Genomic DNA, 141,618 nt, shown 5'->3' on the forward strand with positions numbered 1-141,618 from the left:
TATTTTGACATTATTCTAGCCACTAGTAAGTGTCAAGATATTTTTCTGTTTCAGTCTCAACTTTTCCAAAATACTTCAGTCAAGGTGGACAACTGGCCCAATTTCAACACCCTATAAATGATCTCAGCTTGCTCCAGCACCCCACCAAGAAAGAAGTAAGATGTAACAGAAATAGGAAATAGGTAGAAGTGTAGTAGAGTGCCACCACCCAGCGCTAGCCTCAGCTCTGACCATTCCTGAGATGCCAAACAACCCGCTCCCCAAGCATGTTGTCAGCTGAAGCGAGCTGAAATATCCAGAACATGAGATCAGGCTTGGTTTAGTCCTCTGTGTAAAACTGAGACGTCGACTGCTTCCAAGTGTATATTCACATATGAACCTGAGTTACAATACTTGTGTAGGGAAACAACACTATAAACTGGGTAAGAAAATGTCTTACACAAGATAATTGTATTTTCCTGTATTGCTTTCTCTTGTACATTTTAGGGCATCCTGGTTTGGATTAGCTAATACAAGAGAGGTGTCATTTTGACATATGTTAATGTGTCTGGTTTTGTTGGTTGGTGTGACTATTCTGAAAGTGGCATAGACCAGGTGTCAAAGGTAAAAATGACTCCAGGAGTACGGATGGCGAAATGGCAGAAAAAGCAATGTGTGCCATAAAGAAAGCTCCCCTGCTGGATCAACTTCTGACAATATAAAAGGCTTTCCCCACCATCTCCCAACAATGCTGCGAACTGCTCCAAAAATGCCTTATACTGGGAATACATTTCTGGTTAGATTCCAATCCTTATCAGCAATGTACTGGTCACACTCTTGTTGAATCATTTGCCGAATGCATTGAAAGCTATGAGAAACGTGGTAAAAGACATTCAGCAACTATGGTGTTTGACAAACATGAAACACTTTCTTATAAGGAGCAGAAGCCAGATACACCACTCCGTCTCAAGTTTTGATTCCAAACCAATCTCCTTTTAAAGCCAAAGCCTTTTAAAAAGTGGGGCAAGCATCTTAGCTTAATCTGTTTATCTGTTGTGTGCAGCATAGTATAAGCCATGTTCCTCCACTTAATTCTTTAACTCCTTTTTAAAATATGTTCTCAACCTGTTGTAGCTGCCCATGATATAAAACTTTCACATTCAATATTTCACAATAATAACTTTTAAAGTGGTTATTTACATTTCCCAACCTTAACTACATCGCTTGGTCTGATACAGTTGTCTGATACAGGTGTGTAATTGACTAGATTAAAAATACCAATTGTTTTCTCTGTACTTTACCTTTTTCCTCCTTGCATGCTCACCACCCTTGCCATATATTAAAACGTATATAATATTTTGGGATTCAGTTCTACCAAATAAGTGTTTATACCAGTGGTTCTCAACCTGTGGGTCCCCAGATGCTTTGGCCTTCAACTCCCAGAAATCCTAACAGCTGGTAGACTGGCTGGGATTTCTGGGAGTTGTAGTCCAAAACACTTGGGGACCTACAGGTTGAGAACCACTGATTAAACCCAATGAATGAGCCTTGAAGGTTGCTGTGTGTTCTCATTCTGGATTTCAGCTGGCAAGTCCTATTCCAAAATACTCCATGCTGTTCTCCTCCCTCTCTTTCTTTCTGATTCTCCATCACACCCCCACAAGAGTCAGTGCTCCATACTCTGTCCCTATTACACTGTTGTGAGACTAATCACTTTTCCCCTACATTTTTGGAGTTGTGAAGGGCATTCTTCCAACAATCCTGGAGGCTATGCCACAAACATACACCATGCCAGTTGGTACCATTTTTGTGTATGGGAGTGCTGCTTTAGCAATAGAACGTGAATATCAGCTTGCTGAGAGCCAGCCTGGTATAGTGGTTTAAATATTGGGCTAAGGCTCCTTGCTGAACCATGGAAATATTGGGCAATTCACACCCTTTCAGCCTCAAAACAAATTCTATGGGGAGTTTCCCCAAGCTGGAAACAACCTGAAGGCACACAACAATCAACAATCAATTGCTCAGCACTACATATCAGAATGACTAGCTAATCTCTTTATTAATCCTATTAACTATTTTACAATATAAAAGTAGACATTACTTTGGCAAAAAACTTATGAAAATATCAGTTATTTCCTTCATCTTCGCACTCCCAAAATAACGAATAAGTTAACATAGCAAGTTATCTGTATCGGTCTTCTGGTGAGTATGCCCTGCTTGCCTTCCCAGAGTTTGGATATTTATGCTTCTGGCAGCATAAGTCATAATTTGGTTGTTGTTGGTTTCCTCTAGAAATATCCTTTCATGATCAGCATAATTAGGCATGGCTAGTGTTTACATTTATCGAAGTTGCAGACACAGTCACCAAATATGATGATTTCTTTAACAAGTGGCTTCAGTGGGTCATCTGGGTCTGGGCAAGGCATCTTGAATTCCTTCCTGTAGAATGTTTGTGGCATGCAGCACCCACATTCCATGTCTACCGTCATCGTGGCAAGATTCGGTCTGCAAAAGAGAGCAGTTTTGATTTAGAAATCCCATGCTGTATATGCATATGCTTATTTGTCATTAAAAAAACCAACAACAACAGATTGTTTCCCTGAGAGTAATAAAATCCTCTAATCCCAACATGCCACTTATACCATTTGACATATTTGAATGCTCATGCCTGAGGATAAAAATACTATGTGTAGAAGCATAGTACTGAGAACACCATGAGAGTTGTAGACTGAGCATCCCTTATCAAAAATGCTTAGGACCAAAAGAGTTTTTTTTTGAGATATTGAAATATCTATGGGTGTATACATACATCATCATTATCATCATTGTTATTAATTAGATGTAATGGAGATGGGCCCCAAATCAAAACACAAAATTCACTTAGATTTTTCATAAGTGCCGTATACACATCTCCCTAAAGTAATTTTATACAAACTATTTTTTAATTTTGTACATGAAACAATGTCAGAATGCAAAGGTGTCACTATCAGTCATCAATGTGTACATAGTAGGATTTTGGAAAATTTTGAGGTAAGGGTGTTATATCTGTATCAAAGTATTGTCGTAGGCTTGCACGGCCAGAATTACTGAGGTGTTGTGCAGTTTCCGGACAGCATGGCCATGTTCTAGCAGCATTTTCTTTTGATGTTTTGCCTGCACCTGTGGCTGGCATCCTCAGAGGATTTTCAGAAAATGCCAGCTGCAGATGCAGGCAAAATGTCAGGAGAAAATGCTGCTAGAACACAGCCATGCAGCCCAGAAACCACACAACACCCCAGTATATTTAAAGTAAATTACAAGATTGAATTGTAACCTAAGACACCTCTTGGTTTCAAACAATTTTACTCTGTCATGGTGATACAGGAATATGGCATTTTTACACTGTATAGACCAGAGTTTCTCAAACAGCTCCTCCAGATGTTTTGGACTTCATCTTCCCCAATTCCCACAATTTATGTAAGCCTTGAGTCCCCTTCGGGGTAAAGAAAGGCAGGGTAGAAATAAAGTAAATAAATAAATTCCTAACATCTGGTAAGCTGGCTAGGATGTCTGGGAGCTGAAATCCAAAACACCTGGAGGAGCACAGTTTGAGAAACACTGGTGTAGACACATCACCTAAAACTACATTGCCACATCAGCATGATACAGATCCTTGAGGAACCCTACTGTTTTCTTTAATGCTGAGAACTGTATATTTTATATCACATAATGACATAAACATAACTGGATCGAACAATTTGTCACAAGAGTCTTTCTTACGTGGCGGTTGATGGGCACAATCCTGCGCAGCGTGTCAATGTGACATTTGCAACACAGCCCTTGTAGACTACTTGGTCGTCATACTCAATAGCATGACATGGGCCTGTGAAATAAAAAAAATGATTATAAAACCAATACTGGCAATGTACTGAATCGTCTTCTAGCAATTTAGATAATAGATTTTCTAATTCTTAATGACTTATACTAGCCACTACATGTAATAATTTTCAGGGGGATGAAAGAGGGGTGGCAAATTTCTGTATTAAGAGCAGTGACTGTTTCACCCCCACCCCCATGATAAGCATAATTTTATTCAAATACAGCTCATGTCAGTTCTCTTGCCTTTATTCTAATTTTATTATTTGCATATGGGTCTTATGATATGTTTTTCTAATAGTTCATCCATAATTTTTTCTTGGTCATTTGGTGGTTTAAATTCTTTAAATGCAATACTTTTTTTAACATGTATCTTAATAAATGTAATAGCATCAATATTTTTTCAGCCATTGGTCCTTTTTCTTCCAACCTATTCTTCCAGTAAGTACTACATTTTACTGGAGATGTATGGAAAATAATTTGAGCCATCTACTAGAGAAGGCAACTATTTTTCATTGTTAAAAAATATTTTGGCATGACATATAGGGGCAACAGAATTATCTAACCTAACAGAATGATTGAGAAAAATATGGCAGACAGCTCTTTTCATGATGCTAACTTCCTCAAGTCGAGATCCTAGATAGGTTGGCGGAACATTAAGATCTGCCAAATATTACATCTAGCTTCATTTCAGGTGCTTGGATGTACAGTGTAAATATGTCACCCAAAGTGCCAAGGAATAGGTAGATGGTGTGTCATGGCTGGAACTGCCACAGCTCAAGGGGGGTGGGCACGACTTCTAAGGTGGCTGTCCATGTTCGGCATAGCCGGCCAGAAGGGACTCGCTCCCACCTCTGAGACAGTTAAGGGAATCCCAATGAAAACACCATGAAGCCATACCTGGTGTCTTGGATTGTCTGATAGGAGCTGTATTTTGAAAGGCCCATAGAAAACAAACATTTTTATTCAAACTTTGAAATTAAGCCAGTAAATATTATATATTCTCTATGCTTATTGAGTGGAAACTAACCTGATGGTGGTGTTGAGCTTGGAGCAACAGTGGTTTGAGCTATAGTTGTTGGAGCAGTAGATTTGGTAGTGTGGATAGGCGAAGGAACTGACAAAATAAAAGAAAAGGTGTAAATAGGGAGTAAACCCTGTAACTATAAATGAATTAAAGTGATGAGCTTTCTGGTTAAAAAGTAACTCAGTGAGGAAACATCAACTTAATCAAAATGAGAGAAGAGAGGAAATGAACCAGAACAAAGACCATCCTCATTATTTCAGAGAAGAAAAGGAGGAATAATGTAAAGGCAAGAGCTACAGTAACTGGTCAAAGAAGCCTTGTAAGCTTCACCTTAAAAAGCAAACTAATAAGCAAAAGAACATGCTCAGAAATATCATTTATTGCCAAGGAACTTAATACTGTATTTGCTTTGACTCCTGAACTGAATTTTGTGAAGCAGGAAATTAGACATTACAAACAGTGGAAGGAAAGGAACAGATATGTTTATGGAATTGCCTGATGCTCACATCAAATTTAGTTTTGAACTTGAACCAGAGACATCTATCATACTATAATCTGTGAGTTTCTCCATTTTTTAAACAAAAATGTACATATGCAGCAAGGTAACTTTTGAGTGGATGCAAGAGAATAAAGATGTTTTCTCCTTATAGGAAGTGGGACTTATTTTCATTTTCGTAGTGCTAGTTGTTCTCATTGGTGTCAACATTATATTTAAATATGAAAAGGAACCTCCATCCCTAGATACAGGACATATCTGTTCCCTTGAATGGTTTTTTTAAGTTGCTTTTTTTTTCATTTGGCTTTTTTTGGAAGAAGACAAAACTGCGATGAAGGCAAGCCAGTGGTTGGACTTTTCCAGTTCTATAAATGCATTCGCTCAAAAGGCCTTCTTGCTCTGCTGAAGTGTACTGCTTGGCTTTCACTTCATTTGCCATTGTTTTGTTTTGTGGGATCCTGGGATATTTAGGGAGGAGGGATGTTTAGAACTCTCAGCCAGACAGCTCTATTGCTTCACAAAACTACAAACTCCAGAATTCCAAGGATGTTGCCAAGGCAATCCAAGTGCTATAATACGAAGTGCCTTTTGGTTGTTAGATATTAAAAATGGCAAGTTGTGGCAGTGAAGAGCTCCCTTTTGAAGTAGGTTGCTCTGAAAGAAAATAAAGCTGGGAAATGGTGAGGAGCAATACTCTGAGTAATGGTCCCAGTCTAAAGACTTTCCTCCTGGAGTGAAGGTGGGTATTTTACCTCCGCTTTGTCTGTTGCAGTGTGTGGGGTGTGCCTGAGATTGATTGCTTATTTATTTTCTGGGGATATTGGGCAATGTATGTCCTGTGGATACATCTTTTACCAGGAGTCTTTTTTGATATAGTTTTATAATATAGTTGTGTACAGATAGGCCTCTTCCCCTCTCTCACTATAATCAGTTTGCACTCTGTGAAATCGGTACATTGTTATGCTTTGTGGAGACAAATCTGGCAGGCTCATATCTCATTCCTCACCCCCCCCCCCCCCCGCCAAGTTACTTGTCTCTGATCATTATCATCAGATTGGTTATTGTGGAATGGATGCTGGAATGGAAAATAGTTATAAAAATGAGTTCATATTCTAAGGGCCTCATCACACTTGAGCATTTATCCACTTTAAATTCGGTTTCTGCCTCCTGCAGAATTCTGGGATTTGTAGTTTGGTGAGGCCCAGGACCTGTCTGGCTGAGCTGTTTAAAGTGGATCCAAACTCTCATTTGATGAGGTCATAAGATTCCCCAATTCTATGTTATTCCCGATTATTATCTGATATCAGTGAGATATCCTGCCCTTTTAATGTTTGTGGAGAAGTAGTAGTTTCAACATGTTTCTTGGCTGTGTGACGAACTATACCAACAGTTCCCTCTTTTTTACAAACATTGAAGGTTCATCAACATTGCTGAAAAATATAGTGCTGGGTGACAGGCCCGTAGCCAGGATTTTGATTCGGGGGCGGGGGGGGGGGGGGGGCTGGGATTTTGATTTGAATCTGTGAGAGAGGATCTACCCTAGCAAACCTTTTGTATCGATATCCCAATACCCCCATGCATATGGGATATATTGAGCATGGTGATCAGATCATGATATGAATAACAGTTTAAATAATAAATGTAAGGCCTTCTTGTGGACCACCCTGAGAATTTCGGGCAGGGGGGCTGAAGCCCCTCAAGCCCCCCCCCGCTCCCCCGGCTACATGCCTGCTGGGAGAGATTTGCCCCTTCCCTCTTTAAACAAAAACAAAATCCCCAAACAATTTTCAGCTGAACAAAAAGCTAGAAGTAGCTTCTGGGTCATCTGAAATGTGCCAGTGTGACTTGGTGTGAGGCCAAAACTTGGATTCAGCCCAAGCACAATTGCCCATATATGTTTTACATGTTATCTCCAATTATGTGTACTATGTCTTTCCCTGAGGTTCCCAAGATTTCTTAAGCCTCTGAAGAACTAAGCGCTCGAACCATAAAAATTCACAATACTAGTAAGTCTGTCATGGAAGCTTCACATTACAACTTACAGTACTGTGGTTTCACTTTTAACAGCCACTATTATCTCCTGGAATGTGTAATTTTTGGAAGAGTATTATCCTTACCCAGAGGGCTTTTCTAGTGCCTTGTCAGACTACAAATCCCATTACTCTACAAGATGCAGCTATAGCAGTTAAAGTGGAATCATATTACTAAAATTTTGAAAAGTCCTTAGTTGGGACAGGGCCCTTTATTGTTTTGTATACACCAGAATAGCACAGCAATTGTGGCAGATAGTTATGTATTATTACTGTATTTCAGTTACAAGAAGAGGAAGCTGTATAATGATCTGTCTAGGGGTTCAAAAATATAATAATAGAAGGAGTAATGATAACAACAACAACAATAATAATGTAGGGTCCTATTTTTATTGCAGTACAGTTCAAGGAGGTTAATTTGCTGTACTGTTGGTTGAGCTTTTTAAAAAGCAAAGCTATACCATTAATTCCTGAATGTGAGTTAAAAATAATTCTAAACATAATTGTGATCTTTTTTTAATACAATAAACATTCTGAAAACTATTATTAAATAGACTGTCAGGGACAATAGCCTTTTCTGAATAAATAGATGTTAACTTTTCTTTGAACATCTGTCTATCAATCAAAAAGTCAAAATATGTCTGTCTGTCTGTTGGTACCATAAAAGCTATTGCTAGGCAACAATTCAGTGACCCTTTGTGATGTCACTGGATTGGCTGTTACAAGGTGCATTTTTTCCCATGTCAGTAGCAACTTGAGAAACTGCAAGTCGCTTCTGGTGTGAGAGAATTGGCCATCTACTGGATGTTTGATGTTTTACCATCCTTGTAGGAGGCTTCTCTCATGTCCCTACATGGGGAGCTGGAGCTGACAGAGGGAACTCATCCACTCTCCTTGTTGATCAGCAATCCTGCTGGTACAAGGGTTTAACCCATTGCGCCACCAGGGGCTCCTACGAGGTAAATTCTCCTTCTGTGATGTCACTGGGAAAGTTAATATGTGCATCAGAGGAAGCAAAGAAGGAAAGAGAGAGCCATGTTGCCATGAAGGCATCATAATACTTTATCACAGCTGGAGAAGGGAGAAAGGTGAAGGGAATGAAAGGAAGGTAAGAGAAAGAAGAAAAAGAAACTGAAAGGAAGGAGAGGAGAGGGAGGGGGGAAAGAAAGAAAGAAAAATGAGGGAAGGAAGTTATAGGAAAGGAGAAGGGGAGGAAAGAAAGAGAAAGAAAGGATGAAAGCGGGTGGCAGTGGCCTTCTATGACACCTATGCAACAGTAGGGGCTGTGGGGCTGTTTAAGCCTTTCTCAAGGTGAAGCAAATGATATGTGACTGAGAGTTGTAGTAAATAATATGAAAATAGTGATTTGGCAATGTGAGGGGCAGTCTTGGGAATATTGATTTTCTTTTACTCTTTGAGTGCAATGGACTTAAAACTAAGTAGGAGAACTACCAGAAATTCATAATCCAGCCCAACAGTCCTTTTGCCAATCTGTGTTCTCTTCCAATACAATCTCAGCTCCATTTAACCACAACAGAGCTGCCTTCATGGAGTTCTGAACTGGAAATTCCTTTTCTCTTTAATCACCAAATGGTCACCAACTCAGGGCTGATCTTGGGCAGGCAGTGCCAGCATTAATTTCTCTTCAATTATGAAAAGCCATATTTCACAAGAGAGGTAAAAAGAAATATGATAAAAGAGAAGCCAGGTGAAAATTGAGAGGTTTACCTGTAGGGGATTGTGTTGGAACGGTCGCAGTAGTTTTCGTAATTGCTGTTCCACAAGAGTAGAGAAAAAGAATATTGGTACTCAAGACAAATAAATAAGAAAGCATCCACACTAAAACTGAATCTTATTTTGAGAAAAGTATAAACTGAGCAAATATATGAAAGTCCCCAGGTTTATCCAACTTACAGGGATTTATCTTCTGTAAGCAGTGTAACGTATACGTATGTTTTGGGGTTTTTTTTCTTCATGTCAGGAGCAACTTGAGAAACTGCTAGTTGCTTTAGGTGTGAGAGAATTGGCAATCTGCAAGGACATTGCCTAGAGGACAACTAGATGTTTTACCATCATGTGGGAGGCTTCTCTCATGTCCTCACATGAGGAGCTCCTTGAAACAAATATCTTTAATAGGCATAAAGAGTGAGAATGCAGGCATATACGTTGCACTCTTCTTTCTTGCACTCTCTCTTTTTTCTCAGGAAAAAAGAAAAAGAAAACTATTTGATGAAATTATTCATTTTGATTCCTTTTTCTCAAAACAATTCACGAATGCAATAGTTCTCAACTTTTGACCCTTCAGTTATAGCAAAATCAAATATAATCTAGCAAAATTATTTGCTTCTATCTATTTTTATTAGAAAAAATTCTCTAACACAATGGTTTCCAGCCTTTGTACCTCCAGTCATTTTGGAGTTCAGCTCCCAGAATCTTTAGTAATTCATTGTTATAGCAGAGGAATCTGGAAGCTGAAGTCCAAAATTCTAGCAAAGCAAAGGTTGAAAACCACTACAACTGATGTCATAGTGGCGTAGTGGTTTCAGCATTGGACTTTGACTCTGTAAACCAGAGTTAAAATTATTGCTTAGCCACAGAAATCTGAGAGGTCACATGGAATGAATCCCACAAATTCAGGCCCAGAAAACCCTGTGATAGCATAATGACCTTCAAAAGTCACAAAATATACCCCCGCAAAAAAGCAGGAAGCCGTACCACTAGTAGAGTTGATGGTTGTAGTAGCCATAGTAGTAGAAGGTGGAGCGGAGGTAGTAGGAGCGGTAGATGCAGTAGTTATGGAGGTGAGTGTACTTAATGGAGAGCTGGTGGTTGTAGAGGTGGCAGTTATAGGCACTGAAAATGTAGGGATACTCGATATGGTTGTCTTAAAGGTGCTGATACTAGTAGGGAAACTTGAGGTACTGAGACTGATAGTGGTGGTTGCAGTGTGAGTCCCAACTGAAGTAGATTCAACAGAGGTAGGTGCAGAAGTAGTGGTAGGATGTTGCACAGGCTGAGGAGGAAAGGTTGTAGGTTTTGAAATGGTAAAAGTGGAAGGAGACCAAGTGGATGTAGAAGTGGCCTTTGAGGTGCTTGAAGATAAAGTAATTTTTGAAGTGGAAGAGACATGAGTACTTGAAGATATTCTTGTACTGCTGACTGTAGAAGTAAAGACAAAAGATAGGGAGATGAAGTCAACAAGAAAGCAAAATCTACACCATGAGCATGTACACAATATTGGACCATAAAGTTAGTAAAACATTACACAGGTTTTTAGTACAAGGAGGAAAACACATTTCTGGAAAACAAAAAAGGCACAAATGTTTTGGAATACGGAGTCGAATACAGGGTTACCCATCTGGGAGGAACAGTGCAGGTGGCCCTCCAGGCTTTAGAAGGAGTCTAAAAATTTTCAAAACTATCATGAGGGGGGTAGGGACAGAACTCACATCTGACAATTTTGAGTCAGTTGGGAAAACTTACCTGTGGTGGTGACGGGGTGAGTTGTAGTCGAAGTTGTCGTTGTGGATGGAGGTGTGGTCGTTTCTGTGGTGGTTGGTGTAGTGGTGGTGGGAGTGGTGGTGCTTAGCGGAGTAGTATAGGTGACTGTCGGCGTTGGCGTGGAGGAGACGGGTGTGGGTGTCGTCGGTGGCATCGGAGTGACGGTTGGCAAGGGGGTGATGGGTGATATTGTGGTAGTTGGGGTGTGCGTGCTTGTTGGAGTAGATTTGGTGGAGGTTGTGGTGGGGGTGGTTGGAGTGGTAGGGTGAGAGGTCGATGTGGTGGAGGGAGATGTGGTCCTGGTGGTGGGTTTGGGTGTTGTGGGGGTTGGGGTTGTCTTTGGCGTGCTGGCCGTGGACGACTCTGTGGACACAGTGGTTTTAGTAGTTGTGGAGGGTGAGGCGGTTGGTGTTGTTCTGGTTGTGGGGCTGGGAGAAGGCTTTCTTCTGGGTGTGGGGGCTGGAAAAGAAAAGAAAGAGGGAAGAGCTTTGAAGGCTTTGCAATAAGAAAGCACGGGCGTAGCAAATTAATAATTCTAACAAAAATAATAAAGATTGAGTCTTCATTTATATACTTTGTTATCTCCGAAAAGAGATTTATGGTGGTGAACAACAAAGTCAACAAATATTGAGAGTCAGGAAACATTCAAAAGAGAGGCAAATAAGGATACAGGGGACTTCCCTCCTGAGATAGGTCCTTACCTGGTGGGGTGTGTGTCGTGACGGTGCTGTGGGTTGTTTCTATAAAGGAAGGGGAAAGCGGATAGAAAAGTTAGAGAAACATAGGGGTGGCCATTAAGAAGAGCCAGGAGTGAGCCCACTGCAGTCCTGAGATGTGGGAGTCTCAGACCAGTTGGGTGAAGGCTGAGGTCCTGCCCGTGTTCCCCATTTGGGAGGAGCAGTGCAAAAGGCTTTAGAGGGAGTCCAAACGTTTCCAAAAATGTCATTAGGGGAGCAGGACGGGATTCCCATCTGACGGTACTGAATTGGTTGGGAAAACTTACCTGTGGTGGTGACGGGGTGAGTTGTAGTCGAAGTGGTCGTTGTGGATGGAGGCGTGGTCGTTTCCGTGGTGGTTGGTGTAGTGGTGGTGGGAGTGGTGGTGCTTAGCGGAGTAGTATAGGTGACTGTCGGCGTTGGCGTGGAGGAGACGGGTGTGGGTGTTGTCGGTGGCATCGGAGTGACGGTTGGCAAGGGGGTGATGGGCGATATTGTGGTAGTTGGGGTGTGCGTGCTTGTTGGAGTAGATTTGGTGGAGGTTGTGGTGGGGGTGGTTGGAGTGGTAGGGTGAGAGGTTGATGTGGTGGAGGGAGACGTGGTCTTGGTGGTGGGTTTGGATGTTGTGGGGGTTGGGGTTGTCTTTGGCGTGCTGGCCATGGACTCTGTGGACACAGTGGTTTTAGTAGTTGTGGAGGGTGAGGCGGTTGGTGTTGTTCTGGTTGTGGGGCTGGGAGAAGGCTTTGTTCTGGGTGTGGGGGCTGGAAAAGAAAAGAAAGAGGGAAGAGCTTTGAAGGCTTTGCAATAAGAAAGCACGGGCGTAGCAAATTAATAATTCTAACAAAAATAATAAAGATTGAGTCTTCATTTATATACTTTGTTATCTCCGAAAAGAGATTTATGGTGGTGAACAACAAAGTCAACAAATATTGAGAATCAGGAAACATTCAAAAGAGAGGCAAATAAGGATACAGGGGACTTCCCTCCTGAGATAGGTCCTTACCTGGTGGGGTGTGTGTCGTGACGGTGCTGTGGGTTGTTTCTATAAAGGATGGGGAAAGCGGATAGAAAAGTTAGAGAAACATAGGGGTGGCCATTAAGAAGAGCCAGGAGTGAGCCCACTGCAGTCCTGAGATGTGGGAGTCTCAGACCAGTTGGGTGAAGGCTGAGGTCCTGCCCGTGTTCCCCATTTGGGAGGAGCAGTGCAAACGGCTTTAGAGGGAGTCCAAATGTTTCCAAAAATGTCATTAGGGGAGCAGGACGGGATTCCCATCTGACGGTAATGAATTGGTTGGGAAAACTTACCTGTGGTGGTGACGGGGTGAGTTGTAGTCGAAGTGGTCGTTGTGGATGGAGGCGTGGTCGTTTCCGTGGTGGTTGGTGTAGTGGTGGTGGGAGTGGTGGTGCTTAGCAGAGTAGTATAGGTGACTGTCGGCGTTGGCATGGAGGAGACGGGTGTGGGTGTCGTCGGTGGCATCGGAGTGACGGTTGGCAAGGGGGTGATGGGCGATATTGTGGTAGTTGGGGTGTGCGTGCTTGTTGGAGTAGATTTGGTGGAGGTTGTGGTGGGGGTGGTTGGAGTGGTAGGGTGAGAGGTCGATGTGGTGGAGGCAGACGTGGTCTTGGTGGTGGGTTTGGATGTTGTGGGGGTTGGGGTTGTCTTTGGCGTGCTGGCCGTGGACTCTGTGGACACAGTGGTTTTAGTAGTTGTGGAGGGTGAGGCGGTTGGTGTTGTTGTGGTTGTGGGGCTGGGAGAAGGCTTTGTTCTGGGTGTGGGGGCTGGAAAAGAAAAGAAAGAGGGAAGAGCTTTGAAGGCTTTGCAATAAGAAAGCACGGGCGTAGCAAATTAATAATTCTAACAAAAATAATAAAGATTGAGTCTTCATTTATATACTTTGTTATCTCCGAAAAGAGATTTATAGTGGTGAACAACAAAGTCAACAAATATTGAGAGTCAGGAAACATTCAAAAGAGAGGCAAATAAGGATACAGGGGACCTCCCTCCTGAGATAGGTCCTTACCTGGTGGGGTGTGTGTAGTGACGGTGCTGTGGGTTGTTTCTATAAAGGAAGGGAAAAGCGGATAGAAAAGTTAGAGAAACGTAGGGGTGGCCATTAAGAAGAGCCAGGAGTGAGCCCACTGCAGTCCTGAGATGTGGGAGTCTCAGACCAGTTGGGTGAAGGCTGAGGTTCTGCCCGTGTTCCCCATTTGGGAGGAGCAGTGCAAACGGCTTTAGAGGGAGTCCAAATGTTTCCAAAAATGTCATGTGGGGAGCAGGACGGGATTCCCATCTGACGGTACTGAATGGGTTGGGAAAACTTACCTGTGGTGGTGACAGGGTGAGTTGTAGTCGAAGTGGTCGTTGTGGATGGAGGCGTGGTCGTTTCCGTGGTGGTTGGTGTAGTGGTGGTGGGAGTGGTGGTGCTTAGCGGAGTGGTATAGGTGACTGTCGGCGTTGGCGTGGAGGAGACGGGTGTGGGTGTCGTCGGTGGCATCGGAGTGACGGTTGGCAAGGGGGTGATGGGTGATATTGTGGTAGTTGGGGTGTGCGTGCTTGTTGGAGTAGATTTGGTGGAGGTTGTGGTGGGGGTGGTTGGAGTGGTAGGGTGAGAGGTCGATGTGGTGGAGGGAGATGTGGTCCTGGTGGTGGGTTTGGGTGTTGTGGGGGTTGGGGTTGTCTTTGGCGTGCTGGCCGTGGACGACTCTGTGGACACAGTGGTTTTAGTAGTTGTGGAGGGTGAGGCGGTTGGTGTTGTTCTGGTTGTGGGGCTGGGAGAAGGCTTTCTTCTGGGTGTGGGGGCTGGAAAAGAAAAGAAAGAGTGAAGAGCTTTGAAGGCTTTGCAATAAGAAAGCACGGGCGTAGCAAATTAATAATTCTAACAAAAATAATAAAGATTGAGTCTTCATTTATATACTTTGTTATCTCCGAAAAGAGATTTATGGTGGTGAACAACAAAGTCAACAAATATTGAGAGTCAGGAAACATTCAAAAGAGAGGCAAATAAGGATACAGGGGACTTCCCTCCTGAGATAGGTCCTTACCTGGTGGGGTGTGTGTCGTGACGGTGCTGTGGGTTGTTTCTATAAAGAAAGGGAAAAGCGGATAGAAAAGTTAGAGAAACGTAGGGGTGGCCATTAAGAAGAGCCAGGAGTGAGCCCACTGCAGTCCTGAGATGTGGGAGTCTCAGACCAGTTGGGTGAAGGCTGAGGTCCTGCCCGTGTTCCCCATTTGGGAGGAGCAGTGCAAACGGCTTTAGAGGGAGTCCAAACGTTTCCAAAAATGTCATGAGGGGAGCAGGACGGGATTACCATCTGACGGTACTGAATGGGTTGGGAAAACTTACCTGTGGTGGTGACGGGGTGAGTTGTAGTCGACGTGGTCGTTGTGGATGGAGGCGTGGTCGTTTCCGTGGTGGTTGGTGTAGTGGTGGTGGGAGTGGTGGTGCTTAGCGGAGTGGTATAGGTGACTGTCGGCGTTGGCGTGGAGGAGACGGGTGTGGGTGTCGTCGGTGGCATCGGAGTGACGGTTGGCAAGGGGGTGATGGGTGATATTGTGGTAGTTGGGGTGTGCGTGCTTGTTGGAGTAGATTTGGTGGAGGTTGTGGTGGGGGTGGTTGGAGTGGTAGGGTGAGAGGTCGATGTGGTGGAGGGAGATGTGGTCCTGGTGGTGGGTTTGGGTGTTGTGGGGGTTGGGGTTGTCTTTGGCGTGCTGGCCGTGGACGACTCTGTGGACACAGTGGTTTTAGTAGTTGTGGAGGGTGAGGCGGTTGGTGTTGTTCTGGTTGTGGGGCTGGGAGAAGGCTTTGTTCTGGGTGTGGGGGCTGGAAAAGAAAAGAAAGAGGGAAGAGCTTTGAAGGCTTTGCAATAAGAAAGCACGGGCGTAGCAAATTAATAATTCTAACAAAAATAATAAAGATTGAGTCTTCATTTATATACTTTGCTATCTCTGAAAAGAGATTTATAGTGGTGAACAACAAAGTCAACAAATATTGAGAGTCAGGAAACATTCAAAAGAGAGGCAAATAAGGATACAGGGGACTTCCCTCCTGAGATAGGTCCTTACCTGGTGGGGTGTGTGTCGTGACGGTGCTGTGGGTTGTTTCTATAAAGGAAGGGAAAAGCGGATAGAAAAGTTAGAGAAACGTAGGGGTGGCCATTAAGAAGAGCCAGGAGTGAGCCCACTGCAGTCCTGAGATGTGGGAGTCTCGGACCAGTTGGGTGAAGGCTGAGGTCCTGCCCGTGTTCCCCATTTGGGAGGAGCAGTGCAAACGGCTTTAGAGGGAGTCCAAACGTTTCCAAAAATGTCATGAGGGGAGCAGGACGGGATTCCCATCTGACGGTACTGAATGGGTTGGGAAAATTTACCTGTGGTGGTGACAGGGTGAGTTGTAGTCGAAGTGGTCGTTGTGGATGGAGGCGTGGTCGTTTCCGTGGTGGTTGGTGTAGTGGTGGTGGGAGTGGTGGTGCTTAGCGGAGTGGTATAGGTGACTGTCGGTGTTGGCGTGGAGGAGACGGGTGTGGGTGTCGTCGGTGGCATCGGAGTGACGGTTGGCAAGGGGGTGATGGGTGATATTGTGGTAGTTGGGGTGTGCGTGCTTGTTGGAGTAGATTTGGTGGAGGTCGTGGTGGGGGTGGTTGGAGTGGTAGGGTGAGAGGTCGATGTGGTGGAGGGAGATGTGGTCCTGGTGGTGGGTTTGGGTGTTGTGGGGGTTGGGGTTGTCTTTGGCGTGCTGGCCGTGGACGACTCTGTGGACACAGTGGTTTTAGTAGTTGTGGAGGGTGAGGCGGTTGGTGTTGTTCTGGTTGTGGGGCTGGGAGAAGGCTTTCTTCTGGGTGTGGGGGCTGGAAAAGAAAAGAAAGAGTGAAGAGCTTTGAAGGCTTTGCAATAAGAAAGCACGGGCGTAGCAAATTAATAATTCTAACAAAAATAATAAAGATTGAGTCTTCATTTATATACTTTGTTATCTCCGAAAAGAGATTTATGGTGGTGAACAACAAAGTCAACAAATATTGAGAGTCAGGAAACATTCAAAAGAGAGGCAAATAAGGATACAGGGGACTTCCCTCCTGAGATAGGTCCTTACCTGGTGGGGTGTGTGTCGTGACGGTGCTGTGGGTTGTTTCTATAAAGAAAGGGAAAAGCGGATAGAAAAGTTAGAGAAACGTAGGGGTGGCCATTAAGAAGAGCCAGGAGTGAGCCCACTGCAGTCCTGAGATGTGGGAGTCTCAGACCAGTTGGGTGAAGGCTGAGGTCCTGCCCGTGTTCCCCATTTGGGAGGAGCAGTGCAAACGGCTTTAGAGGGAGTCCAAACGTTTCCAAAAATGTCATGAGGGGAGCAGGACGGGATTCCCATCTGACGGTACTGAATGGGTTGGGAAAACTTACCTGTGGTGGTGATGGGGTGAGTTGTAGTCGACGTGGTCGTTGTGGATGGAGGCGTGGTCGTTTCCGTGGTGGTTGGTGTAGTGGTGGTGGGAGTGGTGGTGCTTAGCGGAGTGGTATAGGTGACTGTCGGCGTTGGCGTGGAGGAGACGGGTGTGGGTGTCGTCGGTGGCATCGGAGTGACGGTTGGCAAGGGGGTGATGGGTGATATTGTGGTAGTTGGGGTGTGCGTGCTTGTTGGAGTAGATTTGGTGGAGGTTGTGGTGGGGGTGGTTGGAGTGGTAGGGTGAGAGGTCGATGTGGTGGAGGGAGATGTGGTCCTGGTGGTGGGTTTGGGTGTTGTGGGGGTTGGGGTTGTCTTTGGCGTGCTGGCCGTGGACGACTCTGTGGACACAGTGGTTTTAGTAGTTGTGGAGGGTGAGGCGGTTGGTGTTGTTCTGGTTGTGGGGCTGGGAGAAGGCTTTCTTCTGGGTGTGGGGGCTGGAAAAGAAAAGAAAGAGGGAAGAGCTTTGAAGGCTTTGCAATAAGAAAGCACGGGCGTAACAAATTAATAGTTCTAACAAAAATAATAAAGATTGAGTCTTCATTTATATACTTTGCTATCTCTGAAAAGAGATTTATAGTGGTGAACAACAAAGTCAACAAATATTGAGAGTCAGGAAACATTCAAAAGAGAGGCAAATAAGGATACAGGGGACTTCCCTCCTGAGATAGGTCCTTACCTGGTGGGGTGTGTGTCGTGACGGTGCTGTGGGTTGTTTCTATAAAGGAAGGGAAAAGCGGATAGAAAAGTTAGAGAAACGTAGGGGTGGCCATTAAGAAGAGCCAGGAGTGAGCCCACTGCAGTCCTGAGATGTGGGAGTCTCGGACCAGTTGGGTGAAGGCTGAGGTCCTGCCCGTGTTCCCCATTTGGGAGGAGCAGTGCAAACGGCTTTAGAGGGAGTCCAAACGTTTCCAAAAATGTCATGAGGGGAGCAGGACGGGATTCCCATCTGACGGTACTGAATGGGTTGGGAAAATTTACCTGTGGTGGTGACGGGGTGAGTTGTAGTCGAAGTGGTCGTTGTGGATGGAGGCGTGGTCGTTTCCGTGGTGGTTGGTGTAGTGGTGGTGGGAGTGGTGGTGCTTAGCGGAGTGGTATAGGTGACTGTCGGCGTTGGCGTGGAGGAGACGGGTGTGGGTGTCGTCGGTGGCATCGGAGTGACGGTTGGCAAGGGGGTGATGGGTGATATTGTGGTAGTTGGGGTGTGCGTGCTTGTTGGAGTAGATTTGGTGGAGGTCGTGGTGGGGGTGGTTGGAGTGGTAGGGTGAGAGGTCGATGTGGTGGAGGGAGATGTGGTCCTGGTGGTGGGTTTGGGTGTTGTGGGGGTTGGGGTTGTCTTTGGCGTGCTGGCCGTGGACGACTCTGTGGACACAGTGGTTTTAGTAGTTGTGGAGGGTGAGGCGGTTGGTGTTGTTCTGGTTGTGGGGCTGGGAGAAGGCTTTCTTCTGGGTGTGGGGGCTGGAAAAGAAAAGAAAGAGTGAAGAGCTTTGAAGGCTTTGCAATAAGAAAGCACGGGCGTAGCAAATTAATAATTCTAACAAAAATAATAAAGATTGAGTCTTCATTTATATACTTTGTTATCTCCGAAAAGAGATTTATGGTGGTGAACAACAAAGTCAACAAATATTGAGAGTCAGGAAACATTCAAAAGAGAGGCAAATAAGGATACAGGGGACTTCCCTCCTGAGATAGGTCCTTACCTGGTGGGGTGTGTGTCGTGACGGTGCTGTGGGTTGTTTCTATAAAGGAAGGGAAAAGCGGATAGAAAAGTTAGAGAAACGTAGGGGTGGCCATTAAGAAGAGCCAGGAGTGAGCCCACTGCAGTCCTGAGATGTGGGAGTCTCAGACCAGTTGGGTGAAGGCTGAGGTCCTGCCCGTGTTCCCCATTTGGGAGGAGCAGTGCAAACGGCTTTAGAGGGAGTCCAAACGTTTCCAAAAATGTCCTGAGGGGAGCAGGACGGGATTACCATCTGACGGTACTGAATGGGTTGGGAAAACTTACCTGTGGTGGTGACGGGGTGAGTTGTAGTCGACGTGGTCGTTGTGGATGGAGGCGTGGTCGTTTCCGTGGTGGTTGGTGTAGTGGTGGTGGGAGTGGTGGTGCTTAGCGGAGTGGTATAGGTGACTGTCGGCGTTGGCGTGGAGGAGACGGGTGTGGGTGTCGTCGGTGGCATCGGAGTGACGGTTGGCAAGGGGGTGATGGGTGATATTGTGGTAGTTGGGGTGTGCGTGCTTGTTGGAGTAGATTTGGTGGAGGTTGTGGTGGGGGTGGTTGGAGTGGTAGGGTGAGAGGTCGATGTGGTGGAGGGAGATGTGGTCCTGGTGGTGGGTTTGGGTGTTGTGGGGGTTGGGGTTGTCTTTGGCGTGCTGGCCGTGGACGACTCTGTGGACACAGTGGTTTTAGTAGTTGTGGAGGGTGAGGCGGTTGGTGTTGTTCTGGTTGTGGGGCTGGGAGAAGGCTTTCTTCTGGGTGTGGGGGCTGGAAAAGAAAAGAAAGAGGGAAGAGCTTTGAAGGCTTTGCAATAAGAAAGCACGGGCGTAGCAAATTAATAATTCTAACAAAAATAATAAAGATTGAGTCTTCATTTATATACTTTGCTATCTCTGAAAAGAGATTTATAGTGGTGAACAACGAAGTCAACAAATATTGAGAGTCAGGAAACATTCAAAAGAGAGGCAAATAAGGATACAGGGGACTTCCCTCCTGAGATAGGTCCTTACCTGGTGGGGTGTGTGTAGTGACGGTGCTGTGGGTTGTTTCTATAAAGGAAGGGGAAAGCGGATAGAAAAGTTAGAGAAACATAGGGGTGGCCATTAAGAAGAGCCAGGAGTGAGCCCACTGCAGTCCTGAGATGTGGGAGTCTCAGACCAGTTGGGTGAAGGCTGAGGTCCTGCCCGTGTTCCCCATTTGGGAGGAGCAGTGCAAACGGCTTAAGAGGGAGTCCAAACGTTTCCAAAAATGTCATGAGGGGAGCAGGACGGGATTCCCATCTGACGGTACTGAATGGGTTGGGAAAACTTACCTGTGGTGGTGACGGGGTGAGTTGTAGTCGAAGTGGTCGTTGTGGATGGAGGCGTGGTTGTTTCCGTGGTGGTTGGTGTAGTGGTGGTGGGAGTGGAGGTGCTTAGCGGAGTGGTATAGGTGACTGTCGGCGTTGGCGTGGAGGAGACGGGTGTGGGTGTCGTCGGTGGCATCGGAGTGACGGTTGGCAAGGGGGTGATGGGTGATATTGTGGTAGTTGGGGTGTGCGTGCTTGTTGGAGTAGATTTGGTGGAGGTTGTGGTGGGGGTGGTTGGAGTGGTAGGGTGAGAGGTCGATGTGGTGGAGGGAGATGTGGTCCTGGTGGTGGGTTTGGGTGTTGTGGGGGTTGGGGTTGTCTTTGGCGTGCTGGCCGTGGACGACTCTGTGGACACAGTGGTTTTAGTAGTTGTGGAGGGTGAGGCGGTTGGTGTTGTTCTGGTTGTGGGGCTGGGAGAAGGCTTTCTTCTGGGTGTGGGGGCTGGAAAAGAAAAGAAAGAGGGAAGAGCTTTGAAGGCTTTGCAATAAGAAAGCACGGGCGTAGCAAATTAATAATTCTAACAAAAATAATAAAGATTGAGTCTTCATTTATATACTTTGCTATCTCTGAAAAGAGATTTATAGTGGTGAACAACAAAGTCAACAAATATTGAGAGTCAGGAAACATTCAAAAGAGAGGCAAATAAGGATACAGGGGACTTCCCTCCTGAGATAGGTCCTTACCTGGTGGGGTGTGTGTCGTGACGGTGCTGTGGGTTGTTTCTATAAAGGAAGGGAAAAGCGGATAGAAAAGTTAGAGAAACGTAGGGGTGGCCATTAAGAAGAGCCAGGAGTGAGCCCACTGCAGTCCTGAGATGTGGGAGTCTCGGACCAGTTGGGTGAAGGCTGAGGTCCTGCCCGTGTTCCCCATTTGGGAGGAGCAGTGCAAACGGCTTTAGAGGGAGTCCAAACGTTTCCAAAAATGTCATGAGGGGAGCAGGACGGGATTCCCATCTGACGGTACTGAATGGGTTGGGAAAATTTACCTGTGGTGGTGACGGGGTGAGTTGTAGTCGAAGTGGTCGTTGTGGATGGAGGCGTGGTCGTTTCCGTGGTGGTTGGTGTAGTGGTGGTGGGAGTGGTGGTGCTTAGCGGAGTGGTATAGGTGACTGCCGGTGTTGGCGTGGAGGAGACGGGTGTGGGTGTCGTCGGTGGCATCGGAGTGACGGTTGGCAAGGGGGTGATGGGTGATATTGTGGTAGTTGGGGTGTGCGTGCTTGTTGGAGTAGATTTGGTGGAGGTCGTGGTGGGGGTGGTTGGAGTGGTAGGGTGAGAGGTCGATGTGGTGGAGGGAGATGTGGTCCTGGTGGTGGGTTTGGGTGTTGTGGGGGTTGGGGTTGTCTTTGGCGTGCTGGCCGTGGACGACTCTGTGGACACAGTGGTTTTAGTAGTTGTGGAGGGTGAGGCGGTTGGTGTTGTTCTGGTTGTGGGGCTGGGAGAAGGCTTTCTTCTGGGTGTGGGGGCTGGAAAAGAAAAGAAAGAGTGAAGAGCTTTGAAGGCTTTGCAATAAGAAAGCACGGGCGTAGCAAATTAATAATTCTAACAAAAATAATAAAGATTGAGTCTTCATTTATATACTTTGTTATCTCCGAAAAGAGATTTATGGTGGTGAACAACAAAGTCAACAAATATTGAGAGTCAGGAAACATTCAAAAGAGAGGCAAATAAGGATACAGGGGACTTCCCTCCTGAGATAGGTCCTTACCTGGTGGGGTGTGTGTCGTGACAGTGCTGTGGGTTGTTTCTATAAAGAAAGGGAAAAGCGGATAGAAAAGTTAGAGAAACGTAGGGGTGGCCATTAAGAAGAGCCAGGAGTGAGCCCACTGCAGTCCTGAGATGTGGGAGTCTCAGACCAGTTGGGTGAAGGCTGAGGTCCTGCCCGTGTTCCCCATTTGGGAGGAGCAGTGCAAACGGCTTTAGAGGGAGTCCAAACGTTTCCAAAAATGTCATGAGGGGAGCAGGACGGGATTCCCATCTGACGGTACTGAATGGGTTGGGAAAACTTACCTGTGGTGGTGACGGGGTGAGTTGTAGTCGACGTGGTCGTTGTGGATGGAGGCGTGGTCGTTTCCGTGGTGGTTGGTGTAGTGGTGGTGGGAGTGGTGGTGCTTAGCGGAGTGGTATAGGTGACTGTCGGCGTTGGCGTGGAGGAGACGGGTGTGGGTGTCGTCGGTGGCATCGGAGTGACGGTTGGCAAGGGGGTGATGGGTGATATTGTGGTAGTTGGGGTGTGCTTGCTTGTTGGAGTAGATTTGGTGGAGGTTGTGGTGGGGGTGGTTGGAGTGGTAGGGTGAGAGGTCGATGTGGTGGAGGGAGATGTGGTCCTGGTGGTGGGTTTGGGTGTTGTGGGGGTTGGGGTTGTCTTTGGCGTGCTGGCCGTGGACGACTCTGTGGACACAGTGGTTTTAGTAGTTGTGGAGGGTGAGGCGGTTGGTGTTGTTCTGGTTGTGGGGCTGGGAGAAGGCTTTGTTCTGGGTGTGGGGGCTGGAAAAGAAAAGAAAGAGGGAAGAGCTTTGAAGGCTTTGCAAAAAGAAAGCATGGGCGTAGCAAATTAATAATTCTAACAAAAATAATAAAGATTGAGTCTTCATTTATATACTTTGTTATCTCCGAAAAGAGATTTATGGTGGTGAACAACAAAGTCAACAAATATTGAGAGTCAGGAAACATTCAAAAGAGAGGCAAATAAGGATACAGGGGACTTCCCTCCTGAGATAGGTCCTTACCTGGTGGGGTGTGTGTCGTGACGGTGCTGTGGGTTGTTTCTATAAAGGAAGGGGAAAGCGGATAGAAAAGTTAGAGAAACGTAGGGGTGGCCATTAAGAAGAGCCAGGAGTGAGCCCACTGCAGTCCTGAGATGTGGGAGTCTCAGACCAGTTGGGTGAAGGCTGAGGTTCTGCCCGTGTTCCCCATTTGGGAGGAGCAGAGCACACGGCTTTAGAGGGAGTCCAAACGTTTCCAAAAATGTCATGAGGGGAGCAGGACGGGATTCCCATCTGATGGTACTGAATGGGTTGGGAAAACTTACCTGTGGTGGTGACGGGGTGAGTTGTAGTCGAAGTGGTCGTTGTGGATGGAGGCGTGGTCGTTTCCGTGGTGGTTGGTGTAGTGGTGGTGGGAGTGGTGGTGCTTAGCGGAGTAGTATAGGTGACTGTCGGCGTTGGCGTGGAGGAGACGGGTGTGGGTGTCGTCGGTGGCATCGGAGTGACGGTTGGCAAAGGGGTGATGGGCGATATTGTGGTAGTTGGGGTGTGCGTGCTTGTTGGAGTAGATTTGGTGGAGGTTGTGGTGGGGGTGGTTGGAGTGGTAGGGTGAGAGGTCGATGTGGTGGAGGGAGATGTGGTCCTGGTGGTGGGTTTGGGTGTTGTGGGGGTTGGGGTTGTCTTTGGCGTGCTGGCCGTGGACGACTCTGTGGACACAGTGGTTTTAGTAGTTGTGGAGGGTGAGGCGGTTGGTGTTGTTCTGGTTGTGGGGCTGGGAGAAGGCTTTCTTCTGGGTGTGGGGGCTGGAAAAGAAAAGAAAGAGGGAAGAGCTTTGAAGGCTTTGCGATAAGAAAGCACGGGCATAGCAAATTAATAATTCTAACAAAAATAATAAAGAATGAAACTTCATTTATATACTTTGTTATCTCTGAAAAGAGATTTATGGTGGTGAAAAACAAAGTCAACAAATATTGAGAGTCAGGAAACATTCAAAAGAGAGACAAATAAGGATACAGGGGACTTCCCTCCTGAGATAGGTCCTTACCTGGTGGGGTGTGTGTCGTGACGGTACTGTGGGTTGTTTCTATAAAGGAAGGAAAAAGCGGATAGAAAAGTTAGAGAAACGTAGGGGTGGCCATTAAGAAGAGCCAGGAGTGAGCCCACTGCAGTCCTGAGATGTGGGAGTCTCAGACCAGTTGGGTGAAGGCTGAGGTTCTGCCCGTGTTCCCCATTTGGGAGGAGCAGTGCAAACGGCTTTAGAGGGAGTCCAAACGTTTCCAAAAATGTCATGAGGGGAGCAGGACGGGATTCCCATCTGATGGTACTGAATGGGTTGGGAAAACTTACCTGTGGTGGTGACGGGGTGAGTTGTAGTCGAAGTGGTCGTTGTGGATGGAGGCGTGGTCGTTTCCGTGGTGGTTGGTGTAGTGGTGGTGGGAGTGGTGGTGCTTAGCGGAGTAGTATAGGTGACTGTCGGCGTTGGCGTGGAGGAGACGGGTGTGGGTGTCGTCGGTGGCATCGGAGTGACGGTTGGCAAAGGGGTGATGGGCGATATTGTGGTAGTTGGGGTGTGCGTGCTTGTTGGAGTAGATTTGGTGGAGGTTGTGGTGGGGGTGGTTGGAGTGGTAGGGTGAGAGGTCGATGTGGTGGAGGGAGATGTGGTCCTGGTGGTGGGTTTGGGTGTTGTGGGGGTTGGGGTTGTCTTTGGCGTGCTGGCCGTGGACGACTCTGTGGACACAGTGGTTTTAGTAGTTGTGGAGGGTGAGGCGGTTGGTGTTGTTCTGGTTGTGGCGCTGGGAGAAGGCTTTCTTCTGGGTGTGGGGGCTGGAAAAGAAAAGAAAGAGGGAAGAGCTTTGAAGGCTTTGCGATAAGAAAGCACGGGCATAGCAAATTAATAATTCTAACAAAAATAATAAAGAATGAAACTTCATTTATATACTTTGTTATCTCTGAAAAGAGATTTATGGTGGTGAAAAACAAAGTCAACAAATATTGAGAGTCAGGAAACATTCAAAAGAGAGACAAATAAGGATACAGGGGACTTCCCTCCTGAGATAGGTCCTTACCTGGTGGGGTGTGTGTCGTGACGGTACTGTGGGTTGTTTCTATAAAGGAAGGAAAAAGCGGATAGAAAAGTTAGAGAAACGTAGGGGTGGCCATTAAGAAGAGCCAGGAGTGAGCCCACTGCAGTCCTGAGATGTGGGAGTCTCAGACCAGTTGGGTGAAGGCTGAGGTCCTGCCCGTGTTCCCCAATTGGGAGGAGCAGTGCACACGGCTTTAGAGGGAGTCCAAACGTTTCCAAAAAATGTCATGAGGGGAGCAGGACGGGATTCCCATCTGACGGTACTGAATGGGTTGGGAAAACTTACCTGTGGTGGTGACGGGGTGAGTTGTAGTCGAAGTGGTCGTTGTGGATGGAGGCGTGGTCGTTTCCGTGGTGGTTGGTGTAGTGGTGGTGGGAGTGGTGGTGCTTAGCGGAGTGGTATAGGTGACTGTCGGCGTTGCCGTGGAGGAGACGGGTGTGGGTGTCGTCAATGGCATAGGAGTGACGGTTGGCAAGGGGGTGATGGGCGATATTGTGGTAATTGGGGTGTGCGTGCTTGTTGGAGTAGATTTGGTGGAGGTTGTGGTGGGGGTGGTTGGAGTGGTAGGGTGAGAGGTCGATGTGGTGGAGGGAGATGTGGTCCTGGTGGTGGGTTTGGGTGTTGTGGGGGTTGGGGTTGTCTTTGGCGTGCTGGCCGTGGACGACTCTGTGGACACAGTGGTTTTAGTAGTTGTGGAGGGTGAGGCGGTTGGTGTTGTTCTGGTTGTGGGGCTGGGAGAAGGCTTTGTTCTGGGTGTGGGGGCTGGAAAAGAAAAGAAAGAGGGAAGAGCTTTGAAGGCTTTGCAATAAGAAAGCACGGGCATAGCAAATTAATAATTCTAACAAAAATAATAAAGATTGAGTCTTCATTTATATACTTTGTTATCTCCGAAAAGAGATTTATGGTGGTGAACAATAAAGTCAACAAATATTGAGAGTCAGGAAACATTCAAAAGAGAGGCAAATAAGGATACAGGGGACTTCCCTCCTGAGATAGGTCCTTACCTGGTGGGGTGTGTGTAGTGACGGTGCTGTGGGTTGTTTCTATAAAGGAAGGGGAAAGCGGATAGAAAAGTTAGAGAAACGTAGGGGTGGCCATTAAGAAGAGCCAGGAGTGAGCCCACTGCAGTCCTGAGATGTGGGAGTCTCAGACCAGTTGGGTGAAGGCTGAGGTCCTGCCCGTGTTCCCCATTTGGGAGGAGCAGTGCAAACGGCTTAAGAGGGAGTCCAAACGTTTCCAAAAATGTCATGAGGGGAGCAGGACGGGATTCCCATCTGACGGTACTGAATGGGTTGGGAAAACTTACCTGTGGTGGTGACGGGGTGAGTTGTGGTCGAAGTGGTCGTTGTGGATGGAGGCGTGGTCGTTTCCGTGGTGGTTGGTGTAGTGGTGGTGGGAGTGGAGGTGCTTAGCGGAGTGGTATAGGTGACTGTCGGCGTTGGCGTGGAGGAGACGGGTGTGGGTGTCGTCGGTGGCATCGGAGTGACGGTTGGCAAGGGGGTGATGGGCGATATTGTGGTAGTTGGGGTGTGCGTACTTGTTGGAGTAGATTTGGTGGAGGTTGTGGTAGGGGTGGTTGGAGTGGTAGGGTGAGAGGTCGATGTGGTGGAGGGAGATGTGGTCCTGGTGGTGGGTTTGGGTGTTGTGGGGGTTGGGGTTGTCTTTGGCGTGCTGGCCGTGGACGACTCTGTGGACACAGTGGTTTTAGTAGTTGTGGAGGGTGAGGCGGTTGGTGTTGTTCTGGTTGTGGGGCTGGGAGAAGGCTTTGTTCTGGGTGTGGGGGCTGGAAAAGAAAAGAAAGAGGGAAGAGCTTTGAAGGCTTTGCAATAAGAAAGCACGGGCATAGCAAATTAATAATTCTAACAAAAACAATAAAGATTGAGTCTTCATTTATATACTTTGTTATCTCCGAAAAGGGATTTATGGTGGTGAACAACAAAGTCAACAAATATTGAGAATAAGGAAACATTCAAAAGAGAGGCAAATAAGGATACAGGGGACTTCCCTCCTGAGATAGGTCCTTACCTGGTGGGGTGTGTGTAGTGACGGTGCTGTGGGTTGTTTCTATAAAGGAAGGGGAAAGCGGATAGAAAAGTTAGAGAAACATAGGGGTGGCCATTAAGAAGAGCCAGGAGTGAGCCCACTGCAGTCCTGAGATGTGGGAGTCTCAGACCAGTTGGGTGAAGGCTGAGGTCCTGCCCGTGTTCCCCATTTGGGAGGAGCAGTGCAAACGGCTTAAGAGGGAGTCCAAACAATTCCAAAAATGTCATGAGGGGAGCAGGACGGGATTCCCATCTGACGGTACTGAATGGGTTGGGAAAACTTACCTGTGGTGGTGACGGGGTGAGTTGTAGTCGAAGTGGTCGTTGTGGATGGAGGCGTGGTTGTTTCCGTGGTGGTTGGTGTAGTGGTGGTGGGAGTGGAGGTGCTTAGCGGAGTGGTATAGGTGACTGTCGGCGTTGGCGTGGAGGAGACGGGTGTGGGTGTCGTCGGTGGCATCGGAGTGACGGTTGGCAAGGGGGTGATGGGCGATATTGTGGTAGTTGGGGTGTGCGTGCTTGTTGGAGTAGATTTGGTGGAGGTTGTGGTGGGGGTGGTTGGAGTGGTAGGGTGAGAGGTCGATGTGGTGGAGGGAGATGTGGTCCTGGTGGTGGGTTTGGGTGTTGTGGGGGTTGGGGTTGTCTTTGCCGTGCTGGCCGTGGACGACTCTGTGGACACAGTGGTTTTAGTAGTTGTGGAGGGTGAGGCGGTTGGTGTTGTTCTGGTTGTGGGGCTGGGAGAAGGCTTTGTTCTGGGTGTGGGGGCTGGAAAAGAAAAGAAAGAGGGAAGAGCTTTGAAGGCTTTGCAATAAGAAAGCACGGGCATAGCAAATTAATAATTCTAACAAAAACAATAAAGATTGAGTCTTCATTTATATACTTTGTTATCTCCGAAAAGGGATTTATGGTGGTGAACAACAAAGTCAACAAATATTGAGAATCAGGAAACATTCAAAAGAGAGGCAAATAAGGATACAGGGGACTTCCCTCCTGAGATAGGTCCTTACCTGGTGTGGTGTGTGTCGTGACGGTGCTGTGGGTTGTTTCTATAAAGGAAGGGAAAAGCGGATAGAAAAGTTAGAGAAACGTAGGGGTGGCCATTAAGAAGAGCCAGGAGTGAGCCCACTGCAGTCCTGAGATGTGGGATTCTCAGACCAGTTGGGTGAAGGCTGAGGTCCTGCCCGTGTTCCCCATTTGGGAGGAGCAGTGCAAACGGCTTTAGAGGGAGTCCAAACGTTTCCAAAAATGTCATTAGGGGAGCAGGACGGGATTCCCATCTGATGGTACTGAATGGGTTGGGAAAACGTACCTGTGGTGGTGACGGGGTGAGTTGTAGTCGAAGTGGTCATTGTGGATGGAGGCGTGGTCGTTTCCGTGGTGGTTGGTGTAGTGGTGGTGGGAGTGGTGGCGCTTCGCGGAGTAGTATAGGTGACTGTCGGCGTTGGCGTGGAGGAGACGGGTGTGGGTGTCGTCGGTGGCATCGGAGTGACGGTTGGCAAGGGGGTGATGGGCGATATTGTGGTAGTTGGAGTGTGCGTGCTTGTTGGAGTAGATTTGGTGGAGGTTGTGATGGGGGTGGTTGGAGTGGTAGGGTGAGAGGTCGATGTGGTGGAGGGAGATGTGGTCTTGGTGGTGGGTTTGGGTGTTGTGGGGGTTGGGGTTGTCTTTGGCGTGCTGGCCGTGGACGACTCTGTGGACACAGTGGTTTTAGTAGTTGTGGAGGGTGAGGCGGTTGGTGTTGTTCTGGTTGTGGGGCTGGGAGAAGGCTTTGTTCTGGGTGTGGGGGCTGGAAAAGAAAAGAATGAGGGAAGAGCTTTGAAGGCTTTGCAATAAGAAAGCACGGGCATAGCAAATTAATAATTCTAACAAAAATAATAAAGATTGAGTCTTCATTTATATACTTTGTTATCTCCGAAAAGGGATTTATGGTGGTGAACAACAAAGTCAACAAATATTGAGAATCAGGAAACATTCAAAAGAGAGGCAAATAAGGATACAGGGGACTTCCCTCCTGAGATAGGTCCTTACCTGGTGGGGTGTGTGTCGTGACGGTACTGTGGGTTGTTTCTATAAAGGAAGGAAAAAGCGGATAGAAAAGTTAGAGAAACGTAGGGGTGGCCATTAAGAAGAGCCAGGAGTGAGCCCACTGCAGTCCTGAGATGTGGGAGTCTCAGACCAGTTGGGTGAAGGCTGAAGTCCTGCCCGTGTTCCCCATTTGGGAGGAGCAGTGCACACGGCTTTAGAGGGAGTCCAAACGTTTCCAAAAATGTCATGAGGGGAGCAGGACGGGATTCCCATCTGACGGTACTGAATGGGTTGGGAAAACTTACCTGTGGTGGTGACGGGGTGAGTTGTAGTCGAAGTGGTCGTTGTGGATGGAGGCGTGGTCGTTTCCGTGGTGGTTGGTGTAGTGGTGGTGGGAGTGGTGGTGCTTAGCGGAGTGGTATAGGTGACTGTAGGCGTTGCCGTGGAGGAGACGGGTGTGGGTGTCGTCGGTGGCATCGGAGTGACGGTTGGCAAGGGGGTGATGGGCGATATTGTGGTAGTTGGGGTGTGCGTGCTTGTTGGAGTAGATTTGGTGGAGGTTGTGGTGGGGGTGGTTGGAGTGGTAGGGTGAGAGGTCGATGTGGTGGAGGGAGATGTGGTCCTGGTGGTGGGTTTGGGTGTTGTGGGGGTTGGGGTTGTCTTTGGCGTGCTGGCCGTGGACGACTCTGTGGACACAGTGGTTTTAGTAGTTGTGGAGGGTGAGGCGGTTGGTGTTGTTCTGGTTGTGGGGCTGGGAGAAGGCTTTGTTCTGGGTGTGGGGGCTGGAAAAGAAAAGAAAGAGGGAAGAGCTTTGAAGGCTTTGCAATAAGAAAGCACGGGCATAGCAAATTAATAATTCTAACAAAAACAATAAAGATTGAGTCTTCATTTATATACTTTGTTATCTCCGAAAAGGGATTTATGGTGGTGAACAACAAAGTCAACAAATATTGAGAATCAGGAAACATTCAAAAGAGAGGCAAATAAGGATACAGAGGACTTCCCTCCTGAGATAGGTCCTTACCTGGTGTGGTGTGTGTCGTGACGGTGCTGTGGGTTGTTTCTATAAAGGAAGGGAAAAGCGGATAGAAAAGTTAGAGAAACGTAGGGGTGGCCATTAAGAAGAGCCAGGAGTGAGCCCACTGCAGTCCTGAGATGTGGGAGTCTCAGACCAGTTGGGTGAAGGCTGAGGTCCTGCCCGTGTTCCCCATTTGGGAGGAGCAGTGCAAACGGCTTTAGAGGGAGTCCAAACGTTTCCAAAAATGTCATTAGGGGAGCAGGACGGGATTCCCATCTGATGGTACTGAATGGGTTGGGAAAACGTACCTGTGGTGGTGACGGGGTGAGTTGTAGTCGAAGTGGTCATTGTGGATGGAGGCGTGGTCGTTTCTGTGGTGGTTGGTGTAGTGGTGGTGGGAGTGGTGGCGCTTCGCGGAGTAGTATAGGTGACTGTCGGCGTTGGCGTGGAGGAGACGGGTGTGGGTGTCGTCGGTGGCATCGGAGTGACGGTTGGCAAGGGGGTGATGGGCGATATTGTGGTAGTTGGAGTGTGCGTGCTTGTTGGAGTAGATTTGGTGGAGGTTGTGATGGGGGTGGTTGGAGTGGTAGGGTGAGAGGTCGATGTGGTGGAGGGAGATGTGGTCTTGGTGGTGGGTTTGGGTGTTGTGGGGGTTGGGGTTGTCTTTGGCGTGCTGGCCGTGGACGACTCTGTGGACACAGTGGTTTTAGTAGTTGTGGAGGGTGAGGCGGTTGGTGTTGTTCTGGTTGTGGGGCTGGGAGAAGGCTTTGTTCTGGGTGTGGGGGCTGGAAAAGAAAAGAATGAGGGAAGAGCTTTGAAGGCTTTGCAATAAGAAAGCACGGGCATAGCAAATTAATAATTCTAACAAAAATAATAAAGATTGAGTCTTCATTTATATACTTTGTTATCTCCGAAAAGAGATTTATGGTGGTGAACAACAAAGTCAACAAATATTGAGAATCAGGAAACATTCAAAAGAGAGGCAAATAAGGATACAGGGGACTTCCCTCCTGAGATAGGTCCTTACCTGGTGGGGTGTGTGTCGTGACGGTACTGTGGGTTGTTTCTATAAAGGAAGGAAAAAGCGGATAGAAAAGTTAGAGAAACGTAGGGGTGGCCATTAAGAAGAGCCAGGAGTGAGCCCACTGCAGTCCTGAGATGTGGGAGTCTCAGACCAGTTGGGTGAAGGCTGAAGTCCTGCCAGTGTTCCCCATTTGGGAGGAGCAGTGCACACGGCTTTAGAGGGAGTCCAAACGTTTCCAAAAATGTCATGAGGGGAGCAGGACGGGATTCCCATCTGACGGTACTGAATGGGTTGGGAAAACTTACCTGTGGTGGTGACGGGGTGAGTTGTAGTCGAAGTGGTCGTTGTGGATGGAGGCGTGGTCGTTTCCGTGGTGGTTGGTGTAGTGGTGGTGGGAGTGGTGGTGCTTAGCGGAGTGGTATAGGTGACTGTAGGCGTTGCCGTGGAGGAGACGGGTGTGGGTGTCGTCGGTGGCATCGGAGTGACGGTTGGCAAGGGGGTGATGGGCGATATTGTGGTAGTTGGGGTGTGCGTGCTTGTTGGAGTAGATTTGGTGGAGGTTGTGGTGGGGGTGGTTGGAGTGGTAGGGTGAGAGGTCGATGTGGTGGAGGGAGATGTGGTCCTGGTGGTGGGTTTGGGTGTTGTGGGGGTTGGGGTTGTCTTTGGCGTGCTGGCCGTGGACGACTCTGTGGACACAGTGGTTTTAGTAGTTGTGGAGGGTGAGGCGGTTGGTGTTGTTCTGGTTGTGGGGCTGGGAGAAGGCTTTGTTCTGGGTGTGGGGGCTGGAAAAGAAAAGAAAGAGGGAAGAGCTTTGAAGGCTTTGCAATAAGAAAGCACGGGCATAGCAAATTAATAATTCTAACAAAAACAATAAAGATTGAGTCTTCATTTATATACTTTGTTATCTCCGAAAAGGGATTTATGGTGGTGAACAACAAAGTCAACAAATATTGAGAATCAGGAAACATTCAAAAGAGAGGCAAATAAGGATACAGAGGACTTCCCTCCTGAGATAGGTCCTTACCTGGTGTGGTGTGTGTCGTGACGGTGCTGTGGGTTGTTTCTATAAAGGAAGGGAAAAGCGGATAGAAAAGTTAGAGAAACGTAGGGGTGGCCATTAAGAAGAGCCAGGAGTGAGCCCACTGCAGTCCTGAGATGTGGGAGTCTCAGACCAGTTGGGTGAAGGCTGAGGTCCTGCCCGTGTTCCCCATTTGGGAGGAGCAGTGCAAACGGCTTTAGAGGGAGTCCAAACGTTTCCAAAAATGTCATTAGGGGAGCAGGACGGGATTCCCATCTGATGGTACTGAATGGGTTGGGAAAACTTACCTGTGGTGGTGACGGGGTGAGTTGTAGTCGAAGTGGTCATTGTGGATGGAGGCGTGGTCGTTTCTGTGGTGGTTGGTGTAGTGGTGGTGGGAGTGGTGGCGCTTCGCGGAGTAGTATAGGTGACTGTCGGCGTTGGCGTGGAGGAGACGGGTGTGGGTGTCGTCGGTGGCATCGGAGTGACGGTTGGCAAGGGGGTGATGGGCGATATTGTGGTAGTTGGAGTGTGCGTGCTTGTTGGAGTAGATTTGGTGGAGGTTGTGATGGGGGTGGTTGGAGTGGTAGGGTGAGAGGTCGATGTGGTGGAGGGAGATGTGGTCTTGGTGGTGGGTTTGGGTGTTGTGGGGGTTGGGGTTGTCTTTGGCGTGCTGGCCGTGGACGACTCTGTGGACACAGTGGTTTTAGTAGTTGTGGAGGGTGAGGCGGTTGGTGTTGTTCTGGTTGTGGGGCTGGGAGAAGGCTTTGTTCTGGGTGTGGGGGCTGGAAAAGAAAAGAATGAGGGAAGAGCTTTGAAGGCTTTGCAATAAGAAAGCACGGGCATAGCAAATTAATAATTCTAACAAAAATAATAAAGATTGAGTCTTCATTTATATACTTTGTTATCTCCGAAAAGAGATTTATGGTGGTGAACAACAAAGTCAACAAATATTGAGAATCAGGAAACATTCAAAAGAGAGGCAAATAAGGATACAGGGGACTTCCCTCCTGAGATAGGTCCTTACCTGGTGGGGTGTGTGTCGTGACGGTACTGTGGGTTGTTTCTATAAAGGAAGGAAAAAGCGGATAGAAAAGTTAGAGAAACGTAGGGGTGGCCATTAAGAAGAGCCAGGAGTGAGCCCACTGCAGTCCTGAGATGTGGGAGTCTCAGACCAGTTGGGTGAAGGCTGAAGTCCTGCCAGTGTTCCCCATTTGGGAGGAGCAGTGCACACGGCTTTAGAGGGAGTCCAAACGTTTCCAAAAATGTCATGAGGGGAGCAGGACGGGATTCCCATCTGACGGTACTGAATGGGTTGGGAAAACTTACCTGTGGTGGTGACGGGGTGAGTTGTAGTCGAAGTGGTCGTTGTGGATGGAGGCGTGGTCGTTTCCGTGGTGGTTGGTGTAGTGGTGGTGGGAGTGGTGGTGCTTAGCGGAGTGGTATAGGTGACTGTAGGCGTTGCCGTGGAGGAGACGGGTGTGGGTGTCGTCAATGGCATAGGAGTGACCGTTGGCAAGGGGGTGATGGGCGATATTGTGGTAATTGGGGTGTGCGTGCTTGTTGGAGTAGATTTGGTGGAGGTTGTGGTGGGGGTGGTTGGAGTGGTAGGGTGAGAGGTCGATGTGGTGGAGGGAGATGTGGTCCTGGTGGTGGGTTTGGGTGTTGTTGGGGTTGGGGTTGTCTTTGGCGTGCTGGCTGTGGACGATTCTGTGGACACAGTGGATTTAGTAGTTGTGGAGGGTGAGGCGGTTGGTGTTGTTCTGGGTGTGGGACTGGGAGGAGTCTTTGTTCTGGATGTGGGGCCTGGAAAAGAAAAGAAAGAGCGAAGAGCTTTGAAGGCTTTGCAATAAGAAAGCATGGGAGACGCAAAATAATAAATAAATAAATAAATAAATAATTGAACTTTATTTATCTACTTTCCTATCTCCCCAAACTGATTCAGGTTGTGAATAACAAAGTCAACAAACATTGAAAGTCAGGAAACTTTCTACAGAGTGGCAAATCAGGACAAAGGAGACTCTCCTCCCGATACAGGTCTTTACCTGATGGGGTGTGTGTTGTGATTTTGTGGTGGGTTGTTTCTTTATATGAACAGAAAAGCAGATCGAAAATGCAGGGTGGCAATAAAGGAGAGCCAGGAATTACCCCACTGCAATCCTGAGATATGGGTATCTCGGGCCAGTTAGGTAAATGCTGAGGTCCTGCCCAGGCTCTCAATTTGGAAGGAGCCATGCAGATGGCTTTAGAGAGAGTCCAAACGTTTTCAGAAATATCATGAGTGGGGCAGGGATGGTATTCCCATCTGACCGTATTGTGTTGTTTGGGAAAACTTACCTGTGGTAGTGACAGGGTGAGTTGTAGCTGAAGTGGTTGTTGTCGATGGAGGCGTGGTCGTTTCCGTGGTGGTGGGTGATGTGGTGGTGGGAGTGCTGGTGGGTTTAGGTGTTGTGGGGGTGTGGGTTGTCTTTGGCGTGCTGGCCGTGGACAATTCTGTGGACATAGTGGTTTTTGTGGTTGTAGGGGGTGTCGTGGTTGCTGTTGTTCTCAGTGTGGTGCTTGGAGGAGGCCGTGTTCTGGGTTCCGGTGCTAAAAACGACAAAAAAGTTGGAAGAGTGGTGAAGGATGTGAGGTTAGAATTGGAAAATCAAAAGAGAGAGAAGTCAGGCCAAAGAGGACTGACAGATGTCTTTACCTGGTGGGCTGTGTGTCGTGATTGTGCTGGTGCTTCGTGTTTTTTCTGCAACGGGAAGAACACAGGAAATTAAATTTAGAAAAATGTGAGGATGGGAATTAAGCAGAGCCAGGTCTAAACCCGCCTTCCGAAGATGTGGGGGTTTCAGGAAAATTACTTAATTGGCAACTTGCAATGTTAGGAATTAACAAAGTATGTTATAAAAATTCTTTAGAAAAGTGCAACATTTTGCCATGCTAACCATTCAAATATGGTTATTTACCAGAAGTGGTCACAATGGTTATTATCTGATGAGATGTAGTGGATGGAGTAGCAGTCTCTGTAACACTGTGGGTAGAAGTTATTGGAACCGTGCTTGGAGTTGTTTCTGTAGTTGGTGTAGTACTGGACTGAATAATTTTAGATGTGCTTGAAGTATCTGATTCTGTTGATACAGTAATTCTTGAGGTTGTGGATAGTGAACTGGTTGCTGTTGTTTTCGGTGTGCTTGTGGAATGCCGTGTTTCTGGAGTAGTTCTAGCTGAAAAAAAAGGCCCAGTGGTTATCTGGACAGTTGTTTGAGAAGGGGAAAGCCAAAAGAAGGTTGGCCAGTTGAACCATTTTGTTCATACTTCCAGATTCAAATACTTACGCTGAGATGTTGAGGTTGAGACTACAGTGGTAGTTTGTGTTGCTGTAATAGAAAAATGAAGTATTAAAATTTTTCCCCATGATATAGTAAAAAGGTAGTGAATCCTAAGTTCATCATATATCATTTGAGCCACTGAGGAGAAACTTGCAGTTTTATTTAACCAAACAAAGCTCATTGTTTTTTCAATAGTTTCTAGTCAGGGAATTCGAAGTGGCACTAAAGGTGTTCTTTGGTGTTTGTGTAGCTTGTAAACATTTCTCAAAAGATGATGAAATTATCTGAGAACCCATCTACACTACCATATAATTCAGCATCTGAATCCAGATTATTTGCTTTGAACTGGATTATATGGCATTGTAGATAATGCTGTTCAAAGTGGATAATCCGGAATCAGATACTGGATTATATGGCAGTGTAGATCCAGCATGAGATGCAAGCTCTGAGTGTAACGAGCAAACCACTCATTATTTTGATGGCTACAGTCAGAGATATTGGTAGTGAATATATTAGTTGTTTCTGTGTTACTAGAGATAGTAAGTAGAGAATTGTGCTGGGAATGGAGATAGGTGTGGTTTTACATTTGACATAGTGAGAAGGATTGTCATTATTTTGTAAGGAACCAGTGGGTTTCATAACGGTTAATATGACAAACACCTCTCACTCCCCAACTGGAGAATGTATCCCTAAAACGAGTGCAGTCTTGGAATGGAATTTTTAAGCCTTCTTTTCTGGTGGTTTATAATTTCCATTGTAAACTGTGGTCTACTTAGGAAAGAACTTACTTTTCTATTCCATTCTGGAAGTGAACTATTGGACCAAACAACATTTTAACCACCATAGCAAATCCTATAGAATCCAGGGGTTATTTTTTTGGCATGACACTTGACCTCTCTGCTTGAGAATATTAAGAATCCTTCTGAACTACAAATCCCAACTCTATATAATGTAGCTATGGCAGCTAAAGTGGAACCCTAGCACTATAATTACCATATATAGTGTGAAAAGCCCCTTGGTGTTGATGAGTTGGGGAGGGAAGTAAACCAGGGCAAGAGAACATGTTCCCATTTTCCACAAAAAGAGGGTGTCAGGTGAAACTTTCAAGTCTCCTTTGAGCCAAAGGCTGCCATTTTAAATTTTCCCCTTTGGAATAAGGATCTTAGTGATGATCTGGCTGCATTTTGTGATCACCATCCTCCTTCTACATTAGTTCTTCATAGTGGTGTCTCCAGCTTACAGGAAGATGGAGGACTCTGAATCTCCAAAACTGTAGCCTAAATATTGAGCTGAACAAATGTGGGAATGCCACTTTATCGTTTTTTTTAGATTATCAGTTGTTCTTAGTGCTATTCAAGCCTTTGAAAGGTGAAAAGTTTAGTTCAAATTGAGGGAGGGTTCAATGCTGAAAGAGGAGTATAATATATCTGTAATGTTAGTCAAATCAATTTGCAACACAAAACAAATCAAATGACAAGTTTCAAAATTATATCAAAGGATTCAAAAATCTCAGTTTGAGTACATTAAATGGGCTGAGATTAGTATGGGAGTCAGATCTGAGAATAAAAATAGAAGAAAAACTATGGAATTTAATTTAGAAAACCCCATCCCATAAATCAATATCAGCACGACTGAGAGAAAATATATTGAAAATTACATAACACTAATAAAGTAGAAATTGTGGAGAAATTGGGGTTAGAGTCATATGTGGCTAACATGTCCCAAAGTATGTTCTTTTTAGATAAGTCAAATAGCGGGGTAAACAGTTTATCTTAATGCGGCACTACTAATAACTCTTTATTCAAGAAGGCGAATAAAGATTATCAAATAAAGACCTTATATCAGTTATGATATGTGCAGCGAGGGTAGTAATTTCCAAAACTGGGGAAAATAGATAATTTATCAGTAAGGAATTGTTTATACAAAATATGAGCTATAGCCCTATTGGAAAAGTTAGGAAACAAGATAAAAGTAACAAAAGATGAAATAAAAAAGACTTATTTTACATTACATGGAAACCATTTTTAGTTATATGTGTCAAAACAATGACAAATCAAACCATCATATGGTCAAGTGAAATTTTGGATCCACAACTAGATAAAGCACCATTATTATAATGTGCAATGGAAGATATTGAAAAATGCAGGTATAAAAAAATTGATGGAACTGTATATTAAAATGTATGATGTATTGGGGGAGGGTGAGAATGGGTGGTTTTGTTTGGAATGAAAGAGATAACTTGTTGCATTATAAATATTGTATTAATGTTGACAATAATTTTAACATTAAAAAAATAAAATAAAAAAGTTTGACAGCACTGCTGAGTTTTCACTTTGGCTAGTCCACACAAAGTATTATTTGGCTAGTTCATGATTATGTGCAAAGCAGAAAAAGATGTACGTAACAAGGTATGGACAATTCCTAAATTATGTACAACTAGTAACATATCTGTATGACCCATTGTGCATTATTATTGGACAGTATTGGCAAATGGACACTTTCCTTCGCTGTACAGACTGTGGATTTGGATCAAATATAGTTCTTCTCAGGGGATACTTCTGCCAGTGGGATGGAGGGAGATATAATTGATATAGTGATTCCCAATTCCCAATTTCCCATGCAGTTCATTGTGTCTTCTGATAGATTTGCAGATCTTCTATAATACAGTAGAGTCTCACTTATCCAACATAAATGGGCCGGCAGAACGTTGGATAAGTGAATATGTTGAATAATAAGGAGGGATTAAGGAAAAGCATATTAAACATCAAATTAGGTTATGATTTTACAAATTAAGCATCAAAACATCATGTTATACAACAAATTTGACAGAAAAAGTAGTCCAATACGCAGTAATGCTATGTAGTAATTACTGTATTTACGAATTTAGCACCAAAATATCATGATGTATTGGAAATATTGACTACAAAAACATTGACTACTAAAAGGCAGACTGTGTTGGATAATCCAGAACATTGGATAAGCGAGTGCTGAATAAGTGAGACTCTACTGTATTATAAAAGAAGGCGTGGAATGAGGCGAGAAGAATTAGGGGAAAAAAATCTTCATATTTGGGACTTTTTTTTTTACTGTATCAAAAGCCTTCTATGATCAGACCTATCCATCTCATTCATGTAAGACTAAAACTAGGACTCGTAAGCTAAAAGGTATCATGCAATTTTAGCGTACATTTGAAAACATTGTACTCACCTGTTGGTGTCGGTGTCAATGTTGGTGTGGGTGTTGGTGGTGTAATACCTGAAAGATAAATATGTGAGAATAATGTGGAATACACACTGTTTTATAATATTAAGGGTTTGGAGGACAAAAGTATCCACTATTTTATTTTCTTTATGTGTGTGATTTAATGGCAGGAGACTATTGGAAAATATCATATGCTGTTAATTGAAAAAGTACAGAAAATTGTGGTTAGCCATATAAACAAAGGTTATATAGTTTCTCTATGCAGAAGAAGAAGAGAGGTCATCAGTAGTGACCAACTAATTGTTGGTGGTATTGTTAGGGTAAGCTGTGTTTAAATAATTTATAAACAATACTGTACCAACTTTTCCTTGATGAGGATTTCTTGATTTTAACAAATGATATTTATTTCCATCATTTTTTCCCATTATTTCTATCCCACCCTTCTCACCTGAAGGGACTCAGGGCGGCTTATATCCTTTGTCTTATCTTTTTTGTAATTCTGTGATGAAAGCAGTTGCTTGCTTACAAAAACATAAGCAAGAATACTAAGTCCTATACAAATGGAGAAGTGTTTAGCTACTAGAAAATGTTTTTCATAAACATGGATACATTTTCAATGTTTTAAGGACTGTGTGATTACCTTTTTACTGTAATGTATACAGCAGTGTCTTAAAATGCAAGTCTGCAAGACTTGAGAAGCACTTATGATAAATGGGTAATTTAGAAATTTCTCATTCATGGGATCCCCACAAGTTGATTTCAACTTGATGATATTTGACAACAATGACTTAAATCACTATAATGGATACTACACTTCTTATAGTGCAGCAAATTGTACTGCTTGCTTGCTTGATTTGATTTCCCAAACTTTTCTCAATATGAGATCTAAAGCTGTTTATAATATGAAATAAACATAATAGCAAAAACAAAACATAAGACTAGATAAAATAAATATTCAATTAAATTAAAACATCAATTTAAATACTAGATGCATATCCCTCTTCAATATGACTTTTTGGTGCTTAATATTAGGATCAAAACCCATCCTTTGTCTAAAGTAAACTTGATTGCAAAAGAAGGCTGCAATCATATTAATTTTATGCACAGTAAGGAAAATTTTATTTACTTTGTTTCTACCCCATTCTAACTCACCCGGAGGGAAAAAAAAGTCCCAGTGGAATCGGTAAACAAGAATATAATTGACTTGCAAATGCATTTTCTAAGTTCTAGAATTATTCCAAGCAAGATATCTGAAAGTGAATGTTTTTCCTTACCACAGGGCACACAGGACTTTGTTTTAGGATTATAGTATTCATCCCCTGAGCAGTTGTAACATCCTGTGAGTAAGGAAAAAATACATTTATTGTCCAGAAGGCATGCAGCAAATATTTTATGTAGATTTAAGGATCAGAAAAAGATTCAATAAAGCCCACTTTCCATTTGTAAAGACATACTGAAGATCTAAAGATACATGTTTTCAAGCATGCAAATTTAGTCCCATTTTTTCTATGAAACATATAAAAGTTTTTAAAGCATCTTATCCACTTTCCCCTAGCTTCCTGGACATATTTGGATGGAACAGGATAAATAGTATATGAACCCCATATCAGTAGGAGATATGTATCTGGATTTTGCATGGATATGTGAAACTGTAGATAATAGTGAAAGTTATCATTTTCAATAAGGCAAATGGCAGATGTGTTGAGAAGAGGGCATAGGTTGCATGGAAAATCCTGAGTGAATAATTGAAACCACATACATTGGTTCCATGGATATGGGGTCATTCAGTATTTTTTTTAAAAAACTGTAATTTTATTTAATTATTTTGTCTATGAATTAGTAAGGAAGGCATGGTGACATCTTCTCAAGACAAAGAGTGAATCAAAGGTTTAATTTCCTGCATTTCAGATCATAGTCTCACACTCTGTTTGAAAGTAGTAGTTGAATAAGAACAAAACAAAATAGGCTTCTGGTTCATAATGAGAGATGTGAGGGGAAATCTGACTAAATGATTTGTTTTCAACAAAATAGTCTGAAGAGAGTTGATTCACTCTGCGGCTTCTCACAATCAGCACAAGAAAGATATAATGGTATTGAGATCTCTGCAATTAATATATTGCATCAAAATGAACAGGACAAAAAGACTGAGGGCAGAAATACTTAAGAGAAGAATTGTTAGACAATTTTGAACTGATATTAAGTTGACAGTGAATAGTTTCAACATGTTGCCTGCCAGCAGCCAAAATTATATTTGAAAGACTTCCATGCACAATTCTTTGTTGTTGCTTAAACAATTATCCAATCTGAGTTTGCATTTTTAAAAGAAAAATAAAGATTGTTACCTTCAATATTGACACCTACTGATGTTGACATGTTTAGACATTTACAGGGCCGATAATGCCAGGTGCAATTTAATTCATTAACGTAATAATAATAGGTGCCAACCATGCCACTCTTCTTATGGGAGTTGAAGTAGTCACAATAAACAGCTAAGATAGAAGAGAATGTGATTGTTACTATGAATATTACATTAGTCAAAGACAAAACACTAAATCAAAAACATGAAGAAAGCATGCTGTTGAAACATCTTCATCCTTCATCATCGGACACATTGGCAAGGGCTAATGAGAAAGAGATCAACAACATCTGGAATCCAAGAAATTCATGTTTGTTGTCCTTAACAGAAGACAAGTTACCTATGGTCTAATTGTTCATCACTACAATCTTTTCACCAGATAGCACTAATAAGCTTTTGAGACATACAAGAGATCTTTAGGACATAGTTTCAAAATATTGCTCTAAACACATACTAAATATTTCTCTTTTAGTTTCTGAAACAAGCAAACTTAAAAAGTATCATCTAGTTCTGCATATTATTATATGAACATATAAAGCTCCTACCATAGTTTTAAAGTGATAATAAGAAACTTACGACAGAAGTCAGGGGTTCTCCAATCAATGCATACGCCAACATCTAAGCAAGCTTTTGCATACACTGCAATGGCATCGCACATGCATTCACAATCTCCTCCAGTGTCACATCCACATGAATCACGGACACAAGCTTCATAATATGGCATCCGGTGTACCTAGAGCAAAGACAGAAACAATAAACTGGAAATTATGTGCAAGCAAATATTTAATTTCAAACACAATATGAGCCCCCGACCCAACTGGTATCTGTGGGGAAGATATCTTTCCAAGTTTTGCATGAATATGTGAAACCATGGATAATAGCAAACTCTATTGAAATGAAAGACCTCTAGAATCATATAATCAAAGAGTTGGAAGAGACCACAAGGCAGGGGGTTTGACTGGATGGCCCTTGTAGTCTCTTCCAACACACAACCAAAGCACCCCCTGGCTCAAGAATGCCATAGAGTCATACTGGAGATCCAGGAAATGCCTACAGATAACGTATTTTTTCAGTTACAGAACTCAGTCTAAATTGTGTTTTCAGTCTCCATATTGAGACTGTATTTTATTGCTCACAGTGCAAGTACAATGTCTTAAATCACAATTTAACAAAAATAAATTTTGTACTTTGTACATTTTGTACATTAATTCAATTGATATCTTTTAGTTGGGACTTTCAACAGGATATAGGCTGGAGTGGGCAGCCCCATAAGACACAAGTACACTCTTGGGGCCTCAAAAAACCTTTGTTTTATGGACTTTGTTAGTTTTATGGACTATAGTTTGTCATTCAGATGAACAAGAACGTGGTCAGGAAAAACACATTTCCTTCTCAGATGTTTATATATAAATCAAAGATTGCAGTACTGAAATTATCAATGCTTTCAATATACGTAGTACCCAATGGTACAGTTAGAGTCTAAAAAGTGTGGCTCACATAGAAAGCCATACTTTTTGGTCAGTATATTTTACTGACCAAAACGTGTAGCTTTCTATGTGAGCTAAAGTCAACATCTAACAGATTTGTTGACATTTAAAATAATACAAAGAAACCTGGAGTTTGAAAGGCTATACTGTATAGGGAAAATGATTGTGTCTTATACTACTAGAAAATACTGAAACCAATGAGGGTTCCACTCTCTGCTTTACCTTACTGTGGCAGGCAGCAAATACTTGACTGTTGATAATAGAGCACTTTTTCTCTGCCCAGGCTTTGCGATAAGGATTCCTGTTGCATGGGTCAGCCACAAAGAAGACATCTCCACACAATGGGTTCTCCTTCCAGGAATTCACAAATTCCAGCTCATTGGATGCCACATATCGAGTTCGGGTTTCAAAATCATCTCGTATATTTCCATTGTAATTACCACATAGACCACAGAGGTTATCCTAAATTGCATCAAAATGAATCATGGACATTTTATTAGCTTACAAAAATAGGGTTAATAAAGTACATAGCAGTCATGAAGCATGAGTGAATGATCCAGAAGAGGCATCTGAGAAGGTAAGCATTGTAAATTCAAAAAATAAAATACACATCTGCTTCTACACCCCCATTTCTTTAGTAGGAGTAGCCGTTTGTCTTCCTGAAAGTTTGGGTCTTATGCAATCTTCTCCAATGACTGTGATATGAAACATATAGGCAAAAGTATTTTTGGTGGCGGTGGTGGGGTGTATGGGAGTATGAATGTCTCCATTTGACAGGGATTATCTTAATTAATCATCTGCTATTCTGCCTTTTCAGCATGCTCGGGCACAAGCAAACCACTGCAACTTCTGTTAGCTTGTGTGTTCTTCCTTATTAATAACTTTTGTGGCCTTGACCACACTCTAATGTTGCTTGGCCACATGTACTTAGATTTTCATCCATAGAACGTATACACAGAAGCTAGGGTATAAGAAGGTTGTATCTACTACATAGGCTGTGCTTCCCTCATCTGAAGGGTTTGGTTGTCATCAAGAGGCAGCATGCAGTTAGTAATTTAAGTTATTGTGCATGTTTCCAATATATAATAACCCTAAGGCCAAGCTATCACAACGTTTTATTGGCAAGGTTTGCCCAAGGTGTGCCTTTGCCTTCCTCTGAGACTAAAAGAGCGTGACTTGCCCAAGGTCTCCCAGTGGATTTCCATGACCCTTTTGTAAATGATGAAACATTTTTAAGAGAAGGGAAAGAGACAGGCACATGCCCAGGACAGGAGGTGTGGTTGACATTAGGGAAGGGAGCATGAGGGGAAGCGGAAATACATGCACACACTTGGAAGAGGAAGGGTGGGGGACAGTGATAGTTACCCCATTTGGAGTCCTGACCTAGAAGCAGTGATGTAGAGGAACATTGGATGGATTGGGAGGAGTTATCCATTAGCCATGTGATCAACCAAAAAGCCTTATTTTATAAGATATGGGAAGGAGAGAGTTGCAAGTGTGATCTAGTCAGTATGTATACAGTAAGTATACATAAAAGTATACATAAAAGCTACTAATTGTCTACTGGACTTTTGCTTTATGTGTAGTGGGGTTCTAAATGTTCAATTAGAGTTTTAAATCATTGCAGTATGACAGAAAGTTTCATTTCGACATCCAAATTCATATTTGCATAATGTTATATCCACATTTTACCTCAACCCCACCATAGCAACAATCCTGAGATTATGGTACTGTTACGATCTTTTCATTTTCACCCATTTGCTCATCAGCAATGCATTTATAGATTTCAACTATTAATTTTTAATACCTTTGTTATTTAATTCTGTTTTAACATTTGTATATTTGTAGGTTTTACATTGTATTGAAATACTTTTAATGTAAGCCACTTTGCGTCTCCTTGTGAAGAAAAAAAGCAGGATATAAATAAGAATAAGAATAAGAATAATTCATTAGAAAATGACATTACCTTTGTTTCTCTGGAAATTTTGATGAATAAGTTCATGTGTCTGTTCCAGACAAGGATTATATCATATTTGTCAGTTATTGTGATCTCAGTATACAGGAAGAGGGCATTTTCTTCTATGAAAAACTCCGTTTGAGGATTCCAACCAGACACAGTGTATGTTCTATCTGCCAAAGTGATAGTCAAATTCTGCAAGGAAAACTATGCGTAAGTAGAAAAACCATTTAACAGAAACTATGAAATAGAAATACAAATTATTACAGTGGGCCCTGAGTAGATCCAAGAACACTGTCAGTATGTGGTCATTTTCTCCCCCAAGGAGAATGCAACAAAATGTCTAATCAGCTTTTCAAATGAAACAGACAAGATAAAGTGGCTATTGTCTTGTGTTGAATTGCTTGCTTGCTGACATTCCACTGTGGAAAAAGTGAGGAAATCTCAGCACTGCATTGCAAGCACTACACATTGTCCTTACCCCAAGGTGAATCTTGAATGCCCTGGTACAGGTGATTCCAGTGTTTCCACAGACAACATTCTCAGTCACTATTTTAAAAGTGTGGGGAGAGCCACCCATGCCACAGCCATCCTAAGGGGAGAAGCACAGTCAGATAATAATTAGATTGATCCAGGTAGCAAAGCATCTGTGTGGATTTAAAATGCACAATAGAAATTCCTAGGCTTCGAGTCAAACATAACATTAAAATGTTATTGGACTTAAAGGGTTTGTGCAGAGTGTCATGGCTTAATGCCAGATTCAGCTATGGTGACCTTAAGTCATGCAATCATCAATTTGAAGACATCTTTTTTGAAGGTCTGTTGCAGTTTTCTAGGGTTAATCATAGAATCATGGAGTTGGAAGAGACCTCATGAGCCATCCAGTGCAACCCCCTGCCAAGAAGCAAGAAAATCTCTTTCAAAGCATCTCCGACAGGTGGGCATCCAGCCTCTGTTTAAAAGCCTCTAAAGAAGGAGCTTCCACTAGGTTAGTGCAAATATAAATGAGATAGGCTTTCTAAGCATACTATAAATAGTTGGAGAGATATTACTTGAGACAGCTGCCTCAGAGTTTTAGAGATCAGCCCACTGATGTGGGTTAGCTTACTTAATGGACTTTGTAGTTCAGCCTGCTGGACGAAATCAATGCAAGGGAGTGATGTCCTTAAGCTATGTGTTTCTGTGACAGTTTGAATACATTTATTATGACATGCATAATAATGATTTTCAGGGGAAACAAGAAAACAGAATAGTGTTAAATTCTTAGATAAAATTTTCTGTGGAGAAGTCACATAATTTTATTCCAAAGGGGTGGCAATCTTATCAACAAATGTGCAGTGCATTTTATGAAATGAGAGTAAGAATGGAAAGGATGGTGAATAATTTTTCATCCTTGATTAAAAATGGAGTTTCCTGACCATCAGAAATTCTTGCAGAGAAAAATCTGGACATGGCAAGGCACTTGCCTCAGGTACTTCTGTGCTGAATCTTAACTCCTATGCCTAAAACAACAGGAAGTAGAGGAAATCTACTCCTAGAAAGGGATACTTACTCCTGTAAGAGTTATCATGGGGAAAAGGTCTCTCTATTGATGCTTTATTGCCAATCTTTGTGTCCATGACACCCCGAAATGTTCAAATTCCAATTGTCACAGAAACAGAGAATGAGGTGAAATCTTCTGAACAGGGGCATAGATTTAGCAAAACAAACATTACATGGGTGTTAACCCTTCTTTATGCTGTTCAAAACTAAAAATGTTTAGCTGGAATTACACTTGAAAAATGTACATGTTCTGACTTACATAGAAGTTCAACTTAAGAACAAACCTACAGAACTTATGTTGTCGTTAATGTGGGAACTGCCTGTATATTTGTTTTAACAAATAGTACATTTGCAAGGAAATCAATCATATTCTGGATTATAATGTACCAATATAATAAGGTTACCATAGCTAAAATGTATTCACAGTTGCCATCAAATACAAATCGCTGTCCATCAAATGTGTTGATATGCCCTTCCCCATAGAGACTGCATGTTGATGAGCATTTGGTATTTTGGATACATTTCCATTTTCCTCTGGCACAGGTGCTGAAGAGGAATAAAAACACTTGTGAGAAACTTACAAAGTTTACTTTCTTCCTTGAGGCCTTTGAGTGATGCCAAATTAATTTTCAGATGTTACATGTTAATCTTAACTATGTTTTGGTACAAATTTAATAGTGGACAATAGTAGTGTACATAATTAATTTTGTTTTGTTTTTTCTAGGTTTATTAATGGCAATTTGAATGGCATACACACACAGTTTGATCAAGGATACTCAAGGGCAGAACCCCAGCAGTCTTACCAGGTCTTGCATTCAGTCTGAATTTGTTCTCCTTTTTCATATGAGATGCCACCATATTCACAAGGGCACTCATCAGGTGGTACACATGTACCATCCAGTTTCTCATATAGTCCGGCATCACAAACACACCCTGACTCACATTTGCTGGGGACCTGGAAAAGAACAACCAAATTCTACATGTTGAAAGCTGAATGTTTAATACACCTGGCTTTATTGAACAACACAGTTCAGTACTTCTGATCTGCGACATCCAGGGAAACAAATTGCTCTAAGGCAGAGGTAGAAAATGTGCTGTTGCACTGCTTGTCTCATCACTCCTTTTAGTAGATATGGTGACTACGTCTGCCACCCAGTACCTGGAGGTTCAAACAGTCTTCATTTATTGTTCAAGCTCTTGTGCAATAACTGTAAACATCAAACATGATGAAATGCAGATAATTTAGTCTACTTTAGAAAGAAAACAGTTAAACACACTCAATAATGTAGTTGTCCTACAGTTATCACAAGGTACATGTTTTGTGAAGCACCTTGGAGATTCTTTGCTGGGTTGACACCTTCCTTGTATTTTTGTGAAATTAAAAAGTATATATGTTGTTCTAAATATAGTTTTAGGACTGGGTTATGAGATTTTTTGTCTAAACCTTTGTAATAAAATCACATTTTTAAAAAAAATGCTATTCAGTCAAAGTTCCTTAATTTTTGGGAAGTATAGTGCTGTGGCTGTTTGATTCCATTATGCTGTTGGGAAAATGTATTATTAGTGGAAATATGTCAAAGTAAAGAGTTGTTTAAACATCCTTCCAGTTATGTAGGTGCTATTTCTGAATGGATATGTGGATGGAAGGATATAGATAGTGCTACACTTGAACAGTAGCACAATCCCATGCATGCCTACTCAAAGGAATGACAACAAATTCAGTAAGATTATCTTCCATGTAAATGAGCATTAGATTATGTCCTAAATGATCTAAACTTCTGGTCAGAAGAAATAGTTGCACAGAACTGGCATTCTACCAGGAGTACTAATTCTATAGAAAACACTCGGGGTGATTGCTTTGTTCACATAATTGGGTAATTTGGGGTCCTTGTTTGTTTTGTGGAACCTGTTCCTAGACAAACAGTTCCTCCACATTTGGGAGAGCATTTGTATGTATGTTTATTTGCATGTGTGTATGTTTAGGATCCAGATATTTCTGTTGCATAAGCATTAATTGGGTAATAGCTGTGAAGTGCAAGTTTAAAAGAAAGATGCATAATGAGACCCGATGTAAGTCAGTTCCCAGTTTGGCATTTTACATATGTATAATTCTTGTTAAGTTTAGTTGAACGTTCTCCTGGAAAAATGGGGATAGAAGTGTAGCCTCATCTCTTCATTCACAGAGCTCTAATTGTACGTTGGAGCTGGAGAATGGAAACTGGGAAGGAAGAATCTCCTTTGTTTGTGATAACCATGTTGCTGCTCCCATAGTGTGTATTCTCCAGAGCTGTCATCTGGCAAAAGTGTGTCTCCCAATGTTGTGGAAGATTCTCTGTCACATAATGTCACTGTAGTCAGCACGTTTTGGTATTGTGAAGAATGAGCAAACAATTACGGTAATCCCAAATGCATGAATATTCTATTTTTATTCCTAGTGGAGGAGTTTTTTTTTTTTTGCATTGGCTGCCAAAATGACTTGGTAAAAAATAAATACATTCTATGAATGAAATAAAGCAACTTCTTGCATGGGTTTGATATCACAGCGATTACTGAAAGTGTATTGAGCTCACACATTGAATTCCAGTAGCCAGCATTTGGCAAGTTGGTGCACATGCAGCTCCGTACTTGCTTCCTGAGTTGGAGGAACATGAAATGTATTTTTTGGGGGGCCTGCAGTTTTCTAAGGAAGAAAAAAGAGATACACACGTGTGAAGTGATATCTTTGCAACGTAAGAGGAAGTAGATTCCCCAGGAAAAAATACCATGATATTCATACCTTCAGGATCTATAGGTCTGCCAGTACAACTCAGATTCCCATTAATGCAGTAGCTAGAAAAGAAAAAGTGTATTAGGGTACATGAAGTAAATGCATGGTGCTAAGTATTCTAATTTAAACTCTGAGCTTGCATAGTTTCCAAAAGAACAGTCTTTTTTCTTTGGGCTGATGTTTCACAGCCAGGGTTAAACAAACATGTAATTTAATTGACCCAGATCCTTGGGAGGGTATAGTATAGTAAATGAACTAAATTGGAGTGCAAAGATAATGTTATTTATTTATTTATTTATTTATTTATTTATTTAATACATTTATATCCCATCCTTCTCACCCCGAAGGGGACTCAGAGTGGCTTACAAATTAAATTTACATACAGTATTATTATATTAACAATAGCACAATACTGGCAATAAATTATTATATTGTAGTATATAAATATATTGTAATATTATTAGTAATATTACATTTAATATATAATATATAATTAATATTATTATAATGTATTATTATTAGTATAATATTGTATTACATTATAATATTATCATTATTATATGTATATACAATATATTATATATTCTAGGAATAGTACACACAATAAATTACAAGTACAGTAGAGTCTCACTTATCCAAGCTAAACGGGCCAGCAGAAGCTTGGATAAGCGAATATCTTGGATAATAAGGAGGGACTAAGGAAAAGCCTATTAAACATCAAATTAGGTTATGATTTTACAAATTAAGCACCAAAACATCATGTTATACAACAAATTGGACAGAAAAAGTAATTCAATACGCAGTAATGTTATGTTGTAATTACTGTATTTACGAATTTAGCACCAGAATATCACAATATATTGAAAATATTGACTACAAAAATGGCTTGGATTATCCAGAGGCTTGGATAAGTGAGGCTTGGATAAGCGAGACTCTACTGTACCATGTTTTTCCTTCTAGACTTGCTATGATAGTTTGATAGAAAGAACATGGAAAGGCAATAGATGAAGAGTGTTAAATAATAAATTAACAAGGAGAACATCTAAAAGGATCTTATAGGACCTTAGAGACTAACTGAGCTAGTATAAACTTTCATAGACTTAAGTCTACTTCCTCATATTTAATGAATGAACTCAGTTAGCATTGACATGGATCGGATTAAGGCTTTTGCACAAGGTCTGATGGATGATTGGTATATATATATATTTGGTGTTGCATTGTTTTAAATTTTTATATATTGTATTTTACTATGTTATTTAATTATTTTAACTGTTTTATTCTTATTTTATTGTATTATGATGTACTGGTAGTGATCCTACCAGTTGTGTAAGCCGCCCTGAGTCCCCTAATATGTTTAGCCCCCCATATGTTTTACTAAACACATGCTACTAACTTTGTTCTCTCACTTAGTCTCTAACATACTACAAGATCCCTTTGCATGCTGATATTCCAAATAAAGATGGGTTTGTCTTTGAATTTAATACAGAAATAATCAATATTTAGTTTTTCAGTTTCTATTTTTGATTGTGCTCCATTTATCTCCTTTCCCTGATAAAAAGTATACTTTCACTTATTACATTTACATCTCACTTTTTCTGTTTAGAAACTCTGGGATATATGTCCTTCAAAATAAAAAGTTCCACCCATGTTTACTTTTCTTGCAGGATCTGGAAGAGTGTGCTTTTTAGGAAAGGAAACTTTAATATGCCAAGCAAGCCCACAAAGGTTTGTAATTTTGAACAGATACTTACCAGGTGATTCCACCGATTATGGTTGACTGGTCTGCCTGAATAAACTTCCTGTCTTTCAAGTAGCAAGGACACTGGGATTTACGGACACACTGATTTCTGTAGTTCAGGTAAGTTCCTTTGGGACAATTGCAGCCATCAATGGGGATGTCAGCAGAATGGCACTCTAATTCTCGATTGGAAAGGGACAGACATGTCCGATCACAAGCTTGAGTGTTGTAGCTGAATGTCTGATTACCAGTACATGCAATGGCTAGCAAGAGGAAGAAGAATATAATTATGCTTTGGTATTCAAAAACCTTGTATCCAAATATTCCTGTGCCACCTTTTGTTGGGTGGAAGGGAGCAGAAACCAAGTAGCTTCTCTGGGAGAGACACTCATACTGATCTTTTACTAGGTGAAGTTCAGATTGTGGAGCATCTGGAAGATCTTCAGACAGTCCTTGGGGAACAATTAAATTTGTTTTAATCCCTTCAGGCACACTATTCCATACTTAAGTGCTTATTAGAATAGAATAATGTGAGTACATGAAACTCACAGTAATTCATCTTTTTGCTCTTTATGAATTTTAAAATAAAATTTCTCATTGTTTGTAAGAGTAAACTGCTCAAAGTGCATATCATTAAGCAAATAAAACTAAATGTCTGTATATTTTTATGAGGACTATACTGATCATAGCTCACATAGTGTGATCTTAAATTAATGTTTCCTTAGATATTGCCCAGGACAACATGTGTATTAGACTCAGTAATCAAAATATGATTGTATGAGAAGGATTCTGCCACTTATCATGGGACGATGAAGAGTTGTTTTGCCCTTGTGCTAGAGCTCGGGAATGTATTTATACTACACATTTACAGCAGTTTTATTGAACTTCAGTTGTCTTAGCTTTGTGTATTCCTACTTTGGCTTTCTGTATTTGTTGTCTAATCAATCATAGAAGGACTTTAGATTCTGCACCAGAGTGCTCTAATGTCCTCCACTGAACTGTAGCACTAGAGCTGTCTGTCAGAGAGAATTCAAAGTGCTTAACCACATACAGGATTCCCTAGGAATCATGGTAATCAAAGTAGTATCAAACTTCTGTAAGTGTCTAGATTTTAAGAATCCTACAAAGTATGATAAAATAGTTAATTTAATTCAAATTGTGCTAATAGTGATGACAGCTTGTACAAAGGCCTGGTAGCAGTTAGAGTGTACTTACTACAGTTGTCTACAGTACTCCGCCAGTTCCCAAGAAGCAGTCCCATTGAAGCACATGCGTGAGCGTATGATGCCAGGGCAGAGCAAATGTATGGAAAAGTCTCTTCATAGTTACAGGCTTGGTAGACACATCTCTAAAATAAATGACAAGATGTGTTATTTTAATATTATTAGGCCAAAATACTAAGTAGTGGAGTGTAAGGATGGGTTTCTACATCCATGGGGACCACTTGTGTGACCCTCACCCCATTTTATTTAAGCTTTGACCTGAATGTTCTGTTTTTAGGCTTTGATCTTTGACATCTTATACATATTCAATAGTTACTGTCTGAAGATTCAGTTATGAAATGATGGCAATGCATGTGTCAAATAGTTATTTACTACTGCATAAATTAGGATAGGTTATCAGTTATAACTATCACCTAGGTAGATGGAAGCCATGTTTTTTTCTTTCTTTTCCTTGCTTTGTATTTTATTTTGCATCTTGTATTTTAGTGTTGTATCCCAGCCACAGGCTGGCCAGATTCTAGATTAAGATGGAGGGGATTCTGGGGATTCTGGATTTGGGATTCAAGATCAGCAGTCTGAGGCAAAAGTTAGCTCAGACATGCAGTTGCAGGATGAGCTGCTGATCCCAGGAGAAGCAGATAACGGTCAAGCTGACATGAGAAATATTGAGGGAGAGACTGCAGCCTTGGAAAATAATGAGGATGACGGTTTAGCTTCTGACCAGCAGGTGCAAGATAATGAGGACTTATCTAGAGAGGACCGTTTGTCTTGGATGGGTTCCCAGGTCCGTAGAAGTGAGCGTTTGGCATGCAAATGTGAATCTAGCTGTGGGAAGAGGAATGCATTCCTAAGTTGTTATTAAAGTATGCTTTCACAGACTATTCTTTGTCAGTGCAATTTTCATCGCTTCATCTGTATGGAAGTTCTACCTAGCCAGCGTTCTTGGATTCTTGGGCCTTGTTCTTTGGACTCTTTGCCTTGTGGTTTATCTTGGATTCTTGGACCTTGTTCTTGGACTCTATGGACTAATTCTTCACCTTGTGGATTATCTTGGATTCTTGGATCTTGTGCTTTGGACTCTATGGACTAATTCTTTGCCTCATGGATTATTGTTCCTGCTATGCTCTTTGAACCCATGGATCTAGCCTTTTGGATTAAATAGACATTTATGTACTTTGTGAATCTCTTGGACCCATTGACTCTTTCACTACAACTTTGAACTACCTTTTGATTGATTGCTTGATTTATATTCTGCTTTGCTTAATAAAAACTTCAAAAGTCTATCTGTGTGTCTGACTGGGTATCTATAGCAAGGTGAACTTAGCCTGAGGTGCGACATTTAGTCTTTTGTAATGTAGTTTAGTTATAAGTAGTTTTATCATCATGTTGTTTGTGTCTATGCCATTTCTCTTTATATGTTATTATATACCGTATATACTCAAAGATAAGCTGAGTTTTTTATCTCTTTTTGGGGGCTGAGAAAGCCTTCCCCGGCTTATAATCGGGTCAAGGTTAAGCCAGCAGTGGAGCCTGGAGGCCACACTAAGTTTTCTTTTCCAAAGCCTCGCTTCTCCTCCCAGGATCGAGTTATCTTATTTTTTAAGAGAGAGAGGGACAAGGACGGAATGTTTTTAAAAGCGAAAGGAGAGTGAATGATAGAACCCCTTGCAAGCCAGGAAGAAGAAAAAGATTGCATGGTGGAAGGGGAAGAAAAAGAGAGACTCTTGCAAATTTGCAGGATTTATTATTATTATTACTATTATTGCAAGAACGTTTGAGTCAAAAGGGAGGGAAAGGAGAGCAACAGAAGGTGTGTATTTCTTTTTATTCCTAAGGAAACAAAAACGGAGTAGGTTTTTTTGGGAGAGGGAGGGAAGTTTTAAAAAGCCTTTTCTGGATACTTTTAGAGTTTGAAAGAGGGAGAAATAAAAGAGGTGGGAAAGGGGAGGAGAAAAGAGGCCAAAGTTGTTTTTAGGAGGGCTTTGCTTGCATTTCTTCCTTGGGCAAATGCATGCCCCAAAGCTTGTAAATAATATATAGATTTCTCCCTACAAATACATGAATTTAATATATGAATTTTCCCCTCATATGTTTGCAGGTCTTTGAAAATCCTATATACATATAGATATCTAGAGATATCCATGTACCTGTATATCTGTACCTACCTATAAGTATACATTAATTTTATATATGAATTTCCCCTCACATGTTTGCAAGTCTCTGTAAGTCCTATAAAGATATAATTCTCTATATATAGAGCAATGTCTAGATCAGGGGTCCCCAAACTAAGGCCCGGGGGCCAGATGCGGCCCTCCAAGGTCATTTACCTGGCCCCCGCCCTCAGTTTTATAATATAATATTTTTATATCAGTTTTAATAATATAATATATTGTATATACATATAATATTGATTATAATATTATGTTATACAATATAATACTAATAATACCACCATATAATAATATTAATTATATGTTATATATTACATATTATCTAATAGTATAGTGGTATAGTTCAATATAGTAATCTACAATGCTAATATTGTGCTATGCTAATAATATAATATATTGTACTAGCTTTGTCCGGCCACGCGTTGCTGTGGCTTATGGGAATCCTTTGTTGGCCAGGTGGAATAGCAGTGAATAGCCTTGCAGTCTCAAAGCCTGGCTGTTTTCTGGAGTAGCTGGAGCTTTTTGTTGTATGAACGTAGAGGCATGGATGAGGGGTTGTGCTGCCAAGTTTAGTGTTTCTGGGGTGTGTAGTTTTGTAGTTTTGTCCTAGGCCGAAATTTTATTACGCTTTTATATATATAGATGTACATACAGCTGCTCTGAGTCCCCTTCAGGGTAAAAAGGGTGGGATATAAATGTAGTAAATAAATGCAGTAAATAAATATTTAATTTTAGACTTAGGCTTGGTCAAAGTCTGAAATGACTTGAAGGTACACAATAACAACAATCCTAATTAACTTGACTTTCTCATTGGCTAGTAGCAGGCCTACACTTTCCATCGAAATCCTGACAGGTTTATGTTGGTCAAAATTGTTTTCATTTTTAAACATTGCATTGTTATTTCGTTGTTGTTGTTGTTGCACTACAAATAAGACATGTGCAGTGTGCATAGGAATTTGTATTTTTTTTCAAATGATAATTCGGCCCCTCAACAGTCTGAAGGATTATGGACCGGCCCTCTGCTTCAAAAGTTTGAGGACTCCTGGTCTAGATAGATAGATATTAATATAGATATAGGCCTTTTAAATATGCACACACACACACACACAGATGTCTAGATAGATGTAAACACAGATAAATGGGACTTGCAAATATTGCAGGAGGGAAATGCACATACAGTAGAATCTCACTTATCCAACACTCGCTTATCCAACGTTCTGGATTATCCAACACATTTTTGTAGTCAATGTTTTCAATATATCGTGATATTTTGGTGCTAAATTCGTAAATACAGTAAGTACTACATAGCATTACTGCATATTGAACAACTTTTTCTGTCAAATTTGTTGTATAACATGATGTTTTAGTGCTTAATTTGTAAAATCATAACCTAATTTGATGTTTAATAGGCTTTTCCTTAATTCCTCATTATCCAACATATTCGCTTATCCAACGTTCTGCCGGCCCGTTTACGTTGGATAAGTGAGACTCTACTGTATATATAGAGAGGAATTGCAAACTTTTCAGGGGGGAAATGCAAATGTGAAATTAGTATATATAATTGTAGAGCTATATCTAGCCCTGCATTGTTTATATAGGCATTGAATGTTTGCCTGTTACTATGTTGGAAGCCGGCCTGAGTCCTCATGGGGAGATAGATAGAGCAGGATACAAAGGAAGTTGTTGTTGTTATTGTTGTTGTTGTTGTTGATGATGATAATGATTATGATTATTATAAAGTTATTGTTGGTACCATATTGTTTTTGTTCAGTAGTTCTCAATCACATCATGACAGTAAACATTTGACAGAGGAAGAAATATCCATGTGGCATTTCAGAGAAACAAAGTACTCATAATTATCTTCTGGAACAGACTCTTCTTCCTATTTCTTTTCACTCTTATGAATGGATTTCCTTGGTGGGGTTGGCTTCTTCTCTGCCTTATTTGCTTAACATTTATATCCAGAACATGTTTAGCAGCCCAAGCAAAAAAAACAACAACAAACTTATCATAAGGCAAAGGTGGAGACGCCAATTTGAGTAGGCTCAAATCCACAGAGTTTCTATGATTAGAAATATGAATATGCTTTCTCTGGCCCCCTTCTTTCAGGAGTAGTGTTACTTCTTTGTTTTTCTATAAAATGCTGTTGTGTATTTCCTCCTTTCTTAGCTGCTGCCTTGGCTTTCTTTTCATCCACCTTACTTTTCATGTCATATCAAATGGTAGTAGCAATAGGCTCCTGACATTAGTAAAGCGAAGGAGTTGTTTTAGGTTTTAGCATGAGCTGTCCAAGGTGCTGAATACATTTTGAGGTTAGGGTTCAGTGGCTCAGATAACTTATTTAAAATTTGAACTAAAACTGCCTTCATCAACTGACTGGTATGGAAACCACTTAGCTACTAAAGTCTTTAAACACAAAAATGAGAAAGAAAAGGTGAACTGATCAGGTTCCAATGAACAAAATATGGGTCTCCCAAACCATACAAATCACCCACCCAATTAAATGTTTTTCTTTTTCAGTCTTTTTGCAAGAAATCCTTACCTTGTAAAATGGAATAGGATTCACAGCGATATGACATTTTGCAAATATTGTATCCTTCTTTGTAAGAACGGAGCAGTGGGTTTCTGCACACATTTCTAAACAAGAAATACAATCAAAGGTATTAGGAAACTCCATGTATTCACATCACAGGGAAAAATCAATTTAAAATCATTGTGGGAATAGTCTGAAAAGCGGTAATGTTTTGTAATCATTTTTGTGTTCTGCCTATCCTTTTTTCTGAATACTCATGACTAAGGTTATAATGTTATTTGCTTTTCATGGATATCCAGAAGGACAAGCCAATCTCATTTAATTTTCATTAACAAATAAAACATGTTTTTCAGACAGCAAGAAATTGCTACCGTTTGCACATTTTGATCCTCTCCAGAGCAACTTTCTTCTCTCTTTTATGGTAATATCTGAAAGCTCACCTTCTTCCTCTTAACTTACAGCTCACAAAGACTGCTTGTGTAATTTAGCATTAACCGTTTGCTTGTTTTGATCATAGAATTGGCAATAAAATATTGCTCATTCTGATAAACATTGTATTTGCAGCTACGCTGAAACCTTTTCCCTAAATAACAGAGCTTAACTTCCCTAGAGAAGTATATGCAACCACATTTACTCATATCAGTTTTGGGATGAGACTACATGTAGTGGTTTTGAGCATTCAACACAACTTTGAAAATCATCTGATTCCTGACTTGGTAAATGAAACCAACTGGGTGATCTTGGGCAAGTTACATACTCTCAGCCCAGAAAACCCCATGGTAGGGTCACCTTAGGGTATCCATGTGTCAAAAATTAATAGAAGGCACAAAATAATGACTGCTTGAAACAAAAGTCTAGTGTTTGGGGGAGAGTTGTGTTTGTGAATAGTGCAACTTCTTCCGTGGATTGGGAGTGTGAATCATAGAGCATGTAGGCCATATTTACTCCATGGAGGCCATTTCTATGCACCTTGACCTCTCTCAAATCACTCCTGTACTCCAGCCTCTGTCAATTAATCCATCCTCCATGTGGAATGAAAGTTCCAACAGCCTCTATGACATGCGATTCTCCTATAGGGCATTGTCTGCACCTTTTTAAAAGTTTTTTTAGAGGAGGTAACTGTAAGTTCATATGGTTTTCTTATGCCAATAATAGAGGTAATTTTGCAAAATCCTTCAGATGGCTGGAAGGCACACGTGTACACGCATATCTGGAAGTGATCTTCTTGTGGTCACTTTCTAGTTTTGCCTAGTACAGTGGTGATAGGTAATTCCCGTTTCTCATCCTCTGCACTTGCCCACTTCTACATCCGGTTATAGGTAGGAACACCAGTAAATTAAGTTGTGTTTACATATTCCTGTAGCCATTAAAAACTTCAGGTAAGATAGTATTCAGGTAATTTCCACCATATGATGACCCTGTTGTGGGGTTTTCTTGGCAAGATTTGGTCAAATGGGGTATGTTGACCCATTCTTCTGAAGCAGAAAGAGTGTGATTTTCTCATGGTTACCCAGGGGTTTCCTTAGATGAGCATGAGTTTGAACCCTGGTCTCCCAAAATCCTATTCCAGCACTCGAACTATTACACCATGCTGATTCTCTTAGGTAAGATACATGAAGAAAATGTCTCCTGAAACATGGCAAGGTTTTTAAAAGTAGTTGCTCTTATAAAAAAAAGGAATGACAAAGAAAACTTTTTAAAAAAAAAAAAGTCCATAACATGCACTGAGGCTAGAGAAATTCTCAAAAAGGAATGTTCCAAATTTTTAATAGAAATTTTGTATGTGGTGTTTGTAGATACATATTCTCAACTGATGCAGAGCTGAATTAGATATCAAGCTATCTGAAGTACCCTGTTTTTCTGGGTGTAAGAAGTATAAAATGGATTTGGTATAAACATTTAACTGATTTCCTGAGTTCTAGAGGGACTATTTTGAAGAAACGGGATAGTGTAATGTTTTTATTTATTCATAATAAAGGTAAAGGTTTCCCCTGACATTAAGTCCAGTCATGTCTGACTCTGGGGGTTGGTGCTCATCTCCATTTCTAAGCTGAAGAGCCGTTGTCCATAGACATCTCCAAGGGTCATGTGACCGGCATGACTGCATGGAGCGCCGTTACCTTCCCACCGGAGCGGTACCTATTGATCTACTCACATTTGCATGTTTTCGAACTGCTAGGTGGGTAGGAGCTGGGGCTAACAGCGGGCGCTCATTCCGCTCCTGGGATTTGAACCTGGGACCTTTTGATCTGCAAGTTCAGCAGCTCAGCGCTTTAAAACACTGAGCCACCAGGGTCCCTATTTATGCATAGTGGCCAGTATATGGATGGAATTTATCAACTGCCAAACCACTTATTTCCTGCAGGTGGGGCAATTTCATAGCAAACCAAACAGTAGAAGTGGGAAATAAATGAATTGGATTTCAAGAAGTAATTGTTTTGCACCTCTCCAGACTGGTAGCGACACAAAAAACACATTTTCTTAAAATCCTTCGCTTTTTGACATTTATAATGCATTTTGGGGGAAGAAATCTGCTAAAATTAAGTATATGTTTCAAACATGGATACAACAAAAAATCGGAAATTTCAAAAAATGTGTACACATATGGTTGATAAAGGTAGAACTCATGCAACATGTTTATATAAGGGAATGATGCACAAAAAGCTTTGCAACCCAGAACAGAAATAGGAATGGAAGAAAATCAATGAAAGAAAGTCTGTCAGTTTTTTACTTCACTAGTGTAAGTTCATCCAGCATCTTATTACCCACTACAAACAGTGGATAAGGTCTAAACTCTTACCACTGACTTGTATAGGGAAGTTTTGTGGTGAATTGCAATCAAGTCAGCTTTGACTTATGGCAACTCTTTCAAAGCCCCATATCAAAACAGTTCTGCTCAGATCTTGGAAACTTGAAGCAACAACTTCCTTAATTGAGGGCTAAATTAGATGTAACAATGGTTATCACCTCAAAATGAATAAGTTGTGTGTGAGAGAGTTTAATTTGTGGAATTTAACACCCCTCCGCCCAATACTCCAGTTCTCTGATTTTCAGACTAGAGATGCCAATCAGTCAAACAAAAACCAGGAAGTGATACTAATTACAGGAGCTCTCATTCATAGACATTCTTTCTGACCTATCCAAACTGAAATCTTTTTAAAAAATCTAGCTCAGACTAAGGATGCTATCATGGCTGTGGATTTGTGCATTTATTAGTAATTGTCACACACATATCCCAAAAAAGGTATCATACTTACTATTTAACTGGCTCATAGAACAAGGATCTGTGTCTCTTTCAATGGCAGGGGAACAATGTCCCGCCCTCCAAGAATCCACAAAAAGTGGTGCTGTTCCTTCAATAATATCCATGCTTGTCATAAAGTCATCCGCTGTTTCTCCGTTGTAGTTACCACACAGCCCTGGTGATATGGGAAAACATGCATGGAATGAAAAACCGCCAGAATATTTTTCAAAAATGAAAAGTTGACAGGTTAATCATGTGACAGGCCAGTGCATTACAATTGTGCTATTGTCCTTTGCTAAAGATAGTAATGTATACAATGTGTTCTGTGCCTTTAAAGGTTTGATGGACCCTGGAACGAACAAGTTCTGATGTGTCTAATCTGTGCCGAAATGTAGGGGCCAACATTTTTCACAATCTACTCTAGCTGCTGCAGCAGCCTTTGTCTAAACATTAAAACATGTACCGTAGCATGTCTCCAAAGCTTACACTGAAAAGCAAATCAATCAGTGATATATATGATCTAACATAGTTCCAATGCCCTTTGTTCCAGTATGGAGAAACCTTTTTGTAGATGATCCCAGGCCATACATGCAAGAATCCCACCCATCCCAGCAGAAGCCTAGACTCAAATCTACTTATTGGTGAATTTGACAAGAATTTGTGTGGGTATTACAGATAGATATTAAAACAATGCGTATTAAAAAGCCCCTGCATACACAGAGCATGTTAACTTAGCTACCTTGAGTCCTCTCTGGGATGGAGAAAGGCGGGATAGAAATGAAGTAAATAAATAAGCATGTTAACTTTATGGCAGGAGAACATGAACAAATTTTATCTAGCAAGGCAATGAATGAGGATGTGCATTTTTCATTCCCATTCATACAAGTATGGCAGAAAGATGGCAATCACAGCTGAATCTAATGAACCCAGCCTATATTTTGTGTGACAGCCCCCTAATTCAGGAAGGGATACCTTTGTGGATATCTGTTACCATATCTGCTCCCCACTTACAGGAAAGGAGATTCCACCTGAACATCAGGAAGAACTTCTTCACTGTGAGAGCTGTTGGGCAGTGGAACTCTCTGCCCCAGACTGTGGTGGAGGCTCCTTCTGTGGTGGAGGCTGGATGGCCATCTGTCGGGGGTGCTTTGAATGCGATTTCCTGCTTCTTGGCAGGGGGTTGGACTGGATGGCCCATGAGGTTTCTTCCAGCTCTACTATTCTATGATTCTAGAAGGCTACATTAACCATAGTGGATCAACTCTGTTGGTTAACACTATGCAACAAAATTTGGAAAATTTTCTGTTCCTGGTTTATAAGTATTATTCCTATTTGATTGTGTGGTACTTTGAGGGTAGTTGTTATGCTCCAGAAACTTAGTTTTTGTTGCTAACACAAACTATGTTGAATTGGTTGAAACTCTATCAAATGTGCTGCAGGATATTCCACAAAAACAACGATTTTACAGCTTATTAACCGTTTCCATGTTTTATGATAGAGCCAATTAGGAAATGACATTTATAACTCAGGAACAAAAATTTTGTTACATAGTGAATAGAAGGATAATGTAAGACTTGGTGAAGATCTCTTCTAATTTATGAATATTCTTCATAGCCTTAAGTCACTGAAACCAAGAACCAAAGGAAATTGAATTCTTTACCTCTTGTGTTGCCTCTAAAGTGCAGTTCAGCTTTAACAAAAGCTTGAAATAGTGGGAAAATTTGAAAAACAATTTCCAGTCCAAAGGGAGTGACCATTTGAATGTGAGTAGATGACTGCCTGAAGATGGTGATGTCCCCTAAGAGAAATTGGAGTATTGAAAAAATGTCAATTATGCTTTATGTATTTGAATGATTAAATACATTTCCATATTTATACATATTTTTATTTAATCCTTGTAGACTATTTTATGCTTGAATAGCTGCATGTTGTAGGAATGAGCTTACTACCTAATAGTATGGTTGGTTGACAAATCCATATATTAATAACTGTTTATTTATTTATTTGACTTAAATCCTGTCTTTTTCAAAGTTGTTTAAATAGCATACTAATGATAGAAATAATAGCAATAACAACACTAACAACAATATTTATTTTATTTATTTATCAGACGTAATGTATTTAAAACACAAACAAAGTTAAAAACTTGGGGGACATGAGAGAAGCCTCCCCGCAGGATCGAAATACATCCGGGTGTCCCCTGGGCAACGTCTTTGTAGATGGCTGATTCTCTCACACCAGAAGCAATAATAATAATAATAATAATAATAATAATGATATAGCACTTATGCAAATCTAGCAGAATCCTTAATTTCTCTTACCTGATTTATAAGGCAGCCACTTAATTTCTTTATCATCTATTAAAATTTCATTTTTAGAAATCACAATTTTGTCCTGTGTGGAAAAGACAAATAGAATTTTAAATGGAGAGTTGGCTTTGGTGCTAATTAGGACTAAAGACTAGGCTTTCCATGAATCGATAGCAAATGAAATATACACCGTGGAGTTAATTGTAACCAGCAATAAGTATGTAGGATTATTGAAGAAGGTAGTGTCAGAAAGATGTGGGTGGATCAATGATTAACCTTGTGTTAAAATCCTTAAATAACATCCTTAAATAAAACAATATGAACATGTCTGTATATAACCGAGTTCTTTAAGGTATTACAGATTGTAATGATAAAAGAAAATAACACTATCAGTTGCTGACTTCTACTCCAACTTGATTTTTGTTTGCATCCAAGGAGCAACACCCCCCCCCCCCACCCACAACACAAACAAACACACTTAATACTATGAAAAAAACATAAAAATTTATGTGAAGTTTACATTTTTGTCATGCTGTTGTTCAGTTGGTTAAAGACACTGACTTTCGGGAAGAAATTACAATATGGTTATTGTTGATTCTAAGTATTTATCTCAAACTTTCTGTTGTTCTATTGTGATGACTCATGGGCCTTGTAGTCCTGTTCCTAGTACTATTGTGGCAGACGAAGAGGAAAACATGGGGTTTTCGCCGGTTCAGCAAGAGCCGGAGTCTCTTCACCTGCAGGATGTTGATGTTTGCCCTCAAGAATTCAGCCAAACAGGCCTTGGGCAGAACTCCCCACCGTTTCCCAGAAAAGAATCTTATTCCAGAGAAAGGGGAGCCAGAGAGGCCCAACGGAGGAGTTTACGCTTAGCTGCCAAACATCAAGCTGATTAGGCCTGCTTCCCTTGGGAAATTCTAAGGAGTCACACATCTGGACAGAGTTGGGTTTCGCTTCTCGTTCTCTAGGGAAAGAGTTCTGTTGGCGGGAAAACGAGACCCAATATAGGTGTTTGGCGCGAGGGTTTCTTTGCGGAGTCATCTGATCAGCTTGAGGAGAGAGATCGTGTGTGGACTTCGTAATCCCAGTTCCTTGCTTTCCGGATCTAGCTTCAAGCCTTGCCTTGTCTCACGGTTTTACCACGGTCTCTGTTCATTCTTCATGTTCGTCTTGCCTCCAGTCACGGATCTAGTCAAGAATCAAGTTTATTTCCAGCCTTGTTGTCAAGCTTCATTGGACTTTAAAGACTCTGTTATTCCCCACACTATTGCTTGGCAAAGTGTGTGTTTCGGTCAAGTGGATTAAAACTTTGAACTCTAATATCTTATATTGGACAATACATTTCTGGACTATATTTGACCTCATCTGAAAGGTCTGCTTCTGAACTATATTCTTCACTTGTTTTTATTGATTTTATATATTTCTTTAATAAAGATATTAGATAGAGACTGGCCTCCGTGTAAGGTTATTGGTGCTCTGCAGCCAGGGTCCTGACATCTATGCGCATATACTTGCATTTGAAATGTAACCAGTGATTAAGTGTATTTACTCTTAAATCCACCACAGAGCCTAACTGGAATTAGTTTGTCCTGAATTGTATCTGCTCTGTTCAGTGGTGTCCACAGTGTCTGTGTCCATGGTTATCAGCAGTTTTTTCATGGGACAAACACTTACATTTCCTGAGACGTAAATGATAGCTGTCAGGGATGTCTCTGAACTGGAATATCCAGACTTCTCATACACAGCCATCAGTGTTCCATTATGTGGTAACATGGGGCTCTAAAAGGAAAGATAAACAAATTAATGCAAGGTACATAGGAAAAAAGAGGGAAAAATAAATTTTTCATTTTTTTCATAGCCCTAAAACAAATCTGGATCTCTAATCAAATGGATATTCAGTAATGGAGCTACAAATTAGTCACACTCTGTGAACATACATCTGTAAACATATTTTTATGTTCACAATTTAATATTTTGGCATATGCTTAAAAATATTAACATGAGATAAACGGTAGCCAGTGGGTGTTGTTAGCAAGGATCTTCTATCAGTCTGATAATATTGATTCTTATTATATACCATATCATCATTTATTTTTTATTAAATTCGCTACCTTCATAATAATGTAAGTGCAAACTCCATGAAAGCGATATGGTCTGGAATCAAAAGTGGTGACAAAGGAACCTCCTTCCAATGAACATCTGCCAGGACATGGTAGTTCTGTACAGCTCCACTGGCCCATTGAGCATTTACTGGTGAAAAGAAAGATACACATTTTTTTGTTAATCACTGACATAGATTTGACAACATCACCTTTTGTGTTGGCAGTATTTTCTCTCTGTGAGCCAAATATTTTGAATGCCATGCACTTTAAACATGGAAAACAGTTGATTTCTGAAGCAATGAAAATAAATGCCATATGGTCATCTATGCACATTTCTCTGTGCTCTATCATATGGCTACTTTACCATATCATTATCTTGCACTGAAGAAAATGTCTACTGAAAAGTTAGAACACAAATGCTGTCTGTAGGAATCTCCAAATTGTCTCAGGTTATTAGACCAAAACTGTCTTCATTTACTGATGCCTCTTTCAAGGTCTTGTGGCCACTATTTTTCCCCACTGTGGCCTTCTCCAATTTTCTGGAAGACATGGCAACTCCCACTAACCTTGTCTGGCATGGAAGCCCTACTGTCTTATGGCTAGAGTTGAAATGTTACATTTGGAAACAAAGCTACCATTCTCCAGTTATTTGTATTCTAACCAGCTTCATGAGAAGTGTTTCTTCTCCTCATGAAACTAAATCTGAATCTGAAATTGAGTAGGGAATCTCACTGATTCTTTTGCTGATTCTTCTCTTTCCACCCGATTAGAGAATACTCCAATTAATCAGTGAATTTCTTTGGAGGTACACATGACCAGCGAATGTTATGTTATATATTCCACTAATGTAAGTGAGAGATGTGCAAACTTTCAGGGCCCAAGAACAATTTTTCATAATTTCCAAGCTACCTTGAGCCACCCATCTCATCCTGGGTAAACCAGAAGTGACTAGAAGATCACTTCCATGTATTTTTGGGGCAAAGAGAGGCTTCATTTTTTTAAAAAAAGAGCCCAAATTGCAAGGTGTAGAGGCACTTGAGCCTTGTTTTCAAGAAGAATCACAACATCACAAGGCCTAATTTTTCCTATTTTTGGCATAAAATAAAATAAACAAAAAAAATTCAATAATAGCTTATGTGATTGTCATTCCTGCTGCAAGTGTTTTTCTACTCCCACCACTGCCGACAGATTCAAGATTCAGCTAAAATGATTACCACTATGATAACAGAGTGCATTGCTCAGAAGTATTTTCCAATTTTACTTGATTTTCTCTGTGAAATTTATGCCAGTTGCTTGTCAACGGAGGAAAATAAATTGCCTATAGATTGTTAAACACCAGTCATTGAGTGTTCATGTTTACAGGTAGTGGTTCAGTACACATACACAACACTCAAAATGTGTTCTCTCCATTAGTAACAGGATATCAGTCTTGCCTCAGATAAAACAAGAGTAATTATAGGAATTTGAATGGTATCTCCTCAGGACAAATTGGCATCAGGATTCCTAGCCATTTTGATAACTAGTTGCACCCTATTCTTTCTTAATGCAAATACACATGCACTCACCAGCTTCTACATACTGCTTCCATGACTTCACCAGGAGCATATTTTTTTCCATTTAGTGTACATGGACACTGTTCAACAGGAACACATGTTCTATTTCTTGAAATATCATCCAAAACAGTACCTTGAAAAATAAACATATGAAGGATGAATGTCATTCATCCTGAATACATGGGAGCATGGAACATAAAGCCTTGGATATTGTTTAACTTATTTATCAAGTGTAAATGCAATGTAAACACTGGGGCAGTTTTCTCAAGTGTTTTTGATGGATAAAATCCCTCTATGTCTTTTGGATTTAATAGCGATAAAACAGTTGTGGTTCATACAATGATAATTTACTTAAGCACACTGAGACCAAAAGAATTCGATACGATCAATTAAATTTACCATAATTTGCACATTGCATATATTATTACTAACACAATTCATACCAATGCATTTTCTTAGACTCCTGTGTAAAGATCCAAGGATTTTGCACTGATGTGAATAAAGAGATGTCCCTACCCTGCCAAGTGGAGCAAAAGTATGCATCTCTGATCCTTAGGAGAAACTATTTTTAATAGAAAGGTAATGCAACAAGAACATTACTGCTACAAATAATAGGGGACACTTTTGAATGTCCTCATGATTTTTGTTTTAATAAATGACAATTATCTACATTGGCTCGAGGAGGGATGTAATAGCTAATCCATCCCTGCTTTTACATTACTCTTCAGTTTGAGTTCATGTCCAAGTTCAAGGGAATCCATAAGGGTTTATTGCTCATTCTAGGGTTTTTATGGGCTCTTACGTTGTAGTAGCTTTAAGCACAGCTTGTACAAACTACATTTCTGTCTTGTCATATGGTGGCTCCAATTAAATATACAAAATTACTACAGGTTGAGTCTTCCTTATCCAGAAATTCCAAATTCTCAAAACCCTAAAACATTTATTATTATTATTATTATTATTATTATTATTAAATTTTATTTACATCCCACCTTTTTCCCCATGAGGACTCAAGGCAGCTAACAATCCCACAAGTGTAAAAAGCACAATACAAATGTTAAAAAACTATTAAATAGTACAGTGTGGTAAAAACATATTAAAATACAATAAAAACACTTAGAATAGCCTTTAAAATTCACAGCCTCTCCTCCCACCCACAACCTCCCCAAAGCCTGCCTCCTATCCTTCCTGAAATGCCTGCTGACAGAGGAAGGTTTTGACCTGCTTGTGGAAGGCCAGCAGGGATGGGGCCATGCTGGTCTCTCTTGGGAGGTAGCAGCAGCCATCGAAAGGGCCCTCTCCTGTGTTCTCACCAAACATACTTGAGCGGGTGGTGGGACAGAGAGAAGGCCCTCCCCAGTAGATTGTAGATGTTTACCAGGTTCATTTAAAGAGATATGGTCCTTCAGATGTTGTCATGTCAACAACATAAAGGAAAGGGAAAAAATAAGCAGGTACTGGACATGTGACTAGTCCCCTTTCCCCCATAAGCCTCCTCCACTATATATATGCAAATAAAGGTACTCCAAAACCTGAAAAAAAAGTGAAATAAAAAAAATCTGATCTCAAGCATTTATAATAAGAGACATTCAAAATCGATTGTAAAAAAACTTATAACATGGATTATAGAAAACTTCAGACAGCAAAAAATAATTATCAAACTTTGGAATGAGCAAGAAGATGACCTTATGGATGAGACCAAAGCTACTTTGCTTTTAAAAAGCAACTATTTACAATTATATGAACAATTGATTTTGAAAATAACTCATTTAAAACTAACAATGGTACTTCCTTTTGGTTATTTTCATTTAAAAACCCATCAAAATTCTCCAAGCCACCCAGTAACTTTAAAAGAATTTTAATTAGATATACAAAAGTCATTATATTATATATTATATTATTATATAATTATTATCATATTATATTATATTATATAATTATTAACTATATTATATATTATTATCATTATTATATACAAAAGCTTCATTATATTACAAAGATAAGTTAGCTTAATTATTGCTAAAAATAAATTAATTTTGTATCAACACCTATTCTACGCTCTATTTTTGCTATTTTATTGGACGCATTTCTGCATGAAAATTTATCTCAAACAAATGGCAGCATAGCTATGTTCATGGAAATAATATTGTGCAACTGTTTACCTTCTGGACAGAAACAGCCATATGTACAGTAGCTGGAACAAGTGTATTCTGGATTAGAACATGTTCTGAGACAGGGAGACCCACATTCTTTGTAGATTTTGTTAGCTGGACATTTTCCCAGAGCTGCAAAACACAATGGCTTAGAGAGTTATTTCCATCCAACAATACTATGTATATTGTCTGATCCCCCCTCCAGTTAAATCAAGTACTGAACATTCTTCATTTCTACCCAGTCTTGACTTCTCAGTAAATGTCAGTGGAGGGGGATTTAGTATCACCACAGTTTGCTTCAGAATACTGGAACAGAGCTCCAGATTGTTCTTCAGTGGTTCAAACATAATGCCATTCCAGAATGCTGCTACTTACAGCAGAAATCAGCATTCCTCCAATCAGACACTTCCTGATGGGACATGGCACACTGCCGGGAATATTCAGAAAGAGTTGCACAAACACAGTTTTTCTGCCCTGGATCTCTGCAGCTTTGCATGTCAAGCTGGCAACGGATGACAAAGCCTTTCTTTGTGATATTGCAAGATGGAGACACAACACTCAGAAGTTGGGAGCAGATCCTGGCCTAGAGGAGAAATAGAAACAAAAGCATTTTCAGATAGCATGGTGTATTTTTAGTTAGGATTAGACCAAATCACACACACTCAACTGCACTGACAATTTTTCACCACCACAGAAATCTAATTATGTGCTTTTAAGTTGGCTTATGGCAAATGTATCCTATGGTTTTCTTGGAACGATTTGTTCAGAAGACATTTATTGTTGGCTTCCTCTGATACTGAGAGAATGTGTCTTGGCTAAGATAATCCATTGCATTTCCATGGCTGAGCAGTGATTTGAACCTGGTCTTCAAGAGTCTTGGTCTAACAGTCAAGCCATGCACCATGCTGCTTCTGTGTCCTTAGTAGGCTTCCATTAATTCCAAACCAGCTCTAATCATAGAGTAGTTGTGAGTTTTTTGGGCTGTATGGCCATGTTCCAGAACCATTCTCTTCTGACGTTTCACCCAATATACCTAGCAATCTCTGAAGATGCTTGCCACAGATGTGGGCGAAACGTCAGGAGAGAATGGTTCTGGAACATGGCTATACAACCTGAAAAACTCACAACAACACTGTGATTTCAACCATGAAAGCCTTCAACAACACATAGCTGTAATCATAACCACAGTAAAAATAGTAATTACAGATTGGTAACTGACAATGCCGTCACTTGTGTCTGCATCACCAGTACTACTTTACATAAAGGGGCAAAGAAAACAAGGTGTGAATGTATATCATTGCATAATGTTTCAGCTGGCTTAATAGTATCACAGGAAAGGGTAAGTATTAATTTTAGATATAAATGGAGAGTAAATAAACTGAATAAAATATGATAAAATGCATGAATTAAAGGAAGCCATGTGAATTTTTCTTCAAATCAAATACCTGTAATTTTTCCCCAGCACAGGTAGCAAAGCTTGATTCTTATCAGTAATCATAAGTAGAGTAGACCCATTGAACAAGTGTTGACAAGTCAACATTTAAGTCAATCCCATTGCTTAAATGCATTTGCTCTACTTGGGACTAACATTTGGGATTTAGCCCCGTTACACAAACAGGGAAGTTATGCCTTGGTTGTCATCACCTACTGAAGTGGAGATGGCCTGTCTTGAACCCTAGCACTTAGTGCCTTTTGGCCAATCTAGCTACCAATCATATGTCTGCATGTGAAAAAGAGTGTTTCATTTAGACCACTTCATTATTGCCACTCCAAGGCAATAAAACGTTTGTCTCAAGAGTCCCAAAAAAAATTTGAATGCTCAGTCTTCTACATGGACTTTGGTCCACTTACTTTATGACATCTGGGCATGGGTTTCAGGTTTTGACAAATGGGTGAGTGTACCATGTGGAGACCCTCAAATGCACTGATTTGCTAAAAACAGGCATGTAGACCGGGGGGGGGGGGGGTTGAGGGGCTTCAGCCCCCCCCCCCCCGAAATTTTCAGGGTAATCCGTGAGAAGGCCTTACATTTATTATTTAAACTATTATGTTTATTCATATCACGATCTGATCACCATGCTCAATATATCCCATATGCATGGGGGTATTGGGATAATGATACGAAAGGTTTGCTAGAGTAGATCCTCTCTCATTCAGACTCAGCCCCCCCCCCAAATCAAAATCCTGGCTATGGGCCTGGAAAGTACCCTCCCCTACTGCATTTGGGGCCTCTAATGATTTTTCATTTCCTCTGGGAACAAACGTGGCCCTTCCATTTACAAAGGAATATCTCTATACCCAACTTACAACCTCATCAGATGGGGTGAAGGACACTTTCAACCCATTGGAAGGATGGAGCCCCACAATGGACATCACATGTTGTTGTGTGAGTTCCAGCAGAGTCCCTGCCCCTAAGAAGGGTGAAAGCTTTGCCGTCCACTTTCACGGAAGGCTTCCTGTGTTGTGCTGGCTCTAAATGCAGGGCCCTGTTGGATGGGCAACACTTTCCCCGTGTGATAGGGAAAACATAGCTGAGACGTAGCTACACGTGGAGCAACAGATTCACCTCAATGCTCCCTCTTTTCTCCCAGTTGTCAGAGCTTGGGAATATTTATTTATTTATTTATTATTCAAACTCATATGCCACCATTCCCTTAGGGCTCGGGGCGGCTTACAAGAACAGGCTAAAATCTAACAATTTAAAAACATCTTAAAAACATCTTTAAAAACATCTTAAAAACACTCCCCCAGGGTTCGGAGCAGCTTACAAGAACAAGCTAAAATCTAAGCAATTTAAAAACAACAATAACGGAGATCAAAAGCCTGCCAAAACAGGTTTTGCAGAATGAGCAGCATTAGCAGAAATAAGGATTTAAAGAGAAGTGGTGTCACTTCACCACAGTTGGCCAGCCTTAATAATGGGGCATCTTTTAGAACAAGGGTTATAAAGCAGTGTGGTATAGTGATGTGAGTGTTGGGCTAGAACTCAACTATAGCAATTCAATGAGTGACCCTAGAAAAGTCACAGTCTTTCAGGAAGTCAATAACAAACCTCCTCTAAATGAATCTTGATAAAACCTCCAATTACAGAGGCCCCTTCCACACTGACATATAAAATTCAGATTATCTGATTTGAACTGGATTATATGCAGCATAGACTCATATAATTAAGTTTAAAACAGATGTGTATTATCTGCTTTGAAAATCTGGATTATCTGGAAAGGGCCTACGTTATCTTAAGTAAGAGTTGGTTTAAAGTTCTGTACTAACAAGGGCTGTAAAATGTGTCATCCTTTTCCCCATGGCCTAGCCCATTCAGATTCATTGAGTTCATTTACCAAACAATGCAGATCTTTTCTCATGTGCTCCCAGAGGCAGTCAAAGTTTGATAAGTCTAGAAAAAAATACTATAATACTCACATATTTCTTGTGAGGAACATTAGGAGTTACCATTTCCTCAAATGGACAGATCTCTGTTGGATCATCAAGTTTTTGTAAAGCAACATACTCTTGTGGATCTAGGAGCTGACCTAATAATTCAAACACAAATTAAATGGAGGGGTTTTTTTTTAAAGTAAAGAATGATAAAGGCACCTCTAAACTACAAAAGACTAGAAGCTGACTTAAACAAAAAATTAGAGGATGCCGGTCTGTGTTTGATTAACTTTTTCCATACACAACAAATATGCAGGATTGAAGACAAAATGCACATTTTTGGTGGAAATAATTGATGCCTGTGCAAACAAAATACATGAAATGTAAATGATAAAGAAATGTTTTCACGTATTATATTATATTATATCATCACAGAAAAATGATGGAAAATCAGAATGTGACACCTTGCTGCTACGCGTAAGTAAATGTTTCTCAGAAGTAATTAAAATTCCAGAATGATAATCACTTTATCACATAAAATGATAATCCTTTTCTTTTAAAAAAAATATAAATGTAAGTTTAGTGGTTTAATTATAGTTTCTTCCCAACATGAGAACCCTTAAATCTTGACAGTAGTTCTTTAGAATTATTTTCCCAATAGAGAAAAAAAATTACCTTCATTCAGAAACTCATTTAATTCTTGCCCATCAAAGTTCCCACAAAGTCCACATGTTCTTCCCATGTATTTTTCCTCAATCAAAACCTAAAAAAAGAAAAAGAAATGTATTTGGAAACCAATTATGCACCAATATCTTGGTAATATTTTTCCAGGCCTGCTGTGTGTGTATTTATTTATTCCTTTGGATAAAAATGTGCAGATGACATGGGGTAGGGAGTGTGCAGCTTGAAAACTGGTAGCATGCAGAAAAAGAAAATTGTCATGTTGGCCTAAATCCTATTATTAGTTTAAATTAATATAGAATCACTGAATCAATTAGATTGGCACATGTGTTGACTGGCTATGTAACAATTGACTTGGAACTTGATAATGGGATTCCAGACATTAAGTGTTTAATCATCATGTTTATCAAGCAATCTTGGGCAAACAGGAAAAGCGCAGTTTTTAAAAAAATACCAATTTTATTAGTCTGAAGTTGGGGAGGCAGTAGGAAGGGCTATCATATTTGCACCAGCGAATTAAGATTCAAATTGGAACATGGAGCATTGGCTCGTCCAATTAGTTAATGAGCTTAGGCTGATTTGTCCACGAGCTGTTTCTGTATAATGGTTTATTGCTTCCTATGGAGAAATGATCACTGATACAGAATGTAACAAGGGACAAATCATGTGAGGTTTTATAAGTGTGTGGAATTTTGTGTAGTTGAATATCAGCCTACAAAAACCTTGACAGCCCTCTTTGTGTCTTTCTGAATGCAACATAATAAAAAAATAGTATGATATAATTTTTGAAGTCCTAGAGAGGCCCACAGACACTTCCAGGAGGAAATATTTTGCTAAGCGAAACCATGGCTGTTGAATCTGCAGATAAGGGAGTTGTTCCATATATGCACAATAATTCCATTCACAAGCACTGCAGATTTTTAGAATTATAAAAATACAAGACTTTATTCACCATAAGGTAGTCATTGTTGTCCCAGAAAACAGCCAGATCAATTTCCATCAGCTTGGCTACTAGGCGAGTGATGCATCCAAAAGGTGTAATCTGAATTCCATTCCTGGTATATGGCAATCTGATTATACTGTTGTAATAGTAGAAAGGAAAACATATACTTAGATACTTGAAGGAATTTATAAGCTTTGTAACTTGTTCTCGTTTCATGGCACTGCCTTCATATGTTAGAGAAGGGGTCAACCCATTTTATCCTTTTCAGCGTCACTTCCTGGAGTTATCAAGTGGAGCACACAGTAAGGACTCTGGTTATATCTGTTGCATCTATGATACAGTTGTTTTGATGTGATGATGCTTTGAACTGAACTCATATACTATTGTAAAATATTGTCTGGGTCCCTTGGTGGGATGTCTGGAGCATATCTGGTTCATACCTGTAGCTGGCTCCATTTATCACCTGTCAAGTTTCATGGGATTAGTTATGACTGTGGAGCCTCCAGTGATGCTATGGGTTAAACCCTTGTGCCAGTAGGACTGCTGACCGATAGGTCAGCGGTTCGAATCTGGGGAGAGTGGGTGAGCTCTTATGTTAGTTCCAGCTCCCCATGCGGAGACATGAGAGAAGCCTCCCACAGGATGGTAAAACATCAAACATTTGGGTGTCCCCTGGGCAATGTCCTTGCAGATGGGCAAGTAAAAGTAAAAGAAAAGCAAGTAAAATCCCATCTACCCTCCCAAGAAAGGAAATTCCAAAGAGTGGGAGACGCCACTGAGAAGGCTCATTGAATGTTAACTGACTATAGCTAGACATTAGAATGTTAATGAAAGAGTTGTTATGTCTAAAACTGGCCAGATCTACAATCAGTGTAAAGTGCTTCTTCATCAGTTGCTTACCCAACGTCTTTGACTGATATGACACCATTTTCAATCATGATAACTGTGGCTTCCAGTTCAATTATGATTCTTGCAATTTTGTTGTTTGGACCACGTCGGAACTGGATGTTGAAGTCCGGGGAGATTTCATCACACACAGTGGCAAAAATGTAGTTGCAGGTCCCAGAGAAATCATACAGGTAGTTGTCAAAGGTTGAGAAATGCCCATTGCCCCAAGTGGAACACGATCCCTTGCCCTCAGCTTTAAAACAGCAAACAAAAATGATCATGCAGCTTTGATACATCAGTGGCCAATCTAAATTTCACATTTTGGTTTATTATTATTTTATTATTTATTAAAATATGTATACTTCATTCTTTATAAAGAGACCTCAGAGTGGCTTACAAATGGCATTAAAACAAGTTAAACAGGTTTTTAATCAGTAAGTTAATTTAAATAAGTGTACACAGCACTATCTGGATACATAACTATTAACCTCAAATGAGTTCACAGGGTCTCCTTTTATCCTTTTTCTTTCTCTTTATCTCAGGAATCTTTCCAACAGTGTCACAGAGAGTCCTCTCATGCCTTCTAGCTCTTACAAAAGGAATATCTTCAGGTTATTTCCAGGCTGTGCTCTATTTGTAATTTTGACTTGAAACTAGGTACTGAAACTGATGCAAGAATAAAAAATACTGCCAATTTTTGAAAGGTTGTACTGCAATATTTCAACAAGCTGTGGTAGCCCCTTCCTTTTTCTTCTAGGATGTTCTCCCATGGAACTGAATATGTAAAACAGGCACTGAAACTTTGCAGATGACCAAGACTCCTATAACATTTTGAGGTATATTTTATTAATAGTGGGGAAAATACCTGTGTGGTGAAGGCTTGGATCATTTAGATTTCTCAGTTCATCTGCATATGTTTCTAGAAAACAGCAAAAAGCGCATAAATATATTACTGCATATGTATCTGTGATGTTAGCATTTTACACAATCTTGAGATCACATGTTAGTAGCCACAGGCTTGAGATAAAAAATATGTTCCCAACATCTATCTCAGGAGAACCCCAGAATGGCTTTTGAACTATCTCATTGTTAGGAGAAGGGGATATCCTAGAATATACAATCTGAAACCCTTCAGCTAGGATCTTAATTGTTCCTTTTTGTATAACACTCAGATGCAGTTTAACAATATTATTTCTTTTAAAAAATATTTTTATTGATTTCTGAGTGATATTTACAGTGAAAGCGAGGAAAACAAAACGGTGGGCAGGGCCGTAGCCAGAAAAAAATTTCAGGAGGGGTTTTGAAAATTTGGGGGGGGGAGGGGGTTGAACCCCTTAACATCCCCCCCCCCCCCGGCTACAGACCTGTCAATATCTGCTTGAGATAGGGCCTGGAGGGACTCTTAATTTTTTGTGTCTCATAGACTTAGCATGGGGATTTGGTTAACTAGTTAAAATTCATGAGTAAACCAGTTTTTTTTTAAAATCTGAAATTTGGGGGGGGGGGTTTGAACCTAACCACCCCCCCCCCCCCCCCCCCGGCTACAGGCCTGGGTGGGAGTAGTGTAGAAAGGTGGAAGGGACAAGTAGGAAAGGCAGGAAAAAAGAGGAAAAAAACCCCAAGTGAAATAAAATATGGACTTCCCATTGTCCTCTTTAGGAATTTAGTTCTGAAGTTTTTCCACATCAATTTTATTGTCCAGTTGACCCTTCCAGAATTATTAGTTTTCCTACGTCAGTTAGATTTATTTTAAATATATTGCCGCTGTTTTGAATAAAGTCTCTGAAGCCTGACCAATCTGTTTTCTTTTTTCCGTCTCTCAATTTCTGCGTCAAAATGTCAATTTGTATTAAGTCTAATAGTTTTAGGATTGTTATTTGATACATATTATTCCAGTACTTTGTAACGTTTTTGCATTTCCACCATTGGTGGAAAATGGTTTCTATCTCCTTATCACATTTCCAGCATTTGTTAGATGACCATTTACTAAATTTGGCTATTTTAGCTGGGGTATAGTACCACCTGAATTGCATTTTGTACCAGTTCTCTCGTATCTCAGTGGCTGTGGTAAATTTTAGTTTTTTGTTCCACATTTCTTCCTACTGATTTAAGTTTATATTATATCCAAAATCTTTGGCCCAATTCACTTGACAGTCTTTGTATGATTTGAGGTTTGAGAGATCCAATCCTCCCCTCTTTTTGTCATCCATTAGTATTCTTAACTTTATTCTAGGTTTTTTGTTTTTCCATACAAATTTTTGTTAAATCAGCATTCCATTTTTTAAAGAGGTAGTCATTCCTAATTATGGGTAATGTTTGAAAAAGAAAGAGTAGTTTGGGCAAGATAGACATTTTTATTATAGCTTTGAGGCCTAATAGTGAGATTTTTGGTATTTCCATTTTTCCATATCCTGCTTTAACTTGGTCCAAAGTAGTTCATAATGGTTTTTTCAGCAGTTTTGCATTGCTAGATGTCATAATCACTCCTAAATATTTTACTTTTCTCTCTACTTTTATCCCTGATTTTAACTGTATATAATCCTTTAACTTTCCATCTATATTTTTAGTTAATATCTTAGTTTTTTGTTTATTTAATGTAAACCCTACTAATTTTCCAAATTTGTCTATCTTATCAAGCCACAAGTTTATATTCTTAGCCGGATTTTCAGTGATGCAGACTACATCATCTGAATATACTCTCAGTTTATAGTTTTGACTCCTAATTTTTAGCCCTTCTAAATTTTTGTCTTCATTTATGTTTCTCACCAATGTTTCCATGATCAGTATAAACAGTAGTGGTGATTATGGACACCCTTGCTGTGTGCCTCTATTGATTTGAATAGTTTTCCTGTTTTCTTGACCATTTATTATTGATGGCGCTATTTGTTTCGAATATATGGCTTCTACAGCATTTTAAAATTTAAATCCGATGTCCAATTCATTAAACAGCAATTTTAAGTAGTCCCAATTGACTTTATCAAAGGCTTTTTCAGCATCAATAATTAATAGTGCCATCTGTTTTTCATTATGCTTTTCATAATATTCAATTTTGTTGATTAGAATTCTGATATTATTTGCCTATCAGGTAAAAAAAAAACTGGCTTGCTCTTCCAAAATCCAGTCTCTCATAAAATCTTTTAAGCTCTCTGTCATAATTATCATAAAAATCTTATAGTCATGAGAAATGGGTCGATAGTTTTTGATTTCCATTGGATCAGTATTCTCTTTATGGATTAAGGATATGTTGGCTTTTCCCCAGGATGTGGGAATTTCTTTTTTGTCCCCTTTATTTGTTTCTTTATTTCTTTATTATAACAATATTATTTCTTGTATTGCAATCATTTCTATTATTATTAAATTTTTGCCATATCTTCAAACCAAACTTTTTTAACTTAATAATACGGATAACAGTTTTGAATTGTTTCTAAATGATTCTCTTATTGAGTAATTTCCCTATTCCATTCACAGAATCTTATGGGATAGGCTATCTAGATAATTGTTGTCTTCTATTTATAAACCATGTTTTCTATTTGTAAGCCATGTTGCAGAGGAAAGAACAGGCAAAAAACCACCTCTGAGTATTCATCCCCAAGAAAGCCCTTTTTAATTCATGGGGTCATCATAAGTCAACAGGCAACTTGAGGGCATTAAAACACACAAACAAATTAAGTTTCAGCCACAGACCTGGGCCAATTTTAGGACTGGAAGTTTCTTTAAAAAAACAAAAACAATTTAGAAGTACCTAAAACATTTGCCCCAAGAGTCCCATAAAGATTTTAAATGTTCAGTCTGTCACGTGGATTTTGGTCCACTAGCTTTACAACATTTGGGCATGAGTTGCAGGTGTTGAAAATGGGTGAGTGTACCATGTGGAGGCCCTCAAATGACACTGACTTGCTGAAGGTACTCTCTCCTACTTCATTTGAATTTTCCTTCTGGGAACAAAAGTGGCCCTTCCATTTACAAAAGAATAAATCTGTATCCAATTTACAATCTCATCAGATATGGTGATTTCAGTGTCCTGGTATGCTTTCACCCCATCTGGAGGATGGAGCCATATGCCGGACATCACATGACATTGTGTGAGATTTGGCAGAGGCCCAATCCCCAATGTGTTGCACAGGGTCTTGCCAGGAGGGTGATACTTTCCCCATGTGACGGGAAAAGCATAGCCAAATGGGAGCTGTGTGCAGGGTGACAGATTCGTCCAGATGCTTCCTCTTTCCTCCTGATTGCCAAAGCTTGGGAATTATGGAATGACAAAAATTGGGGGGGGGGGGGAGGGGGGGAATTGTATTTTTCTCTGTGCTATAATTATTTGATTAGAATAAAAAAATTATAAGTTCTATGCAACCTTCTTTAGAGAAAAAAATACTCACCCAGACCATGCCATTCTGCATTTCTTCTGTCTAAAGAGAAGCAAAGATATGTTAGAGATTTCTGTGACCATATCTGACATGCAGAACGAGGAATGAACTAGTTACAAATAAAGTATTAAGTATAATTGACACTTTTCCCTAGTAGCAAAGACACAATGACAATAGATTAAATTAAAATTATATAATAATGAAAGATATATGTATTAACTTCTATTGTGGCATGACCGTAACTTGATAGTTATGGCACTTTTTTATTTAGGCATATGGCTTAAATAAAAGTCATACTGTGCAGCACATTGACTTGTGCTGCGCGGGCACTCAGACAACAAGGAATTAGAAGGGAACGTCCGTAGAAATGTACTACTAATTTGGCTTCAGAATAAATTTTTATAAAAGCCTAAGGTAAATATATCATTTGATGCTTGCATTTTATACTCAAATATATTTTATGTTCTGATTATCTAAGTAGCCTGATAATTCACATATTGGGGATGAAAGGCCTTTCATTATAATAAATTTGCTAGTGCTAATTAATATTCATTTGTCATTTATGAAGGTTGATTTCTTAAACCTGATGGCACATTACCAGCCAAGCATCATGAGTTGACCCCAGGACCACAGTGTAACAGACACACCTTTTCTCTCCATGCAGTTATGGTGGCATGCCAAAAGCCAATCTAGGGTCAACTGGCACAGTATATGGCAAGAACTGCAGAAAGTTGCTTATTTTCTGTTCTATTATCTATCTATCTATCTATCTATCTATCTATCTATCTATCTATCTATCTATCCACACGCACATGCACACATACACATACATATACATACACTCATCCAATTATTTACCCCCATGAAACTCAAAGTTGGAAGCGATGGTAACATATATATTTTTTGTATATAAATGTTTATTGCTTTCTAAGTGATATTTACAGCAAAAGCGAGGAAAACAAAACTGTGGGGATAGTGTAAAGAGATGATGGGGGTAAAGTGGGTGAAAGGACAGAAGAGAGAAAAGAAGAAAAAAAAATTACCTCATCCCAGTGGGTTAAAATATATAAACTTCCCATTGTCCTCCTGAGGAGTTTAGTTTTGAGGTTTTTCCACATCTGTTTTATTATCCAGTTGACACTTCCGTAAATATTATCTTTCATACATCAGATAGATCTAATGTAAATATATTTCCACTGTTTTGAATAAAGTCTCTGAAACCTGACCAATCCGTTTTCTTTTTTCCATCTCTCAACTTTTGTGTCAAAATGTCCATTTGTATTAAATATAATAATTTTAGGATCCATTCATCAGTGGAGGGAACCTTTTTTTGTTTCCAAACTTTGGCTAGAGCCAATCTTGCTGCTGTGGCCATTAGGAAAACCATTTTATCCTGATTTTTATTCAATTTCGGGCTTATTATGCCTAATAAGTACATTTCTGGTTTTGGTGGAAATTTAATTTGTAGTATTTTTTGTGTTATTTGATGGTAACATATATGATGTTGTTGCACGCAGCTTGGAAAACAGATTCACCCATGGAAAATCCATTTCTACTGAGATGAGAGCATGGGTGCCTAGTTCCTCTCCTTTCTGCACAATTTCTTTTAAAATGTGATTTGAGTTCATTAACCCTTCAGCACATGCAGGGACATGATTCCTGCCCCTGTTTTCATACATGCCTGTTCTTGGTTGTTGTTTTTTTTTTTTTAAAGGAACTGCACAACTTTGGTAATTCACGAGTTCAAGACTATGCATCCTGAACTCACATTATTGAAGCTCTGGTATTATGCATCTTTAAAATAGGAGAGAGGGGAGCACTTCAAAATGTTAAAACTTTTGGTATAGTGTTTATTCAGTTTTGGAAGGTGTACATTAACTTTTTTTTAGCTTTTGTAATGAGGCAAAACACATGCACGTGTGGAAGTTCTGAAAAACTGTTGTTGTCTTGAAATAAACCAAATGTTTACCTAAAAGAGAGAATGGTCTGTTGAAGGCAAGGATGACACACACACACACACACACACACACACACACACACTGTATGTATGTATGTATGTCAGAACCCTGCTACTAGAGCCTGGATGTGGCTCTGAGTTTCAGGGTCACTGACATTGATAAGACACCTGCGGCTCAGGACTTGGAGAAGAAACGGCTGCTGGACTTGGCGGGGAATTTGCGCGGGGTTTTACTGAGCGGGAAGAGACTGTTCAAATGAGGGGGAGGGTATATAAAGGAGGGTTGGCCGCAGTATCCCATTCTTGGCTTTTCTGATGTTCATGTTTCCTACAGTAAAAGTTTCTGGTGATATCACAGAGAGTCTTGTGTGTTCATTCAGGAGCGGCTGTGGTGAGCTGACACTAAGCCAAGAATACGGACACCATCCCGCTGTAGCGGTGAGGTGTAACATGCAAGTGGAGGATGAAGAGCTCTTGGGCGCAGGAGGAAGAAGGTCGGAAAGGGCCACTCCCGAGCCGGACGCTGAGTTCCACCAGCTGGCGGCCCTGGCGTCATCCACCGCTTATGCCCAGCCAAATGGGGTAACCCAGAGGCGCGGAGTGGTGCGGGGAGACAGCACCGGAGGAGAGGAAGGTTCACCTTCCCCAGGCCCTCAAAGGATGGTGTTTCTGGAGGAGAGGATGTCGGCGATGGAGACCACCCTGGCAGTGATGTCGAGGGCGATGGAGCGCCTGGCGGTTTTGGCGGAGCCGGAGAGAGGAAGGGAACTTCGGGCTAGCTCAATGTGGGACGTGAGCATGGGAAGCAGCCAGGGCTTTGCAGACCTCCCAGCACCGAAGGGAAGGGAAATGCGAAAGGAGCCCGGTGCCCGGCCCAAGATCCAAACCAGCCTGACGCGGGTGGAGGAGAGTGACGACGAAGGGGAAAAGCCTCCGAGAATCCCAGCTACGCTCCCAACTGAGACCCTGGTGCCCCTGGCGAATGCCGGGCGTGGCACAGGGCCAAGAGAAGCAGCAGCGGGGCCCACTGGTCCGCAAGGGGGCTTGCGACGGGCGGAGAATTGGGGATTGCCACCACAGGGACCCCTACCGAGACGAGAGGAACTAAGGATCGAGTTTGGGGGAGAGTCCTCTGAACTGGATTTTTTCCTGACCACGGTGAGGGGCTATATGGAGGACAATGCTCACACTTTTAGAACGGAATCCAGCCGGGTACGGGCCATTGGTGCAGTGTTGAAGAGGGGAGCGGCCAGCTGGTACGTTCAACTGCACGCGCGGCGCGACCCATGTCTGGGGTCACTCCGACGCTTTATGGGGGCCCTGGAGACCCGTTTCCGAGATCCACTGGAGCAGATCCGGGCGAGGGAGAAGTTGAAGACCGTCTCCCAGGGGCAGAGATCGGTATCTGAGTATGCGGAGGAGTTCCAATGCCTCGCTGAAAAGGTGCCGGAATGGTCTGCAGTGACAAAGATAGAACTCTTCAAAGAGGGGCTCAGGCGGGAGATCCTCTCCTGGGCGGTGCATCGTGATGAGCCTGACACACTGCGCGGATGGATTCAGCTGGCGGGGCGCATCGAGACATCGCTGGCCCAGGCGAGGAGGCACCGAGGAGGGCTACAGCAGCGGCCGCAGATGAAAGAGGGGAGCCGGAAGGAGGGATCAACCCCAGCCGGGAGGAGAACGGAGCCGACAGGGAACGTGAGCACCAGCAGGAGGGGCTGCTTCGTGTGCGGCCGTTTGGGCCACAGGGCTGCCGAGTGCTGGCAGAGAAAAGGGGAAGGCGGAGGCCCGCCCAAACCAAGAGCCGTGGCAGGGAAACGCGCCGAGGAAGAACCACCGATGAGGCACCACTCGGGGGGGTTGGTAAGTCAGGACAAAGCCATGATAGTGGTCCCCATTCAGCTTGAAAGTGGCAGCAAACAAGCAACCTGCAAAGCATTTGTGGATTGTGGATGTTCCAGGAACATCATCTCCCCTGAATTAGCCGAGGGATTGGGATGCGAAAGAACGAACCTAGAATCCCCAATAGCTTTTTCGCAGTTGGACGGATCCACAGCATCGGGATCATTAGCTAAGTACAGTGCCGAAGATGTAAAGTGTAAGATAGGGAGTTGGGAAGGAAAGGTATCATTTGTGATATCACAAATAGCCAGCTATAATGTTATACTAGGCATGCCATGGCTGGGGCAGGCCAACCCGCAAATCAACTGGGAGGATAAGAGCATGATCTTCAGGATGAAGTTGGAAGAAGGGAGCCAGGAAGTGGAGAGGGAGCCGGGGAAAAGGGGGGAGGAAGACTCTATCAGGATAGCAGAACTGGCAGATAAATTACCCCCAGAGTATCGGGATTTTGTGGACGTGTTTGATGAGAAGGAAGCAGACAGTTTCCCACCGAAGCGGAGAGTTGAAGTGAAGATAGAGCTAGTCCCAGGAGCAGAGCTTCCGAAGGCAAAAATATACCCAATGTCGGCTAGGGAAAAGGAGGAACTGAGAAAATACATTGATAAAAACCTAGCGAGGGGTTTCATAGAGCCTTCAAATTCCCCTTTAGGGGCGCCTGTGTTGTTCAGGCGGAAAAAGGACCAAACGCTGAGGCTCTGCATTGACTACAGGGGCCTGAATGCAATCAGTTCTGTAAATAAATACCCCCTACCCTTAGTGAAGGACTTGATCGCCCAGTTATCGGAGGGACAGATATTCACTAAATTGGACTTAATTGAAGCGTACCATAAATTGCAGATCAAACCAGAGGACAGGTGGAAGACGGCCTTCTCCTGTGCATTCGGATTATTCAATTATCGTGTGCTCCCCTTCGGTTTGTGCGGCGGAGGTGCCGCGTTCATGCAATTAATCAACGAAGTGTTGCATCCATTGTTGTACAAGGGAGTCTTTGTTTTTTTAGATGACATATTGATAATATCTCGGACTAAGGAGCAACACATAGAACTAGTCAGGGAAGTCCTGCAAAAAGTGAGAGAAGCAAAACTGTATGCGAAGCTTGCCAAGTGCGAGTTCAATAAAGACCAGATAGACTTTCTGGGGTATAGGATTTCCTCCCAGGGAGTGGCGATGGACCCTGCGAAGGTAGAAGACGTGAGGGGGTGGGAAGCCCCCAAAACACGGAAGCAGCTGCAATCCTTCCTAGGGTTCGCAAACTTCTATAGAACATTTATCAAGGACTTTGCGCGCCTCACTTTGCCATTAACGGATTTGTTAAAGACTAAAGGCAGGGGAGAAACAGCCAAAGTGAAGGCCCCAGGGGCCAAACTGACCTGGACAATAGAATGCCAGGAAGCTTTCGAAGCCCTTAAAAAGCGTTTTACTGAGGAGCCTGTCCTACAGCACCCTGATATGTCTAAAACCTTTGTATTACATTGCGATGCGTCAGACCGGGCATATGGGGCAGTTCTGCTACAGAAAGACGAGGGGGGGAACCTGAAGCCATGTGGCTATCTGTCAAAAAAGTTTAGCGATACAGAAAAAAACTGGCCAATTTGGGAGAGAGAAGCCTTAGCTATTCTAAAAGCACTAGAGTGCTGGAGACACTTTCTGGAAGGAAGTGGAACACCGTTTGAGGTGTGGACTGATCATAGAAATTTACAGTATCTAAGATCCCCTCGTAAACTATCGGCGAAGCAAATTAGATGGGCCCAATATTTCAGCCGTTTTGATTTCAGACTCAGATTCTTCCAGGGGAAACATAACATACTCGCTGACGCTCTCTCTCGGATGCCTCAGCACGGGGGAGGAATTCAGGAATCTGAAGGGAGCCTATTCCTAGATAAGCAATGGGGCCTGGCAGTACTAACTCGAGCACAAGCGGCCAAAGAAAACAAACGTACTGCCATTTCCACGGGGGGAGGAGAAATATGGGAGGAAGAGTTGAAGCGAGCGTATGGAATGGACAAATGGTTACAAACTAACAAAGAAAAGGGAGAATTGTGTGGGGATTTGGTGTTTGTAAATAAGAAATTGTATATCCCTGAATGTTTAAGACGAGAAATGTTAAGGAAGTACCATGATAACAAAGGTGCGGGTCATCTAGGCCCCACCAGGACTATTAAACTGTTGGCCAAACAATGCTGGTGGCCCGGAATGAGGAAAGACACCAGGGGGTACGTCACGCAGTGTGAATTATGTGCAGAGGGAAAAACACCACCGGGGAAGCCCCAGGGGCTATTGCAGAAGGTGGTGGAGCCCATGAGGCCATGGGAATGCGTAGCCATGGATTTTGTAGGCGAACTACCCCCCAGCAGAGGCCACAGATACATTTGGACAATATTGGACCTATTCTCAAAACAGGCACACTTTGTGGCCCTGCCAAAACTCCCTTCAGCTGAAAAACTTGCTGATTTGTATGTGAAGCATGTATATCGCCTACATGGGTGTCCCGACAAAATAATTAGCGACCGGGGAGTCCAATTTACTGCTAAATTTTGGGGAAAATTCTTACAGCTGTTAGGAGCAGAAAGGAACCTGAGCTCGGCCTTTCATCCCGCGACCAACGGGGGGGTCGAACGTACCCAACAGACACTGTGCCAATTCTTAAGGATGTACACCAATTATAGACAGGATGATTGGGCGGACCTTCTACCGTTTGCTGAGATGGCTTTTAACGGGGCCGTACATTCGGCCACAGGTCGTGCCCCATTCGAAATAGTATACGGACAGGAGGTGGCACCTTTCCCCAGGCTACCCGAGTGGAAGGAAGGGGAGGGCCAGACCGACGAGGAATGGCCGGCCAAAATCAAGCAAGGGTGGCAAACCGTGGTAGAGGCATTGCGGGAAACACAAAAGAAGTACAAGCTCTTTGCGGATCGTAGGCGCCGAGAGGGGGACAAATTGGGCGAAGGAGATCTGGTTTGGCTGAGCACAAAAAACCTAAAATTGGGATTCCCATCCAAGAAATTGGCTCCACGCTATATAGGACCATTCAGGGTAGCAAAAAGAATAAACGAAGTGACCTATGAGCTGAGGCTACCCAAGGACCTAGGAAAGGTACACCCGGTATTCCATTGCAGCCTGTTAAAAAAGTATAAAGGAACTCTGGACGGCGGAGAACAATAGTTGTGTTTAATCTTTTCCTTCCAGGATGAAGGGGAGGAGGACGCCATGTCAGAACCCTGCTACTAGAGCCTGGATGTGGCTCTGAGTTTCAGGGTCACTGACATTGATAAGACACCTGCGGCTCAGGACTTGGAGAAGAAACGGCTGCTGGACTTGGCGGGGAATTTGCGCGGGGTTTTACTGAGCGGGAAGAGACTGTTCAAATGAGGGGGAGGGTATATAAAGGAGGGTTGGCCGCAGTATCCCATTCTTGGCTTTTCTGATGTTCATGTTTCCTACAGTAAAAGTTTCTGGTGATATCACAGAGAGTCTTGTGTGTTCATTCAGGAGCGGCTGTGGTGAGCTGACATATGTATATATATATATATTTGGAAAAAAAGAAGTGCTTGGGACGATCAGGAGGGGAAAAGGGTCAAGATTTTTTTTTTGCAGTTGATTTGATAGTCAAGGGGGGAAAGGTTTAGGTTTTCTCTTGTGGCCAGGAAGGACAACTTACAATGGATGATACACAGCCCAAAATAAATGGCTAAGATGCATTTCTCTCACCACACAGTAAAATGCACTTTGCAAAGCATGATGAAAGTGGATTCAGTAGCTAAAAGACAGAGGGAACCTGTTTTCATTTAATCAACTTTAAACTTGATTTAGGACAAGATTAGGACAACTTCATGTGTTAAATAGTGTTCTTATTCATGTCTACAGAACCTCCAACATGGTTTACAGAATGGCCTGATAATCTCAAAAGTCAAATCCATATGACATATTGGGCAATCCTCAGAGATACCAAAATCATAAAACCCAAAACATTAAAAAATCAGACATTCAAATACAGCAACTCTTGAGGCCAAATACAAATGAAGTAAGGCACAGAAAATAGACCCTAATGTGTTCCTATGCATAGTTCAGCATACTGAAAAACATAGCTGCTGTGCTATGTGCAGAGAAGGAGGAGGATAAGTCCTTAGTTTTGCTCTGCTTATGTGTTGCTTATGCATTTCTTGGAGGGTAAAGCTTTCATGGAAGGAATAACATCTTTGTTGCCCTCCTGTGACTGTGCCAGAATGTGCCAGGACCAAAAGAGAGCACTTTCCCCTAGGAGTTATCCATTATAGGGTGACATGTCTTTCAGATAGTCTGAAAAATTGTTTTAGCATTACAAATCATGACCAGCATTCTGAATAGTGCCTGGTAATGGACCAGTAGCCAGTGAAAATATTTCAACAAAGGTGTTATATGTTCCTAAATCCGTTAGTTTAATGGAGTTCACTGAATCAAGGAAACTTGATGGAGGAGTAGCTTTAGGACAAACAAGTGATGTAGGCTACAGGGATGGGGCCACAAAAGAATAGCATCATTCCACTCATGTGGTGCAAGAAGCAATGCCAGATGTTTACCTCTTTCCGGTACTACCCTCTGTCTTTGGAATATGTCATGCGTCAAAGAGCCATCTCTGTGAAAACCTGTAAGGAATAAAATGATTTGAACATAGAAGAAACACGCAATTTTACACAGAAAACAAATGTTTTTTTCCAGGATTAATTTTTTAAAAGACTATGAAAAAAGATTTTCAATGACAAAGATTATAGGAATACAGAAAAAAAGATGATAATAATATAACCCAAGCAAACAACTACAAGGAAAATAGTCCCAATAAAGAGAGAGGAAAAGGAGAAGCATACTACAGAAATAATAAGTGACCGGAGAAGGAATTGACTATAAAGAAGAAGATTGGAAGACAATAACTCCCCCCGCCACCTTTCCCTTACTTCCTTTCCCTTTCCTTTCCTTCCCTTCCCCCCCCCAAGACCTTAGCTATACCCCTCCCATCCCCCTTAGCCCCTTTTATACCTACCCTAATGCCATCACTACACTGTTCTAACTGCCCTTTTTATTTTTTCTTACCTATATGTACACACAGAAAACTTTTAATAAAAATCTATATATATAATAAAAGTGAATGTTTGTATGTTTGTGCCAGCGTTTTGATTGGTCGAGCGGTGTATGTGCCAGTGTTTTGATTGGCCGGCCGGAATATAGGCCAGCTTTCTGATTGACCAGTTGGAATATGGGCTAGCATTTTGATTGGCCGGCCGGAATATGGGCCAGCTTTCTGATTGGCCGCCACTTTCACAGGCCACTGGGGCCCCTGAGGCAAAAACTACTACCAGCAGGCTTCGTTCAGCCTACTCTCTCTCCTCAGAACGACACTAGCTTTGGTACGCTTAACAGCCTTCGGCCTACACTTTTGTAATCAAAAATACCACTGGGACCAACAGGAAGGCTGGACCTGGACCAAACTTGACACACATAACCCCTAAGACCCATGAACCCACTGACAACGGATCTGGACCAAATACACCCAACATGGCCAACTGTGCATACTGATAATAAAAAACTTTGACTGCTAGGAATTACAGTTCACTCACACATTCACAGCATTCTATATCCAGCTAATGATGGAAAATAATTATGTTTTAATGCTTCCTTTTAAACAATGGTTGCGGGTATGTTTATGAAAACTTCTACTCCCTCACCTCACCCCCTTCAGTGCTTCTACTGACATGTCTCGGCCTTTGCAGGCTCCTCCCCCCTCCTAGGCCCCAAAAGAGGAGGCCATCTTCCCTGTTCATCATTGCTCCAAAGAAGGCAGCTTTCATCTTCTTTGTAAGGCCCTACTTTCTTCAAAATACAGCAGAGAACATTGTTATTATCTTTTTAACGATGCCTTTTCAAGCTTATGAACACTTCTAGCCTCCAAAGCCCCAATCCCAGCCTCCTTTGATCATTTTGCTAACATGTTTCAGGCCTTACAGGCTGGCTCCATTCTGCTAGGCCGCAAAAGAGGTGGCCATCTTCCCTGTTCAACATGGTTCCAAACAGGGCAGCTTTTGCCTGGGTCTTTTGGATACAGCACTCTCCTTCAACAAGGTAAGGCGGTAAGTACGTAAATAGGTTGATCTTGGGCTGATGGAAGTAGCACCACATCAAGTAGGAAATAAGGTACCACTTATAAAGTGGGGAGGCAAATTTAACTAATTTACGATGTTGGAATAAGGAAGTGCCGTCACAGTGGATGATGAAGAAGCTGCTCCCCGTGTGGCCAGAATCAAACATCCCCTCAAGGTTAAATTGCCTCTGCGTCTGTCTCTGTCTTGGTTCTGTGTGTATATGGGCATTGAACATTTGCTCTATATGTATATAATGTGATCTGTTTATATATATATGTATAAATGGTTCTGTTTATATTTATGCATTTTCTAATAGCTTTATTCTTAAAATCCTAAATCCAAAAATGCCTATTTCTAATATATATCCTTACCGAATGAACCCAGGCAATATCAGGTACTTAGGCAACATTATTTATTTATTTATTTATTTATTTATTTACAGTATTTATATTCTGCCCTTCTCACCCTGAAGGGGACTCAGGGCGGGTCACATTATATACATATAAGGCTAACATTCAATGCCCATATACACATAGAACTGAGACATCATCCACTGTGACGGCACTTCCTCATTCCAACGTCATAAATAAGTTAAATTTCCCTCCCCACTTTATAAGTGGTACCTTATTTCCTACTTGATAGATGCAACTATCTTTCGGGTTGCTAGGTCAGCAACGAGCAAGGGCTATTTTTTTTTAATTGATGGGTGCTCACCCCGCCATGGTGGGATGGCCTCGAACTCATGACCTCATGGTCAGAGTGCTGACCATGCAGAGTGGCACAAGCTGCTCACCAGCCTGTGCCACAGGATGTTGTGGATGTTGTCCATCTACAACCTTATGCATTTTATTAATGGGATAATTCATTTTAAAAAAATTAAAATCCCCTTTCAAATAACCTGGGCATCACCAAGTACCCAACCAGGCATATAGTAATAAAAGTCAGTGTTTGTGGGTATGTATGTTTGTATGTATGTATGTGTATACTTCCACCCTGGGATCTGACTACCACAGACCACTGCAACCCCCCATAAAAGATGCATCTAGAGCAGTTTGGACAAGGATGGTCCACGGATGAAGGAATTTGCAGTAACATCACCTGCTTTACAGACCACACAACCCCCACCAATGACAGACTAGGACCAAGCTTGGAACACAAACTCCTTATGACTTTCAACCCTGGAGAATTTGGTGAAGGATGGAACATGGATGATAGGATCTGAAGTACCTTCACCCATATCCAGAGACTATTCTTAACCCCCTCAGTCATGTATCTGTACCAAAGATGGCACAGACCCCCATGACTCTTCTTATATACTGCTGAGGTTTTTGGGAGGATTGACCACAGACTATGGGATTTCCAGTACCTTCACCCCATCCAGAAACTACTGCAAACCCCATCAGCCATAGATTTGCATCAATGGGCCCATTCATAATATCCAAAACAACTCAATGCCCACTATTAATAACCCGGGCACCGCCGGGTCCCCAAGCTAGTTATTAATAAAAAGAATGATGCTTTGTGTCTCCTCTAAGCAGTTGGTTGAGGCAGGAGGAAGTAGCCTTGTGTGATAGGGGTAAGTAAATTATCTGTCTTCTTTAAAAAACAGAATCCCATGCAAAGAAGATAATTTTACATGTAAGAAGACCATTTCCCCCGCTTTCCTCAGCTCTGTCTGGTGAAGTCCTAAGTATCTGCCTAAGTTGTACTTATTATATCTGAGATGCTACCTAGGTTCCACTGTTTCTCTTTCTTTGGGTGAGGGTGCTAGGATACTCCAATGAGAAACAGGTGATACCATCATGACATCATACTAAGGCTGCTTGCCTCAAGAAGAGGGTTTCCTGGCCATTGTTGCTTTATGCTGAGGTTGTTCAACGTGAAAGAGGGAAAAAAATGAAGCAATTTGCCCTCCTATACCTGCTGCTCATGTAAAAGAGAGAGGACCGTTAGGCCCCATGCTCACATGTTGAAAACCTCCTGCCCTCTCACAGCTTCTGCCCATGTGAAAGAGAGGAAATGTCCAGGCTCTGTGCTCACATGTAGAAATCCTCTCTAACAAGAAGTGTTCCCTTTGTACTCTGGACCTGAAGGAGTTTCCTAACTTTATATTCTTTGTACAGTTGGAACAAGACATCCAAGATGAAGGAGAAGATCATGTTGCTTCTCCAGTTCCATGCTCATAAATTCACACAACTGGTAGATTATTATTTTTTTTCAAAATGGACAGTACAATAGTATCTTTCATCACATCTGGAAGCACTATATGAACTTAAAGGCAACAGCTTGGTATACAAGCTTTTCCAATACCATGTTGCCAACTTCTTGTTGCCTTGGGTGACGGTCTCTGATTATAGGAAGAGCCAGGCTTGACTTTCCCCTGCCATTAAATGCCACATCCTGATGTCCTCTCAGGTCTTATTGTGCTACACTGTTGTAGCACTATTATTCCTCTTTAATGGCATCTCATGGAATTCTGGGATTTTCAGTCAAGGGAAAAGTGTTTAGAGTGATCAGCCAGAGAGTAATTGGGCCTCACTAAACTACAAACCTGAGAATTCCATGGGATGCAACCATGTAAGTTAAAGCAGAATAATAGTGCTGTAACAGTGCAGTATGGGGTCCACTGTCCACCAAAGATTTTACAAGATGAGTGGGAATTGTGTGGACCTTCAGATGTAATTGGATCGAATCTCTGTTAAGCCATGAAACCCACTGGTTGGTATTAGACAAAATCAGAAGTAATCAAAGGCAAATCCTCCTCTGAACAAATCTTGCCAAGAAAACCCTGTGATAGGTTTGCCTTAGGGTCACCATAGTTTGGTAATGTCCTGAAGTCATGTAACCACAGTAATAGCAGCAGTGATAGCATCTATCTGTGCTATGTTCTCTTGGGCCCCTTCTAGGGCCCTTTTACACTAAAATGCGGAAGTTACCTGGTTAAAAGGGGGGGGGGGTAGCTAAATGATGCTAACAGTAGACCTGTGCTGATTCTCTGAAATGGGTGAAAATCATGAGTTAAAAAGGTCAGCTTATATCTCGATTCCGGCCAAAAAGGCCCATATTCCAATTGTTGTATATCCCTGCACTTGTGAAAAACAAGTGATTTTCTTCCCTCCCCGCTGTGGAGACTGCTTCAGCACATATGCACTTTCTAAAAGACTGAAACAGCTCTTAATAATATTAAACAAAGCTTGAATAAACGATTGGGGGAAGAGAGAAATCTGGTGGAAGTTCTTTTAAAAAAACATTCACTCTGTTATGCGCTGAAATCCTATGCGCACGTGCGAATCTGAATGTATTCACATGTGTGCATATACAGTCCAGTGCATAGGTGCAATTAAAGAAACAAAAACTTTCACTGGGTTTTTTTTGGTTCAGAAATAAATTTTGCACAAAGCTAAGGGTTTTCCCCAACTTTTTTTCACAAATAAGTCTCAAAGGTCGAGAAATCTTGCCGGGATCAATTGTTTCTTTACTTGTTTATCTCTGTGCTGACACACCATTTCTTGTTAAGAATTAGAAAATTTTCTTAATAGACATTTTCATAGAATTGCAGATTCTGCTTGAATATGATTAGAATTATTCACAGAAATGGGATCCTTATTATAAGACCCCATACTCCATGGAGAATCTTTCTTGTGTTTAAGCAAGAATGGATAGAACCATCTCTCCTTCAACAAGACTGAGATGACAGGACTAACTTGTGCTGGCCAATTTCTTTACTCAAATGTATATATCTTGCTCAGATTTAACTCTTGCACCAAAGTTATATTGATCTGCAACACTGGCCTAATATCATTTCTATGTTCTCAGCAAGTAAAGCTTCACTGATTATGCTGCAACAGGCAATCATTATGATTAATCTTAACACTGAATGGAGGTGACCTTTCCCTGAAATTCATCCCCACAAGAGAAAGTTGGGCGTGTTCTAGGACATTGTCTTAGTTCACAATGGGTGATGGTGGGGTCCCAGCCTGCCATATGTGAACTGAGTGTATGTCCCAGAGCATGGCCAGAAAACTCTGTATTGCTGTAATTGTAGGCATGCAGATCTTGCTTGGTAGATGTCAGTGTGCTAAGCTACTCAAGATAGAAAGTTTAACAATGTCCCGACACAGCTGTATAAAATCCACATTAAACTGGATTATATGGCAGCATGCAGGTCTGTAGCCAGAGGGAGGGGTTAAGGTTTCAACCTCCCTCGAAATGTTTCAGGTAAAAAAAACCCCGGTTTACTCATGAATTGGCTTACTAGTTAAAATTCATGAGTAAACCAGCTTTTTAAAAACCTGAAACGTTTCAAGTGGGTGAACACTTAAAGCCCCCTCTGGCTATAGATCTGAGTTCAAAACAGATATTGTGGATTATCTGCCTTGATATTTTGGGTTATGTGGCTGTGTGGAAGGGCCCTATGACAGCTGCATGGCAGCTATTCAATTTTTAACAAGAAATTACGGGATACTTATCAAATATTGAAATGTCATTTAGTGACAAATGCCAAGATAAAATATATGCTAAAAGTATTTCAGTTAATGCAATATATATTGGAATCATAATTTACAAAGGATAATTTTGAGAACAAACCCTGAAAGCTCTACTAGCAAAAAAAAAAAAAAAAAAAAAAGACATCCCAAGGTCAGGTGCATGTGACACTAAACATGGCATTTGCAAATTTCAGGTATCTTCATTTCTCTTTGAATTCTAGCCTCCGGAAAGTCCAACCAAAATTGCAAATGAGGTTCCAGACTTTCCTTCCCCAATCATGATGACTGGGGGAAATTCTGGGAGTTCTAATCCAAAAAAAAAAGGAACTCTTCCAAGCTTTGTCTAATCAGTTCACAACTGAAGAGTATTCAGTGGCAACATACTTGAAAGGGAGAACAGATTACATGTCTTATCACCAATATCTTATCATTGTTTTTGCCCCATGATCATGATCTCCCCAATCTATGCTGAGAAGTGATGATTTCTATTAGCAGATAATTCATCCTTAACAAAGAAAGGTATATGTCCATGCGTGCGTGCATGCATGCATAGTTTTCATATCTAACTAACAATTGACAAAATCTGAAATTTTTAGCTCAACTTAATCCTATTCATTGCAAACTTTAAAGACAGGCATATATTGTTACTTTCTTCAAAGAAGACACTAACAAACATATAGGATGGGTGTTCTAGGGCTTATGGCCTTTCTTTATACAATTACTTTTTATGGAACTAATATTTACTGCAGAACAAGTACTTATTCCTTACTACCTTTCAAAGCAACCCCCGCCCCCCACTGCATTGAATCCCGTGATTCTGGAGGTAGATTTTTGTCCCAGTAATTTTTACCATGCATTAAAGTTTTATCATATATATATATATATATATACACACACACATACATACATACATACATACATACATATACATACACACATAAACTGAGAAGATCCATTGGGTCCAGTGGGGCTTCCTTCCAAGAAATATTGCCTCCTGTTGCCAATTTTGTTGATATGTACCTGACAGCAGGTTTCTCTGAACTCAGTGGGATTTATCAATGATGCATAGGATTGTGCTATTAACGGTATTACAAATTAGCATGTGAAGTTTAAATGGAGACTGTAATTATGCACTTATGTTCACAGATCGAGTCTGTAAATTTCGAGAATATGTTCTCTATTGTGGTTATTGTCAAATGGGCCATTAGCTGCAGTAGACAATCAATTTAGTAGGCCAAGTCAAATCAATGACTTATTTTTAAAAATTAAAACCTGAAGTTCTGTGCTTGAAGTGTTTTTGGCAGCTTTAGGACCAATTGTACCTGCAAATAATTACGAGTGGGAAAAAGAACAAATAATAAGAAACTTTGGCCTACAAGAACATTAAAACGAAGCACATGAAAGTCTCCTAGGCAATGTAGTTTATACATTTGGCATATGGGAAAAATAATATATATTTCATTGATTTACCTGATAAGTTGTCTGAAATATCAAAATGGCTCTGATCTGAGAAAGAAGAAAAGGGTATTTGTTTACAAAAAAAAACTTAAAAGGCAGAATATGAGATAACAGATTTCAAAATCAGAAGTAACATGGTATCTCAATTATTAATAGCTGTTAAAGATGAATAAAACGTCTCTGTTCAGAAACAGTATACCTGTAATTTTGAAAACAAAGAACTCAGCCTTATTTCCACATGATGCCCTAAGCTCAATTTGCATAAGAATCTGCCTACTTGAAATATGGAACTACCTGAATTTTTGATTGCTTCATTATGATAAAGCTTATTTCCTTCAAAAAACACATTTCATTCATGGAATTATACTTTAAGAATGCAGTACACAGTCTTAGACAAAAATGTACAACCCCCAAGAGGTTCATACATAAATATTTAGAATCCACTAGAATCGCTGTTGCTTCTCTTCCAGCCTAGTGCACAGGTATGCTAGTATGTTGTCCTATAAATTCTATAGATCATATGTGGCATAAACACTGAACAATGGCATAAAACATGTTTCTCACATGACATGCATGTCTCCAAGAAGATTACAATGTGGAAATGTTGACAAAAAGAACATTTACCCATACTCTTAAAAATACCCCTGCTCCACAGAAGTGTTTGTAGACCTCTCTAGGTCCTCTAGTGTTATGCTGTGGTATACTTCTGGTCCAGGTGTAGTCAAAATAGAAGGCCCATGGTTTCAGGAATCCATGTATTCTACATGGATATTGAGGGGGAGGGGGTCATACTGTAGTATTACTTTCCCTTCCTCTTTCTCTCTCTGAGAAATAATCATTCTAGCCATGATTTCAGGTGTCTACACAGGGACTTGGAACAACTTCTCAGGGAAATGGGGATTATACTATAGTAGTAATTGCTCTTTTTTCCTCCCTCCCTCTTTGAGAAACAATATCTGTCATTCCACCCAACAGGTGCAAACACTGATTAACTTATCAACTGAATCTTGGAAAGCATTAACACTACAACGTCCAATTCATGTCCACCTTCTAGTGCTTTAACACTTGGTTGGAAATAATTGCAAAAAGCTGGCAAAACCACTGTCATCTCTCTTGCTTTGAGACTTACCAGAGCTACGCAGGATGCTGCATAGGAGAACCAGTAGTGCCCAATGCATGGTAACCAACACCCAGAGTAGAGAGCCTCTTTTCCCCCAGAGCTCTCCTCCTCCTCCTCCTCCTCCCTTCTTTGCTCCAAATGGGCAGTGCCACGGCTGCCACTTTCTGGCCTCACCTTTTCAAGTTCAGGTGCTTTATATACAACGCTGCCAGACCCTCCCTTATTCCCATGCACTTTCTTCCTGAGATGGCCACAGCTGGGCAAAGCAGGTTGGCCGCCAAACAGGATCTTCACTTTATCAGGCTCTGCACACTGAAATGCTTTTTAGAAAAGGAAAGGCTGGGTGTGGAAACTCCTTCTCCTTTCCTTTATCATTTTTTCCACAGCCAGATGAATGGAACTGGTTGGTAACAACTGGACTGTATTTATTTACTGTAAAAGTGTGGAACCCGGTTCAAATGAGATGCCAATCAGTAGTGCACAAAACTTAATAGTACCTGATACGATGGAATGTAACACATGCATTGTTGGTTAGAGATGGATGCCTTGATATATTTCTAGTACATGATAGTTTCACATACATTAATTCATTTGTTCAATCCATCACATTTTCACATCAGTCTGCAGTTCTTCTGGAAACAGAAAGTAAATTAATCTTACCCCTTGAGAAATTACATATTTCATCCTGAAATATGTATTTTTAATGGAATGGAATGGATAACTTCATTGGATACTTGAAGTAGTGAGAGAACCAAAGCTATAGCCTCAATGGAAATCCTCACAGATCTCTATTTCTGGTCAAAGACAAAAGTGGATCTCGGTGGAATTATTTGTAGTTCTGACAATATAAGCAGAGAGAGGAAGGGTGGGGTGAGACCTGAAACAGAAAACTAGGCTGCTGGTTTTGAGATCATTCTGATTAACCATTCTTTACAAGAAGCTCATTCTTTCTTGCAGTGTTCAGCCTTTCACACATATCAGGAAGGAACTTTTTTTACCCATGAGCAATGAGGAGTGGACAATCTTAATTGAAAGGAACATATTGCAATGTAACAAAGTACCCTTGGAATGCAGTTCAATTATAATAGGTCAGGACACAATCCAACATGCAAGATTCCTATTTTAGTCCCATAGAAATGAATGAGGCAGGTGTTCTTGTGTAGCTTAGATATGTTTCTGTGGAGTCTGTACAGGACAACTTTGTTGTGGATTGTACTGTCCTGAGGCTGTAGAACATCTTGTGACATTATCCTACAGGAGGAGGGAGGGAGGGGGAAGTGGAGAAAAGATGGGGAAAGTGCTCGTAATAGTGGGGACACGACCTGCCCCAGCAAGATCCATCTTCGGGGATGGCCAGCCATCCCACAACATGTCCCCACTTCCTGCCACTGTTTTTCTCAAGGAGCCATGATGGTGAGATAGAGAAAGGGGGAGGCAAGACAGAACACCACTTACACAAGTCCTCTATAAAAAGCACACGTCCCAGATGCTTCTATGCTCATCTTCTGCCCAGTCAAGGGTGGTGAAAGTTGGTGTCAGAATCCTGGAAAAGGACCAGAGAGTGAGCTCCATTGGCCACTGCCTGTGTCCAGCCTGCATAGACTCACAGAGCAGGGAAAAGATTTTTCCCCTTTCTCTAGCTACTTTTCTAAAAGGGGGCTGTTTTATCTGGGACATTTGCTTTTTGCAAGTGCCTTATATGACAAGAATTATCCCCCACTTTCCCCTCTTCTCTTTCTTTTGTAGGGCTTCTGGCAGTGATGGCACATGGGTTCCTTGGGTGAGGTGGGGGGATTCTGTGGGCATTGGACAGTCTTCTCTATCACGTATTCACTCTGTACATGCAAATTCCAAAATATGAAAAACTTCGTGTTCCAAAGATTTTGGACAAGAAAGATTCAACCTGCACATTTTCCTTAAATGCATTTTTCCACTCCCATTTCTATCCAGTTTCATGTTTCGACAGATATACCGCATTGTTTGGTTTCCATTGACTGATAGACCACTTACTCAATGCAGCAGCCCTGATATGATCCCACAGGAATGCTATTGGTTTCATGTATATGATAGAAGTTGCACTTTTTTGAGTTGCCAGCACTGTCAAAATCACTGTGGCCACTTAAGGCATGCCCAGATGAAAGTATTGTATCACATAACTGATGCATCAACCTAACTGCAACCTGCCTGCAACCCTGATAACAACATTTCACTGACAATAATTGGAGCCTCCAGTGGCCTAGGGGATAAAAGCCTTGTGACTTGAAGGTTGGGTTGCTGACCTGAAGGCTGCCAGGTTCAAATCCCACCCGGGGAGAGCACAGATGAGCTCCCTCTATCAGCTCCAGCTCCATGCGGTGACATGAGAGAAGCCTCCCACAAGGATGGTAAAACATCTGGGCATCCCCTGGGCAATGTCCTTGAAGACGGCCAATTCTCTCACTCCAGAAGCAACTCCGGTTGCTCCTGACACGCACACAAAAAACCTGACAGTAATTGCACTTTTTGTATTATAGTAGGGCTGTACATTTGAGAGTTAGGTTATGATTTTGGAGAACAGGGTTCAAATCCAACTTGGCTATGGAAACTCACTGAGTAACCTTGGGCAGGCCACACACTCTCAGACTCGGAAGAAGGCAAAGGCATTAACAAATCATGCTAAGAATCCTGTGATAGAGTCCTCTTGCAAAAGGCTTGTAAGCATTCAGTAATAAAGGGATGGACAGCTTTTAGGTCCCTTATGTGAAGATGGAGAAGTTTTAAACATTTCTATAACAATTTGTCTTATAAAGTCGCCGCAGCCACAAAGATTAAACATGAGAAAATAACTCATTTGACATCAATAGACATTTTCTTCTCCATTTTAGATTGGGAAGTGGGATTTTAGCTTATGAAGACATTGAATAGGGGAAGATTCACATCTCCCCAATTTATACATGATGTTTTCTATTTATTAGAAGCAAACAAGAAATGTGTCCTTAAATACATGCTACTTCTCAATATTTAGTATGGAGCTTAGCCTTTGAACTTTCAGAATTGAAACAATGCAGATAAATAATACAAAATAAAATGCTTTCAGACCCCCCCCCCCCCTCAACATTTCAAATGTGCCTCTCTGAGTTCTTTATGAATAGTTATATTAGTCTGGGAAGCATTTTTTCTCTTTATAAACTCCTTTTTTGTGGTGGCATCAAATATGTTTTACTCTTCAAATGTGTATAGACCTGTAATATTATTTTAATCATAACAGTTCATTTCAAAGAAAAAATGAAATATTAACTGAGGGTGGGATCCCAGTGGAGGCTTGAGCTTCAATGTCAGTTGGTTGGTTAATCCACTCTGGATTTTAAATTGAACTTTAAACTCTAAACTTTCAGAATCCACATCACCTTAATCATGCAGGTGATCAATGAAGTAATTGTGCCTAACGATATGGGCATCATGACATACTTCTTGGGATATTTGGAAAGGACCAACAATAATAGAATGTATAAATATAAAGGGTGATTTTCACTAGCTATTGGGTAGAGTTAATCAAAGCAATAATTATTTTGTATAAATAGGTATAATGCATCTAACCCAACACCATGGTACATCTACCTCCCTTTCTAGTCTTTGTATAGCCATACAACAGTAAATGAATAGTAGTTAAATATATACAGTATATGGAGGTAGATAAAGATGTGGCAGTATACCATGCCGTATAGCAAGGAGATATCAACAAACTGAAGATACAAACACACAAAGTGGGAATCTTGGTGATATATTTCATGTGGTTTTCCTCAGGTACAAAATTGCCCTCAAAAGAAGAGCTCCTTTACATTTATCAAAGCCTGCGAGTAATCACTATTCAACAGAAAAAAACCCCACCATTTCAAGTAGTTTTGACATGTGACAATTCAAAGAACATCTATGTTAGATTTTGCATGTATACAATGCATTGAGCATTAACTTTTGATGATCAATCCTGGAATAAAGAGACCGGACACAAATTAACTGAGTTAATAAAGGCCATTTTTAATGGAGGCCATTAAAAGGGTATCTTCCTTTGCAGCGTATTTTGTTATACTGCATTCCCTCTGGGCATATGTGCATTTGTACATATTTGACAGAGTGACAAGGTAACAAAATTACTCTTAGGGTGTTTCTATTCTAAGCAATAGCCATTCCTTCATCCATACAAAACAACAGTTGTCATAATATAATTTAACATTAGAAACTCTCAAGCCCCCCTTTTCCTTAGCATCATGCAGTATTTTAAATTGTATTCTGAGTCTCTTTGCCTACCAGAAAAATCTAAAAATCTCTTTCTGCCATTGCACAAAAAATATTTAATTTCTTATAGTAGAGATTATCTGAAAGAAAAATTAAACAGTTGGTGATACATTTGTTTTTATTACTGCAAACAGGATAAATTTAATTTTCCCATTTTTCTAAACCTCTTTTAATTTCTTTCCAGACTTATTCATAGAAGTTTTAAAATAATAATAATAATAATAACAACAACAACAACAACAACAACAACTTTATTTTTGTATCCTGTCTCCATCTCCCTGAAGGGACTCGGGGCGGCTCACATGGGGACAAGTTCAGACAACAACAGATTAAAATAGGAAGCCTGAAGCCAGACTGCAATGGATCCAGATAATCAGTCTCAACCAGAAATTTTGAGGTGACCACCCGCTCCAGAACCTTGCCCAAGAAGGGGAGGTTGGAAATTGACTGGTAGTTGTTTGCTACCGAAGGATCCAGGGCAGCCTTTTTCAGATTCGGTTTCACCAATGCCTGTTTTAAGGCAGATGGAAAATGTCCCTCCCCAACCACTCAAAACAACTCAGCTGGTCTGTTAGTAAAATAAAAACTGTTCTTCATGACTGCAACTCTCAAATATTTAATCTCCCTTTTTCTGCTTTAAAATATGAACAAACAGTTCATTCATTGTTCTCATCTGAAGTTTGCTATTTTGTTTTGTCACAATTCACTTTAAACCCTGAACATGTTAATTCCTCTCCCCCAAAGAGGGGGAGTCCAATGGGTTGTGTGTCATTAATTATCATCCACATAAACTTTCATATATTGTTCTTTTTTTAAAACCATCACACCATAAATTCTGTCATCCTGTCTAGTATCTCTCAATGTGGTCTCCAATGCCCAAAATAAACAGTAAAAGTGAGAGGAGACAGCTTTGTTTAAATCTTTTTGCATTTCAGTAGATCTTGTTGCATTACCATTTTGAACTGAGTAGATTGTTGTTATTACCAAAGTCCATTCTCTCCAATACATTAAATAAATAATTCCAAGAAATATTATCAAAATTTATCTGCATCTGTAAAATAAAAAATTAAAACAATGTTTTTGGTGTTATGATGTTCCAAAAATTCAATAACGTTAAGAACTCTTTTTACGTTATTCCTTGATTATATTTTTTGCCAGAAAAGTAATCTGTTATTCATGAACATTATGAACATTTTTTCTCAATCTCTTTGCCAATATGGTAGTTTCTTTGTCTAATTTTTCAGAGAAATGTGTCTGAAAAGTATTATAGACTTATAGACCTAAGTCTATAATTCTGAGGTAACATCTCAACTGTTTATGAATCATTGTAATATAGACTTTTCTCCAAGGATATGGCATTTATTCTTTTCCCATACACAATTTTAATGATTTGAAGGAGTCCATCTTCAAATATCTTATCTACATGTGACCCATCTGTATCTGGTGGCTTTTCAGATTGAATCATTTGTATAGGTTCCATGGTTGTTGAAGGCATTCAAGTCTTGCTTTTGTTCTAAGCATGATTTGTCAAACTGGAGTTTATCCAAGTAGTCTTTCATATCTACAAATTTTCTCATTGTTCTTGTATATAGTTTCTGTAATATTCCTCAAAGGGTTTTAATATTTTCAAATGATCTATTTTAAACTGATTTCCCTTCCTGATCTTTGTGACATTTTTTCTTTATTATTTTATGTCTCAACCTTTAGGAAAGCCACTTCCCAGGTTAATTAAGAAATTGAAAGTTATTTTGCTTCAGATATAATAGCTTATATTATATGGAACCCCCGGTGGTGCAGCGTATTAAAGCGCTGAGCTGCTGAACTTGTGGAACGAAAGGGTTCAAATCTGGGGAGCAGAGTGAGCACCTGCTGTAGCCCAACTTCTGCCAACCTAGCAGTTTGAAAACATGCAAATGTGAGCAGATCAATAGGTACCACTCGGGTGGGAAGGTAACGGCGCTCCATGCTGCCATGCCAGCCACATAACTTTGGACAATGCTGGTTCTTTGGCTTAGAAATGGAGATGCGCACTAACCTCCAGAGCTGGACACGACTGGACTTAATGTCAGGGGAAAACCTTTACCTTATAATAGCTTAGCATTGTTTTCTTGGGACTGTAAACAATGAAAACTGTTGTTGGAGTAAATTAATCTTTTGTTGAGTATCTTTGTCACAAAAAAATTATTCTGCTTTCCCTTCAAATTCTGGATTTCTTTCAATTGTTCTTTTTAAGCTATTCTTCTTTATTATCTAGAGCCATATTTTATAAATTGTCATCTCATTTAAGTTTTGCTTGCACCCCCAAATATTGTGGACTCTTATTTAGATTCAGCTCAAAAATTTCTTCAGTTCTTGTATACATTGTTATAATATTCCATCTTCAGAAATAACTATACATGAAGTCTCTATCTAAACTGTGTTTGTTCAGGTACATCACAATGGCATTATGATCTGATTTTTGAAATATCCATAGTCTTTACTAAGTTAGCCATAAACTTAGATATCTAGAATATACTGGATCTATTCTGGAAAAAAATTAATAATACTTTTTTGGGGGGGCGGGGGAGGAAGCATAGTTTCTACAATTTGGCTGTAAATATTTCCAACTTTCTATTAATCCAAAGTAAACTCTTGGTGGCACAGTGGGTTAAATTGTTGAGCTGCTGAACTTGCTGACCAAAAGGTCAGTGGTTTGAATCCGCAGACCGTGGTAAGCTCCTGCTGTTAGCCCCAACTTCTGCCAACCTAGCAGTTCGAAAACATGCAAATGTGAGTAGATCAATAGGTACCGCTCTGGCGGGAAGGTAACAGCGCTCCATGCAGTCATGCTGGCCACATGACCTTGGAGATGTCTATGGACAACGCCTGCTCTTCGGCCTAGAAATGGAGATGAGCACCACCCCCCAGAGTCGGTCACGACTGGACTTAATGTCAGGGGAAACCTTTACCTTTAATGTTGGGCTCCTGTAAAAAAAGATGTGAAAAGAGGAGCCTCATTATCAGAGGTTTTGTTAACATAGATACCTATGTCTGTATCTAACAGTCAATGGAATTGAAGGCAATTTAAGAATTTTTTTGTTAAAGACAAAGAAACAAAAACAATATAGCACAGCACCTAGACATTGATTCAATTGGCCTTTGTCTAGTTGGGATAACAATCAAATTTATGTCACACAACAATTTGTTTGGGAAACATGAAACACATGTCAAATGGGAATGTTGTTATTTGTGTTTCAGAGGACTAGTCACATGGAAAGGTAAACAAATGTAGCAGAGAACAGAGGCAGAATGATAGAAAGATAGAATCAGAAAAGAGACAGTGTCAATGGTGAGTTAATTTGATAGTGGGTTTATTCCATGCCTTCCAGGAAGGTGTGGGATAAACCCATTACTTCTGCTATCTGGACAGTCCAGACAGCTGTCCCGTAGTTTTCCAGGCTAAATTAGCCGGAGAACTGTGAGGACACCTACCCCCTCCCCAAAAGCCCCCCAAACTGCTTTGAAAAGTAAATTCACTTACTGGGCCTCAATTAGAGTGGTCCGACAGCTCTCCCGGCACATAGCAATAGCGTATTAAGAAAGCAGGGGGGGGGGGAGGGAGGGCGGTGTGGTCCCTGTGTCCAAAAGTTTCCCTATGTTATATATATATATTATCTCTCCTCTCCGCCCCCCCATCCTCTTGGTGCATCATTTCCTCACAGCAGGAGGATGCAAGAAGGACCTTAATGGCAGCCAGGTATGTTTTTAAAAAGTTTGTTTTGGGGGCTGGGAGAGGGGTTGAATGCCATCCTGGACCTTAGGGTCCCAATAGCCCAAAGGTTCAGGATAGCAAATGGGGACTCATGCCCGGATAGTCCTGGGACTCCCCGATTGTGAGTCCCCAATGGCCCAATACGCCATTGGACCTGGGCCTTTCAGGAAGGCCCAGATCTAATGGGGTATTTGATTAATTCAGAATAACCTAGGTTATTCCAAATTAATTCATTATTACCAAGGGTGTTGTTTGGACTAGGGATGTATAATTCAGTTAAACCGCATTCCAAATTTGGTATACAAATTCAGTCGGGGGAAAAAAAATCTGTTTTACGATCCAGCAACCAAAAGATCCAGGAAGATCTGGCCCATTGATAGTAATGGGGAACTTACGAGACTCCCCTTTCCATCATTTTTAGGGCATCAGTCTTAAGAAACCACCCCTTCTGGGATCCTTTCTCCTTGGACCTCTTCACATGCGCCACCAGTGGCATCTGCCCTGCCATCCAGGCTTCCTCCTCATCTCCCTCATCACACGGAGGGAAACCTAAGCCTCAGTAAGCTGCCTGGGTTCAGGCTTTAAAATGGGAGACCCTGCTATTTCTCCTTCACTCACCCTTCTTTCAAGCCTCAAGCCAGCTGGGTTCAGGTTTTAAGGGAGACTTGGGTTTTACATTGCCAGAGGCAGCCTGCACTGTTTTTAAGCTGGCTCAATACTTCTTTATGGAAATGACGGGAAGCCTCCTATCCTTTCCAAGATCCTTTCTCCTTATATCCTTCAATAAGATCTTGGCTTAAACCAAGGTCTCCTTGAAAGACAGAAGGGAAAGAATCTCAGGAAGAGGGGGCTTCTTAAGTCCTTACCTTACATCAGTGGTTCTCAACATGTGGGTCCCCAGATGTTTTGGTCTTCAACTCCTAGAAATCTTAACATCTGGTAAACTGCCTGGTATTTCTGGGAGTTGTAGGCCAAAACACCTGGGGACTCACACATTGAGAACCACTGCCTTACACTCAGGTCTTCGTGAAATAAAGAAGGGAAAGGATTGCAGAATGAGTCGTATCTTAACTCTGGTGCTTTTAACCTCATTCTTAATGAAGGATATAAGGACAAATTGTGCCTAAAATGATGGGAAAGGGAGCCTGGGAAGTCTCCCCCATTGCTGCCAATGAGCCAAATTGAAAACAAAACTTTCAGCTTCTCGGATCAAAAATTGATTTCTATCCTCCCATATTTGGGGGATCCCGAAAAATAAATTGGAGGCCCACGAAAATCCGGGGCACCAAAATGGAACACAGTTTACCTGAATTGCACAACCCTAGAGTCTCCACTGCTATATAATCCAGTTCAAAGCAGATAACCTGGATTTTATAGGGAAGTGTAGAAGGAGCCTGAGTCTACCCCAACCATACAATGCCATTTGATGGGGCTTGAGTTACATGGTTACTGCTTTGAAAATATGAGCTGTCTAATTCCTCAGTGTTTTTGATTTCCTTGCTTCCCAGGTTTTATATATTTTAAAAGCATTAATTTTACTTTTAATATCTAAGGTCTCTGAAATCCAGGATATAGATTATTATGGCTTCACAATCAGCATTACCATGAATGCAGCAAACCAGAAATTATTTACCTTCAACAGAGTTCCAGGATCTACATTTGTTAGCTCAAAGATTTTTTTTAAAAAGGAAGCAATTATGCACTTGCGACAAATTACTTGCTCATGTTGATTTTAGGTCATGTTGATACAAATATCAGATTGTGAGGTCAGAACTTCTACTGGTGCTGACATAACATTCTCAGAGGCAGTTATGCAATATGTGATCATTTCTATAATGATGCTTACTAGAAGTAGATTATATAGGTTTGCCAGAGTGAAAACTGGAGAGAACTCTTGTACTTTTATGGTTATACAGCTGAAAAAGTTTCAGCAAGTGTTTCTTATTATAGTTAACCATTAAACATGGACCCTGTTCAGTTTTTGGTTTGAAGTCCCTGGTGGCACAGGGGGTTAAACTGCTGAGCTGCTGAACTTGCTGACCGAAAGATCGCCGATTTGAATTTGAGGAGTGGGGTGAGCTCCTGCTGTTAGCCCCAGCTTCTTCCAACTTAGCATGCAAATGTGAATAGATCAATAGGTACCACTCCAGTGATCTAATTCTTACATTGCTTCTGTACTGGAACCTTCAGGTGTCTCATACTGAAAAAAAGTTCCTAGTTTATATATTTTACTATTTACCTCTTTCAACTCATACTTCTTAGTCAGTTTGCACAATCCTATAATAATCTTTGTGTTGGAGGTCTGCTTCTTACAATATAGATGCTGTATTTCGGTATAGGATGTTTCCCATGGTTTATGAACCATACCTTTCTGCTTTTCTCAAGAAAAGACATCAAAACTTTACAACAGCTGTTCCTTTGTCAAGCATATATGTCATTATTTAAATATCACCTTCCATTAGTTTTAACAACAGCAAATTAAGTCATCCATATATATTTTGTGCTCAAGTACTGTTCCCAACTATAATAATGCAATTCAGCCTTAGATTTATCTTTCCTACTCTTCTCCAGTACTTTTAAGGTAAAGGTAAAGGTTTTCCCTGACATTAAGTCTAGTCGTGTCCAACTCTGGGGGTTGGTGCTCATCTCTATTTGTAAGCTGAAGAGCCAGCATTGTTCATAGATGTCTCCAAAGTCATGTGGCCAGCATGACAGCATGGAGCACTGTTACTTTCTCACTGGAGCGCTACCTATTGATCTATGCACATTTGCATGTTTTCGAATTGCTAGGCTGGCAGAAGCTGGGGCTAACAGCGGAAGCTTATCCCGCTCCCTGGAGTCGAACTGCTGACCTTTTGGTCAGCAAGTTCAATAGCTCAGCGGTTTAACCTACTACTCCACCGGGGGCTCCAGTACTTTTATCAGATACCAAATTCCAACACTTTCTTTTCATTAGCTGTCACAAAAATCTAAATCAATACATCTATCAATCTATTGATCTATCTATCACTTAGGCTTTCTTCTTCGAAGGCTCATCTCTTCCCATTCAGTATAGATCACCTCTGCAAAATGCATGTTTCTTTACAGTAACAATTATTTTGTTACCAAGTTGTCATGGTTGTGTTATATACACCTTCGCACTATGCCAACTCTGTGTTTTTGCACAGTAGTAGTAGTTCATGCTATTGACCCACGGTTGCATCAAGAGTCAGTTCTTAATGTAGTTCTTAATCATGAAGCTTGAGGTTGTGTTGTTGTCCTGGATTGTAAAATTATTTGTGTGTTTTCGTGAAATATTTTTGTGAGAATGCTTACATTCTTATTGGCTTATATTTTGTTAACTGGATTGAAACAACGCCTGTAATTATGAAATTTGGATTTGGGGTTTATAAGAAAAAGATATATCTAGGACAGGGCACATATATACACTAAATGTTTTTGTATCAAAGTCTAAATCGTTGCTATCATAATATCTGTAGTTCATTGCTGTCCATATTTTGTGAATGTTGTTTACCATATGTCTACCTAGAAGTAAGGCTGATTATGTTCAGTGGCCCTTACTTCTAGGTAAATATATACAAAACTTTAACTTAAGCATACTTTTAGCAAAAAAATAGTTTAGTTTTATTTTGCTATAGAGTCAAATAGTTGTACTACTGAACAACATTTCTGAGGTTGAATTATATGGCAGTATGGACTCAGATAACTCAGTTCAAAGCAAATATTGTGGATTATCTGCCTTGGCATTCTGGGTTATATGACTGTGTGGAAGGGCCCTAATTTTTTTTTTTTTTTTTTGGATCTAGTACATTTTTACATAAGCGCTGATTTACCCTGTTCCCATTGATTCCCATTAAATAAATGTGTTTAGACGGAACTAACTGCATTGTGTTATTGTTTATGTATATGGAGAAACACATTTTATCTTTCATTGATGAATTAGAAAGTCTCATTAGCGCTCATCTCACTGAGAAGAGAAAATATAGTGTTTATTATTTATTAATCAGACAGTTCTCAATCATCATTTGGAAATTAGAAAATATATAATCACAGAATCATACAGAAATGTATATCTTCTGTTTAAAAAGTACACAGTTATTTAGCTTAACTTGTAGAAGCAGTTGACATAGCGTTGTGTTTTGCTGTTTTGCCATAGACTAAAGTTTCACATTTAGCTCTTCTCTGGCATGGGACCGGAAATCCGTTCTATCCCATGGAGAATCCGTGTGCCTTGGCAAGTCTTCTTTTTAAACTTGATTGCCCACCTAGAACTCTCCATTGTAATTTCTTAGGAAACCTGCCTCCTTCTGTTTCAACATGGCTGCCCCTCAATTGATTAATGTCATTTAATTTATTAAAGCACTGGAGACACAGGAGACATTTCTATGGCTTATTTGAACTAGACTAAAACTGTGGCAAGGGCTGTGCGCTTTATGGCTGCTAGATTGGTTGGGAATACTGATGCCTTGTATGCATATCAACACTGTGCATAGTGCTGTATTTAACTTAGCACCAAGGTTTAGCAAATATACATCCATTTTGTAATCAAAGAATGTCACATACTTTTAGTCTTTCTGGGTGATAAAGAATGGTGGAAATCAAATGAAAAATTGAATGAATGCTTTACCAGAATATTCTAAAAACATTGGAACACAAGGTGATATTATGAAATATTAGAGAAAATATGTTTCTTAAATAAAAGACCCTAGTTGCTTAAACTTTAAAATACAAATTCAATGCATGGTACTTTGGGCAATGTATTTAAGACATTAAAAATAATGTTGTGGATGACGCCATCATCCCTGATTATGGGAGATGATACCTAGGGCTGATTATAGCTTCTATCATGAAAACATCTGCAGGTTGCCATGTTGGAGAAAGCTTTTTCTGAAAAATATCTGAGCAGAATCCCCAAGTCCATGCAGTCAGAGCATTTCAGTGCATAAGGAGACTTCTTCTTACATTGGAACAGGAGGAAATTTTCACTCAGGGTCTCATCACACCTGAGCATTTTTCCACTTTAATCCATTTTAAATGTTGTGACTGCCTCCTGCAGAATTCTGGAGTTTGTAATTTAGGGAGGAGCCTTTAAACTGCTCATCCAGAGAAGCCCTGAGCCTTCCTACACTATAAGCCTTCAAATTCTGCAGGAGGCAGTAACAGCATTGAAAGTGGATTAAAGTGGAAAAATACTCAAGTGAGATGAGGTCCTTACTTTTTCATATTCTTGCCTCTTACTGAGCCCCGAAAATATGAGGCTCCTTAAGTACAGGAAACAACTAAATGTAACCCTGAGTATGTCCCCAAGGAGATTTTTATATTCCTTGACTCCTCTAGAACCTCTAGATCCCTATTCCCCCCCGATGTTGAACTCCAGAATAAATAATTCCCCTTATCATCACATTAATAAAATGATTTCTATAATGGTTAAGAAAAACCCAGAACTATGCCTACTGGGCTTGTTTCAAGACAGAATTGGTAAAGAAGATAATAGAAATTTGCCAATATAGTTTTGTGGCTGCAAGAATTGCAATAGCAAAGTCTTAGAAGGGGGAGAAAGAACTACTCATTAAGGACTGGAGAAGAAAATTAGTTGAATATATCCAAATGGCCAAGCTCTCCAATGGCATAAGGGGAGGAAACAATAAAGAGCTTGTTAGACTTGCCTTTGGGTATTTAAAAAAGAAGTCAAAAATAGATTTTGAAATAGCCACACGGGTAATTTATTAATGTAATGATAAAGATAAAATTTTGTTAGATGCTAGTTCCATCTGGCTTGGTGTCAGAAGTCTTGGGCAGGCCTGTAGCGAGGGGGGGATTTAGGGGTTCAACTCCCCCCCCCCAAATTTTTCAGGTTAAAAAAACCCTAGTTTACTCATGAATTTTAACAGGTTAACCAAATCCCCATGCTAAGTCTATGAGACATAAAACATTAAGAGTCCCTCCAGGCACTATCTCAAGCAGATATTGACAGGTCTGAACCCGGGGGGGCGGGTGGGTCAGGGGTTCAACCCCCACCCATTCTGAAATTTTCAAAACCCCTCCCGAAATTTTTTTCTGGCTACGGCCCTGGTCTTGGGTGGGGGTTCATGGGTGGGAACAGGGTGGTGGTGGGTTTGGGGAAATATTTGTACTTTGTTGAATTTCATAGATTGTATGCGTTTTCACACAGTACAATAACATTATTTTAAAAATAATAATTCCCCTTTTAAATAGGTTGAATATTTCCCTCTGCACTGTTTAACATCAAGGAAAAACATTTTTCAAAACCAAAAGTGGACTGCTGGACACCTACAGTTTTTTTTTTACTACCTTGGCAATTGTGGCAGTTGGTACGGACCCCAGAGAATCTCAAGGGCAGAAGAGTGCCTCCAAAGTTGTTCAGCCTTACTTCAGGAAAGATGGGAAATGTTCTTTTTTAGCTCAAGAAATTATTTCACTTACAATAATGGGCAGGGCCAAGGCAAAGGGAGTGCCCATGTTGCAGATCTTGTCTCTATGAGATGTCATGGAATATTTAGTGTTCATAAATGACCTTCATATGTTTTACATAGACTAAGCCTGCTTTAAAATCTCCGTTAGCTGCTTTGCGTGAGGGCCCTTCCACACAGCCATATAACCCAGAATATCAAGGCAAATAATCCACAATATCTGCTTTGAACTGGGTTATCTGAGTCCATACTGCCAGATAATCCAGTTCAATGTAGATTTTGTACAGCTGTGTGGAAGGGGCCTGAGTGGTGTCAGTGTGGGACTGGTTGCTACTCATCTTCTGGTTGTGAATATCAATTACTCTTCTTTGCAAGATGCACCATTATCTTTCATATTCCCCAACAAATTAAACCTCCAGGAAGGCATTTCAGCCATCTAGAATGGGAAATATTGTACAAAAGGTGGAAAAATCACAAAACAATGACATCATAGAGAAGAGGACATGGCTATCTAGGAAAATCTAAAGTATTAGTTTGGGATTTTGAGTAGATTAAATTCATCCCTAAGGTTTTCCTCCCTGTTTTAAACTGAAAGCAACAACAACAACAACAATAAAGGAAATAAGATAGAAATTGCTGTTCTGAAAGCTCCTGGCTAAACAGAAAGGTACTTGGTCATCAGAGTGGAATGTTTTGACTCATTTACTTATTTCTTTTCATTTTCATTTTGGGTCTGTTTTTGTAGAATGATGCATTTCAAAAGATCTGTAGTGTAACTTTCTTCACAGGGGTCCCTAACCATTTAGTTTTGCCAGGCTTGCCTTACAGAAGCTATAGTCACTTTTCTGAGTAGAAAAGAAAAACAATTTCTTACTGTTCATCCTGCCAGGCGTGAATAAATACATCTCTGTTGTGTGTGGCTTTGTGCATCTAAAGTGCTGCCCAGTAGTTTATTGTGTGCTGCATTCAAGGGTTTAACTTAGCAATAGGTAGTTTTTACCTTTAGATGGCTTTACCTGAACCATGGTAAGTACAGTTCTGCATTTTACTAGAGTCATGATGTGTACTTTGAGCTGTGTTTAATGCTTCTCTGCCTGCGTTTCAAACACAGCACAAGAGGTTATAATATTCTTTGCCTTTTATCAGTTTGCAGTTGTTGGAAAGTTGGGAGTTTTACTGAGAAAACTATAAACTGCATTAAGAATGTCAACAAATGGCACAGCCTAGATTTTACATTATCTATATGCCCACTGCTGAATGCGTGCCATTTCTTTTCACCCTGAAAACCTGATTATGTCATAGTAGTTTGACCTTTTTGCCACCATTCTCTTCATATATGCACTGTATGTTTCCATTTAATGTGATATCTAATCAGGACCCACCTGATATGATTGTTGTTAATTTCCTGCAAGAAAGCAAACAAAAAGAAAGTTAAAAAAGGAAGGAGGGGCATAGAGTTATATAAGACTCAGTATGCTTCTCACAGTGCCATATTTTGGAAACAGCCACATAGTTCTGTCACAATTTGAGAAAAGGAGAAGGATGAAAGAGTGATAGAGAAGAGAAGAATGTAATCTCATTATCTTGCTCATATGACAAAGAAAGAAGAAAACATATTTATTATTATTTATTTATTTAAGATATTTTTATTAAGATATTTTTACCCCACCTTTCTCCGCAAGGCGGCTTACAACAAAATAAAACATACAGGACAAAATTTAAAACCCATTACCACTCCCCCGTACAAACCCCTTCAATATCCAGCATATGGGAGTTGTCACGACCCAGGCTGCAGAGCACCAATAACCATACACAGAGGCCAGAATCTAACTAATATCTTTATTGAAGGAATATATAAAGTTAATAAAAGCAAGTGTATAAAATAGTCCAGAAATAGACCTTTCAGGAAAGGTCAAAATTAGTCCAAAGAAACAATGTCCAATATGAAATATTAAGGTCCAAAGTTGTAATCCAATAACCGAAACACTCACTTTGCCAGGCAAAGTGAGGGGAGATGACAAGGTCTTTTAGTCCGTGAAACTTGAGCGAGGCTAGGAAGTAACTTGATTCTTGGGAAAACGAGGCTTGATTCAAGGCAACAAGGAAACAAGGAACAAGAACAAGATCCGTGGTAATTTCTTGGCAAAATCCGGGAAACAAGGCGAGGCTGAGTCTTAGAAAGCAAGGCAGGATTCGTGGAGTAAACAAAGCTGGGAACGAAGGCTTGGCGACAGGAACGGAGGCTTGGAAGCGGAGTAGCTGTCCACACACGCTACTCCGGTTGCTGACGAATTGACTCCGCAAGATCCCTTTGTGGGTAAAACACCTAAATAGGGTCCCGTTTTCCCGCCCAAGAGCAGTTCTCTGGAGAACCAGAAACGAAAGCTATTTTCTGAGTCCAGATGCATGACTCCCTAAAATTTCCCATGGGAAGCAGGCTTAATCAGCTGAATGCTTAGCAGCTATCCTAGCACTCCTGCGAGACGCCTGATCGACTCCTCTCTGTTGTTTACAAAAATCATGGCGAGAAAACGTAGGAGATTTAGGCTCAGGGCTTGTTTGACAGACTTCTGGAAGACAAATCTCTTGCAGGTGCAAGGTTTCCAAATCTGGCTGGGAAAGTTCCAATTCTGACTGAAACGGCGAAAAACCCAAGTTTTCCTCTTCATCTGGCACCACAGTGCCAGGAATGGGACTACATTGCCCATGGGTCATCACAGGAGTAAATCTTTCTGAATATTACAAAAAGAGTTCACTCTCTATAAAAGGTAACGCTGCTTGGTATGATCAAAACAGTAAGAGAACAGAAAGACTATCATGAAAGCAACAGCCTTGAGACCTCAACAGAACTGAGTCGCCCATGGAGTGAGAGAATTGGCCGTCTGCAAGGACGTTGCCCAGGGGATGCCCGGATATTTTTTGATGTTTTTACCATCCTTGTGGGAGGCTTCTCTCATGTCCCCGCATGGAGCTGGAGCCGATAGAGGGAGCTCATCCGCGCTCTTCCCGGGTGGGATTCGAACCTGGCAGCATTCAGGTCAGCAACCCAACCTTCAAGTCACAAGGCTTTAACCCATTACTCCACCGGGGGCTCCTGAACTCAGAACTGTTGAGAGCAGCTTATTTGGGGGTCTCTCATTGACCTGATGGCAACTAACAACAAGCAACAAAAGAAAAAAAAGGCGGAAGTCAAATACATCAAAATCCTATGTATTTTGATACAAAACAAAAACAAATTCCACATACATATACGAAACATATTCAACACATAAGTAATGGTAAATTCATACACTGAATTGGATTAACCTGTGGTCTGTCTACCAGTCATCAGTACCTCTCATGGCTCTTGTGAGGAGTACATCGCAGTGGTCTCTGGCACATAATTACATAGTCTAAGTCAGTGGTTCTCATTCTGGGGTCCCCTGATGTTTTTGGCCTTCAACTCCCAGAAATCCTAACAGCTGGTAAACTGGCTGGGATTTCTGGGAGTTGTAGGCCAAAAACATCTGGGGACCCACAGGGTGAGAACCCCTGCTATAAATACTAGCATGTCCTCTTAAATTTCCCGGCGGCCCCGGCGGGCAAGGAAAGTGGTAGATGAGATGCACATCATGGCAGTTTCTGGCAAGTATAATTACTTTGCTTTGACTGTGGGTGACTGTGGGTGCTTCCATGATGTCTTAAGTTTGTTTTTCTGGTGGAAGAGTGTGTTTGTGATGACAAGGTTGTGTTCTGCACATTTGCAGAGAAGCAGAATGCGATTCAGGTTGCTGTTTCCAAACCCACCTTTTCCTATGGTTCCTGGCCACAGGTTGAAGTCTTGTCCAACTTTCGCATTAAAATCACCCAGGAGGATGATTTTGTCCTCCTTAGGTATCTCTGACAGGATAGTGTCCAGTTGGCAGTAAAATGTTTCCTTGATGTCTTCATCAGTATCTAGTGTTGATGCATAGGCACTTATGATGGTTGCCTGTTGGTTTTTGGCAAGGTTAATGTGGAAGGTTGAGAGTTGTTCATTAATGCTGATGGGTGCTTCAAACAGATGCTTCATGTGGTCATTTTTGATAGAAAAGTTGCCTCTGTGTATTCTTCATTCTTCTTCAGCCAGTCCCTTCCAGAAGAATGCATAGCATCCTTTTTCTTCCTTCAGCTGTCTCTCTCCTGCTCTCCAGGTCTCTTGAAGTGCTGCTATGTTGATGTTAAAAGGTGCCAGCTCCCTTGCAGCTCCCTGCATTCAGGGTGTTCACTTTCTGTGTTGTCTAACAGTGTCAGTATGTTCAATGTTCCAGAGTTTATTTTTCTTTTTTGGCTGCAAGGTGGTGACCCCTCTGGATGCGGCAGTCCCATCAGGGATATGACTATGCTTAGGGAACCTTTTCTTACCCCATCCCCATATGGGGTGAGCAGAGTGTATTCTAAACAGTGCTGCTCAGTTGTGGATACAGCTGTTGGACTACTCAATTGCCTCAGATCTTGAGGTAGAATGACTAAATCCATATCTACTACTGCCCATATGCCAGTCTGTGACTAGGAACTTCCAGATTTCACAGTCCTGCCCCCATCGCCACTTGCTGATCACCATGGGACTTTTGTTGGTTTGGTTTTTTCTTGGAAAGTCTTCACAGAATGAGGGTGCCATCCAGTGGCATGGTGAACATGATGATGGTGGCTTCTTATCTGTTGCAACCTTCTTCCACCTTCACAGCCATTGCAACATTGCAACAGCTGAGGTCTTTAGATTGTTCTTGGTCTGGTCCCCCTCACCACGACAAGGTGACAATCCATCAAGCGGGTGGTTCTTACATCATCAAATGCTACATACTTAAAAATGCAAAACACTAACATTGTGATATAATCAAACTAATATTTATTTATTTACTTTATTTATACCCCGCCCTTCTCACCCCAAGAGCAGCTTACAACATGTAATTAAGAACATGTAATTGAAAAGTTGTTTTTTTTTTAAAGCAGTATTATTGACACGGGTCAGCACCCTGCTCTGTCTGGATTTCATGTTATCACAAATGCTTGGGAGTGGGAGACCTTCAGTCCAAACAATAGTGTAACACAAACAGAAAGCATTACCGACTGTGTTGCTCCAGGATAACCTATTTTTCTTGAATTCAAATAGCTTCAAGAGAGCACTCTGGAGTAATTTTGAGTAGAGTGCTATCCATTGGTGTCTGTTAGGCTTGATCTATCCATGTAAAATTTGATTCTAAACTCGTTTCAAAACTAGAGGGGGCAGTTTTTCGTTTTTGTTGCTATTTACGAATTTTGCCCCCCAAAATTTTCGAAATTAACGAAAATTTGTTATTTTCGAAATTAATTCGTTAATGGCGGACGCGCATGCGCGGTCGCCCCAAAACAGCCCCAGAGGGGGGGGGGTCGGGGGCTCTCCTGCTCTCATTTTTTCAGCTATACTGATCAAATTTGGTACAGTGGGAGAACACAATCCACCCTGCTTGTTTGCTAAATTGCAGAGCGTTTGCCCTTTCCTAAGATTTATTGCACAATTTTATAGTTCACTGTGCCCGGCCACGCGTTGCTGTGGTGTATGGGAATTCTTTGTTAGGTAGGTGGAATAACAGTGAATAATAGCTTTGTAGCCTGAAAGCCTGGCCATTTTCTTATGGGAATCCTTGTTTGGTGAGGTGGAATAGAAAGGAATAGGGTTGGCCTTTTTTTGGTGTTGTGATTGTGTTTATTGTGTGATTGTGTTGTAACTTACTGGAGGCAAGAAAAGAAAAGAAAGAAAAAGCCACAGCCGGCAAGGCCCATACCTTGAAATACTGCCCAGGGGGGCCGGCCACCGTTGGCCGGCACGCTTCCCGAAAAGGAAGAAAGAGTGGCCGCCCCCAAGGAGGCTTCTGTGCCAAATCGCACAAAGGGGTAAAGAACGACAGCCGAGAGAGAAGAGAGATGCGGTGCATCGCGGGAAACACGACCACGTAGGCCGTGAGGCAGCAAAAACAAAACAAAACTAAAGAAAGATACACCCACAGGCGGCAAGGCCCGCACCTTGAAATATTGCCCAGGGGGGCCGGCCACCGTTGGCCGGCACGCTTCCCGAAAAGGAAGAAAGAGTGGCCGCCCCCAAGGAGGCTTCTGTGCCAAATCGCACAAAGGGGTAAAGAACGACAGCCGAGAGAGAAGAGAGATGCGGTGCATCGCGGGAAACACGACCACGTAGGCCGTGAGGCAGCAAAAAGAAAAAAAAAGGAAAGAAAGATACACCCACAGGCGACGACGCCCGCACATTAAAATACTGCCCAGGGGGGCCGGCCACCGTTGGCCGGCACGCTTCCCGAAAAGGAAGAAAGAGTGGCCGCCCCCAAGGAGGCTTCTGTGCCAAATCGCACAAAGGGGTAAAGAACGACAGCCGAGAGAGAAGAGAGATGCGGTGCATCGCGGGAAACACGACCATGTAGGCCGTGAGGCAGCAAAAACAAAACAAAACTAAAGAAAGATACACCCACAGGCGACGACGCCCGCACATTAAAATACTGCCCAGGGGGGCCGGCCACCGTTGGCCGGCACGCTTCCCGAAAAGGAAGAAAGAGTGGCCGCCCCCAAGGAGGCTTCTGTGCCAAATCGCACAAAGGGGTAAAGAACGACAGCCGAGAGAGAAGAGAGATGCGGTGCATCGCGGGAAACACGACCATGTAGGCCGTGAGGCAGCAAAAACAAAACAAAACTAAAGAAAGATACACCCACAGGCGACGACGCCCGCACATTAAAATACTGCCCAGGGGGGCCGGCCACCGTTGGCCGGCACGCTTCCCGAAAAGGAAGAAAGAGTGGCCGCCCCCAAGGAGGCTTCTGTGCCAAATCGCACAAAGGGGTAAAGAACGACAGCCGAGAGAGAAGAGAGATGCGGTGCATCGCGGGAAACACGACCACGTAGGCCGTGAGGCAGCAAAAAGAAAAAAAAAGGAAAGAAAGATACACCCACAGGCGACGACGCCCGCACATTAAAATACTGCCCAGGGGGGCCGGCCACCGTTGGCCGGCACGCTTCCCGAAAAGGAAGAAAGAGTGGCCACCCCCAAGGAGGCTTCTGTGCCAAATCGCACAAAGGGGTAAAGAACGACAGCCGAGAGAGAAGAGAGATGCGGTGCATCGCGGGAAACACGACCACGTAGGCCGTGAGGCAGCAAAAAGAAAAAAAAAGGAAAGAAAGATACACCCACAGGCGGCAAGGCCCGCACCTTGAAATATTGCCCAGGGGGGCCGGCCACCGTTGGCCGGCACGCTTCCCGAAAAGGAAGAAAGAGTGGCCGCCCCCAAGGAGGCTTCTGTGCCAAATCGCACAAAGGGGTAAAGAACGACAGCCGAGAGAGAAGAGAGATGCGGTGCATCGCGGGAAACACGACCACGTAGGCCGTGAGGCAGCAAAAACAAAACAAAACTAAAGAAAGATACACCCACAGGCGGCAAGGCCCGCACCTTGAAATATTGCCCAGGGGGGCCGGCCACCGTTGGCCGGCACGCTTCCCGAAAAGGAAGAAAGAGTGGCCGCCCCCAAGGAGGCTTCTGTGCCAAATCGCACAAAGGGGTAAAGAACGACAGCCGAGAGAGAAGAGAGATGCGGTGCATCGCGGGAAACACGACCACGTAGGCCGTGAGGCAGCAAAAAGAAAAAAAAAGGAAAGAAAGATACACCCACAGGCGGCAAGGCCCGCACCTTGAAATATTGCCCAGGGGGGCCGGCCACCGTTGGCCGGCACGCTTCCCGAAAAGGAAGAAAGAGTGCCGCCCCCAAGGAGGCTTCTGTGCCAAATCGCACAAAGGGGTAAAGAACGACAGCCGAGAGAGAAGAGAGATGCGGTGCATCGCGGGAAACACGACCACGTAGGCCGTGAGGCAGCAAAAAGAAAAAAAAAGGAAAGAAAGATACACCCACAGGCGACGACGCCCGCACATTAAAATACTGCCCAGGGGGGCCGGCCACCGTTGGCCGGCACGCTTCCCGAAAAGGAAGAAAGAGTGGCCGCCCCCAAGGAGGCTTCTGTGCCAAATCGCACAAAGGGGTAAAGAACGACAGCCGAGAGAGAAGAGAGATGCGGTGCATCGCGGGAAACACGACCACGTAGGCCGTGAGGCAGCAAAAAGAAAAAAAAAGGAAAGAAAGATACACCCACAGGCGGCAAGGCCCGCACCTTGAAATATTGCCCAGGGGGGCCGGCCACCGTTGGCCGGCACGCTTCCCGAAAAGGAAGAAAGAGTGCCGCCCCCAAGGAGGCTTCTGTGCCAAATCGCACAAAGGGGTAAAGAACGACAGCCGAGAGAGAAGAGAGATGCGGTGCATCGCGGGAAACACGACCACGTAGGCCGTGAGGCAGCAAAAAGAAAAAAAAAGGAAAGAAAGATACACCCACAGGCGGCAAGGCCCGCACCTTGAAATACTGCCCAGGGGGGCCGGCCACCGTTGGCCAGCACGCTTCCCAGAGACAGAGAGAGAAGTAAAAAACCTGGAAATGTGGGCGCAAGGCCCTCAGACGTGTCTTCTTCACGTCTGCTAGTGAACTGTGGGCCCAAGCCCCACTGACCAGGGGGGCCGGCCACCGTTGGCCGGCCCCACGCCCACACCACAGAACCCTCCTGGGGAAGGGCGTGTATTCTTCACGTCTGCTAGTGAACTGTGGGCCCAAGCCCCACTGACCAGGGGGGCCGGCCACCGTTGGCTGGCCCCACGCCCACACCACAGAACCCTCCTGGGGAAGGGTGTGTATTCTTCACGTCTGCTAGTGAACTGTGGGCCCAAGCCCCACTGACCAGGGGGGCTGGCCACCGTTGGCCGGCCCCACGCCCACACCACAGAACCCTCCTGGGGAAGGGCGTGTATTCTTCACGTCTGCTAGTGAAATGTGGGCCCAAGCCTCACTGACCAGGGGGGCCGGCCAACGTTGGCTGGCCCCACGACACCTCCTCACCCCCCAAGGGGAAGGGCGTGTATTCTTCACGTCTGCTAGTGAAATGTGGGCCCAAGCCCCACTGACCAGGGGGGCCGGCCAACGTTGGCCGGCCCCACGACACCTCCTCACCCCCCAAGGGGAAGGGCGTGTATACTTCATGTCTGCTAGTGAACTGTGGGCCCAAGCCCCACTGACCAGGGGGGCCGGCCACCGTTGGCCGGCCCCACGCCCACACCACAGAACCCTCCTGGGGAAGGGCGTGTATTCTTCACGTCTGCTAGTGAACTGTGGGCCCAAGCCCCCCTGACCAGGGGGGCCGGCCACCGTTGGCCGGCCCCACGCCCACACCACAGAACCCTCCTGGGGAAGGGCGTGTATTCTTCACGTCTGCTAGTGAACTGTGGGCCCAAGCCCCACTGACCAGGGGGGCCGGCCACCGTTGGCCGGCCCCACGCCCACACCACAGAACCCTCCTGGGGAAGGGCGTGTATTCTTCACGTCTGCTAGTGAAATGTGGGCCCAAGCCCCACTGACCAGGGGGGCCGGCCAACGTTGGCCGGCCCCACGACACCTCCTCACCCCCCAAGGGGAAGGGCGTGTATTCTTCACGTCTGCTAGTGAACTGTGGGCCCAAGCCCCACTGACCAGGGGGGCCGGCCAACGTTGGCCGGCCCCACGACACCTCCTCACCCCCCAAGGGGAAGGGCGTGTATTCTTCACGTCTGCTAGTGAAATGTGGGCCCAAGCCCCACTGACTAATGTGTCAACCAGACCATAGCAACACAGTCTGTAGCCGCCACAAAGGCACACTCCATGACAGCAAACCGTCAGCGGCCCTGGCCGCACCCTTCCCGGGTGGACACAAGCTAGCAGGCATTCCACAGGGAAGTCGTGGACATCATCACATCAATAATGATTGTACTAAGATCTTAACAGTAAGATCTTAATAGTTATTACCTGGCCCATCTTCCCGGAGGGACTCTGAGCAGCTTCCATGGGGCGTGGCCGTCAGCAATACAATGTGAACAATTAAACCCCAAAATTTTATATTTGTTAAAGGAAATGCTGCATCAATAACACATAAAATAAAAAAGCTGTCACAGCATTACCTGCTTAAAAAACAGAGGTGTAAAAACACGGCTCTGTGGCCGAGGGCTGAATAATTCCACATAGATGAGGTAGTTTGAGAGTTAAAAAACAATAAAGTGCGAAATACTCTTTGCCTGGAAACCTATTCTTCATCTGCCAGCGATCCACCACACAGTCCTCGAAGGCTTTTCGGAACTGGAATGTTTTACGGCTCTGATGTCAGGTTAATGTTTCTATGGCGTTGAACTAGAGGGAAGAGTTGTGTGTGTATCTGGTGTTATTAAAGGTAAATGACCAAAGCTGGGTTGAGAAGGAAGCCAAAGGGAACCACAGAGATGTATAACTGTCAACAGCATGGATTGGATGAGGAGGGTTTGACAGACCTTTACTTTATTCTTGCAACATCTCACTGTAGGTGTGGACTGTGGTCTGCAAGTTAGTACAGGTTTTGCAGAGCTGTCCACACTAGACAAAAAAAGAAAAGAGACTTCATGCAAACATTGGAGGACCGCATTCTGGCATTGTCATCGCAATGCCGTAGTCCAGAAACCTGCGGATGTGAGAGCTTGACCGTTAGGAAGGCAGAGCATTGGAAAAAACGGCACTTTTGAAAAGAATTCCTTTTTCAAAAACATGACAGTGCCTGGGAGTGTTAGAAGATCCAACTGGTCCATCCTCCATGTTTTATTGCCCGTCCGATTCAAGGAGATAGTGATATTACAGGCATAGCATCAGGATGGCATGGACTTGAAGGAAATGACGCCGTTGATGTCCAACAGGAATTTCTTTTCTGAATCTGTCCGAGAGTTCTCCATAGATCGTTGAAGACTACAAGTCTTAATTCTGAGTGTAAGACTTTCTGCGGTGTGATTCCACCCACTTCTATCGTCCTACCAACAAACAGAACCTGCGCCCAAGGGTCACTAGCAGCCGCAAAGGCACACGCCCTGACAGGCAAAGGGCACCGTCCTCGGGCGCGGACAGAGGGCGAGGGGACCCTAAGGCGTCTGTCCCTCGGCAACAGCGTCGACAACCACCTCTCAAGGTGATGGGACAGTGGAAGAAGAAAATTTTGAAAATCGGTGGACAAGGACGAGGTGTCCCGCGTTCAGCGGTGCGGTGATTCCACCCTCTTCTATCGTCGCTGCCAACAAGGCAGCAAAAAACACTTCCGTAGAGGACCTGCGGCCAGAGGTCACTAGCAGCCGCAAAGGCACACGCCCTGACGGGCAAACGCCACCGCCCGCGTGCGCGGCAAGATTGCGGGGGGAACAAAAGGCGGCCGTCCCGCGGCCACAGCGTCGAGTACCACTGCCTTTAAAGGCGTTTGGAAAGTGGAAGAAGAAAATGTCAAAAAGAGGTGGACAAGGCCGAGGTGTCCTGCTGCGGTGCGGTGATTCCACCCTCTTCTATTGTCCCTGCCAACAAGCCAGCAAATTGAAGTTCCCACGCCACAGAACCTGCGCCCAGAGGTCACTAGCAGCCGCAAAGGCACACGCCCTGACGGGCAAACGCCACCGTCCGCGTGCGCGGCCATAGGGCCAGAACAACCGAAGGCGGCCGTTCCGCAGCAACAGCGTCAATCACAGCCTTTCAGGGTGATGGTACACAAGGTTTACATTTGGAGTACTTTCTTCAAAATCTAAGGTGTTCCACTGTGTTTGATTCTTCGACCGTCTGAGTTATACCAACAAGCCAGCAAAATGCGGTTCGCACTCGACGGAACCTGCGCCCAGAGGTCATTAGCAGCCGCAAAGGCACATGCCCTGACTGGGAAACGACACCGTTCGCGTGCGCGGCCAGAGGGAAAGAAAAACCAAATGCGGCCATTCCGCAGTAACAGCGTCAATCACAGCCTTTCAGGGTGATGGGACACAAGGTTTACATTTGGAGTACTGTCTTAAAAATCTAAGGTGTTCCACTGTGTTTGATTCTTCGACCGTCTGAGTTATACCAACAAGCCAGCAAAATGCGGTTCGCACTCGACGGAACCTGCGCCCAGAGGTCACTAGCAGCCGCAAAGGCACATGCCCTGACGGGGAAACGACACCGTCCGCGTGCGCGGCCAGAGGGAAAGGGGACCAAAGGCGGGCGTCCCCCGGCCACTGCGTCGACCACAACCGCTCAAGCCGATGGGTCTGTGAAAGATGAAACTTTACAGAAGTGCTGGCCAAAGTCGAGGTGTTGTATTAATCCCCGTGGCAAAACACGACCTCAAAGGTTCAGATGGACAGATATCTCAGAAAAATATGGCTGTGGTGTATTCCTTCACCTTAAATGAATATCCGAAGTTTCCTCATCAAATATATCACTGCTCTTTCAGAAGAGGAACTGTTAGGATCTGGAGAAGACCAAACATTCCTGGCTCATGAGAGAAATAATTTTTGAACCAAAAAAAAAAAAAGGGGAATTGAATGAAATCCGTAATGAACCCTAAGAGGATGCATATCCTACCAAGGATTTCATGGAGTAATTTATCACACAAAATCCTTCTACCTCTAGAGCGTCAGTATTGCGGGAGAGAAAAAATTTGGTGACTTCAGACTACAGAGATGGGCCAAAAGTAACTTTATTAAGTTCAACAGGGACAAATGAAAGCAACTTCACTTCGGTAAACATAATGTAAATCCAAGCGATATTTCTTGGGACGCCTAGCTTGACAGCACTGTGTGAGAAAACAGTCTGTGAGTCCTCGTGGACAACAACATAACAATGAGACTACTATGGTTTGCGGCAGAGCAAATATCCAATGGGCTTTAGGCCTGCATTAACTGGGGAATAGCGTCGTCTAGATCCAGGGCAGTCCTGTTCCCCCTCTACTCTGCCGTGGTCAGACCGCACCTGGAATAATATGTCCAACTTTGGGCAACGCAGATAAATGGAGATGCGGGCAAGCTTGAAAGTGTATAGAGGATTCCGAATAAAATGGATAAGGGTGTGTCGATCAAGCAGTATGAGTAGAGGCTTTATTAGCTGATGGTCATCATTGTTTAGCCTGCAAAAGAGAAGGCTGAGAGGAGAAATGTTAGCAATGTACAAATATGTGAGGGGTAGTCATAGGGAGGAGGGAGCAAGCTTATTTTCTGCTGCCCTAAAGACAACAGGACGGAGCAGTGGGTTCCAACAAGTGGAATGGTGATTCCACCTGAACATCAAGAAGAACTTCCTGACTGTGATGGCTGTTCGGGAGTGGAAGTCTCCCCCGGACTGTGTTGGGGCCTCCTTCTTTAGATGCTTTTAAGCATAGGCTCGATGGCCATCTGTCGGGAATGCTTAGAATGAAACTTCCTGCGTGTCGGTTGGGGGAGAACTCGATGGCCCATGAGTTCTATTCCAACTCTACTTTTCTATGGATCCATGATTCTATGATTCGGGAAACGGCGCCTTGTGATTGATGAACCCAAAAACAACAGTGGGCAACGGTGAGTGATGATAAAGACGAGAAAGGAAGGTAAAAAAAAAAGAGAGAGGAAAGCATTGTAGGTTAGAGGAGAGAGTTGTTTGACAGTGTCCAAAGGGGCAACCCCACCCCTGGCCACCCACAAATTTAGCCAAAGTTACTCTGAAGCAGAGCTGATTAAAGGAGAACTATTCCTCTATGAGCCGTCGGTGTCAAAATCCAAATCCGGGAAATTCAAAACGGGAAGGTTGGCCTTCAGGAAAACCAGTTTCTCAACTGTTTGCGGGTCCAGCAAGCTGCGGTGGGGCGTGACTACATCTCCCGCAAGGCTGAAGACCCTTTCGCTCTGCACGCTCGTGGGAGGACAGCTGAGGAACTGGCGGGCTACGTGTGACAGGTCCGGCCACATGTGTTCGCGTGAAGCCCAATAGGCCAATGGATCACAAGATATTATCTCAGGAGGCTCCTCAAAGTACCTGTTGACCGAGCATTCGGCCGAGTCCACCTTCTGAGCAGAAGCCAGCAAAGAGGATTCTTCAGAGCAGGCTAGTATGGCCACCGTCTCCGCAAAAAATACGTTTCCTGGTCGCTGCTGGAGATCCGTATCCCTACGGCAAACCCCTACCGGCTCCCCGGGACTTTCAGTCTCGCCACTAGCGCTAGTGCTGGGGGTGACAGGCATTTCCGGAAGAGGGGCCGCTGTGCCCGTTTCCTCCACCCTGGCAGCAAAGACCTCCCTTACAAGGTTAACTAGTTGGGCCTTCCACACGGTAAAGTCTTTTGGGCAGACGTTGTACTTTAGCCGGGGATCACACAAGGCCGCCAGCATATGGACCTTGCTGGAAAGAAGTGGCTCAAGGCGTTTCCGTACAGCAAAGGACAACCTCCTCACCACCTCCTGTGCCGGCGGTGTCAGCGGTCCAGCCAGGGAGTCCATTGTTCGACCGGCCCCAAGCCTTTCTAGGTGCCTTCTTAGCCTCAAGACCATGGGCACTGCCTGGCTAAGAAGGGCTTTTGAGTCCGAAAGGGTGTCAGTGGCATGTTTGAATGGCTTTAGTATGTCTACTAGCTGGGAGATGGTGTCCCACTCTTGCTTATTTGGAACAAGTTTGCTAACTGGCGCAACCAATGTGAGGGAGATGCCGTGTACCGCCTTCTGCTGCTCGACCATGCGTTCAAGCATTTTAAAGGTTGAATTCCACCGAGTTGAGACGTCCTGGAGCAGCTTGTGTTGCGGGAGGCCTTCAAGGCTCTGCCTCTCTCTCAGCTGCCGGGCTGCCTTGATGCTCCTGTGGAAGTAGCCCGCGATCTTTCTACAGCGCTCGATCAGCAGGGAGATGTTTGCGTTGCTGGCTGGCTGCTCTTCCGGGCTCTTTAAACCTTCCTTGACGGTATTGTGAAGCATGTGGGCCATGCATGACACATTCTGAAACCCGGCACTTTCAACCGCTTTGATCATATTTTTCCCAGCGTCAGTCACCATAAAGCCCCTCCTCATTTCTTCCGGCCTATACTGCATCCACTCCTCCATAATGTTTTCCAGAGAGCTGCAGATGGTCTCTGCCTTGTGATCTCGATCAACTACCTCCAACGCGAGGAGTGCCCAACGATGGGATGTATCCATACTGCCTTCCTTCTCCCACCAATGTGCTGTGAGAGAGAGGTAGGAATGGCCTCCTCCCAAGCTTGACCAAATGTCAGAGGTAAAATGGATGTGTCCTCCCATGGCGCTACGCAACATCTGGGAAATGCGTTCCTTACAGCCCTCGTACAAGCCGGGAATTACTTTTCTGGAAAAGGTGTGACGGGAGGGGATTTTGTATCGGGGGCACAGCCGTTTCATAAGGCGTACGAAGCCTTCTTGTTCAACCAGGCGGAAGGGATGGTGATCAAGGGCAATCATCTCTCCCACAGTTTGGGTTATCTGCTGGGGTGTGAGTAATGTTTCCCCCGTTTTCTTTCTGGGTAATGGAATGGCCCAATCCTCCAAGGTGGACTGTGTCTGCCTTCCACCATCTTCACCAGGAGAACTTTGTGTGCTAATGCTGCCACTGGAAGGGCTTGCAGTTCCCCCTCCTACCGATATGGAGGGATGGTGTCGCTTCAAGTGAGAACTCAACCCCGAGGTCGCAAGATGTCTCAGGTCTCTGCCTCTGCTGATATTTGCCCCACAGTGCCTACAAACAGCCAAGGTAGCACTCTGAGAGTGCACATGGAAATGGTCCCAAATATAAGACCTAGGCCTCCCCACAGCCACTGTGGCGACGCCCACTGAGATAGGAGTCGTGGGCACCCTTTCGTCAGCTTGAGAAAGTTTTTGTTTGGATGGTACAACCTCCTCTACCTCCTCCTCACTGTCAGTAGCGGGTGGAGGGGTGGGGTTATCTATATCCTCACTATCCACTACCTGTAGTTCCAGGACGGCTAAACCTGTATGTTCCATTGATCGTCCTGTGGTCTCAGCTCTATAAGACAACTGGCTCGGTGTGGAGGGCTGTGTACTTCCTGCATGCGAACAGCCGGCTTCTTCATCAAGTCCACCCACTCCCATAGTTCGGCGTTCCAGACGGATGGGACCCACCCTAACTTTTTTGGCCCCCCACAGTGTCCTGGCTGTGCCTTTACCACTATCAGGACTTGCTCCCCCAGACCCGCGTACAGCTGAACGTTTCATGACAGCAGGAGTGTTTTCAGGAGACAGATGGGGGGATGGAAAGGTGTCGTGGAAGTGGTGGAAAATATTTCTTGTTTCTTGATTGGCAACGTGTTATGTTATTAAGGGTATCTTAACTGCCGCAAAACCGTCTATTTATTTTTTAGCTAATTTTTTTTTTTACAAGGGGATACCTGTACTTTCCAGTTCTCTCAAGGACTAATGGGAGGTGCAATTCTTTTTTGCAAAGTTGGCTTTAGAAACACAGAAAGCGACCCTTTAACGGACAGACTGCCCTTTTTGAGCAATGAAAGGGCAAAAGTGGGTCCCTTGTTTCCCAAAAAGGAGGTTTTGTAGTTCTGCCAAGGACTAATGGGAGGTGCAATTCTTTTTGGCAAAGTTGGCTTTAGAAACACAGAAAGTGACCCTTTAACGGAGAGACTGCCCTTTTTCAGCAATGAAAGGGCAAAAGTGGGTCCCTTATTTCCCAAAAAGGAGGATTTGTAGTTCTGCCAAGGACTAATGGGAGGTGCAATTCTTTTTGGCAAAGTTGGCTTTAGAAACACAGAAAGCGACCCTTTAACGGACAGACTGCCCTTTTTGAGCAATGAAAGGGCAAAAGTGGGTCCCTTGTTTCCCAAAAAGGAGGTTTTTTAGTTCTGCCAAGGACTAATGGGAGGTGCAATTCTTTTTTGCAAAGTTGGCTTTAGAAACACAGAAAGCGACCCTTTAACGGACAGACTGCCCTTTTTGAGCAATGAAAGGGCAAAAGTGGGTCCCTTGTTTCCCAAAAAGGAGGTTTTGTAGTTCTGCCAAGGACTAATGGGAGGTGCAATTCTTTTTGGCAAAGTTGGCTTTAGAAACACAGAAAGTGACCCTTTAACGGAGAGACTGCCCTTTTTCAGCAATGAAAGGGCAAAAGTGGGTCCCTTATTTCCCAAAAAGGAGGATTTGTAGTTCTGCCAAGGACTAATGGGAGGTGCAATTCTTTTTGGCAAAGTTGGCTTTAGAAACACAGAAAGCGACCCTTTAACGGACAGACTGCCCTTTTTGAGCAATGAAAGGGCAAAAGTGGGTCCCTTGTTTCCCAAAAAGGAGGTTTTTTAGTTCTGCCAAGGACTAATGGGAGGTGCAATTCTTTTTTGCAAAGTTGGCTTTAGAAACACAGAAAGCGACCCTTTAACGGACAGACTGCCCTTTTTGAGCAATGAAAGGGCAAAAGTGGGTCCCTTGTTTCCCAAAAAGGAGGTTTTGTAGTTCTGCCAAGGACTAATGGGAGGTGCAATTCTTTTTGGCAAAGTTGGCTTTAGAAACACAGAAAGCGACCCTTTAACGGACAGACTGCCCTTTTTGAGCAATGAAAGGGCAAAAGTGGGTCCCTTGTTTCCCAAAAAGGAGGTTTTTTAGTTCTGCCAAGGACTAATGGGAGGTGCAATTCTTTTTTGCAAAGTTGGCTTTAGAAACACAGAAAGCGACCCTTTAACGGACAGACTGCCCTTTTTGAGCAATGAAAGGGCAAAAGTGGGTCCCTTGTTTCCCAAAAAGGAGGTTTTTTAGTTCTGCCAAGGACTAATGGGAGGTGCAATTCTTTTTTGCAAAGTTGGCTTTAGAAACACAGAAAGCGACCCTTTAACGGACAGACTGCCCTTTTTGAGCAATGAAAGGGCAAAAGTGGGTCCCTTGTTTCCCAAAAAGGAGGTTTTTTAGTTCTGCCAAGGACTAATGGGAGGTGCAATTCTTTTTTGCAAAGTTGGCTTTAGAAACACAGAAAGCGACCCTTTAACGGACAGACTGCCCTTTTTGAGCAATGAAAGGGCAAAAGTGGGTCCCTTGTTTCCCAAAAAGGAGGTTTTTTAGTTCTGCCAAGGACTAATGGGAGGTGCAATTCTTTTTTGCAAAGTTGGCTTTAGAAACACAGAAAGCGACCCTTTAACGGACAGACTGCCCTTTTTGAGCAATGAAAGGGCAAAAGTGGGTCCCTTGTTTCCCAAAAAGGAGGTTTTTTAGTTCTGCCAAGGACTAATGGGAGGTGCAATTCTTTTTGGCAAAGTTGGCTTTTTATTCAGAGACCCTGGCATGGAGAAAAACAGCCCTGCATGAGGCAAGGGCCAAATCACCAGGCTCCCTTGTTTCCAAAAACCCTTTAGAAGAAAAAAAGGCGCAGCAGAATAATTGCTGGCCGTGTGGGAAAATTGCAAACGCCAATCTCGTGAGGAAAAAAACACCCACAGGCCCTTTGCAAAAAATTATAAAAGCAACACCCAACACCCAACAGTTTCCCCACACCTCCCAAACTCACCCACCCAAACTTTTCTCCCGGTCTTCAGCCTAGCTCAGCTCTAGAAAACAGCCAAGGAGGCTGTGACGCAGCAAAGTTGCCTGCCTGCCTGCCTGCCCAAACTCCCTTCCACCCTCTTCAGAAGCCCGGTGCGAATGAGCCACGAGGCTGAGTGCAGCCTCTTTTCATTCAGGATGTCCTACCAGCCCCTCCCCCTGGTTTAACGTGCTCTCTGATTGGCCACAAGGTGCCAACAACACGCTAGGTTGCCCCAGTGCCATTAAACAAGTTTGGGTGATTTGCAAAAGCATTTTTTAAAAACGAAAAAAAGGCGCCATAACGGAAAACGGCCAATCGCGGTTCGAAACCGCGATATCCAGGCGTGTGGACAACCAAGGTTCAATATTGCTTCAAAACAAACGAAAATAACGAATTAATAACGGGTAACGGGGAAAACGAATTATTTGAGCAAGCCTAGTGTCTGTGTATGCAGCAATCTTGTTGGCTGTGATCACAAAAGACAACAATGCCAAGTTGCTTAATAAGTTACTGTGCCCTCAAACTTATTTATTGTAAATGACCCAGTTAGTGGTGTACCAAGGACAATGCAGTTGGTTGTGTCTTCCCCTCCTCCTGTGAGTATTCTCTTTTAAGTGTTAATTCTCTGGATACAAAAATAGAGATGTAAACCAGGAGTTCCCATGAGGAACATGAGAAGGCAAAACACAGAGTATCCAATGTTACAGGGTAATTATTATTATTTTGAGAGTTTTTGTCCTTCTGCAACATACCTGGGTTGCAGAAGTAGCCTTTGAGTTAGTGTGCTTAGGTTTGGCATCACCCATTGCTTTCTGAGAGACCAGGCATTGCCATCTTTCTGAGACTCCTTTGGTACTTCTGCCCCCAACTCCACCTTAGGGCAGGGCTTTCACCTGGGAATAAAGTGTCACTCTGCCAATGCTGAAAATGATTGTGACTTCTGTGCTTCACTACAATCACCAATGAGGATTTGATGCTTCCTCGTTGAAAAATTATTGCTTTCAATGGACTCCACTTGCTTCCAACTGTATTTGAAGAGTCATCCCATGGAAGTGTGGAGTATGCATGACATTACAATTGGAAATGTAGGTGTTTATTATTATGTGTGCTGTGTCAGATCAAAAGGATGGGACAGTATAGCTCATCTCTGAGGCTTAAGCTTTGCAAGAAAGCACTTCTTTTTTAAATTTTCAGACTGCAAAGAAATTGCTGTCTATTTGGCAGGGCTGATTGGAATGTCTTTTAGTTGTCCTTCAATAGTGCAATTGATGCCAAATGGAAATTTTATACAGCTTTGGTAATTTCAGTAGAGCGGTTATTCAGCCTTGTTGGCTTTTTAAAAATCAAATAGACACAGGTCTGGTGAAATCCAATACTTTTGGTTTCAGCAAGATTATCATAAGGGATGAGGCCAGAGGTAACTGGCTGATCTGATATCAGGCTTATGGGGAAATTGGCTCTGGGTTTCTGAATTTCAAAGGAACTATCTCCAGGTGCTGAACTCTCACACTAAATCCCCTCCAATGGTTCTAGCAGCTTGGGTAAAAGAGCAGTGTATGGAGCACTGTAGGGACTATCACACAAGGTAGGCAAATCAGCATTGCACAGGACTATCCCTATCACATAATGCTGTGTGAATCCCATCAGTGGTTTACCCCCCCCCCCCCCCCCGCCCATGATTCTCCAGTCCTAGCTATTGATGGGTAAAATCTCTCAATCATTCACATTCCCACTATGTTCTTGGTACCTACCTTAGTGTGATGAGTCCCTTATGCTTCTGTGTCAGCAATCTGGCAGTTACATAATGCCAATTTTTTTGGTCATTGTTGATTAATGATAAGGGACAAAGAGCTTAAAAACATTCAGAGATTTTTTTTATTCCATTCACAGATTAGTAGTTTTGAATGTAATTCTATGGCCATTGAGGAGGTGTCCTGAAGAGAGGAAGGCAGAGGCAGAGGCTGGACATAAGACCCACTCTTGGAACCCTACCTAAAGACTTTCTGCTTGTCCTGCCCCTTTGTGCTCTGTGTAGCTGGAAGGTTTTTAGTAGTTTCAGGAGTATAGTGAAGGAGAGCTGCAGAAACCCAGGCATTTGGTGTCAAGTTGTAGCAGCATACCTACAGTAAACAATGCAACAAATAAAATAAAACAAATAAGGGAAAATGGGATTCTATGCTAGTTGATCATGCTGTGTCCACATGTGGCTGCCAAAAGCAAGCAGCTGCTGTCAAAACAGAGAAAGCAGATTAGTTGACTTCACCAGCAGTACATATATACATTTTGGCCACTCAAATGGAAAACACAAGAAAAGTGAAGGCTTGTGAAAACAAAAGTCATAATTTGATGCATTTTGGATGAAGCTTAGAGGACTTACCTGACCTGGTTATTTTATGTCATGTATGCATATCCTTAGTTTCGAACAAAAAGTGTATTGAAACATGTTGGACAGCTCTCTCTCTCTTTTTTTTTGGTATTACAGAAACCTATCCCTACACTTTCCATGTTGTTTTGCCTCTGGGACCAAACTTTCTGTGAAATAATGTGCACATCCACCTTGTCAAATAACATATCCACTTTGTTCTGAGAGGTAAGTCTGTATTTCAAGGCATTTTCTGGATTGACAAATGTTCTATAGAGAGAAAAGTAATGGAATCTAACAATCTCATGGAGATGGTAGAAATGGAAAAAAATGCTACACAAAAATAAAAACCAACGAATCAAGATGACATGCAAATATATGTACAGTAAATATAAATGAACTTTTGTTTGTTTTGCACTTAAAAGCAGCTTTATAAAATTCTCTTCTTAAGCTGCTCCTTTCCTAATAGCATTTCAGATGCATATTCATCATAAATACCTGGAGTTTTTAGAGAAAGTAAGAAGTAGCTTGGGAGCAATTTGGAGTGGACCAATATCTTGCAGGGTTAAGCACACCATATAATTCTGTAGCTGCATTTCCTAGCTCACCTCTGGCCATCAGAGATTTCTTCTGTAAAGGAGAGCTTGCCCTAACAGACAAACTTTTAAATTAATGGGTATATTTTAAAATACATTAGGGAACACACTGCACTCTCAGCTTCTCAGCTTGCTTGATGTAGAAGGCTGCTTACACTGAAATACAGACATACATTTTTCCTGTTGGAACTTCTCACTACAAAAGTCCTGGAGGAGATAGGTAATGTATAATGATACAATTCCTCATTTTAATATGATATTCCTTTGGTGATTATGTTGCTCTGCAGCACTCTTTGACAAATGGACAGAAAGTTCTATGACTAATGCGTAGAACTGTTAAAACCAGTCACTTACCAGGAGATGGCAATGTTTGACCAAAGGTGTTCTTGCCTTTTCTGTCCATCTGTCTCTCGCTCTCACATTCACACCTTTCAACAAACAGCAGTCTTGAGAGAGCTTGAGGGCTGAGCAGAACTTCTTCAGACTCTTCAAAATCTACCTACATGCTTCCAATTTCTCTCTGGTCACTTTCTAGGAGAATTTTTATTCATCATTGAATTTTTTTAGTACCAATGTAAACCTTCATTTCTTATTAAAAATGCATAGGCTGGTATCCTCTTAGTGATGTTTTATACATATACTCATAGACTTTTTGTAGTAGTAGTAGTAGTAGTAGTAGTTAAGTGATAATGAGGTTCTGTTTCTGCAATGTAGGATCTCCACCAGAGGCTGACATTCTGTTTGGGAGATACAGAAGTAAAACTAGTGCTTGTGGCATTTCTCTCATGCAACCATTAAGGCCTCCTCAAAGCTTTATTTCTTTCTTTCGGTAAAGCCCCTCTCCACAGCCAATAGAGAGTGAGGGATGACAGAAAAGCATCTGGCTACAGATGCAAAAGACTAAGGTATCTTCTGAGTTCTCCTGGGTCCCCCCCCCCCCAAAAGATCCTGGAAAATGATATTATTTTTCTTGTGACAGGCACACAGCCATTAGCTCGCCAATACCCCTTGCTTTCCATCAGCCACTAAATGATAATGGAGGGGGATGGACTTCAACAGGAGAAAGGTGAGTTATTTATTTATTCATTTGTTTATTACAGCATTTCTATCCCACCCTTCTCACCCCTGAAGGGGGGACTCAGGGCAGCTTACAACCAATTATAAAACACCAATATAAAAACCATTACAAACAACAATAATAAATATTAAATTAATTAAGTGAAAACATCCATTAAAACATTTAGAGGCACATTCCGAGTTTTGCCTGGTTGTAACCTGATGACCTTCCTCACTCCAAGTAGCACATATAATGGGAAATACTTCAAATAAGTGTTGGCATAACTGTGGGGAAATAGGTACATTTCCCCACATGTGGTGGGACTGTAGAAAAATCCAGAACTTCTATAGAAAAATAAGAAAAATAATGGAAGAAATAATAGGGAAAGAATTAATATGGGACAAAGCTAGATACATGTCTCTCACAGTAAAGGTAAGGGAAGATAATAATAATTGGACAGAGATTCTAAAATATATGACAGCCGCAATACAAGCCACGATAGCCCGAGGATGGAGGGATGATACAAAATGGGATGTAGAAACCTGGTGGGCTTATATGTCAGAATATATAATTAACGATTTCATCATTCAAAAGAAAAATATATATACAAATAGCCTAAAAGATCAAGACTGGTTAAGGAAATGGACTGTTCTAATCGACAAAATAGACGGAGACGAAAGATACCACACCTTGAACCAGGCGTTCCACATGATTAAACTGATGTATTGACAATTTTGAATGGCTGTTCCAGGGGGGTGGGGGGTATGGGGGGAGGGTGGGGGTGGAGGGTGATACATTTCTAAGGACTGTTTAAAATGTCATTTAAGAAATAGTTACCTTTGGAACAATGTATACTGAAATAAGTTATGTATGGCAAAAATAGTTAATTGTTATGATGTATCAAAAAGAAATTAAAAAAAGACCCCTGATGACCTTCCTGGACTTGCTTATTCAGTCCAAAGTGATTATTACAAGTAATGCACATTGTCTCCTCCTTTGATCCCATTGTAAGCCCTGGCTACAAGTATTCTCTGTTTTCTCCACAAATCCATTCACTCAATTGAAAACCTTTTTACCATTAAAATAAATGTTAGAGCAGATCCACTGTCTGATTCACATGGAACTATCAGGCACTGTTCATTTTAGCTACTGTTAAATATTTCTAAATCCACAATACCATGGCAGCTGTGGGACTCAGTCACAGTCATTCTAATACTCTTTGGTATGCTATCAACACACTTGGACAACACACTTTGACTTATAACAAATACCACAACTCAAGTTTCAGTGGTTATTAAATAGCAGTCAATGTAACCAGTTTAGACAGAGCCGGCCCTAGGTATTTTTCAAGTGTAGGCGAACAGAATTTTGCCCCCCCCAAAACCAATCACTGAAAAATAAAAGCGTTGGATAAGCAAAAATGTTGGATAATAAGGAGGGATTAAGGAAAAGCCTATTAAACATCAAATTACATTAATATTTTATAAATTAAGCACCAAACATGATGTTTTACAACAAATCAACAGAAAAAGCAGTCTCAACTGCGCCCCCATATGTTTTGTGCCCCAAGCAACTGCTTAATTTGCCTCATTGTTGGACCGGCTCTGAGTTTAGGTCAGTGATGTGTTTTTATTGAAAAAACTTCTACATACACGTTGTGCTAATGAGAATCTTCATATTTAAGGATCTTTTGATAATAATGGATAGAGAAAATATCGTAGTTTGCTATTCTTCTGCAAGTCATCAAATTAAGAGCAAAGTGTTTGTTAGTGTTGATTGCCCCACCCCAATAATTGCAAGCTTCCTGCAGAAAGGCCCTGGTATCGATTTGAAAGTTGAATTGCCACTCCTGGAGACTTCACCCATTATTTTGCAGGAAATAGGTAACTGAAGGGACTCATGAGTATGTTGTTCAGTAGCATACAAGCAGGGAACTGTCCCCCCCCCCCCCCTTGTACTTTATCTTGTAAAACAACATGCACAGTGATGATGCTATAGAGCAGTGGTTGAGAACCTGGGGCTCCCAGAAATCCGAAAAGCTGGTAAACTGGCTGGGATTTCTGGGAGTTGTAGGCCAAAAACATTTGGGGACCCCAGGTTGAGAACCACTGCTATAGATGATGAGGGTGAATGGCTATGGGTCATTGTCATCAGTATGATACCACATTATTATTATGATGTGTGGGACCTGTAGATCTGGGGAACACCAATATTTATAGAAGTGCAACAGGTATTTGGAGGAAAGTCCTCCTAAGATCTAATTGATGATTAAGTGTGTTTACTTTCACGGAATACTTAGTTTTAGGGAAAAAAGAAATGTATAACTGGGGGATGGGAAATGAAAAGGTGCATCATGAAAATTCAGAATAGAATTCAGAATGGAGACATTCTATACAGTAATGTGCCATCCTTTCTTATTCTAAATATTCCCAAGAAAAACTCTACATGTTTCTGTCAGTGCAGTATCTGCCAAACTACAAGAAAACAAAGTTGAGATCCAGTAATATATCATACAGCTTCCAGAGTCCATCTCTGCTATTACTGAGCAAATAAGTGAGTGAACCAGTCTGATGGATCACAAGTTAATATAAAGTTGCATAAGTAGAAAATCCTTTGAAACTGTAACAATTTAAAAAGCTATTGATGGTGTAAGATGATCTGTTTCCTGTAGCAACAAGGATCTGTTTCATAAAACCAACAAACAGACAGACACTCCTTTGAATTTACCTTTGTGGTTCATAGGTAACTTGGAGGTTATATTTGTTGTATTATAGTGGCCACAAAGTGTTCATCTCTATAGTGTAGGTTCTCATCTTTGCCCATTTCTTGATCTTTCTGTCTGGATGCACTAAAAGTAATGATTGTGTTAAAGTTCACACTATGCTGAGTGGAGATTTTGTATTTGGAGGAAGGCCATCTAGTTCTCAGAGGACAGTGCAGGAGGAAGAACCCATGTTTTTGTTGATGCCACTATTGCTATTTTTAAGAGGACTGGTCAGGAATGGATGATAGCTCCTGTGTCATTGGGTCAGCTAATCTACTTTTAGGATTTAACTAAACTGTAGAATGAATGCTGTTTAGAAACACTTTGACTGCCAATACTCAGTCCAATGAAACTATGGTTTTTATAGTTTGGTAGGATACCAGTTTTCTTTGGCATGAAAGCTAAAGACTTTGCAACAGCCATGATTCCATAGCAGTGAGCCATGGCAGGTAAAGTGATGTCAAACTGCATTAATTCTCCAGTGTAAATGGACTCCTACTCCAAATTTCAAAAGAACAATATAAGATTTAGCACCTTGGATAGCTTCCATAAAATTTGGATCAAAACACAGAGTGGATTCGCCATGTTACTAACGTAGGAAGCACCAGCTGCCACTGTTTCTGTAGGAGGGTCTATGCCTCAATTATGTATGTATCCCAAATTAATTAGTTTGCATTCCTTCACAAGAAACTAGCACTTGGTCTAAGCCAGATAATATTACTGTCTTTTCATTATAGTTGTGCTACTGTAATATATCTTGTGCTGTCAATTCAGTAACAGTCAATGCAAATAAATTAAAACCAATTTAAAATACATAATACACCACACAACACCCGCTGGCTTGGTCTTAAAAACTTTCTTGAATAAATAAGTTTTACCCTTATGTTTCTCGTTTGGCATCTTGCAAATGACTGATACTAGGGGCTCTTTGTGATGAAAGTGTAACTTGTATAAATTTGGGATGCATTCATGTTCTTAACAATTTCATTTATTTTCCTTTTGTGTACAATGCAGATTATTGCTGCAATAGGAAGATGTATTTTTAAAGTACATACTGGTTTTTTTTGCTGATTCCCCACTCCCATTTTTTCACCCATTCTTAGCCACTTGAATCATTTCTTTTCAGTGAATGTGCAACTGTAATAAAAGAACATGCCTGCAAGGAGGATGTGTTGCTTTTGTGGATTATCCTTGGTGTAACCATACTCACTGAAAATATATTGAAAGAGGGTTAATTTCTGATGTTTTCAAAATTAGCTGCCCATGCTTACTTCTGTGTGATCCTTTTTTTCCTTTCTGCATGGGTAATTTAAAAACCACATCAGCTGAGCTCCCCCAAAACAATTTCTTTGCACCACTCATGCACTCAATAGAAACAGCTTGACGAAAATGGCATCTTACTAATATCTCTTCAAAAGACAAAATAAGTAGATTTATAATGGCCACTGCTACCAAAGATAAAACCTCCTTGCCTTTTTTCTAAATGGCAGGTTTGTTAATGCTAATTCATTCTAAAGGTGCCTTACCAGAGTAAAGGATGGTAAATTCATTTTTAGTCAGGAAGGAAGAGGGAGAAGAAAAAGAGCACTTTTTAGGATCATGATTTTGAGAGACCATGAGTACTGTGGGGGTGACTCTGTATTATTGCATCTTAGAGAAGGGAGTGGCAGTGAACTCTAAGAGACCATGCAGACCTAGTTACAAAAGTCTGCACCACCACCACCATTGTGGGTGGGGAGCAGAGCTGTCGAATCATTAATCCCTTTCAACACCAGAGCCATGGCTGCATCCCTAGGCCTCTTCTGGACCTGGTGATTGTGGCATGAGGCCCTCTGATCACACATCAAGAGATTGCTCAGCTGTATCTATTGCCAGTTCTGTGCAGATTCCAGTGGCAGAATTGGCATCTCAAGAATTGATAATGGAGGCATAAGATAGGGAATTCCCAGACATCTCCAAACTATTTCTATAGGGAAAGGTTAGCCATAGTGGGAAAATATAGGCAAGAAAGAGAAAATAATCTGTAAAGAAAAAACTTATCTGCTTCTATTTTTTTCAGGTAAGAGACAGAGAGGGAGCAAAAAAAAAAAAGACCCTTTCAGCAAGGCAAGAAGGAAATTAAGTTGGGTGGTTGCTCCCCCTGCTGCCTACAGCTGTGAAATTCACCTTGCGTATCAGAACAAATGTGAGGAATAACCCATTGAATTCACAGCTGGAAAACCCTCTTTTCATTTTGTTCTGGATTTGCTTATATATGATTCCAACAGCTTCGCTCATGGGTTCACTGCAACACAAAAGTCCCTTCATCACAACAAGGTGACAACCCAGCAAGGGGGATTTGTAAACATCCTGCAGCTCCTCCATGATGATATGACTGTAACAGTCTTGGACAGCAACTGCTGTAGCCTGGTCAGATTCTGAGTGGTCAGAAGATGAGGAAGGGGTGCTGGGATAGATTCAGAGGGTCCAGAGGAGGATAGAAGTGGCCTGGAGAGAGTTGTTTTGGAAACTCCTGGCAGTTCCCATGAGACTGGAGAAAGCGATATCAGTTCTCATGACAATCTGCTAGAAGTGCAGGCTGAGAGAAATGTGGGAGATGAATGTTTGTCTAGATCAACACGCTTGAAACTTTGAAAGCAGAGCATACAACAGAGACAGACTCACTTTTCCAAGCAACGTAGAGAAAAGGGGAGGAGGAGGAAAAACAGGCATGTGAGGAATGATGTCATGGGAGGGATTGAGGCCTTCTAAGTGATTTTCTGCTGGTGCGATCCTTTGTGAATTCAGGTGGACAGCTCTTGGTTCCTGGTCCTATGTTTTTGTATTCATGTATTCAAGTTTCCAAGTTTGTTCCCTTTTTTAGTTTCATGTGTGGCCTAGGTTGCCTGCCTTGGATTCATGCTATCATGCTTATGTGTCACGCTCACTTCAAAGGACCAGTCTGAACGCAGATCAGAGATAGCTGCTCTCAAATCCAATCTTTATTGAAGAATACATGACTTTGGAAAAGTCGAGAATGACCTAATGTTTACATACACTCATTTTTATCACCTCTGATGCTACGTAACACCACACGCAAATATCATCATCAAACCCCACCCTTTGTATCACATTTCTACTATTCCCACACACTATACCAATTATAATTGTTTATACTTTCAACCCTGAGTTCCCAGGCTCATTCTATCTTCTCCCGCCAGGTGCTTTCAGGGTTATTTATGTTATGACTCCAAGTCCAGGGCTTGGAAATCCAGCCCTGGGAATTGGTTCCATGACATGGCGCCCTCTTTTTCTTCGTCCTCCTCTTCGGTTCTTCTTTCATCACAATCCTGAAATAAATCAAACAATAAACTCTATGTGTCCATTTTGTCCAAAGTCCCCATATACTTTTTCAGTAAGCTGCGATGGAATACTGGGTGTATTTTCCCTAAACTTTTTGGCAATGCCAACTGGAAAGTTACTTCATTGATAACACCCTGTATTCTGAATGGTCCAATATATTTGGGGCCCAATTTTCTCGAAGGTAGCCCCAATTTGATGTTTTGGGTACTTAACCACACTAGATCTCCTTTCCCCAATTTATCGCCTTCCACCCTTTTTCTGTCTGCGAACGTTTTATACTTTTTGTGTGCTTCCTTTAAGGATGCAGTCACTTGACTCCAGCATTCTAGCATTTGAGTTTTCCATTTCCCTGCCCCTGTTTCTTCATTCTCTGTCCATCTTGGCAACTGGGGCAGAGGCTGTATTTCATACCCGTAAACTACTTCAAAGGGAGTTTTATTTGTTGCTGAATGTATAGTCGAATTAAAAGCTAGTTCCGCAAAAGCCAGCCACCTAGACCAGTCATTTTGTCTCATGTTAGAGTACATTCGAAGGAACTGCCCAAGCGTCTGTTGAGTACGTTCTACTGCCCCGTTTGTCATGGGGTGAAAAGCAGAACTTAGACTCCTTTCTGCTCCTAGCATTTCCAAGAATTTTTCCCAAAACTTTGCTGTGAATTGAACCCCTCTGTCACTGACCACTCTACTGGGACATCCATGAAGTTTGTAAATATGGTTTATATATAATTCAGCTAGTTTCTCTGCCGATGGTAATTTCGTCAGTGCTATAAAGTGGGCCTGTTTAGAAAACAGGTCTAATACTGTCCAAATATAACGATGTCCTTTGCTAACCGGCAGTTCCCCCACAAAGTCCATAGCTACACATTCCCAAGGTCTGGTAGGTTCCGCTACTGTTTGTAATAATCCCATTGGCTTCCCTCCTCTCGATTTATTTCTGGCACAATCATCACATTGAACAACATGATTCTTTATGTCCTTCCTCATTCCTGGCCACCAACAATGTTTTGCTATTGCCTTTGTTGTTTTTGTAATTCCTGTATGACCAGCGCTCTGGTTATTGTGAAAACGATGCAAAATCTTAATCCTTAATATGGCTGGGATATACAGTTTCTTGTTCACGAACCAAAATCCCCCCTTCTGCTCCCCCTTTTCTGCGTTGGATGCGATCCACTGATCTCCTTCATAAGACTGTTTCAGTTCTTTTCCCCAACTATTTTCCCCGTCGAGTTCAATAATAGCAGTGTTCTCTTTTTGGGTTTGCGCTCTTGTCCTGACAGCTAAGCCCCATTGTTTATCAGAGAATATTTTTCCCTCTTTTGCTGTGGTCATGCCTTCGTGTTGAGGCATGCGTGAAAGAGCATCTGCCAAGACATTCTGCTTCCCTTGGAAAAACTTTAATTGGAAATCGAATCTGCTGAAGTATTGTGCCCATCTAATTTGTTTGGGGGACAATTTTCGAGGAGATTTTAAATACTGGAGGTTCTTATGGTCAGACCAAATTTCAAATGGGATTCCGCTCCCTTCGAGGAAGTGTCGCCAGCATTCTAAGGCTTTTAATATGGCTAATGCCTCTTTTTCCCATATGGGCCAACATTTTTCAGTTTCACTGAACTTCCGGGACAAATATCCACAAGGTTTTAAGTTCCCATTTTGATCCTTTTGCAATAGTACTGCCCCGTATGCACAGTCTGAAGCATCGCAATGGATTACGAAAGGGCTCCTGATATCGGGGTGTTTTAGGATGGGTTCTTCTGTGAAGCATCCTTTTAGGGTTTCAAATGCCTTTTGGCATTCTGGCGTCCAACTCAGTTTGGCGCCAGGAGCTTTCACTTTTGCTGTCTCCCCTTTCCCTTTTGTTTTTAAAAGTTCAGTAAGGGGTGCGGTTATTTGCGCGAAGCCTTTTATGAAGGATCTATAAAAATTTGCAAACCCCAGAAATGATTGCAATTGCCTCCTTGTTTGAGGTACTCCCCATTCTTTTACGTCTGATACTTTAGACGGGTCCATAGCTAACCCTTCTGGAGATATCCGATACCCCAGAAAGTCAATTTGAGTTTTATTAAATTCACATTTGGACAGTTTTGCGTATAGCTTTGCTTCCCTTAGTCTCTGCAAAACTTCCCGGACCAATTCCACGTGCTTTTCTTTATCTTCACTCACGATCAAGATATCATCAAGAAATATGAATACCCCTCGGTACAACAATGGGTGCAGTATTTCATTTATAAGCTGCATAAAGCAACTGCCGCCATTTTTTAATCCAAATGGCAAAATTTTATATTCAAAATGGCCGAATGCGCAGGAAAATGCAGTTTTCCAAGTATCCTCAGGTTTGATTCTTAATTTATGATATGCTTCAATTAAATCAAGTTTAGTAAATATGCTCCCTTTCTTCAATACGGTAATTAAATCCTTTACTAAAGGCATAGGGTATTTATTGTCCTTAGTAATTGCATTTAAATTTCTATAGTCAATGCACAATCTTAGGGAGTTGTCTTTCTTTCTCCTAAATAACACTGGGGCTCCGAGAGGAGAATTGGATGGCTTAATAAAGCCTCGCGCCAGGTTCTTATCAATATATTTCCTCAATTCCTCCTTCTCCTGAACAGACATGGGATACACTTTTGGTTTTGGTAAGTTTGCTCCTGGGGTTATTTCAATTTCTACTTCTATATTCCTCTTGGGAGGTAATTTACTTGCCTCTTTCTGATTGAAAACATCCACAAAGTCTCTGTATTCCGGTGGCAATAGCTGTGGGTCTATTTCACCTGCTTCATCTCCCTCGTCCTCCTCTCCTGCTATTTTGCTTATCTCCCATTGCGTCTGTTGTTCTTTAAATGCTAGGCTCTTTCCTCTCCAATCTACTTCAGGATTTGCCTGTTCGAGCCATGGGATCCCTAGTATTACGTGGTATGTGGCAATAGGGGCTATCACAAAGGATATTCTTCCTTCCCATTTGCCTATTTTACATGGGACCCCTCGTATTTCCTTTGTAGATACTTCCCCAGCAGCAACTGATCCATCTAGCTGCGAAAATGCAATTGGGGAGTCAAGTAATGTCTGCTGGCATTTCAGTGCTCCTGCTAGTTCCGGAGTTATAATGTTCCTAGAACAACCGCAATCCACGAATGCCCTGCAGGTGGCCCGATTCTCTAGCCCCGATAGGCAGATTGGCACTACTAGCATGCGTTTGTCTCGACTCACCAGCCTTTCCGGAGATTCTGGGGCTCGCACCTCCTCCTCCGCTCGCCTCCCGGCTGCTGGCTTGGGCTTTGAGGGTTTTGGCGGCTCCCCCTTCCGGGCCCAACATTCCGCTGCTCGATGGCCCGTCTTCCCACATACAAAGCATCCCGGCTTGGGTTTGTTGTCATCTCCTTTGAAGGGGATCCCCGGCCTCCCTCCGGGCCTTTCCTGCTTCCTCGTTTCTCCTTGACCTCTCGCCGCCGGTCTTTGCTGGCCGCCGCCGCCCCTGAAACGCTTCACCTGGGCCAGGGTGGATTTGACGCGCCCCGCTAGTTGTATCCAGCCCTGGAGTGTTTCTGGGTCGTCTCTATGCGCCGCCCAACTAAAAACCTCGGGGCGTAGTCCCTCTTTGAATATCTCCACTTTGGTCACTTCAGACCACTCTGGTACCTTTTCCGCGAGATGGAGGAATTCCTCTGCGTACTCGGGCACCGTTTTGTCCCTCTGCTTTATTCCTTTAAGCTGGTCTCGAGCCCTCA

General features: G+C 42.3%; 5 protein-coding genes across 6 annotated transcripts; all 5 read right to left on the reverse strand.

Annotated features, from left to right (window-relative positions):
* Positions 1–2,013: 2,013 nt before the first annotated feature.
* Positions 2,014–31,859, reverse strand: LOC134294494 (mucin-2-like). The gene is made up of 46 exons (XM_062965823.1): positions 31,286–31,859; positions 30,984–31,022; positions 30,265–30,741; positions 29,963–30,001; positions 29,244–29,622; positions 28,942–28,980; positions 28,223–28,603; positions 27,921–27,959; positions 27,202–27,746; positions 26,900–26,938; positions 26,181–26,657; positions 25,879–25,917; positions 25,160–25,636; positions 24,857–24,895; positions 24,138–24,614; positions 23,836–23,874; positions 23,117–23,593; positions 22,815–22,853; positions 21,913–22,572; positions 21,794–21,832; positions 21,075–21,453; positions 20,773–20,811; positions 20,054–20,434; positions 19,752–19,790; positions 19,033–19,413; positions 18,731–18,769; positions 18,012–18,392; positions 17,710–17,748; positions 16,991–17,371; positions 16,689–16,727; positions 15,970–16,514; positions 15,668–15,706; positions 14,949–15,425; positions 14,647–14,685; positions 13,928–14,404; positions 13,626–13,664; positions 12,910–13,383; positions 12,608–12,646; positions 11,892–12,365; positions 11,590–11,628; positions 10,837–11,347; positions 10,103–10,620; positions 9,116–9,160; positions 4,865–4,951; positions 3,739–3,841; positions 2,014–2,484 (listed from the first exon to the last, which is right to left on the reverse strand). The coding sequence occupies exons 1-46, from the start codon at positions 31,821–31,823 to the stop codon at positions 2,307–2,309; spliced, it is 11,460 nt and encodes a 3,819-aa protein (XP_062821893.1). The 5' UTR covers positions 31,824–31,859; the 3' UTR covers positions 2,014–2,306.
* Positions 17,551–19,645, reverse strand: LOC134295359 (integumentary mucin A.1-like). 2 transcript variants are annotated; one of them, XM_062967605.1, is made up of 4 exons: positions 19,033–19,645; positions 18,731–18,769; positions 18,012–18,488; positions 17,551–17,748 (listed from the first exon to the last, which is right to left on the reverse strand). In XM_062967605.1, the coding sequence occupies exons 1-4, from the start codon at positions 19,202–19,204 to the stop codon at positions 17,654–17,656; spliced, it is 783 nt and encodes a 260-aa protein (XP_062823675.1). In that variant the 5' UTR covers positions 19,205–19,645; the 3' UTR covers positions 17,551–17,653. The 2 variants fall into 2 exon arrangements, with proteins under 2 accessions (XP_062823675.1, XP_062823674.1); XM_062967604.1 differs by having other exon boundaries at positions 17,551–18,488.
* On the reverse strand, positions 28,882–29,817 carry LOC134295360 (uncharacterized). Its single transcript, XM_062967606.1, has 2 exons — positions 29,244–29,817; positions 28,882–28,980 (listed from the first exon to the last, which is right to left on the reverse strand). Exons 1-2 carry the CDS (start codon positions 29,779–29,781, stop codon positions 28,886–28,888), a joined length of 633 nt encoding a protein of 210 aa, XP_062823676.1. The 5' UTR covers positions 29,782–29,817; the 3' UTR covers positions 28,882–28,885.
* Positions 31,860–31,948: 89 nt separating the features above from the next.
* Positions 31,949–34,583, reverse strand: LOC134294510 (mucin-2-like). The gene is made up of 5 exons (XM_062965923.1): positions 34,336–34,583; positions 33,328–33,804; positions 33,026–33,064; positions 32,307–32,783; positions 31,949–32,043 (listed from the first exon to the last, which is right to left on the reverse strand). Exons 1-5 carry the CDS (start codon positions 34,499–34,501, stop codon positions 31,949–31,951), a joined length of 1,254 nt encoding a protein of 417 aa, XP_062821993.1. The 5' UTR covers positions 34,502–34,583.
* Positions 34,584–38,353: 3,770 nt separating this feature from the next.
* Positions 38,354–87,495, reverse strand: muc6 (mucin 6, oligomeric mucus/gel-forming). Its single transcript, XM_062966030.1, has 30 exons — positions 87,472–87,495; positions 86,327–86,483; positions 77,921–77,950; positions 74,407–74,460; positions 73,554–73,794; positions 72,663–72,789; positions 71,705–71,792; positions 71,075–71,184; positions 68,030–68,237; positions 67,664–67,786; positions 65,514–65,634; positions 63,958–64,096; positions 63,521–63,625; positions 61,859–61,931; positions 61,198–61,335; positions 59,551–59,712; positions 56,303–56,397; positions 51,582–51,714; positions 50,380–50,629; positions 48,638–48,690; positions 48,432–48,541; positions 46,665–46,816; positions 46,266–46,407; positions 44,801–44,911; positions 44,329–44,514; positions 42,585–42,824; positions 41,452–41,608; positions 40,862–41,008; positions 39,794–39,856; positions 38,354–38,573 (listed from the first exon to the last, which is right to left on the reverse strand). Exons 1-30 carry the CDS (start codon positions 87,493–87,495, stop codon positions 38,476–38,478), a joined length of 3,837 nt encoding a protein of 1,278 aa, XP_062822100.1. The 3' UTR covers positions 38,354–38,475.
* Positions 87,496–141,618: the final 54,123 nt, after the last annotated feature.

The sequence above is a fragment of the Anolis carolinensis genome, chromosome 1, assembly GCF_035594765.1.
Source record: "Anolis carolinensis isolate JA03-04 chromosome 1, rAnoCar3.1.pri, whole genome shotgun sequence".
NCBI classification, from domain to species: Eukaryota; Metazoa; Chordata; class Lepidosauria; order Squamata; family Dactyloidae; genus Anolis; species Anolis carolinensis.

Coding starts and splice junctions, on each gene's coding strand:
- muc6 (XM_062966030.1), bottom strand. CDS start 87,495: ATGTCAGTAGAAGCACTGAAGGGG. Junction 86,484..87,471: donor CAGTAGAAGCACTGAAGGGG/GTGAGGTGAGGG, acceptor CTTTTTTCATAG/TCTTTTAAAAAATTAATCCT. Junction 38,574..39,793: donor AAAGTCCTGTGTGCCCTGTG/GTAAGGAAAAAC, acceptor TTTATCTTTCAG/GTATTACACCACCAACACCC.
- LOC134295360 (XM_062967606.1), bottom strand. CDS start 29,781: ATGCCCGTGCTTTCTTATTGCAAAGCCTTCAAAGCTCTTCCCTCTTTC. Junction 28,981..29,243: donor TCACCCCGTCACCACCACAG/GTAAGTTTTCCC, acceptor CTTCCTTTATAG/AAACAACCCACAGTACCGTC.
- LOC134294510 (XM_062965923.1), bottom strand. CDS start 34,501: ATGTCCACAGAATTGTCCACGGCCAGCACGCCAAAGACAACCCACACC. Junction 33,805..34,335: donor TCACCCTGTCACTACCACAG/GTAAGTTTTCCC, acceptor TTTCTTTTCCAG/GCCCCACATCCAGAACAAAG. Junction 32,044..32,306: donor TCACCCCGTCACCACCACAG/GTAAGTTTTCCC, acceptor CTTCCTTTATAG/AAACAACCCACAGCACCGTC.
- LOC134295359 (XM_062967604.1), bottom strand. CDS start 19,204: ATGCCACCGACGACACCCACACCCGTCTCCTCCACGCCAACGCCGACA. Junction 18,770..19,032: donor TCACCCCGTCACCACCACAG/GTAAGTTTTCCC, acceptor CTTCCTTTATAG/AAACAACCCACAGCACCGTC. Junction 18,489..18,730: donor CACGACACACACCCCACCAG/GTAAGGACCTAT, acceptor TTTCTTTTCCAG/CCCCCACACCCAGAAGAAAG.
- LOC134294494 (XM_062965823.1), bottom strand. CDS start 31,823: ATGCCCGTGCTTTCTTATTGCAAAGCCTTCAAAGCTCTTCCCTCTTTC. Junction 24,615..24,856: donor CACGACACACACCCCACCAG/GTAAGGACCTAT, acceptor TTTCTTTTCCAG/CCCCCACACCCAGAAGAAAG. Junction 20,812..21,074: donor TCACCCCGTCACCACCACAG/GTAAATTTTCCC, acceptor CTTCCTTTATAG/AAACAACCCACAGCACCGTC.